A 125,359-nucleotide genomic window follows, 5' to 3' on the forward strand; every position below is an offset into this window, starting at 1 on the left:
CCAGCAGGAGAAATACAGAGAGGCTTGGAGAGACATCAACTGATGCTGAGTGAAATGAATAGAACCAGAAGATCACTATACACTTCAACAACAATACTGTATGAAGATGTATTCTGATGGAACATGAAGAAGATCCAACTCACTTCCAGTTGATCAATGATGGACAGAAACAACTACACCCAGAGAAGGAACACTGGGAATTGAATGTAAATTGTTAGCACTAATGTCTATCTACCCAGGTTACTTATACCTTCGGAATCTAATACTTAATGTGCAACAAGAAAATGGTATTTACACACATATATTATATCTAGGTTATATTGTAACATATGTAAAATGTATGGGATTGCCTGTCATAAAGGGGAGGGAGTAGAGGGAGGGAGGGGATAATTTGGAAAAATGAATAGAAGTGATAATATTATAAAAAAATAATTACTCATGCATATATACTGTGAAAAAAATTATAAAAATAAAATAAATAAATAATAAAATTGCTGCTTCAAGTTGGAAAGGGGTATAGTGCATCATGTAAATCAAGTTTATATTTTACAACTAAAATGCATTTTACGTAACTAAGAGAGCTATCTCTCTGGCCATGTAGGAAGAATTTGAAACTTAGGACTTAGAAACTTATCATTTTTCGTTCAGTCACTAAAATTGCATTAACACAAAATCATCACTATGATTTCTTAGAGATGAATTGGTAATGATAAATTTAGAAAATCAATATTAAAGCATCAGATATGGGAATTTTCTAGAGTTTTTTGCTATTTTAGCAAAACCCCTAATTAAAATTGGATAACTTTCCATCAAATGTCAATATAGAGCACATAAGAATGTCCAAGAAGGATAAAATACTTGGCTAATTTTAGGAATCTGCTGCTTCATCTACATGATTGATTATTCCCTGAAAATTTTTATGAAAGAGGATCACAATTTTCTTTTATTTTCTTTTCTTTTTATTAATGTTATAATTATAATATTTTTGACAGTACATATGCATAGGTAATTTTTTTTTTTTTTACAACATTATCCCTTGTACTCCCTTCTGTTCTGAATTTTTCCCTTCCTTCCCTCTACCCCCTCCCCTAGATGGCAGGCATTCCCATATATATGAAATATCTTATAGTATATCCTAGGTACAATATATATGTGCAGAACCAAATTTTGTTGTTGTTGTTGTTGCAAAGGAAGAATTGTATTCAGAAGGTAAAAATAATCTGGGAAGAAAAACAAAAAAAATGCTCACAGTTTATACTCATTTCCCAGTGTTCCTTTTCTAGGTGTAGCTGATTCTGTCCATCACTGATCAATTGGAATTGGATTAGCTCTTCTCTATGTTAAAGATATCCACTTCCATCAGAATACATCCTCATACAGTATCATTGTTGAAGTGTATAATGATCTCCTAGTTCTGCTTGTTTCACTCAGCATCAGTTCATGTAAGTCTCTCCAAGCCTCTCTGTATTCCTCCTGTTGGTCATTTCTTACAGAATAATAATATTCCATAACATTCGTATACCATAATTTACCCAACCATTCTCCAATTGATGGACATCCATTCATTTTCCATTTTCTAGCCACTACAAAGAGGGCTGCCACAAACATTTTGGCACATACAGGTCCCTTTCCCTTCTTTAGTATTTCTTTGGGATATAAGCCCAGTAGTAGCACTGCTGGGTCAAAGGGTATGCACAGTTTGGTAACTTTTGGGGCATAATTCCAAATTGCTCTCCAGAATGGTTGGATTCTTTCACAACTCCACCAACAATGTATCAGTGTCCCAGTTTTTCCACATCCCCTCCAACATTCATCATTATTTGTTCCTGTCAGATTTGTCTTAATTTGCATTTCTCTGATCAATAGTTGTTAGGTTCTTACTAAGTGCTAATGAGATAATGAGATATTAGGTTCTTACTAAGTGCTAAGTCGGTACTTAACAATTCTGTAGTTCTGGTCTTTACTAGGAGTTTAACCCCTTAGAACTCCTGGGGAGGAGCTTGCATGCTTATGAGGAGCAAGTTCATTGGTTGAAGTAATTTTTCCCAGAAGCCCTAAAGAGAGAGAAAGAGAGAGAGAGAGAGAGAGAGAAAGAGAGAGAGAGAGAGAGAGAGAGAGAGAGAGAGAGAGAGAGAGAGAGAGAGAGAGAGAGAGAAAGAGAGAGAGAGGAAAAGTCTCTTGTCTGGGCCAGACTTGAGGCGGCTCTCCCAAGGAAGAAGAAGTCACTACTCTGGACCAGAGTTGGCAGCAACTGTCTGGAGACAAGGGCTGTCTACAGGAAGAAGAATCTGTCTGAGAGATTTAAGTTGACACAGCAGATCTCCTCCCAGAGAGCAGTCTCTGGAGACAATAGCACATTACAAATAGTGATTTGGAACACTCTTTCATATGAGTGGAAATAGTTTTAATTTCATCATCTGAAAAATTGTCTGTTCATATCCTTTGACCATTTATCAATTGAAGAATGGCTTGATTTCTTATAAATTAAAGTCAAATCTCTGTATATTTTGGAGATGAGGTCTTTATCAGAACCTTTAACTGTAAAAATGTTTTCCCAATTTGTTACTTCCCTTCTAATCTTATTTGCATTAGTTTTGTTTGTGCAAAACCTTTTTAATTTGATGTAATCAAAATTTTCTATTTTGTGGAGGATCACAATTTTCAATGGAAAGGGGAGAAATACCAATTCAAAGATAAAATTACCTAATAAATTATCTGAATTTACATTAAAGATTCCAAAATTCACAGCTTAATTAGGGGGAGTTCTAAATGAATTTAAACAGAATGATTGAAAAGCAATTTAAAATACTTAATCTAAGAGACTTAGATCTTTTTTCAGAATTAATCTGAAAGGAAAAAATGTTTCTAATGTTTCTATGGCATAGATATGTATATTTATCATTGACAAAATATTCTAATAAATACAAAAGATTACTTGATCTTTCTTTATTCTATATAAACTACTTTGGTTGCAAAAGTTTATGCAAGAAGCACCAGTTTTTCAGCAATGGAACAAATTATTTGTTGGATATAATTTTGTCCCATTTTCCTCAATTAATTTAAGGATTCTCTTATTCTATGGCCTACTTATTTGGAGAGAAGAGGAAAAGATCTTAAGGTACATGGAGTTTCCAGATTTCCCCAAATCACCTGTAGGCAGCCTCTGTCCTCAGAGAAAGAAAGAAAGGGTGGGAAAATATCTTCTAAGGAGTAGTTGAAAGCTTCATTTCCTTCTACATATTTGGAGTATAGATAGGAGGATTTTAAGACTCAGGAAGCTGGGGATACAGGAGGTCCCCATCTAGAAAGAAACTGAGGCTGACTGACTCCAGGATATGGGGTGAGGGTTTTTGGAGAGCCTAGACACAACCACAAGCCTAAGAGATCCTAAGCAGAGTGTGTATCTAATCAGGACAGTCTTGGATCATTATCTATTGTCAAAGGAAAGCAGTTTAACTTAGGAAAATTTCAAGTTAGTTTGAATTGCAAAGACAAGGCAACTATCACAAACGGGCAGAAAACACAATCACAGAGACAAGAACAATAAAGAGAAAAGTGCCTTTTTAAAATCTTAGATGGACAGCTATTACACTAGTTCCCTCTGCAATATTGGGGACTGAAACACCTCTAAAACCCCCAAATACTATCCTTAAGCATAGGGAAGTGGTAATATGCATTTTGCCCCTCTATTTTCAGGTCCATTACTCAATATAAGTGAGCAAAGTTATACTATATGTATGAGGTATACCCTGGGGCTTTGCTGGGTTCCCAGCTGTGATACCTCTGCTTTAAATGAGGAGTAGGAAAAAAATATTGGTGTTTGCATATCTTACCTTTTATCAAGAAGGCCAAGGGTTTCAAACACCAAAATGATGTGTGTTGGTTTTGTACCAAAATGATTTGGAGTGACATAGACATCAGATAATTGTAGGCACCGAAAGTTAGGGTTTGATCATATGAAGAATTCACAATGGCCATTTTCTTTGGCAAAAGGTAGATTTATTTAGCAGAATAGATTACAAACAAAATGAAGGTATACATAGACACAAAAAATGGTAAGTATGAAAAAAAATGTGGGGAGAAGATATGAAAGACAAGTTCCTCAGTAGAACTCATAATTACCCAGTAGAAAGGGAGCAGCACCCCATGAGGTTGAGGAACGTGTCCTTAGCTGGCAGGTTAATTTCTTAAAGAAACTTAGCACCCTAAAAGGGTTACTTAGCTATAATGAGAAGTGGGATTGAGAAGCATAATGAAGTTATGAGAGATATTATATGACATGGAGGGGGATAAGGAGAAAGACACCACAAACCAGAGTGCCATGGCAGACTGACTCAAGGGAAGGCAGCAGCCATGGGATGGCCCATAAGCAGATTTTATAGGGAAAATGTAACCTCAGGGACATGACTGGAAATTTCTGTCAGAACATGGCAAGGTGAGACTTGCTGGAAACTTCTACAGAGGGTGGGTCTCAGGGGTTTGACATAACTTGAATTTCAGACTGGATGACCTCCCCAGAGAGTGGGACCATGAAGCTAAACTGATCTCTATCAGTGTCTTCTCCCTATTTGCCTCAGAGATTAATTCTTTAGTTTCTCTATGTCCAACACACCATTTAGGACCTCATCAAGAGTTAGAAAGGAGAAAGGAACCATTGGAAGAAAGGCACTATGAAGGTGAAAAAGAGAGTACTTCATACTGGGCTTAGTCCTGAAGAGTTAGCAAAGATTTTCATCATAAGTAGATCTTTCATAGGGGAAATTTACCCATAGAAGTTTCTCAGGGAGACCAGAGAAATAAAAGCCAGAACTCAGAGGGAGGGCTCAGGAGCCAGACTTGGCAGATGGGGTCTAACCCCTGCCTAAAAATATACTAATCAATATCTCAAAAGATTGAAGACACCCAAAGGTTGGGGAATAGACAATGGGGGTTGCTAAAGAGTTTCTTCCCAGATAGTCTGGGAATTATATTATAATAGAATTATTTGATAATTGCTTCTTCCTGACAGGAAGAGAATAAGTCATATCAAAAGCTAACTTCGATATGAAGACTTTACTGATTTCTACCTTAAATTGTCTTGTATTGATTTTATATATATTTATATACCTATAGATTGTCTTCCTCTAGTGGAATATAAACTTGAATTTCCTGTTTCACTTTTTCCTTTGTATTGCCAGCACTTAGCAAAGTCTAGCACATAGTAGATATTTAAATGCTTATTGATTGATAAATAACCTGTCAAAATCTTTTTGAATCCTGGTTCTGTCATCCAGTATGTCAGTTTTTCCTCCCAGCTTTATGCTGCAACTTTGATAAGCATGTCATTGATGCTTTTATTCAAGTCATTGATAAAGATATTAAGTTGTACAAAACCAACCACAGTTCCTGGGGCATACTCCTGGAGTCTTTCTGCCAAATTTACTTTGAACCATTAACAATTACCCTTTGAGTCCAAACATACAACCAGTTTTAAATCAATTTAACTGAATTATCATTTAATTTCTAATTTCTTGTCTTCCACAAAAATGGTATGAGATATTTTATTAAGAGTTTAACTAAGATCTAGGTAAGTAATATTTAAAACATTCCATTAATAACATTTAATATCCCCATCAAAAAGGAGATGTTGATAGTGGTTGCTTCTAGATATTCACTGCTAATCTCTTTCATAAGCCATTCTAAAATGTTTCCAGGAATTGCTGACAAGCTCACTGGCCTGCTTTTTGCAGATTCTCTTCCCTTTTTTGAAAATTAGAGTAACATAAGTCCTCTAATCTTGAGGCATCTCTCCATTTCCCACAATCTTTCAGATATTAACTACCAAGCAGCTGGTACATATGCCAGTCCTTTAGATGAGGAAACCCCAAAATTCTTAAAACCTCCTTAGACTCTTAGGGAAGGGACTCCACCCCAAGCACAAACAGTTTCATCTTTATCTACAAACTCATTGAATTCTATTCACATTCTAACCCGAGCTGAAACTCAAGCCAACCTGGGACTCCACCCACAAGCTCCTTCAGATTGTCCAAAGCCCCCTATTATAAAAAAAAGCCAAACTGGAGTCCACTTTTTGCAGAGGTCCCAAACATGGCATCCTTAGGCTGCCATGTCAAAGGATTTCTACCCATTGGAACGCTGATTCCAGTTCCCTTTATCTCTACCCTCAACTTTACTAACTAAACTTTACTTCCAAACCCCATAATAAACCTCTTTTATCAATCTAGGTTTTCGAGTCTGTAAATTCCTTTACAGAGGACTCTTATGCCACTACTAGACCTCATTTAACTCTGTATCCTTGCGCCAAATCCAAAGGGGTTGCAGGGGAGCTCTATTTGATTCCCTGTGCCTGGAATCTGCCACTAGATCTCAACTAAACTTAATTTCATTTAGGCATCCCTTATCTAGTTGTCATCACTTTCACTTCCCAAGACTGTAGTTTATCTGGGCCCAGCAATTTGAATTCATCAATGAGTTAGGTGATTCTTTCTTCTCATTTATCTTGAATAACAAATCTCTATTAACCACTTTTGTTCCAATATTTCCAATGCAAATGTCATTGACTTCAGAGTCCTTGGAATTCCCCAGTATTTGTTGTAAGAAAGAAATTTGGAAAATGGAGGATGTTGACTGATTTAAGAAAGGTAAATGAACAGATGGAAATTATGGGAAGTCTTCAACCTGGACTTCCATCTCCTACCCAATTTCCTAGAGAATGGCCTCTTTGGATTATAGACATTAAGGATTGTTTCTATTTATCCCTCTAGATAAGAAGGATATGAAAAGATTTGACTTTTCAGTGCCCAGCATTAACTTAGCTGAGCCTTAGAAAAGATATGAATGGATGGTTTTACCACAGGGAATGAAAAACAGCCCTATTATGTGTCAAATGTATGTTGCTGCTGCTCTCACGCCAGTAAGAAAAGCCTTTCCAAAAGTAATGTTATTACATTACATGGATGATATATTGGGATGTACACCCGAGGAGCAAATGTTAGAAGCATGTCTATAAAAGACCATGGAAACACTAAGGAACTACAAATTGAACATTGCTCCAGAAAAAATTCAAAGACATGCTCCTTTTCAATATTTAGGATATGAAGTATACCCTAAGATGCTTACAGTACAAAAACTTTCCTTAAGAACAGAGAAGCTAAACACTTTAAATGACTTCCAGAAATTGATAGGAGATATCCAATGGATGCGTCCAGTGTTAGGCTTTGCTACCTATCAATTGCAACCATTATAAGACATTTTAAGGGGAGACAGTGCTTTAACTCACCACACCAGCTTACAAAGAAGCCCAAGAAGCTTTGAGAGAAGTTGAATTGGCTTTATCCAATGTGGTTGAAAGAGTTACTCAAAAACCCTTGGAAATACCAGTTTTTGCTACACAAGAGGCACCCACAGCAGTCCTTCATCAAGGAGACAGTGTGATAGAGGGGTGAACCTCCCAGCACAACCAGAACAAACCTTACTCCTTACCCAGTGCTTGTGGCTAGAATTTCATTAAAGGCCATTAAACTAGCAGTACAATTATCTGGGATAAGACCTAACCTTTTGTACTAATGCACAAATTAATGTATGCTGTGAAACCATTCCAGAGTGGCAAATTTTATCAGCCACAGCTCAAAATTTTACACATGGGTTCTCCATTAAAGATAACCAGACTATTACATAATTGGAGATGGATTTCTGAAGAAAAGATTTCTAAAGTTCCTCTTAAAGGACCAACTATCTTTATAGATACATCCAAACATAATATTTGTTCTGTATACTTTCGTGACTTAACTATAAAGAGAGTAGTCAGAACTCCTTTTCAGTCCACTCAGCAGAATGAATTGTATGCAATCATTCTAGCTCTTACTTATTATCCAGGAGATATAAATATAATATCTGATTCAGCTTATTCAGTAGGTGTGGTACAAAGAATTGCCACAGTCCAAATAAAATTTGTAGCCTCCAATATCTATATAAGCTCTTTAAGGAACTTCAAGAGGAAGTGAGAAAGCATTCAGATAAAATTTATATTTTGCATGTTCATTCTCATAGTGGACTTCCAGGTCCCATTTGAATGGTAATTCAAAGGCAGATAGCCTTCTAACCATGTTGGCCAATACTCCTTTATTTCAGGAAGCCCAAGAATCTCATTTTAAATATCATCAGGCTGCTTGAGCTTTACATTTGCAATTTGGAATAACAAGAGAGGAAGCTAGGAGCATAGTAAAAGCCTGTACAGCTTGCATTCCTTTCCACGCTCCTACTCTCTCTCCAGGGAAGAACTCTTGTGGTTTGAGACCTAATGAAATTTGGTAAATGGATGTGACCCATTTTAAATCTTTTGGTTATCTTTATTTTATCCATGTTGTGGTAGACACTTTTTCAGAATTCACTTTTGCAATACCAGCAGCAAAAGAGACAGCCCAAGTGGTCACTGAATTCCTTATACAAGCAAGCATTTGCAATTATGGGTGTGCCACAAGCAATAAAAACAGACAATGGACCTGCATATACTTCTAAACATTTTGCAGTTTTGTGCACAGTCTAAGATTTTACACACCACTGGCATACCTTTTAATTCTCAAGGACAGGCAATAGTAGAGAGGAGAAACAGAGACATTAAGATGCTCCTCCAAAAACAAAAGAAAGGGGGAGCCACAGGTAACCCTAGAGAACTTCTAAATCTAGCTATTTATACTTTTAACTTCTTGATTTTTGACAAAGATGCACTGGCTCTGGCAGACTGGAAGGATAGTGTCCAGTGAGAGCAGCTCCACTATCTTTAGATAATCACCAGGTGATGTGGAGAGACCCAGAAAGTGGTGAATGGAAGGGACCAGATAGGTTAACTGCTTGGGGGAGAGGATTTGCTTGTATCTCTACAGATGGAGAAGGAATCAGATGGGTGCCAACGAGCCATATTCGCCTTGTCCTTTGGAGAGAGATGGAGCAGACCCTTGAAATGAAAGAGAAGACCCAAGAAACATTGGGTGGTCCCATTACTGACTGTGCCCATCACTAAAAGAGCATGGCAGTTATGGTGTTTGACTCATGCATATCAAAACCCTCAGGAATCATTGGATTCTCTGAGACATGATAAGATTGTTGTAGGACTTCAAAACCCTCAGGAATAATTGGATTCTCTGAGACATGATAAGAGTGTTGTAGGACTTGAAAACCTTCAGAAATCATTGAATTTTCTGAGAAATGATAAAACTGTTGCAGGACTTCAAAATCTGCAGGAATCATTGGATTCCCTGACACAAGGACAATAGATTGGTTTTGGACTATCTCTTGGCTGCTGAAGAAGGTGTATGTGTGACTATTGTTTACATACCTTCCTTCTATGGCTTCTGGAAATCTTTTACAACACCATATTGATTTATATTGTTTGTTATATCACTACTTGCATGTACAATTCATGTTTGTTATACCACATTGAGCCTGTACTGGCTGTGGGGAGAGTCATCACTAATAGCCTGTATGTTATTGGTATGTGCTTGTGTAATACCTCCCATGCTGATAAGCTTGTGCATACCTGTTTCTAGTAAGACCCTTCAGCCCAGAAACCCATTAGCAATCCCTACTTCCTTTTGATGCTTTTTATCTCCCTTCCTAAGAAGTCAGGGAGGGAGTGATCACTTCCTTTTTGGGGTTCTCACCTCCCTGAGAAGTCAGGGATGGCGTGACCACCTGTGTTCTAAAACAAAAATAGCGGGAGATGTAAAAAGTTGAAACTTTTAAGTTAATGCACTGAGATAGGACAACAGAGCATTTAATGCTAATTACTAATTAAGACAATATAAGCATATGCTTAGAAAATGGCCCTTCCTACTATTCTATGCTGGCTGGATAATTGGAGAGATTTATAGGAGGGATTAGGGGGTGGAGTAAGACTAGCCAGAGTCACTTGGGGCAGGAGGTGAAGAGGAGAGATTGCGGAGATCCTATGAGTCCATCCCCTAAAGACCAAGTTCTACCCCTAAAGACCAAGAATAAAGACAGGGACTTTTGCTTATCCTGACTGCTGATTCTAAGGTATCCAGGGTGCTAATTCAGTCTTCACAGGGACCAAAAAGAAAAAAAAAAAAGGCTCTGACATAATAAGGCAAGAAATAATCAAAGAAAAGTGACCTGGAGTGATAAAATTTATTAGAAATAAAAAAGTAGGGCTAGTAATCATTGATCTCAAAGTCAAACTTAAAAAGTGAATCAAGAGAGAAATCTATATTATATGTCAGGCATATTAATATTTTAAATGCATGTTTATATATATTTAAATGAAAACTGTATATACATACATGTGTGTATATGTAGGTATATGTATGTGTGCATATAGCTATATATGTAGGTGAGTATAAACATATATATGTATATGTATTCATATATAGTGTAGCCTATTTAGAGGATTGCGGAGGGCTGATGAAAAGGGGGAAAAAAGGAAGTAAAATGTGCACAGCAGAGAACAAAAGAATGACCTATAGGAAAGCAAAGGAAAGATTGGCAGTCATGAATATAATCTCTTCTATTTATATAATGCTTTTTTGAAAGGGAAATTTATTGATATATATTTTGAATCTTCCCTAATGTTCTGCTGGGCATAAATGACAATGTTTTGTTTTACTTTGTTAATTTCGCTTTTCTGTCTTTTTTTTTTCCATTTTTTTTTCTTAATTTGTATTTACTTTTGAATATTTTTTAAAATATTGAAAAAAGAGATAGAAGTGAGGAAAGAGTAGATGTCAGCTATAAGGAACAGTTTAGAATGAAGTAAACAGACTGAAGAAAGCAGAATCAAGAGAATATGCACAGTGATTACAACAATGTAAAAAGCAAATATTGAAAGGAAACAAAATTCAAGTTAAATATAATGCTTACCATACAATTAATATGAAAGAACAAATCTCTTTTTTTTTATCAACAGTTAATAAATATAAACATAATAATGATCAGGGGTAGAATTTATTAGGAAAAAAAAGTTAAAGGGTAGTAATTACTGATCCCTGATAAAGTTAAAGCTAAAATAAATTTAATTGAAAAAGAAACATTGCAAAACTACACTGATATGTCAGCCATACTAATCAATATTGTGTTAGACTATTTAAAATAACTAAATAGTTTAAGACTGGAATATTGCTGTGCTATAGGAAATGATAAATTGGTAGATTTAGGAAAATATGGAAAGACGAACTCATGAAGGATGAGCTAAAGACCTTTTAGTACAGTGACTGGCACATAGTAGGCACTATATAAATACTTGTTTCTTTTCCTTTATCTCTATGCAGATGATCCTGAAATGTATATACCTCTCTTCTGAACTCATTTTACATCACTGTTTCTACCTCTTGGACATTTTGAATGAGATGTCCCATAGGCATCTCAAATACTCAAAATAGATTTCATCTTTGCTCCTCAATTATGCTCTCTTCCACATTTCCCTGTTTCTTTGAGAACACCAGTATTCTTCTAATCACTCAGGCTTGCAAACTTATAGTATTCCACAACTCCTAAATGAGAGGAACAGAGGAGAGAGAGTTCTAGGATAACTGTTAGAGAAATGAGATCAAGAACACATATAAAGGGATGGTCCTTGGGCAATAACAGAAAAATTATATCATTCTCAGAGATTTGTTGTTGTTGCTATTCAGTCATGTCTAACTCTTCATGACCACTTTTGGGGATTTTCTTGGCAAAGATATTGGAGAGGTTTCCCATTTCCTTCTTCAACCCATTTTGCAGATGAGGAAACTAAGACAAACAGGATTAAGTAATTTGCCCACAGTCACACAGCCTGTCTGAAGTTTGGTTTGTACTTAAGTCTTCTGATTCCAAGCCTGGCATTCTAGCCACTCACTATACCACCTAGTTGCCCCACTATTAGAGATTGGGGGAATGGAAAATAGAATGGGGGATGATCTCAAAGACTTACAATATACAGAGAAAGAAGTCGATAAAAGAGGGAACTTGTGGCAAATAGCTTCAATTTTGTTAAAAAAAAAAAAAAAAAAAAAAAAAAAAAAAAAAAAAAGAGGTAACCAAATTGGAGGAAAGGGGAAATGTAGATTTCAAGAGAGGTTTGGAACAGTTTCTGTGGGGAACAGGAGAGGGAATCAATTAGGAATAAATAAAAGCATTGCTTGCTACTGTGAGGGCCTAGTTGAGAGGAGATAATATAAATTTGTATTATACCCAGTGACTTTTTCTTTTTTGTTTGATTTACCCGAGCTCTGCTTAGAAGAACATGAGTATGATAGGAGGAGACAGATTGTGAGAGTAACCACTGAGTTGAGTTTTGGAAGAAATAGCTATCGTCAAAGAAGTTAAAGGATTCAAGAGTAAAGAATACAACCACATTATAGAATGTTCTAAATCATTAATAATAAGAGAAATACAAATCAAAATAAAATGGAGGTTTTAAACTTACCTTTACAAATTGGCAAAGATGACAATAAATAGAATTTATTGAGGTTGCAGAAAGAACGACATTGATGGTGGTATGAATCAATATAACCATTTTAGAAAGCAATTTGGAATTAGATAAATAAAATTACTACCCTTTGACCCAGAGATTCCATTGATAAAAAAAAAAAAAGGCCCCAAATCAAAATACTTATAGAAGGGGCAGCTAGGTGGCTCAGTGTATAGAGCACCAGCCCTGAAGTCAGCAGGACCTGAGATCAAATTTGACTTCAGATACTTAACACTTCCTAGCTGTATGATCCTGGGCAAGTCACTAAATCTCAATTGCCTGAGCAAATATAAATATATGTATTTATAGCATCATTAAAAAAATTTGTCATAGAAAAGAATTTAACAAAATAAATTCTAATTTATTATTCTAATGGCTAAGCAAATTAGAAAATATTTTTAAAAGAATAAGAGATAATGTGTAGTTTACTTGGTTAACTCTTAGGAAACAAGAAAAGTCAAAGTTAGAGAAAGGGTAATAGCTTGAGAAGTGCTGAGGAGTAGAGAAATTAGAGGTTATAATGAGAAATAAGAATAGGTTTACAGGGAATGAAATATACAGGGAGAGATAAAGAATGATATGATTAAAAGCTCATTATATGTCACAGACTATGCTTAGGCATTAGGGGAAAAAAGGCAAAAATAAACAAACAAGACTCTCCCTGCTTTGAAGGAAGTTATATTTGAATTACATCATTGTTATCATTTGGTGGCCACTTAGCTTCCTCATTTTGTTACAATGTAATTTTGTTATGTTGGTAGGTATTGTCAGTAGATATGTGGTAATTGATAGTAGGACTTGAATGAAACACTTGCTTTATTCAATTACATTAATTCTACATTACATTAATGATCACTAACTGGATAAAATTAGCAAAAACAAAAACCATTTTTGGTTTCTTTTTTTTTCTTCCCCTATCTGGGTCTTCCAACATATTTAGAATATGGCTTTCAGGAAAGCACAAACCGAGGATTTCATAGAACTCTGTATAACAGGGATGATCAGGGCAATCTCCTGAACTGTTGGACTGGTGCATTTCCCAAATGTGCTTTGGCTTTGTGGAGAGGGATATATGTTCTTGCTCTTCTGGTTAAATGCCACATAACCAGTGTCTCCTCATATCCTATGTTCCCATGAGTGGGTACTATATTAAAAAGTATTGGTACCTGGGCCAGGAAAAGCTCTCAAACAATGGGTCATAAGGGGTAAGGAGAGGTAACTTGAAGATGGCCTCTTTATTGGAATACCACTAATAGTTCTCCTTTAGACTTCTTTGAAGGGGGAGGGGATTTCTCACCCTTCTTCCTTCCTCTTTCTTTCTTCCTCCAGCTGTAAAAACAACTGCAGCAAGAATATACCTTTGCCTAGACCACCCAACACATCAAATCCCTGGCAGTTTTTATTTTATGTTTCTTTCCCTGAACCCAGATCACCAAATAGTGATCCTCAGAACATTCCCTGCCTTGTCAGTATCCTCATGAGTTTGAGAGGTCAGGGTGCTGGTTACCCTGAAGATGATTTTTACAACTTCCCAGGGGAAAATATGGAGGATTTTGTTATTGTCCCCTACCTGCCCCATATAGAGGACACTACAGATGAAAGAGTTAAACCTCAAGACAGTCTCAGACTTGTCAAGATATCCTGATTTGTGAGTTGCTCAGATAGTATAAAGGTAAACATGAAAAATCTGTTGAGCAGTCCTATAAAATAATCTTTACATCCTGGGAGAGAATGAGAAGTGATGGGCTATTTCAGGTCTATTATATTCATGACATATATATATATATATATATATATATATATATATATATATATATATATATATATATTCTTATGAGTTTTCTGTACTTCAAATGATTCTTTTGTAATGGAAGAAATATACCTAAAACTGACATCTACTTTATCCTATATCTCTTATCTATTTTGTAAAAGTGTATTTAGTCCTTTTCTAGAAGAGATCCTGTAAATCTGTTTGGGAAGATTCTAGACCATATCTAAGTTCTGTTAGAGAAATTTTCCCTGGAACTTTTGGATAGGGGCACAATGAGTCAGACAGTATTAGGAAAAGCAAACTCCCCCAGTTATGAATTTTATTAGCTTGAACATTTTACTGAGGAGCCCCTAATTACAACCACATTATAAGACTCAGGAAAAAAGATGCTAGTACAAGGTAATAAAAATAAATATATAAACATCAAAATAGAATGGACCCCAGCAGGGAGTTTATTTTTTCCTTTGTGGTCAGTTAACCACAGAAAAGAGGAATATGGTTGCCGACCTAGCCAGGTGCTAGGAACTTGGGTCATGCTACATATTTTAAAGATTTGGGACCCTGGTGGTGGGGGTCTTTATTAGTTTCAAAGTTTTGATGAATCCCAAGCAATGGTTGAAGAATAATCTCCCCTGGGAATCTATAAATATTCATCACAGGCAACTTCTTTTAACCAATCAGTCCCCTGATGCTGCTTGCCTATGTCTGCTTTTATGATAGTAAAACCCTTTCCTTTGAGAAATGAGACTGGTAATTTTTACCAATTGAACCTGCTTTCCCACTGCAAGAAGTTTATATATATATATATATATATATATATATATATACACACACACCGAAATTATCATTGTCCCTTTTAAAGTTGTTACTTTGAAATATACACATTTTTTAAAATGTTTGATTTTATTTTAAAAATCATCAAGCATTCTTTTTATTCTCCCTCCAATCTCAACCCCTGACCCATTGGCAATAGAGAAAAGAAAAAACAAAACCATTGTAACAAATATGGATAGTCAAAACAAAATAAATGTTCATATTGGCCATATCCAAAGTCCATTGCTCTGGCTCTAAAAGAATTTAGAAAAGGTGTAGCATGAATCATTATCAGTCTTCTGAAATGATGGCTTGTTATTGCACTGTTATTGCAAGTTGTTTGCCTTTACAATATTATTGCATGAACTGTTCTGATTCTGCTTATTTCACTCTGCAATCAGTTTATATGAGTTTTTTCAATTTTTTCTGAAATTATTTCATCATTTATTACAGCAAATAGTATTCTATTAAATTTCCATACTATAATTTGTTCAGGGCAGCTAGATGGCGCAGTAGATAGAGCACCAGCCCTGAATTCAGGAGGACCTGAGTTCAAATATGGTCTGAGACACTTAACACTTCCTAGCTGTGTGACCCTGGGCAAGTCACTTAACCCCAGCCTCAAAAAAAAAAAAAAAGGAAAGGAAAAAAAAAAGAAATTCTTCATTTGGTAGATAGATGCCCTTTAGGTTTCATTTCTTTCCCTACACAAAAAGAGATATATCTAGCCTCTTATTTTAATTTTTGCTCAGTCCCAGCAAATTGTCTTCAGAATCATTGGCATAATCTTTTGGACAGTTTCAATCGTTGTCCTCTGAGGACAGATATAGTTTTTATCATCAAAAATCAACCAACAATAATTTTGATCAATATAGTAGGAGATGAAGCTATGATGAGTAAATATAAAGTCTTACATTGAAAGTTCCAGGCATTATACATTCAGAGAGATCTGAAGGTTTTAGTCAATGCTTAATAATCAGCGTTTTGAGGGGAAAAAGGCCCAGGACCCACTTTTAATCTGTATTATAAAGTCTGGATAATCAACAAAATAATATATCTCTGATTTATAGCCTTAGTTGCTTTCCGAGTTCTAATTGCACTCAATGAAAATTTTTGGAGTTAGCTCTAGCACACTTTTTTTTTTGTTTGTTTTGTTTTGGAGAATAAGCTCAATGTCCAATTATGGCTATGTTACTTGAAGAATAGTGTATAGAATTAGATGCTAATCCTACTATATTCTGCTCTAATCAGACTACAGTTGGAATAATGTTAAGTTCTGGATATGATAAACTAATACCCAGAGACTATTTTGAAAGTTCGAAGAGATTGCATTCACACACCATTGACCATCCAGTTCAACCTCATACAGAGGGATTTCTACTATTATACACCCAAATGGTTGTTTACCCTAGATTTCCAAGAAGTAGGAATTCACCACCTCTTGAAGTCATTCCACTTTGGGGTATTTTTGTTTATTATTTTTTTCTTAGAGCAGCTATATAGCTTTATCTATCTACTGATAGAGGTTCAGAGCTGTGGAGCCAGGAAGGATCTGAGATCAAATTTCAGCCACAGACCCTTACCAGTAGTATAAATCTAGACAAGTCAGCTGCCTCAAAACAACAAAAAAGGTTTTTTTTTTCTGAGATCAAGCCTAAATTTGCCCCTTTGCAATTTCTTATCCACTGCTAGTCTGACTTTTAGGGCAAAACAAAAATACACTGAGGTATCTTGTCTTCTTTTCTCTAGAATAAACATGAACAGTACCCTCAAATGATCCTAGTGTATTTTGAATTTAATATCTTCTTCTTAAATTATGGCACTTAGAATTGAATATGGTACTACATCAAGGGCAAAATAAAATAGGATCACATCTATCTCTTGGCTCCTATAGGTTGTGCCTTTTTTGCAGTCCAAGATTGCAAAAGCTTTTTTGACTGCCTATCACACTGCTGAATCCTATTGAGCTTGCAGTCCACTAAAGCTCCCAGATTTTCTAAAATAATTGCTATCATTTAGAACTATGCCCAAAGGGCTATCAAACTGTGCATATCCTTTGATTCTGCAGTGTCTCTGATGAGATCTAGATTTAGGGTGGTCAGGAAACCAAATGATGAGATTAAGATTCCTGGTGGTCAGGGAGTTACAAATGATGAGGTCTAGTGGCAGGTTTAGGGTTCAGGGAACCAAATGGACAGGTTTGGCTCCCCTACAACCCCTTGGGATTTGGCTCATGGGTAGGGAGTTTTGGGAACCCCCCTTCTGGCAGCGCAGGGAATTTGTAAAGGAATTTATGAACCCAAAAACCTAGATTGGTAAAAGAGGTTTATTATAGGCATTGGGAAGTCAGCTATGCATGAATAGAAAGTCTGAATTCCTTAGTGCAGGAGTATTGGTAGAGAAGTAAAGTTTCCAGTAGAGAGATTCTGACAGAGAGGCATAAAGTCTCATTAGGGAAATAGGTGAGGGAGATAAAGAGAGGGTAGCACTGGAAGAGTATTCCAGCGGACAGAGTTTGCTATGCCAAGGAGAAAGAATTTCCTTGGCATGTTAGCTCCTCTGCAAGGATTGGGTTTATTTTTATTTTTTTATTAATTTTATAACTTTTTTTTGACAGTATATATGCATACATAATTTTTTACATTATCCCTTGTACTTCCTTCTGTTCCGAATTTTTCCCCTCCTTAAGGATTGGATTTAAAATTACTGGTTTTATAATAGAAGCCTTTGTCTCCAAGCCTAGGCCTACTTCCCCCTCCTGAAGAGGCTGGTGTGTGGAGTTTGAGCTGGATTTGAATAGAAAATTTTCAATTGAATAGGGTGTTTCTCCAATTCAATAGAATTGGTATTTCCAGCTCTGGACTCAACTAGCCCCACCTAGATTACAGAATGAAGCTGTTTGTCCTCAGGCAGGGTTTTTAAAGTGGCAGGATTCAAGAAGAATTTGTCCTTCAAGGACTAGGATCAAAGTATAGCATTTTCACCATCTTGTTATATATATATATATATATATATATGTGTGTGTATGTGTGTGTGTGTGTGTGTGTGTGTGTGTGTGTCTAGCAGCAAAGTGACCAATAAAGCAATAAAGCTTTAAATTTTTTTTTAAATTACATTCATAGTTCTCTTATATTTATATATTTTAGTATCTAAATTTAAGACTTTATGATCATCTCTCTTGAATTTAATCTTATAAGATTCAGCCCAGTATTTTGTCAAGATACTTTTGGATCCTTTTATTTATAGTATCCCTCTTAGCTTTGTGCCATCTGTAGGTCTGATAATTCTATCTATGCCTTTATTCAAGTTATAAATTTGATAGCATAAGGTCAATGAAAGATCCCTAGGGATTTTCTACTAGAGATTATCTGCCTGTTGTTAGGTAAGGTATTTAAGAATTACTTAAGAATCCTTAAGGGATTACTCTTTGGGTCTCTGAATCCCAATTTTATTATCTAATCCATATCTTTTCATCTTGTCCATAAGAACAGTATGGTTTACTTTATCAAAAGTTTATCTAGATAAAAAGTCTAGATAAATTAAATCTATAGTATTTCTATGATTTACTAGAAAAAAGGTTGGTGTGTCATGACTAATTCTTTACCCCATCACCCAATGATCAGAAGTTTTTTAAAAGTATGCTTTGTTGTTCTTAATAATGCTGAAACCCCAGATAATTTCAAGAGACTTGGGATGGAAAGTGTCATCCAGATCCAGAGAGAGAACTTTGAAGACTGAATGTGGATGGAAGAATAGTATTTTCATTGTTTTGCTTTTTCTTTTTCATGTTTTTTTTTTTTCCCCTTTTAGTCTGCTTTTTTTGCACAACATAACAAATATGGAAATATGTTTAAAAGGATAGTATACGTTTAACCTATATCAGATTGCTTGCTGTCCTGGGGAAGGGGGGAAGGAAGGGAGGGAATGAGAAAAAATCAGAAACTCATAATATTACAAAAAGAGTTTTGGAAACTATTTCTACATGTATTTCAAAAAATAAAGTACTTTTGAGAAAAAAAAATAGTATGCCTCAATTTCACACCATCAGTTCTTTCTATAGAGATGGATAACACTTTTCATTGTTAAGTTCTTCAGAATTGTTGTGTCTGGTTATATTGCTGAGAATAGTTAAGTCAGTTACAGTTGAGCCTTGTCCCATATTGCTGTTATGTCCAAGGCTCACTTGGTTTTGCTCATTTCACTTTGCATCAATTCATGGAAATCGTCACAGGTTCTTCTGAAAGCATCCTGCTCATCATTTCTTATAGCACAATAGTATTTCATCACAATCATACATCACAACTTTTTTTTTAGCTATTCCCTAATTGATGGGCACTCCCTTAATTTCCTTGTAATCATAAGAATTGCTAGTAAGTATTTTTGTATATTTACGGGCATGACTTATTCTTGCTGAAGCTATGCTGATTCTTAGTATTCTGTTTTCCTTTCCAGATATCAACCAACTTTCTTTAATTCTTTAATTAATTTCTTAATTAAATTCTTTAATGAATTTTTCAAGAATTTTTTCAGGAATCTATATTAAATGCATTGGTCTGTAGTTTGTGGATTCTGTTCATAACAGATTGTCCTTTGTGAATTAGTTAAGGGAATAAGGTATGCAAATATATTTAATATGATTTTACATGTATAACATCATCAGCTTTATTTTTTGGGGAGAAAAAATTTTGGAATTCAAAAATCTTATAAAAGTGAATGTTGAAAACTATCTTTACATGTAATTAGAAAAAGTAAAATATTAAATGGAGGAAGGATAGGGAAGAAATTCTAAACACCGAAGATTTTCGTACATAAATTCCACAATGAAAATAAAATCAAATATTTAGGATTAAGAACACACATTTACTCATAAAGGGAATTAGGGATGTTTTTGGACTCAAGTGTGGAGAGGAGAAGACACATGACTTCTGTTTTCAAATATCTGAAGGGCTATTAGATGGAAGAAAATAGGCTATTTACAACTTCCAGCTACTGTTGGTTCTATCTTCTAAGGTCAAGCAGAATGGAAGATTTAGGCTTGAAGTGAAAGAAGAAAAAGCTTTCTAAGTGATGTCAAAGTGGAATGGATTGTTTTAGTAAGCGGGTTGCAGAGAAGACTTAAGTGAACACTTTCAGGAGACGTTATAGAAGGAATTCTTGGTCAGGTGTGAGTTAGACTAGTGTGTTTCCTTCAGTCTCTGAAATTCTGAAACCTCTTTAATTAGAAATACTTTGTGGTTATAAAGAAACTGGCTTTCTTGTTTTTGACTCATAAGTTGACCCTGAAAGGGTCCATTCTTCCAAAGAAGAAATTGCAAAAATGTTTTGAATTGGGACCCAGTCTCCCAGAGTGACATTTATTTGGATGTCTAAATTCTGGCGTGTTTAACAACAAAATCCTGATTTTATAGTCCTGCTTATTTCTGAGTAATGTTTTGTATTTGGGGGTGCCATCCTCACCATAAGGCCATCCAAAATGTCATCTTATTTCACTACTGCTTTTTAAAATTAGATCTAGAGCCCCTACAGCCTACCTAAAATGCAAAATTCAAGCTAGACTATCCTTTACTTCCTCCCTCCCCCATTCATCCTCTAAAAATTCCACCTATCCTCAAAAAATTCAGATCTCAAAGAGTTTTATCAAAGAAGGTGGCTGGGCACCTAATCTCAATAATCCTATTTAGCTGGATGCTTAAGTAGTCTTTATGTGACCCTCTCCCACCCCCCCAAAAAAGTGCAACTGGGTCTTGCTACTATATACCAGGTAACCTTCTAAGGTTGGGGATACAAAAAATAGCAAAAACATAGTTCCGTCCCACAAGGAGCTAGGATATATATTCTCAGAGAGAAGGTACTAGCAGTAGGGTGGTGTTAGGGCGTGGGTTCCTTCCAGGAAAAAGACTCCAGCGGACTGTGCCGAGTCTTCCAGAAAGCAGGACAGTCAGGAGGCAGAGTGAGGAAGGAACTGGACAGGCAGTGAAAAAGCAGTCACGAAGTCTAGAGATGATGTTCTGTTTGAAAAATGACAAGAATGCCGGTGAAACTAGATCGTGGAGTACTTGGGAGTAAAGTGTAAGAAGACTAGGAGGGGCCAGATTATGAAGGGCTTTAAGTACTCCAAAGAGAATTTTCGATTTGATTTTTCGAGGTAGTAGGTTTACGGGGGGTGGGGGGAAGGGTGTCACATGGTGTCAGAACTGCGCTTTAAGGAAAATCACTTTGGCAGCTGAATGGAGGATAGATTGGGGAGGGGAGAGAATAGAGGCAGGGAAACCAACCAGAAGACCGTCTCAATCGTCCATCCCTGAGGTCATGTGCCGGTCCTAGCCACCAAATTCCAGAGCACAAAATAGCCTGGGCACCCTGAGAGAGAAGTGTAGGCCTTCTCCAAAAGGAGGGTAAATATCCTCACTGTAACCTTCGATTTAGAAGTTAGGTCTTAGAAATCATATGCTCTTTAACTCCTTCAATACAGAAAAGAAAAAAGGAGGCCCTAAACCATACAATAAAAGGCGGGAGGACTGAGGAAGTAAAGGAAGCCTTATGAATATCAGATAAAAAAGTGTAGAAAGGAGAGAGAATCTCAGAAGCTCAGCCAGTGCGGGTGAACTTGATAGTCAAGAAAACAAATCTGTCATTCAGAAATTTCCGCACCAAGATCTTCTAGCCCTCCAGAAGCCCTCAGGCCCCTTTTGTCCCAATCGCATCCGGGTCCTCAAATTCCCAAACTTCAGCTCCTTTTTCTAACCCCACCCCCTGGAACGCCGACAAATGAAGTGGGCGGAGCTGTGACGTTACTCGCTGTGCCCCGCGAGCGCGCTCTCCACCCATCTTGTACCCCTCTTCGCGCTTGCGCAACTGAGGTTCAGCCCAGGTCGTTCTCATTGACCCTCCCCCTCGCTAACTAGTTTCCCTCCCTCCACCTTCTTCTACCCTAGCAACCGTCGTCCCCCGCAGCTTACGCCCACTTCTGCCCCCGCTGCGCATGTGCGCCTGTTTCGGCCGCCTGGGCCCCGCCCTCTCCGTCACCCGTAACAACCACCCGTCCCTTCTCTTCTCTTCTCCCTGCTCCTCCTCCCCCTCCCCAGCCCACTCCCCGGAACCAGCGGTCGGAGGAGCTGCTTCAGCAGTAGCGGTAGCATTAGAAGCAGAAGCCACACTAGTAGAGCAGCAGCAGCAGCAGCGACTCCAACACCGCCGGAGCCGCCGGGATGAGCGCCTCCCGCCGCCCTCTGCTCCGAACCCGGCCTTTCTGACAGGAGGTAGGCGCGCGTCCTGGAGGGCGGGCATTGTGCGCGTTCTCGGCCTTCCAAAGCCGGCGGGATGGCTGGACGGCCGGCAAGCTGGCGGGAGGGTGACTTTGGGCTCTCCCGGTCTTCCGCTCCCGAGGGCTCCTTCCGCATCCCAGCCCTCTTTTGGGGGCTGTTTCCTGTGCTCTGTCGGCTAGGTGCCAAACCGTCTCCTTCCCTAGGCCAGGGACCCGCGTCCCTTCATTAACCCCCTGCAGGCTTCTAGGTCCTGCCCGACCTTCAAGATCTGGTTCTGAATCCCTGGAACAGGGGTTCTCCTTTCAGGTCGTCCGCGCCCCCTGCCCTCTTAAGTTGACGGGTCCTGGACCTCTTGCTGCTGCATTTCGCCATCCTTTCCCCAGGCCCTGGTCTAGCTTCCTTCCCTTAGGCCATTTCGGCCTCTCGGAAGAGATTTGTAATCTCTTTACTTACGTCCTGCTCCCCCCCAAAAAACAAACAAACCCATCTTGTTAGGATTCTGCCCTCACTTATGAAATCTTTTCCTTCCCAAAGATCTTTTTCCTTCTCTCCCTTTGCTTTGGGTCCTGCTTATCTTTCTTTCCTAGTTCTCACGTTCCCCCCCCCCTTCACACCCCCTTTCTCTTTCCGCCTGTAGTCGTGCTCTCTTTAACTTTTTAAGTCTTGGTTTTCTCTTCGTCACCCTATTCCTCGTCACCCTTCAACTTCCCTAATTAACCCCTCTCTCGCCTAGCTCTCATCTCTCTTCCATCTCTCAGTACTCTATTCAGAGTTTAGCTCCTAGTTACTCCCCCATTTCTTCTGGATGGCTGAGTCTTCCAGGACCCTAGGTCTTCAGCCATTTCTGGTTACTTTCACAATCCAGAGATCTGCCTTTGACAGCGCTTCCTACATTTCTTTGGTATTCTCCCAAACCCTTTTGGTACCACTCTCACCCTCAAATATCTTTTCCCCTTTCCCCACTTCTTTTTAAGGAGCCTGATTTTTGGGGTTCTGGCACTCATTTTCTTGCTCACTTTCTGGGTTTTTCTCAAATGTTATTTAGTGGATGGAGTTTTCTCTAGTAGGAGTAATGTACCTTGCCCTCCTCTTTGGGCTTCTCTTTAAACTAAGCAACGTGGTCTCTTCACATATTTTTTGATCTATTTAAAAGTTATCTGTGATTTATTTTAAGAAAACGTATTACCGGAGAGGCAGCTCAACAAAGGATGCCACTTGGTCTTTGTAATAAGGCTCTCTTTGGGAACAAGTTTTTGGTCCCAAACATCCCATTTCTACCATTTTCTCGGGTAAAAAGTTGAGCAGATTTTCTAAGAAATCTGATGAGCAATAGTAGCTCATAGAGCAAATAATTCACTAAAATGAATGGCTATTAAAAGTTTCTTAAAAAACTAATCCACACTTCCAAAGATGTGTTCCCTTTTATATGTCAACTCCCTTAACAGTAGTTGGTGAACTAAAGATATTTATGATTTATTTTTTTCCAGATTAAATTCTGGATTGTAATATACCCCATAGAAGTATTAGAGTTAAAATCCTGGAGTTTGGGCCACAGTAGTGACAAAAAACAGTAAACTACCCCAAAATCAATCAATAAATATTAAGGTCCTATTATGTTGCAGGCACTATGCCCTGAGAATGCAAAAGGAGGTAAAAGACAGTCCTACTCTCTAAGAGCTTAGGTATAATGGAGGACACTACAAGCAAACAAATACATATAAAACAAGCTATATACAGAATAAATAACACCAGAGTTAAGAGGGCTTGAGAAAAGCTTCTCATAGAACATCAATTTAGTTTCTACTTAAAAGAAACAAGAAAAAAATGAAACTAAGTAAAAACATCCTTTTCATTGAAATGCTAACGGTATTAGAAGACTATAAATAATAAAATGCTTATTAAAACTATCTAGACATTTTTCAGGTTTTTTTCCCAATTTTGTTACCTGTCATCTGCTGTTTTTCATCTGTATATTTCCTATATTGAGCACATATTTGTCAGTTAATTTTGATGTTATTACTTTAATTAATAATTTAAATTAAAAAAGAAATACCAGTTTGGAAGAAGAAATATCTGGTTTCACAAAGCAACAGTTAACTGAGAAAGCACTGAAATGTAATCAGAAGAACCTGATTCTGGTCCTTTTTTCCTTTTATTCATAACTTTCTTCTTTCATCACCCCAACTTGCTGTTTAACCTTATTGGGGAGGTTATCTATATTCTGTCTCCCTAGATTTCAATTGCCTTATGTAAAATGAAGGTGGTTTACTAGATGTCATCAGAGATCTTTCTGTTCTCCAGCTCTATAGTTCTGTGTTTGAGGAACACAAGTGTGTTTTCAGAAAAATTAATATTGGCATTCATCCAACAAGCTAGAGAATGGTTATCTACATTATAAAAGGATTCTTTTCAGTACAAACTTTTCTGGTATTTATGTACATTACAGATCATTAATTAGTTGGTTAGGAATATGTTGAGAAACTTTCCTTTAGCTTTGTGAAGATCAATCTTAAAATGATAGAACAAATTGGAAATTAAAATTTATTTACCAAATTCAGATGTATTCAATATTTTACTTGAGGGCTTAATTTGAATTGTTTGTTTTTTTTTTTTTTTCTTTTCATTTTTATCTCTTTGTGTTATCCTCCTACTTAGTATTTGGTGAATAAACTAGTTTTTTCATGTATTAAAATAATAGAAATTTTCTTTCCTAGATACCACCCTGACTTTGTAATAGAATCCAGGATTGTAAACTGGCAAGGCTAGGTGTCCTTTTTCTCCACTATATCACAGTTGTTTTCATGTTAAAAAAAATTAGCCAATTACCTTTTCTTAAAATCTACTAAAAATTCAGCAGATTCTATATTTTCTTTCCTTTATTAGTTTGAGATCCTTGTTTTCCTATTATGGGGGGAGTAATGATAATGTAATGTATAAAGATAGTTACCTTTTTTCTCCCATCATAGTGTGTTTTTGTATATGTTTTGCAGGTTTGAAGATTGCTAAAACATTACAATCATGGTGCAAAAATACCAATCCCCAGTGCGGGTATATAAACACCCCTTTGAGTTAATAATGGCTGTAAGTACTTTAACTTGTTAATCAATTTTTTTTTTTAAATTAAAAAAAAGTGTTTTGGTTGTTTTTGCAAATGTGATAATTTATATATAATGCCCTTTAAAATAATTATCTTTGCCTCTTTTTCATGCTTGGTTGTTTTATTCATTTATATTCTGCTAGTCTACTTTTTTTTTAATCTTGCTTTTTAAAATATCTCAGAACTAATTTTTTTTTTTTTGTAAAAATGGACACAATTTTGAGAAATTGTATTTATGTTTAAAAAGATACTGCTGTTTTGTTGCTTAACCATTGCTTGATTTTTTCTTTAAAAAGGGAAAGCTTGCTAAATAATTTTTTATCCAGGATTACTACTATATCTTTTCTTTAAAAGAAAAAGAAAGGGGGGGAAAAAAGAGAACATGAAAAACATTTCCTTTTTTTGTTTTCTTGTTTGTATTAAAACACATTTTAGAAGCATTCCTTTTAGATAGACTTTGCATTTATCTTTTAGGATTGAGTTTTTGCTGTAATTATCCCAATAACTTTTTGAAAAGTATTTTTTTCTTAAATAATAATCATTTACAAATATGAACTAATGAAAATCAGTAAGTTTTTATTGAGATTTTAGAAGAGTTTCATTAATCGCATGGCAGCAAATAGACATTTCACTAAATAAAAATAATATTTGAATAGTTCTTGGTTATCGTATTTAAAGAAATCTTAAAACACATACTTGCAAAGAAAAGAGCTGAGACTTGTACAGTTTAGCTATTTTTTCTATAGCTTTTAAAAATAGGTAATCTTTATGTTTAGGGTTATGGTCAGTCAGCAAGGAATTATTAAATCATTAATGATAATTTTACCTGCAGTAATTTAAATATACCATATGTCAAATTATGTTTCCTTAACCAACTATATAAAAAAGCTTGATTCTACTCAGTTTGTTGAGTTATATTTGTCTTCTCCTCACCTTTGAGTTTGCCATATTGTTATACTGCTTATAAAATTTTTGAGTTGCCTGAAAATATTTTGGATTCTGCAAATGATAGTGGATTGGTTTAATTTTTATGTTAAAATTCCCATTTTCTGGAGTCATATTATAGAATTTTAGTTTTGTACTTTTAATTTGTAGAGCTATTTAGTTCTTGAATGATCATTATATCATTTGGTCTTAGAATTCTAGTATATCAATGCTCAATATTTACCTTGTGTCTTTGTTTTTCCTATAATTCAGGGGAAACAACAGAATTTATTTGTCTTTCAACCCCTGATTTGAAATGAGAAAGAAAGATTAAGGACAAGAAAAAACAAACTTTTTATGGGCATTTACATATATATCTATTAAAACTTTAAAATAAGTATTTGAACTCCCAAATAAGAAGTTAAATATGACATTACTTTTACCTGAAAAGACTTTTAGACATACCCCATTTATACAGTCAGATTTTTTATTAATATATGTATCATATCCTTATATACCTTTCATCAAGTCTTCCTGTGCCTGAAAAATTTATCCAGCCTACAACATGTACATTTGGACTTAATTACTCTTAGTAAATACTTATTGCTTACCTGCTGTGTACATAACATTGTTCTTTCCATTCCCATTTTCTGTGGGAGGAATTCTTCAACCTTTCCTTATCCTTTGATTGCTTCTCCACTGTCTACAAATATGTTCATCTCCCTTATCCTTTTAAAAAAGAAACTGTCTCTTGACCCTGTAATCTCCTTGAGATATCATCCTTATTATTTCTCAGAAAGCCATACTCCTAGAAAGGATGTCCACAATCAGGACAGATCATTGAACCTACTCAGGAAATCATTTAACTTATGACTTGGTTTCCTTATCTATAAAATGAAGTTAATATTAATACTTATCTTCCAGAGTTGTCACAACCAAATAAAATAAAATTTCCAAAGTACTTGTAAATCTTAAAATGCTAGATATTATTATTTCTTTATCACCCCTAATTCCGAGCAATTTGGTTTGTTCCCTTACTCCATAAATGAAACTGTTCTTTACAAGATAGACAAAGAACTCTTGGTTGCTAAATCCAGAGGCCTTTTTTAGTTTTCATTTTGCTTTTGGCCCTTTAATTTTCTCTCTCCCCCCCTTATTTTTCTTCCTTTGGGTTCATCACTTTTTTGATTATAACTACCTTTCAAATTTGATAAATCCTATTCTAGATTTTCAGCTATTTTTTTTCTGTCTTCATTAATAGTTATCATGTTCACTTCTTTGACTTTTCCTTTCATCTTTCTCAACTCCCACATGTAATCACTGACTACGTTTTACTGATTTTATTTCTTCTACACCTCCATTCATACAGGTTCTGCCTTAGTTCAGAACCCCTATCACATCAAGTCTAGATTATTTCTTTAGCTTATTAACTTATCTTTCCTTTCTTTAGTCTGCCTTTCACAATGCCACAAATACCAAATCTGTGTTCCTGAAGCACAGATATGATCATATCACTTACTTAAATATTGTTTCTAGGATAAAATGCATTTTCCTTAGACCAGCATTTGAAACCCTCAACAATCTTGAATCTCTTGTATTATAACAGTCTTAGATCATATTCTTCTTCATGTATTCCCAATTCTAGTCCCACTAGTCAGCAGCCATTTCTATATATAACATTTTATCTCCCTTTTCTGTGCCTATGTACTGTGACATGTGTTCTTTCCTTAAATTCCTATTTAAAATCATTAAGGTTTCTTCATTTCACTTCCTAGTAGAGTTCTTTTCTGATTCACCCACTTATTAATGATTTTACCTTTTTGAAATTATGTGTTTATTTATCTGTGTTCATATATCCCCTAAAGAGAATAAAGGTAGGAATTGTTTTGTTATTGCCCTTGCAAACTCAGCTACCATGTACATACAAACAAAAGAGTTAAGATTTCATTTGTGTAGTGAAACTCCCTTTGCCAATTTGTTTACGACTTAGTATGCATTTGAGAGTTATCAGAGACATATAGAAGTTAAGTTCAAGATCACATAATTAATAAATGTTAGGGGTGGAATTTGAATCCTGTTCTTCCTAATTCCAAGCCCAGCACTCTACTATGTTACCACAGTGCCATTTATCTTATGCACAGCAATTTCTTAAGAAAGGAACTGAAGGGGCAGCTAGATGGCACGTATTATGATAGAGCACCAGCCTTGAATTCTGGAGGACCTGAGTTCAAATTTGGTCTCAGACACTTAATACTTCCTGGGTATGTGACCCTGGGCAAGTCACTTAACCTTAATTGCCTCAGCCAAAAAAAGAGAGAGAGAGAGAGAGAGAGAGAGAGAGAGAGAGAGAGAGAGAGAGAAGAATGGAACTGAACAGGTTCGAGGAATTTAAGAAAAAAATAAATGAAATAAACATTTTGAGGGAAGAGAACTCAGTTAAAAGAAATCAATATAATTATTGGTATGTCTGATAAATTCTTTGATGAAAGAGGGTGCAACTTAAGGCTAAAAGAATGTGGTTTTTCAAGGATTTTAGTTATCCACATATATCTTTTTTGTTCTGTTGTCATTGCTTTTAGAATTGGAAATAAATATTGGGCAACCTTTTTTCAAAGTGGATTGAATCTAATTTAGTCTCTTTATTCATCTGCATTTATCCTAGTATTATATTTATCCTGAATAATAATTAGAATGTGAAAGTTCAGTTTGCTCCTTTGTTGCCAATATGGTAGGATAAGGTAAGATTAATATGAAATCATAGTTTTTTTTTTTTTTTTTAATTCTGCAGCTTACTCTTAAGTTTTGCCCTGTGATAAGTTGCTGAGGATACAAAGAAAGGCAAAAACAGTTATGCCCCCACAGAGTTCTTATTCAGATGGAGGAGTCAGTATACAAACACAATACTTACAAGATATATAACAGGGAAAATGCATTCAGTCAACTAATAAATACTTATTAAGCACCCGTTTGTCTGAGACTTGAAGGAAGTCAGAGTAACTAGGAGACTGAAATGAGGAAGGAAAGTATTATAGGAATGGGGTATAGCCAATGAAAATGCACAGTTAGAAGCATCTTATCTAAGAATCAGTAACAAGGCCAGTGTCATTGGATCAGTTGTACATACTTGAAGAGGAGAAAAGAATAAGATGTAAAAAGACTGGAAAGGAATAAAGGGATAAGCTTTGAGAGCTTTGAAAGGCAAGCAGAAGATTTTATATTTCGTCCTGTAATTACTAGTGAACCATTAAAATTTACTGAATTGTAATGGCGGTGGTGGTGACATGGTCAGTCTTGTGGAAGATCAGTCACTTTAGCAACTGAGTGTAGGATGGATTGGAGAGAGGCTTTGAGGCAGGGAGACCCAAATAGAAATCTCTTGCTATAGTCCAAAAATGAAGTAATGAGATCTTAGAATAGGGGTATAGCATTGTCAAAAATGATGTAAAAGTAGAATCAATAAGAGTTGGTAACAGATAAGATAATGGGGGTGGTGGGTGAAAGAATGAGGATTTGAGGATAATAGCTAGGTTATGGATCTTGATGATTAGGTGGATAATGGTACTTTTAAGAATAGGAATATTGGGAAGAGTTTGGGGGGAAAGATAATGAATTCATTTTTTGACATGTTGAATTTTAAATGAATAAGAGAAATATGGATCAAATTGTCTAATAGATGGTTGAATACCTAAGGCTGGACATCAGGACATTAGTAAGATGGTAGAAATATTTTTTTATGCCCTGTACTATCATTCTAGTCTGTATGTCATACTTGTCAATTAAATCTGTCAGCTGTGCTATATGTAAATAAAATGTTCAGATAACAATTTATTTGTAGAATATTCTTCCTTTCCACACAATTCATAGTAAAAAGATTTTGACTGTCATAATAATGTATACAGAGGCAGTTTAGAAAGTGCAATGGATTGTGCACTGATCTTAGAGTAGAGTTCAAATGAAGTCTTATTCTTCCTAGCAGTTTGATCCTGAGCAAGTCACTTAAACTCTGCCTTAGTTACAACATCAATTTTAAAACAGGAATAATAATAGCATCTACTTCCAAGTGTTGTTGTAACAGTGCCTGGAACAATAATAAGCTCTTAATAAATGTTCCTTTCCCACTCTATCCCTCATTGCAGTATATTTCTAGTTAGATAATTTTGTATGTTGGTAGTAATGGTTCAGAAAAAAGATACGTGTACATGTTACATCTTCAGTACTTTAGGTGAAATATATTCAGAGAGGTCCATTTTAAAATAAAATTACCTTTTAGCTGTAACATTACACAGTTGTTAAAGCTATATGGCAAAGAAGTAGTCATATGTATTCTTTTTATTGTTGAAAACTTATGTGAGAATAGTTTATATATAATTTTGGACCAGAAATTTATTACCTGAATTTGTCTGTTCTCATCTTTTTAAACCCAGTTATAATGTATAGCCCTTAAGTTTTGATTATGTGGTTTGGGATCATCTCATACATAAAAATAGTTAATTTCACATTTGCTTTTTATTCCTATTCATTTAACATCACTTGATTCCTCTTCCTTTCCAGACAGATCAACCTCTTATTTTCACCCTTTCCCTTCCTTTTTGCTCTCAATGCATATTGTTTATTTTTCAGGATTTTTGATGTTATTATTTTCATACCTTAATTCCCTGTCTGTGACATCCTGCCATGTATCATTATCTTCCTATATTCTACTTTTTGTAACAAAGTTTCTGACAAAATATAACATTGGAAAGCACCTTCTCCTAGAAGTATTATTATACAATGTTTGGAGGCATTTTGGATACAAAACACATTTTGCAAGTAAAATAGAATTTATGGGCAGCAAATTAAAGTTGATAAATTATAGTTTACTATAAAATTATATCTAACCTTATGCATCATTTGATCTGCATTATATTTTCCTTTGTATTTTGTTTCATTCATATATATATATATATATATATATATATATATATATATGCACACACATACCATTTCCTGTTGAAAGTGTAAGTAACAATCTCTGAAACAGTCATTTTCTTGATAGTAATAAAATAGAAATTAATTTTCTTGGTGAAATTAGGAAACACGTTTATAACTTAGAGATTGGTTATATCTTTGTGTGTTTTGGAAAAGAGGAAGAGAAAGTCATTCATAAAATGTTTATTAGCATTAGTAATTTTTTTTTCCCAAAAAGCAGAGCTGGAGTGGAATTATCTAGGAAATAACTGAAATGTTCTTGAGAGATAATAGCTAAATTGCAAAGTACCCTATTGATATTTTATAATTGGTTGTGTATTTAGAGAATAATTTCCTAACAAACAGTTTTAGCTGGTGAAAATTGGTTTAATTTTAGTACTTTGGATTTTCAATATATTAGCAAACTATGGCATTTCTTAATTGCATCACAATAATTTTTTTTTTTTTTTAAATTTTAAAGCTTTTTATTTTCTTATGGCTTTTTATTTACAAGATATATGCATGGGTAATTTTTCAGCATTGACCCTTCTTTGCAAAACCTTCTGTTCCAACTTTTCCTCTCCTTCCCTCCACCTCTTCCCCCAGATGGCAGGTAGACCAGTACATGCTAAATATGTTAAAGGTATATGATAAATACAATATATGTTTACATATCCATACAGTTATTTTGCTGCACAAGAAAAATTGGACTTAGAAATAATTTTATTTTTATTATTTTTTTTAATAATAAAGAGAAGGAAATAAAAAATGCAAGCTGACAAAAACAGGGATTGGAAATGCTATGTTGTGGTTCACCCTCATTCCCAGAATTCTTTAACTGGGTAGCTGGTTCTCTTCATTATTGAACAGATGGAACTGATTTGGTTCATCTTATTGTTGAAGAGAGCCACGTCCATCAGAATTGATCATCATATAGTATTGTTGTTGAAGTATATAATGATCTCCTGATCCTGCTCATTTCACTCAGCATTAGTTCATGTAAGTCTCTCCAGGCCTTTCTGAAGTCATCCTGCTGGTCATTTCTTATAGAACAATAATATTCCATAACATTCATATAGCACAATTTATTCAGCCATTCTCCAATTGATGGGCATCCATTCAATTTCCAATTTCTAGCCTAGACTACAAAAAGGGCTGCCACAAACAATTTGGCTCATGCAGGTCTCCCTTTCTCTTCTTTAAGATCTCTTTGGGATATAAGCCCAGTAGTAACACTGCTGGATCAAAAGGGGTATGCACAGTTTGATAATTTTTTGAGCATAGTTCCAAATTGCTCTCCAAATTGGCTGGATGTATTCACAATTCCACCAACAATGTATTAGTGTCCCAGTTTTCCCATATCCCCTCCAACATTCAGCACATAATAAAATTTTTTGAAGCATTCTAAGGAATGTTAGCTTCTGTTTGGTTATTTGGCTCCCAGTTCTTTAATTCATTTGTGTTTTCTTTTTAAAGTACTAATTTATGTAACATTTATCTTAAATGTTTCTTCAGCCTACTTCCTGGGATACAATTTAAAGAAACCATAATTTAAACTTTTTAACACAAATTATTTGCTTTCAAACTAGAATGTATCAAAACTATTTTAAAAATATCTTTGTAAACTCCATTTTAGCTTCTAATTTGTAAAGTGACATTTTTTAGTGACTCAAAATAATTTTAAAATACAGTACTTTGGTACTTTGAAAAAACTGTTATTTAATCAGTGTGAATAATTCTGTCACTGTGGATTTCAACTTTTCCATGTCTTTGTAAGACTTTACAAATAACTGTGGCAAAAAATAATCAAATTGGTTGGTGATCTGCTGATAAGCTCTTACTCATTCATAACCATCATAAATATGGAGCACTTCTATGCTTTGATGAAACATGGGAATATAGTTAATTTGTATTTGGTCAGCAGAAATTATATGATCTACATAAACTTTTTTCTTGTTTAGATTATATGTTTATAATACCACAAAGAAATAATTTTCAAGGGATTCAAGTATTACTAACAAATAATTCTAATTAAAATATAATCTTTAATTTACAAGTAAATATAGTAGTTGTTAGTGTCAGTCATAGAAGAAAAGCAGCATCTAAAAGCAGGATAGAATATAATCTTTGTTTTAGAATGATAATGGTATGAAGCTGCTATTGTGCCACAATCTGACTTCTTACTTCAAGAGAATAGAGGTGGTAATGAACGTCATAGAACTGTGTCCTTTACCAAATTAGCTCATAGCTTTCTAACCAAGGCCAATTTGTGCATGTGCATGCATGTGTGCACGTGTGTGTGTGTACAAATATGATTTAAATGGAAAATTCTCCAAGGGCACAGTGATTGCTATCTAGGCCATAATAGGAAAACAGGTGAGCTTAATCACTGAGAGAAAATATTGATTCATCAGCCTACTTAACAAAATTTGCATGCCAGTTCTTTGATTAGATGTTTTCAAGGCTCAGAGTTTTCTGTAGGCAGATTCTTTGGCACTTTTACAGCTGACAGCTGATTTTTCCTTGTTCATTAACTCATTATTTTGATTTCAGATTTATTTTTCATAGGTAAAAACAACAACTCTAGCCAATTCTGTATTGAATTATAGTTATAGTTATTAAGGTCAGAATTTTCTGCTATTGCTTTATTACAAATTTTCTATGTCACTAATGTAAGAATCATAGTCATTTATGAAATGGTACTTGAAAAGCATCTGACATTTCTTCTCCCCTCATCTTTCCTCTTTTTTCCCCTCCCTTCCCCATCTCATCCATCTGTTATACCAGATAAGTATTGGTTATACTCATGCTGCTGCTTTGTTCAGAACCATCTACAATGACTCCCGATTGCCCATAGAGTAAAATTTGAAATCCAAAATCTAGCATTTAAGATTTTAATACTATACAATCTTGATCTCATTACTATTTCTCAGCCAATCTTGATTTCTCAAGGTTTCTTCTACCTATCCTATATTTTCTTACCACTATGCTTTTTTTGTCCCATATGCCTAAGATTTTCCTCCCTACTTTAATTTTTATTTTTCCTTTAAAGCCCAACTCACATGGGTAATCTCCCCAAAGATGATCATTCCCCTCCCTCTTATGTCTCCTGTGACTTGATACTTTTTTAACATTTATTTCATGGGTTAAGTATTTTTTGTATTATAGGTTATATAATTCCTCTACAATCCTGTCAGATCTATATTTTATCTAAATTGTGAATCTTATCTAATGGCTTGCATGGCACTCACGTAGTAGGTGCTTAATAATTTTTTAATATTGAATTAAAAAATGATTTATTTTAGGTTACACATATAGGTTGATTTTTTTACATATTTCCATATGAATCAGGTTGGGAGAAAAAAATCATAACAAAAAGGAAAAACCACAAGAAAAAAAAAAGGGCAAAAATAGTGTGCAGTGATCCACATTCAGTTTTCATAAGTCTCTCTGGATGTGGATAGTATTTTCCATCCAAAGTTTATTGGGATAGCCTTGGATCACTGAATTGTTGAGGAGAATCAAGTCTATCATAGTTGATCACAGTTTTAGTGTTTTGTACAATGTTTTCCTGATTCTGTTTGCTTCACTCAGCATCAGTTCGTGTAAATCTTTCCAGGCTTTTCTAAAATCAACCCATTCATCATTAAAATTTAAAATTGAATTCAATTGAATCTTTGGAATTAGGCATCCTTTTGATGATACATAGTTTAAAAGAAAATTCAAGCAAATGAATCAGTTAAAAAGCACTTATTAATCACCTGCTTAATACATTATTTCAGTACATGGAAGTACATAGAGTAGTGAAACTTATCTCTATCACTAACATTCCAGATCTTTATATTTGTAAAGAAATTAAGTAATTGTTGGTTTAAGTTTTTATCTTTTACGAAGTCATAAAATGTCAATGTCCAGAATGTCTGGCTTCATTTAATATGAGGAAACTACAACCCAGATGAGAAAGTGACTTTTCCATGTGACAGTATGTGTTAATATCAGAGCTGAAACTATCGGTCTCTTGATTTTGTTAGTGGTATTTCCATTATATCATAGTGCCAAAGAGCAAGCTTTACCTTATAAAGATTAGTTTAGGTCCTCTAATTGCTACTATGTGTAGTTAAAATGAGTTGAAATTGGTCAAGCCTTTAAATCAGCATCTCTTTTAAAGTAAGTAGTCAGAGATCTTAGAATATATGTAAATATGTGTGTTGGTATAATTTGACACTAACTGCTACTGTGGATAGTGGCTAGAATAACCATACATGTCAAAAACCCAAATTGTGAACTGTGTTCATTACTAGGCAGACCTTCTCTAATTAGGAGGATTAAACTTCCTTTTTTTCACACTAGTTTATTATTCCAACACCTTGGTGACAATGTTACTTATTTGGTGCAAGGGCTACAGCCTCTTGAAAATAGAAATAAGAAAAACAGTATCAGTGTATCATACAAACTAGGTACAATACTGGTATAATTTAAGCTTATATGGAAAGCAATTATAATCATAAAAAGAATCACATTACACATAAACAGAATTATTTGCACAGTATTCAGTAACATATCTACTAATATAATTGGTAGGAAGTGTTGTTGGGGCATAACACAGTGTGCAGGACTATTAGACATTTTTACATTTCGCCTCTTCCTTTTTTTTTAATTTCAGCTGAAGCATAATAGATTCTGCTCCAAAGCAGAATCTTTTAAAGGAAGGCTATTTAGACAAAGAGTACAGTGGGGTACAGAAGGAAGCAGAGACAAGCAGGATAGTTTTATATTTATCATATTTATTTTAAAGCAAGTGAAATCTTTTCTTTGTGCAGAATCCTTATGTCTTTCAAAATTGTTCTTTTATTTTGTTACTGTTTAAATCATTGTTCTGGTTATGCTAACTTCACTCTACACTAGATCCTGATTCTTAGGAATTGGCTCTTTGATAATTTTTAATGACAATAATATTTTAGTACATTTATGTACCACAATTTTATTCATCTATTAGACATTCCTTTAGTATCTAATTCTGTTTTTTTCCCCAATTTTGTGATCAGAAAGTTTAGTTTACTTGTAACTATTCCCAATATTTTATTCCTATTTAATAATTTTCCTCCTAATCCCACCTGTTTCTTATTGAGTATATTTCTTTATGAAACTTCATGTATATGTTATATGTATGTATGTGTTCTGTTTTTTTTTTTTTTTTGCCTCAGATAAAAGTGAGGTTCATCTCATACCTTCTTGCTCTTCTCCATGCTTACACTGTTCTTGTGTACTCCAGTTATGAGAAATACTAAGTTCTACCCCTTTCTTCAGTATCCTTTTATCTAATGTATTTAGTGTATTCCTTCTCTAAACTCTCAAGTCAGAACCAGTTCATCCACAGGTATTGCACTTTTAAAAAATCTTAAAATTCTTAACAAATATTATTTTTCTCCCATTATTAGAAATATTAGTACTGTGTCATCATATAGCTCCTTCCAATTGCTCAAATAAGTTTACTTTTTCCATTTGTTTCTGGACTTTTGTGTTTGTAGTTCAGAGTGACTACTACACTCTGATCTTTTGATCAGAACTGCTGTAACATCTTTTAAAAACTCAGCTTTGCAGCTTATATTATTAGTTGGAATATTTTTTTTTGCCTTTTTTTTAATATATTCTATTCTAAGATTTAATTTTATTAGAAACTGCTGGGTTTTTTTTTTTTTTGTTTTTTTTTTTGATCTTGACTGTGCTTTCTTGATACTTCTGATGCTTCTGATTTCTGGAAGTTTGCCGTATTTTTTTCTATGATGTGGAAGCTCTGGATTTTGGTTATGATTGCAGAGAACTAAATGTTAAAGCAGTTAGGGATGTTTAAACCAGGAAACTTCCTCTACTACCCTTTGTCATGAAATTTCTTCATCATAACTTGGTTGTAGTGGGGGAGGGGGGATTTTTTTTTTTTTTTAAGATTTTGCTGGAGCAGTTATTGGAGACCTGAGCTGAAAATAATGGAATATGCATATGGTTAAACAATTATACCATATAAAAAAAAGACAAAAAATGTAGTAGTAACTCAGGACAGGAAGAAGCATTGTGGTTGGTAAATATGTAGGATTTCTTGTACAAACATAGACAATAGCTTGAAAGGCAATCACAATTCCAAAAGTGTCAAATAATTTTGAGACCATGATTGCCGCTATAAAAACAGATATTTAGTATCAGTCATTCGAAGTTAACAAGAGAATGCTTTTGTGTTTACGGCATTAGATAAATCTTCTAGCACTATGTGAATAATGTTTAGATTTATTCAGGCCACAATATGAGCTGAGTGATTGGTTTCCTGATGTGAGCATTTTTTTTCCTTTCAGTTGCTGTGTAATTCAGTCTGGAAAATGTGAATACTATGAGTAACACTGAGCCTGATTAATTTTCCAGAATATATTTTGTTAATTTTTTCTTAATGTTTGAAAGTAGTAAAAGTAATTTTGATTATTGTTGCTGTAATTTTATGGCTAATCATTTCAATGTCAAATGTATAAGCTAAGTAATTAAATGATATATGCTTAGATACTTAATGAATGAATAAAGAAGAATTTAATAATTATGTTGTAAGGCACCATGTTAAGTATAAGGTATGTGTTCAGTAATTTCAGTTGTGTCCATCTCTTTGTGATCCCATTTGGGATTTTCTCAATAAAGATTCTGGAATGGTTTGCCATTTCCTTCTCCAGCTTATTGTACAGATGAGCAAATCGAGGATAACAGGGATATTAAAATTGATTTCTAACTTTATCTTCTTCTAGTGTCTTCTCTTGAAATTCTCTGCAAGGGGAAACATAGGTTTAATTAATCTTGTTATGGGCCAAAACAATGAAATTAAATAAGGATTTTTACAAGATGTGGAATTGATGAGACAATGATTGATTTTTACAAGTCAGTGGAATTGATGAGACAATGGTTATCTAGTTTAGTATGGTGATTAATAGTTCTCCAAGTTCAGTATGATTGATTTAATCTTACAACAAATAATGGCTTCCTAGTGATATTAGTGTACACTCATTGTAGAGCATATAAGCTGGGCGGCAGAGACAGATTCATTTCATTGTCCACCTTTGTGGTGGCTGCAGATTGAAGCAAAAGCTCTCAGATTCAGAGCCAGGGAAAACAAGCTCACTGGAGGCTGGAGCTCAAGCTCTCTGAGCCAAGGAGAGAGATAGTCATTTCCATTTTCATCATCCTCCTGGTGGCCAGCCTCTCCTCCTGCATTTTCTCCACTGAAACCAAGTCCCCTCTGAAGGCCAGGAGAAAGCTAGCTGAGTACCAGGCGAAGGAGACAATAAAAACTTTTGGATTTTAACACCTGGCTATTCTTGTGATGATTAATCTGCTGAAAGGAAGGCTGCCCAAAGACCTCCAGAAAACCAAACTGATAAATTACATAATCTCATGGTTCTGTAATATGGTAATTAAATTGTGTTGCTCACTAAAACATCTCATGAGATCCATGCCTTATTTTATCCCTCTTGAGGGAAAGAATAATTTCTTACTTTAGTGAATAGACATTTCAGATGGGCATATTTTAAAAAAGTGCTAAATATAGGTTCCAAATGATTTTTTAAAAAATTGACTTATTTTAATATTTGTATTAAAAATGTCTCATCATTCACGAATAGGAAAACTGATACATGTTGTAGTATCTACTTAGACTGTGGAATAGTATTAGTTCACCATCTAATGATCACTGATTTTCTTTTAATACTTAGAGATGATTTCTCTCTGTTAACCTAAAGCTAGCTTTCTATTGAACAAGTGGAGTTTTAAGTTCTAGTCTTTTTCTGAGTTGGCAGCATGAAGTTCTTATTCCTTTTTATCATATTTTACATGAATAGTTTGAATTTTGTTCTTTAGAAAAGCCCATCCTCAACACCTTTTCTTCCATATTCCATTTCTTGTTATTGAATACTAGTCAGTTTGAGAATATCTTACATACTGTGTGCTGTATGATGGGGACCTGAGATTCTTCAACACAGTATGTAGGTCAGAATTAGCAATGGTCCCTGAAATAGTATGTATAAAAAATTAATTTCTACAAAAATCTCATTCCAATGATTCATTGACAAGAAACTTTTATGGAATGACTAATCATCTTGTATTGAATTATATGTGAAGTATTAGGTTCAGAAATGTGGATTCATTTATATAGGCAGTTACCAATAAGGAAATTCCCTTTACCAGTGCAGATTAATGACAATCTATAGCTTTATAGAATTACCTGGACCATTATATTAGGTATTCATACAAGTATATATCAAGGTGGGTCAACTAACTGTTTTGCAATTTTTAGCCTTGAGTTACCTGGCACATTGAGAGATTAAGTGGCTTACTGTAATGTTCTCTGGTAGTTTTCTTGGGGTCTCTGGGGCCTTGGGAGCAGCCTTTGTTTCAGTCAGAGTAATTACCACAAGTACAGCCAGATGTTAAAGTCCAAATCCTTTATTATCTCCTTCAAAGTCTTGTCTCTTTTCCTGGGGCCCATTTAGCTTTCTTAGAGGCTTTTTTTTTTTTTTTTCCCCCAGAAAAAAGCTCAGTCAGGAAAGAACAGAGATGTCAGACTCAATAGAAAAGTCAAGAAAATTGAAGACATGTTTATTTGAATTTATTCTCTTTATATAAATATTGGCTCTAGGAACATAGAGGACATAACTTTGGAGAGAGCATGAAAAAATAAGCAGACTTGCTTCATCACACAGCTAATAAATGCTGGAGGCAGAATTTGAACTCGCATCTCTTCAATTATTAAGTCTAACACTATTGCATCAATCCAATGCTCCATATATATATATATATATATATATACTTATGTTGAAATATTTTTCAGTGAGAAATGATGAATATAAAAAATTTAAGAGAAAAATGGAAAGATGTGTATGAATTTATACAGGATCAAAAGTGACTATAAAAATATAAACTAAAAAAGTAATGATGATTACAGGGAACAGATAATAAAAACCTCCTTCATGGTAGTTATATCGGGGATTCATAGGGCCCAGGGTTGTATATATTATTAAATGTGATCACTGTATAGGCTATTATTACTCTGTGTGAGTGTTTCAAGATGTAGGGTTCAAATCAGTAGGGGATTTCTCTTGATACCACAGTCATTTCTGAAAAAATAAAAATGAAAGTTAGAGTGTATAAATAAGGCAGTTCCAATTGCCTGTTTTAATTGAGTTGAGGATGAGATTAAAGAATTAACACTATTGTAATTTCCTAACGGAATTTAACTGATGCAAATCAGTTACTACAATAGAGATTAAACACTGGAAAACAGTTCTATGAGAAATTATTTGATGTCCTTGGAAAAACAGAACAACTAATAACAATACCAATTTAGAATATAATCTCCAGTGATAAATCTTGGGGGAAAGAATGGTAGAAGATAATTTCTAAAAAGAGAGGCAATAGAAAGAAAAACCAAATTTACAGAAAATCTTATGTCCAAATATTCCCAAGGGCCTTTAAAGGGTGAAAATGAAAGAATAATAAATACTAAAAATATAAAAGATTCTTTAAAGGTTTCTTCAGTTAACAATGGAATCATCACATCTAGATTCTTAGTATCAAAGTTATTATCAGAATTCTCCCAGTATAGTACATTCGGAAATAAAAATGATATTAAAGAAAACAATATGGAGACACAGAACATATGTATACACAGATATGCAAAAGGAAGTTCATGCTAAAGGCCACAAAATTTTTAGGTTATCTGGGGAATAATGGCTCCTCGTATTTAAAGGAGGGGAAGAAACAAATGCATGAAAATAGGTAAAAGACTGACAACTGCTTATCTGCATATCTATCTTTCTGTCTATGCATCTTTAAGAAATAATCTACATATAGGTAAAGTTTATCCTTATTGAAAGTATGAGATGGGACCAAAAGACGGGAGACTTTCACAAACTTATTATCTGTATGGCAGACTTCATCTTTACACCTACACAAATTAATCAAAAGTTATTAAGTATAAGTATAAGCTCATTGTTGTCTTACTTAAAAATACATTTGATTATATAAAACAAAACTGTTTTCCTCAAAGAGTTTTCTTACAACATATTACCAATACATATGTCAAAATCAGACCAAAGTACTCAGAGGATTTAACAACAGAACTTGGATACTAAACATCCACAAAGTAGTAAAATAGAGATATATTGTTTGTCACAGGTGTTTATACTGTCATTGTAGATTCCAAATTTTAAAATTCTGTTTATGAATGACATGGTGCTAATTGCATTAGCAGTAACATTGTAGAGCCTCCTAAATAAAATAAATCACTCAAAAAAAGTTTGTCTTAACTGTATCCACAATTGAAAATTTAATTAGGTGAAGCATGTTGATGGTCCAGATAGTTTTATGTTTTATGATCAGCCTTTTAGTACATACACTGAGTCTGTTATTACACATGTTGCACAGACGTTTCAGAAGAATAGTGAACTTAACCCAGACATGAATGGAAGAGAAGGACTTGACCACGGTTTTTAGGTAATGGTATATCTTTTTAGTGACTCTAAATTATTCTTCCTGAAAAACTGATCCTTTTTTTTTTTTTTTTTTTTTTTTTAAACACTGCTTGTTTTCTGGTGATACAATATGATAATGAATGGTGAAATGTCAGTCTTTGAAGAATTAAAGTTTTATTTCATTCCATGGACAGTGGAGAGGCACATGGTGGGAATAAATTCCAAAATATCATGAAGAATGACACCAGAAGAGTATCACAGAAAATATTATCAAGGAAATGTATGATTGAAAAAAGGAGGCAAACCATTTATGTATTGAGCAACGAATAACCAATGAGCAGCTGATTATTTTCAATATGTGATAAAAAGAGGTCTAAAGAGGAGAGCCTTTCATTAGGATTTGTAAATCTCACAGATTGAAAAGATATGAGTGGTTTATAGTCTTCACTATTGGAGCCAGTATCCACATTGATAATGGAAAATTTTTATTTTTTTCCAATCTCACAACAACTTTGTAAGATGAGTAATCTATTACCTATGAGGAAACTGAGGGCGAGAGAGTCCTCATTTATTACCTTCAATATAAGATCATTTAAAAAATCTACTATTTAATACTGTCTTTCAGTAGATGAGATTCTTGCCCCCCTTATACCAACTCCACGGATTGTATTGTCATTGTGGCCACTAAATTTTTTGTAAGTAAACACATTTCTAATTCTTTAGCACCTTCCAAAGATTTCTTAATAATTATGTTGAGCAAATATAAAAATTAGATTAGATTTTTAAACTAAATTGGTATTGTTTCTCATGGAAACCTAGGTATATTAGTAGATAGATTTTAAAAGTTTCAAATATTCCATGTATAAATGTGTTAGTTGACATGAAGAGTAAAAAGAAGATTGGTTTTGGAAGGCATGCTAGATTTGGGGTCCAACAACCTGAGTTTTAAATCCTGCCTTTGCCATCTACTTACTTGCATGATCCTTCTTCATGTCTTTGGGTCTTAATTTTCTAATCTATAAAATAAAGGCATTGAACTAGATGACCTTCCACGGTCACTTTCAGCTCCAAACATATGACTATCTCTGTTAACAAAGAGAATGCTTTCTAATAATAAATTTTCTCAACAGAAACATATTACTAGAAGTAGACAATGCATAGGAAAGATAGAATTCATTACAAGATATCAGAAAAAAAGGGATGTGATACAAAAATATCATTAAGTATTAACTAAATCACTTTATTTTTTTAATTTTAAAATTAATTTTATAATAACTTTTCTTTGACAGTACATATGCATGGATAATTTTTTACAACATTATTCCTTGCACTCATTTCTATTCCAAATTTTCCCTTCCTTCCCTCCACCTCCTCCCCTAGATTGCAGGCAGTCCCATACATGTTAAATATGTTATAGTATATCCTAGCTACAGTATATGTGTGCAGAACCGAATTTCTTGTTGCACAGGAAGAATTGGATTCAGAAGGTAAAAATAACCAGGGAAGAAAAACAAAATTCAAACAGTTTACACTCATTTCCCAGTGTTCCTTCTCTGGGTGTAGCTGATTCTGTCCATCATTGATCAATTGCATCTGAGTTAGATCTTTTCTTTGTTAAAGATATCCACTTCCATCAGAATATATCTTCATACAGTATTGTTGTTGAAGTGTATAATGATCTCCTGGTTTTGCTCATTTCACTCAGCATCAGTTCATTTAAGTCTCTCCAAGCCTCTCTGTATTCATCCTGCTGGTCATTTCTTACAGAACAATAATATTCCATAACATTCATATACCATAATTTACCCACCCATTCTCCAATTGATGGGCCTCCATTCGTTTTCCAGTTTCTAGCCACTACAAAAAGGGCTGCCACAAACACTAAGTCACTTTATGAGCATCAGCTAGGCATGGATAAATAAAATAACCCAGAGGTTTGTTTAGTTGTTGTTATTTAGTAGATTGGTATTTAATTGTCAGATCAAAACATAATTATATAATTTGTTTGGCAAAAAATTTGCTTTGTGAATCATCCAAAACATCACTCTTAAATGTCATTGTTCTCACATTACATGTCTTGTAGGAACTCCACAAAACTTGATGTTTTTATATTGGGATATAAAATTATGAATATCAGTCTGTATAGTGTTTTATACCCAGCAGGTGGGTAGATTTAATAAATGTAACCACTAGTTGAGCATAATTCAATAAAAAATTCCATACATTCTTGATACAATTTAATGTATATTTGTTACAATTCCATTTTGTAATCCCATTTATTCAGCAAGCATTTATTGAGTACAAAACATTGAATTTTTTGGGAGACACAGAAAGTAAAAACTTAGCTTTTACTTTTAAGGATAAATATAGTGACAATATAACATCACATACAATTTTATTGTTTTAATATTGTGCCTTAAAAGTGATAGCAAGAAAATAAAAATGCTATAGGTATTAAGAAGAGGGGGATAGATGCTTAATATGTTTTAACAAAAAGACTTGAGAGAAGATCTTCCAGAGAAGAAGGGTTCTGCTGCAGAGGCAATAAATAATGTCAAAGTTGAGAGAGAAAGAAGAGACAGAGAAAGATCTACTGAGGTGATGAAGAAGAAAGCAATGTAAACAAAAGTACAAAGGCAGCAGCAATACTCTGTGGAACACTTAAGAATTATAAAAGTTGATACATTTGACTTTGATTTCAGAGAGCCTTGGATGGTGTTTGAAATGCTGTTTAGGAGAGTTCCACTTTGGAGTACTGGTAAAATTAAGGAAGTGGATGGTACTGCCAAAGTAAATATTAATGCAGAGTTGTAAACAATGATAGTGTTGTCTGGTCGTTTTTCTCCCAGCATTCGAATTAAAGCATGGAAAGAGTAGAACATTTAGTTAAAATGAAAAGCTTACCAAATTGCATATTTCTAAGGCCTGAGTCTCTTCTGTTCTGCCTTACATTATATTAAAAAATATTAGCAGACCCTAGATTAAGAATGCTTGGGACTAAATCTACAAGTCATGAATGCTTTGCTATGTATGTGTTGTGCATTTTGAAATTATTTTGATTAGTAATTCTCTGTCATCATATTAATCTCTCATTTTATATATACATATGTATATTTATATATATATATGATTTTTAATTGATATATCAAAATGTTATTAGTTTTTGTGGGCTTATTTTATATATTCGCTTCCAAAACTATTTTTATAATTTGTTTCTTTGCTTATTCTCCTAGATTTTATAAGTAAACTATCATATAAACAGAGAGATTTGTGTGCTCTTTGACATTTTTTTTTTGCCTTTAGTTCTTAAAGTATGAATGAGTGTTGTCAAAGGCCTTTTATACAAATCAGTTCACACAATTGTCTGTTTTTTGCTGTTTTTGTTTTTTAACATAGTTGTCTGGTCTTTTCAGTTGGGTATGACTCTTTGTGATCCCATTTTGGGATTTTCTTGGCAGAGATATTGGAATAATTTGCCATTTCCTTCTCCAGATCATTTGACAGAGGAGAAACTGAGGCAACACCAAGTTTGAATTTGGGAAGATAAATCTTCCAAATTCCATCCCCAGTGTCCTATTTACTACACCAAATAATCACCCTTTTAATATATACAATTGTTAATTGTTTTGCTAATGTTGAACTACCCTTGCATCTCTGCTATAAATTCAACCTGATCTAGGAATTTTTTGGATAAATAGTGTAATCTTTTCCCCAGGATGAAGAGATACATTAGACATCACAAATGATAAATATGAAATGGGAGAGCACATAGCAAGGAAAGGGGTTTAACAAAGTAGGCAAATTCCCTACTGAAACTTAATAATTAGCCAGAAGAATATACTCCCAAGAGGTTGGAGCATGTCCTTAACTGGCAGGCTAAATCCTAAAAGGGATTTAGTATCCTAAGAGAGTTAGTTAGCTATAAGAAGCAGAAAGACACCATGGGGCTTGGTGGGGGTTGAGAGGAGAGAATAGTGGGGGATAACATGGAGGCAGGTAAGAGGAAAAACAATAAGAGGAAGAGTGCTATGGTAGATTGACCCAAAGAAGTGCAGCTAAAATGGCATGGGCTATAATCAGATTTATATCGAAAATTTAACCTCAGGGACATCTGGATTACCTCCACAGTGGTTGGGACCATTAAGCTAAACTGATCTTCCACAGCCTTTTCTTTGACTGCCCCAAGTGATAATTCCATCCTCTAGTCTCTCTCTGCCAAGTGTACCCAGTTACTGAGAGACTTCATCACATGTAAAAATTGTGTTTAATACTATACTGCAGTTTATTAAGTATACAATAATATTAAGCTTTAAAATGTACATACTTTAAAAAATATTTTATTGCTTGAAAAAATCTTAACCATCATCCTGATGAGGTTTGTATCTCCTCAATTCCTGGTGGTGATAAGGTTAGTGGCGTGAGAGAGTTGTTAAAATCTCAGTTTTGGTCAACCGCAGGTTTAAAGTGAAAGAATTCACTTATCCCAAATTATTCATTGCAAAATGAAAATTTATTGTTGGATAGAAACCAGTTTGCTTCTATTAGGGAAATGGAATCTGTGATGAGAATGCCTTCTTAGCAGGCAGGTCCTAGCCGATTGCTTGGGCCTCTGCAAAGAGTGAACCCAGATACTGCCCTTTTTAAGGAGTCTTGAGGCTTCAGGAGCCAAGGTTCCCAAGCTTAGATGCTTATCAGTATCCAACCCAGATATCCTATTGGAATTAACAACACTTCAAAGGGGTGCTTTTTGACTAGGATTTCTAATTGAATCAAAGACTCTGGCATTCCGGAAAGATAACTTATCTGGGGGGGATATGCCTTCCCCAGGAGGTGCTGAGACTCAAAAGGGATCACAAATCAAAAGGAAAGACAGTTTCTTAAAGGGAACAGTTTCCATCCCCTTTCATTCCCACCACAAGCAGTTTTCATGCTTTTTCCCTTTTGGGGAAAAAGGATGACGATCTCAACTTCATATAGCTACTTTGAGCTGACAAGAGTGGTAGAGATACTTGGGGGTTCAAGGCAGGAGGGGAGGTGTGAAATCTGAAGGCAGCAGCAGGGCATGCTGTGCCAGTCTGTCCCATTCTGCATGCTGGAGGGCAGTTGAAAATTCGCAGCTTGAAGCCTAGAAGAAACAGATCTCAGGAGCAGATTAAAAATGGGGTGTCATCCAGGGTTGAGATGATGAAGATTGGGAATGGGGACTTTTGCAAAAAAAAAAAAAAAAAAAATTGCATCAGGTCCTGTCTGTAGACTCCCTTTAAGAATGCTGATAGCCCACCCAACAATACTGCTCATAGAGTTCCCTGGCTGAAAATAGTTAAGGAGTTAATTATGCTAAGGAAGTTAATTGCTGGCAGGGGATAGAATGCCAATCAAGAAAAAGTAGGAGAGAATATGCTAGAAGCAAAAAGTTCTCATCTTTGGTGTGAGGAAAAAGTTAGGCAGGAGAAAGTATGGCACAGGTCCATTCCACCCTTTTTCCTCTAGAGTACTCCGGAGAAGTATTTTGAAAAGCTAGGCTGTTTGTCTCTCAGCCAGGAGTTTAGGCAAGTGCCCTGAGGCTCCCAGAAGTATTAGCAAAAGACCAAAAGCAGTTTGGATCTGCTTTCTTTAACAGCTCCCTGAGCATGCAGAAGCATATTTGGAGTCATTATAAGTATCCACTCTCATTCCCTTCCCCAGTTCCAAAGCTCTGGTTAGGGCAGAGGTCCCAGGAGGCAATAGTTTAGTCTCTAGGTTGCCAATGAGAGTCCCCATAGAATAACCTGCCTTTGTATCCCCATTTTCAGAAAAGCTAATTTCTTCCGGTTGAGTGGAGTCAGGGAAACAGGGTGGCGGATTAAGAGTGTGATGCACTCAGAGAATCAGGTCAGATAGGAGATTCTGATATTTATTAGGTCTCCCACGAAGCCACTGATGTCCTTTGGCTTCTAAAATGCTCTGGACCCAGTGAGGAGTTAAAACCTCTAATGGCTGTCCCAAAGTTAGTTTTGAGGCTTCTTCAATTAAAAAGGGCTGTGACAATCACTGCTCTAAGGCAGGATGACCAAATCAGTGAAACCAAGTTCGGTTTTAAAATGTATGGGATAAACATGCTTTCTGAAAGGACTGGCAGCTTCAGCTCCTTTAAGAGAGAGACAAGGCGTCTGGGATGGGCGTGGCCCTGGTTGTCCGGAATGCAGGTAAACTTCTCAAAGTCTCTTAACTGTGGAGTTAAAGTTGGGTGAAAATTTTTTTTCTGAAGGTCTGAAAAGATAATATTGAATTCCCAATCTCACCACTAAATAGTATCTCAATAAGGGAACAGGACAGGAGCATTTAAATGACAGGTTACCAAGCCAGAGGAGAGGTCTTAGACAGGTCTTGAGTTCCTTTGTAATCCTTACTCTATGGTGGGAAGGGGAGGAGAGATCCAAGTTGCAGAGTGAAAGTGAAGGAGAAAGAAATGCAATTTTATATCCACTTCCAGGAATAGCGAGAGTTCTGCTATTGATGCTGTATTGGAACGAGGTGGGGGGAGACCAAGCCCCAAATTCCTGCAGGAGGGCAGGACATTGGAGAGACGGCTCAACCTCTGTAGGCAATCTATGCAGTTCCCAGAAGTAGCAGCCAAGAGTAGAGACATTCCTCCAAATCTCGCTTTAATTTTGTGACATCTCAGCTAAACCTGAGTCCTGTCATTAAAGCCTCCAATAACTGTATGTAACAGCAGAGTAGGAGAAATCTGAGGGCTCAAAATTGGCTTCTCTAGGTTACTCCTTTTATCTCCCCAGGATAGATCAAGGAAGATGCTGGCCTTGGATACCTCAAAAAATTGAGTAGGGTCCCCAGAGTAATGGCAAGGAGAGGTTCGGCTTTCTGAGTGTCTCCACCATTTCTGCCCGAGGTCAGAGCTTAAAATCAGAATTCTTGGAAAATCTAGAAGTTCCAGGATTTAGTTCAGGTGAGAGTAAAAGGGATTTAGGAGTGCATTGAGATAAAAAAGAAAGGTTCCTTTGTCTATAGAAGGGCTGGATGAAGGGAGTCCGATTCCTTTCCAGCAAATCTATTCAGCATCACGATATCCATCCAGTTTGGGAATTTTTCTCATGCCAAATGTCTCTGCTCAAGGAAGGATTTTTAGAAGCAAAGGTGATATGTCTCATTTTTGACAGGGGAAAAAGCCTTAGTTTTCTCTAAATTCTATAGCACTTCGTCCTTCTTTAGACAGTGTCTAGAAATGGAGAGTAACAAAATGCTACTTTTGTCAGAACATAGGTATTTCAATGCGGCGTGCCCTGAGAATTCTGCTCAAGCCTGCTCCAACGACCCAAAAGTGTTTGAGTGTCCACTATAGAATAGGGAAAAACAAAAAAAGGTTTTTTACCTTGTCCAGATTTCAGGGTTTCCTGATCCGTCAGGGAACCAGATGATGAGGTTTGTATCCCCTGGTGGTGATAAGGTTAGTGGCAATGAGAGAATTGTTAAAATCCCTCTTGGTCAGCCACAAGTTTAAAGTGAAAGAATTCACTTATCCCGAAATATTAATTGCAAAATGAAAGTTTATTGTTGAATAGAACCCAGTTTGCTAAGAAACTGACTTCTATTAGGGAAATGGAATCTTACGCTGAGAAGAGTTATCAGCAGGCAGAGAGTCCTAGCAAATTGCTTGGGCCTTTGCAAAGTGAGCCCAGATACTGACCTTTTTAAGGAGTCTTGAAGTTTAGAAAGCCAAGGTTCCCAGGCTTAGATGTTTATCAGTTTCCATCCCAGATCTCTTATTGGAATTAATAACACTTCAAAGCGATGCCTTTTGACTAGGATTTTTAATTGAATCAAAGACTCTGGCATCCCTGAAAGATAACTTATCTGGGGGGATGTGCTTTCCCCAAGGGGGGCTGAGACTCCAAAAGTGATCACAGATCAAAAGAAAAGACAATTTCTTTTTTTTCTTTTTTTTTTTTTTTTTTTTTAAGTGGAAAACGTGTTTATTAACTTTCAAACTTCCCTCATACAAGGCCATAAAAAAATTCTCTATTTTCATTATACATGAGTCTTAACATCTTTCCACATAGTTACAATGGCATATATATTTATAATTTAGCTTTTCATAATACATTGTTAAAGTACATCATGAGTTTTGTTAAATATTTATAAGCACTCATTTTCAAATCAAATACTTCAAAAAAAATTTTCTGTACATAGTTTAGGAGATTAGCATACGATACTCACTCTATTAAGGTGTGTGTGTGTGTGTGTGTACACACATGTGTGCGCATGAATATGTGATCAGAAGATCAATAGAACATGTGCTAAATTTTTAGTTAGAATTCCTATGTGGTATTGCCTATCTTTTTGCTTTGGTCACACAAACACACAATCCTTCAGTTCTGAAAATTAATGTGGGGTCATATTAGTTTAGCAGCTGGATCAAACTAATATTCAACACTATTAAATATAAGAACTGTCTTAATATCAATTTTTTCTGCACTCTATTACAAACTGCTGGCTTCTGGCTTACAATACTATCTGTGAATAGGAAAGAGAATTCTGCTACTAAGTATTTCTATTTCATTTTGTAGTATTCATAAGAAAAATACTGAATGGCCATAATGAAAACAGTTTTGGGGGTTCCCACAAGTTGATACCAAAAATTCTGGGAAGCTGGGCTAGGCCATGCATGGTATGGCAGCAGAAATCATCATGGGAATAAATATATTTGTACACTGTAATCAAGTCTTCACTGCAAGCCATACTTGCAGTGGTTTTTCTTTTTCAAACTTTTTGGCTACACTCCTTTCCAAAAAAGAGAATGATGCTTGAGATCCAGCACCTTGATAACATTATGCTTTAGTAATAAGCAGTGTGCTTTTTGTGGATGAAAACCTGATTAAGAAAAAAAAAATTATGCAATCGAATTAAACCATAGAACACACTAAGATTCCTCTCTACAAAGTAACTGAAGGGAGGTGGACAATGAAAGTATATACTTAAATACACATATAGGGATAAGCTGATAAACAATTTTTTTTCATACAAGGTATGAAGATGAATAGACTTGGAAGTTCAAACCGTATTTGCTATATTATAATCCCTTTCACCATTGGGTTGCAGTTGAACAACTACACTCTCTTGATTCACTTCATTTTCAGCATCACTACTATCAATATCTTCATTGTCATCCTCCTCCTCGTAGTCTGAAGATTCTTTCATATTCTGATGGGAATGTGATTCTGATAAAGCTCCAAACGACTGGGCACTAACAGAAGCTAAAGGTCTAAGTAAAGGAGTATGTTCTGAGACTTCATTCTCTTCTTGACTACTGTCCGTATCAGAGTCTGAATCTCCTTGTGAAGGAACAACTTTTTGTTTACATACTGGACAGGTTTTTTTGGTCTTAGTTAGCCAAGGATGCACACACTTGCAGTGGTATGCATGGGAACAAGGAAGGATTCTGAGTTTATTCTTCATATTCATCCAAGCAAATGGCACATACGTCATACTCATCTCCTTTCTTGAATTTATGTATAGGGAGCTTCTTAAGTTGATCTTTACGAAGTCGATTCCTTCTAGCTCTATGTCTGTCTTGCACAAATTTTGTGATCATGAAGATGACAATCAAGATGAGACATATTCCCACTATGATGAGAAATGGTATTAGATAGTATTCTAGAGGAAGGGTAAACTCCGGAACCAAAACAATATGGCCTCCTTTTTCATATGTGAATTCATCTTTAAGTGAATTGGCTGATGCCTCACCAATAAAGACAGAAGGAATATCAATCTTCTTTAAAATACCAATGTCGTTGGATCCCATGCTAATTAGGTCATCAGAATCAACATTGTGTACTATGGCTGCTTTATATCCAGCTTTCTGTGCATGTAACACCTTAATATCAAAATTACAGTCAAGTCTTCTACTTAACACAATGAAGGCACTGGATGAATTGTCTTTCAGTGGTGGAGGTGCAATGGGTTCGCAGGCATCCTCTGGTTTTGAGTTTATCAGAAATCCCTTTAAACCTTCAGTTGGAAGTCTATAACCAAATCTTGCTGGAAGGTCATCAAATGTCTGTGATACATTTTCAAAGTTGTACGCTAAAATATCTGCCTCCACAGGTAATAAGTTAAAGAATGCAAACAGCTGGACAGTCAAAATAGTATATATCTGCGTGGCTGACAACATTAACATCCCTATGGATAACAGCATCTTAATCACATGAACTGATGCTGAGTGAAATGAGCAGAACTAGGAGATCATTATACACTTCAACAATGATACTGTATGAGTATGTATTCTGATGGAAGTGGATATCTTCAACATAGAGAAGATGTAATCCAGTTCCAATTGATCAATGATGGACAGAATCAGCTACACCCAGCGAAGGAATACTGAGGGAGGAGGGGTCGGGGCTGGGCGGCTGGACCGTCCTGGCCAAGAGCGAATTCATCCCTAATCCCTACTCAGTCGCGTTGGGAGAGCCTAAGCGGCATCCATGACCCCAGGAGCTCGCTCTGCCAAAAGACAATTTCTTAAAGGGAACACAACGTCAGTAAAGGGGAACAGTTTTCCTCCCACTTCAATCTGAGCTTTCAGCCAGTCATAATTTTTTAGCTTGTGGATAGTGTGGCAATTTCTTAAAATAAAGCAATGAGGTTTGCTGCCTTGACTAATTTTTCCTTACATTTGAACACTTAGAGGCAATTGTAGGGTTATTAATTGGCCTGTTTTCAATATTGTTCTGTCTCAGGGAATAGAGAGACTTCAGAAAAGGGAGAGAAGATCAGAGGTAGAGCAATCAGAATACATCTAACATTTAAGTTTCCCATATGATCAAAGCTCACTAACCACAGATTTTACCATAACAGATAAAAATAATGAAAAGGTTTTAATACTGCATGAATTAACAAAATGTGACAGACACACACAATATGAGCATATGCTGCTGGAAAAATGGTGCTGATAAACTTATTTGGCACGGAGTTGCCACAAATCTTCAATTTGTAAAAAACAAAACAAAATTAAAAAACCTTACAATTTATCTTGGTGTCCTTTGAGATTTGAGCTAAGTGGAATTATATAGGCTTGTGAGCTGGCTGCTAGGGCAACATTTATTGAAGTGGCTGTGACAGACAATTGGAAGCAGCAGTGTGGAACCATATCTATTCTTCTCTGGTACTGGAGTTAGAAGAGAGAGGTGGTTTGGAACTAGATGCTGCTGTGGCTGTGGGGACTGTAAGTTGGTTTTAACCTTCTGTTTTATGACAAGGAAAGCTGACTTTGGGAGGTTAGTGTCTCTGAAAACTATGTAGAAGTTTTTCAAAGGTTTATCTCTCTTTCCTTTCTACTAGCATGATGTTTCAGAGGTATCTTTTATGATTTGTTCTTTTGTTATCTTAAGTATTTTATTTTTCTGTTTCTTTATTCTTTACATAAAAACATTTGGGATACATGATTATTTCCTTATGTATATTTTGGTTATTGTTAAAGGTTCAAACTGAAATTCGCGGTTTTATTTATGCCAAAGGAAATTAGGAAGTTTAGGAATGAAACCTTGATCTTTGGGCCAGTAGTGAGAGGAGAAAATTTTCTTCAGAGCAAAATGAATGATTTAGCAAACCACTTTACAGGTTCTCCAACCAATTCATCAAAATTCTAATAGATTTCAGATGTTCTTTGTTATTCTCTGTTCTTGCTACATCCCTTACATCTACACCAACCCCCTTCCCTCAATTCTGTTGCTCATGATTTGCTAGGATTCCTAAGACCTAAAGAAATACAACTATCAATCATTCCCTCCCAACCTAAGTAACTTCTGAGAAATTTAAAGTAACTCTGTAAAAGGGAATGAGACTCTTCATGATTTTTAAAGTTCCTTTAAGCATGAAAATCCTGTTTCCTGTTTATGGAAGTATATAGAGTACACAAATGTCTTAGTACAATTCAAAATATTAAAGCTTAAAAGTCTACTAAGATTTGTAGAGGGCATTCCTTTGAATTACATTCCTAAGTTCCTCAATCACATATAAATTTGTTACTGTTATTTACCAACATATTTTCCTTCGTATATCTATGGGGAATTTCTTAAGAGAAATGCATTATATAGAATCTGAGTTTTCAAACTACATTTTAATTTAGTTGAACAAATTAGTACAAGATAAGCATTCTGAATTTAAGTAACTATTAATACTATTACTTAAGTATTATATTAAGTATTAATACTAATACCAGAATACTACTTAAGGGGAAACAGTAAAACATATATTCAAGAGTTTCAAACTAATTTCTAGATGTAGAATTTGAAGGGATTCTCAGTGCCCAATAGAATGATGAAAGAGCTGATCTTGACAGATGCTTATGATTGATTCTAAAAGATAAGTTAAGGATTTAATACCTTCCATGTACAAAGTAATATATTAGATAATAGGGATATAAAGATACCTATGTTCCTTTCATCAAGTAGCTTTCAGTGTACTAGATAATAGAGGATATTTATATAAATGAGAAAAGTGCATTCTAAAATACTAAATACCTAAATACAAAGCACTGTGAGTACATGAAAGAGAAATCATTTCAGTTGTGAGCCATATGAAAGGTGATATTTGTACTTGGACTCGAAGGATTGGTTGGATTTTAACTGGTAGAGAGAGTAGAAAGAATATTCTTAATCATTGAGAACTACATAAAGATGAAAAGATGGAAGAAATTAAAGGAATTCTGGATAAGTGTTAACAGTTTGACTGGAAAAGTATTGAGAGATAATTGAAAAGTTAGTTTTGAGCCATATTAAGGAAGACCTTAAATACCAGGGTAATAAGTTTAGACTATTGGAAAGGCAATCAATAACCAGTGAAAACAAATATAGAAAGATCAGTATAAAAATAATTTGGGGGGCTGAATTGAATGAGGAAAGCTAGGGGAGGAGGAGAGGAAAAGAAAGATGGAAAAATCTGGTAGGAGGTAATTGTGGTTCTAGTGCATTCAGTACTTGTTGCCTGAGGATTTTAAAATGGTAGATTGTGTTTGGACCGGCATAGCAAAAGTAATAGGTTGTGGGAGTTAGCTATCTGTGGCAATAGTAATAGGTGGCATGTGAATTAATAATGTTCTCAAAGTTACTCATTCAAATAAACAATTAAGTGCTTGGCACTTAACTTGGCACTGTGGGGGGGGAAAAAAGGAGCAAAAGACAGTTCTTTTCTTTAAAGATCCTTAAGTATCACAGAATCTCTGGAGACCACAAGCAAATACATACAATTTATATATAACTTAAATAAATAGAGAATAATTGAGAGGAAAGACATCAGAATTAAGAGAAGTTGGGAAAGACTTCCTGAAGAAGATAGGATTTTAGTTGGAACTTAAAGCCAGGAAAGCCAGTGAGAAAAAAAGAGGAAGGAGAACAATCCTGGGAAAAGGGACAGCTAGAGGAAATGCCAGGAATAGAGAGATGGACTATCTTTTGTTAGTGGAACAGCCAATGAGTCCTTGTCAGGAACTGGGAAGAGATACAAGGTCCTAAGAACCCCCATCTGTTTTCCCATGCTTTGTTTGTTATTAAAAATGTGAGTATATTAGTATAAGTGAAGATTGGATTACTGTCTGTAATCTTGGAAGGAGCCATTTATTTTGATCCTTTGGTAGTATTCAAGTATTTGAAATGCTATCATTTGGTCTTTAGTGTTTTTTCTACTTTTACTTCCATGGGTTTAGGTTCCAAAATTATATTTGATATAAAGAAAGAATTTGAGAGGATTTCTTTATATTTTAGCAAATAGTTTATATCTTATATAAAATGTATATGTAATATAATTGTGAGTGTTTGATAGAATTCACTTGCAAATTCATCTGGTCTTCAAATTTTGTTCTTTGAAAGTTTTTATGGCTTATTTGCTCATTTTTAAAAATGGATTATTTAAATTTTTATTTTTTTCTGTAGGTCTAGATAGTTTATATTTCTATAAATATTTAACCACATAATTGAGGTTTGGCATAGAATTGAAGAATAGAGTTTTATTTTTTTCTCAATAGTATTTTATTTTTCCAATACCATCTAAAAATAATTTTCAACATTCATTTTTGTAAGATTTTCAGTTACAAATTTTTCCCTCCCTTATTTACTTCCACCCTTCCTGAGACAACTAACAGATACAGGTTATACATGTGTAATCATATTAAACATTTCCATATTTGTTACATTGTAAGAGAAAAATCAGAACAAAAGGGAAGTAAACACAAGAAACAAATCCCTAAAAGGTAAAAATATGCTTCAATCTGTATTCATTGTCTCCCTCTGGTTGTAAGTGGCATTTGAGAAATATGGTTTAATTAATTATTTTCATCTTCAGTTGTTATGCATTCTTTTTTTCAATACTGGCAATTTGGTTTTCCTCTTTTATTATCATATTAGTTAATATAATTTATTAATTTAGCTTAATTAGAATAGCTCGTAGGTATTTTTTATCAATTCCAATTCAAATCAATTTGTCAATTTTACTTTCAATTTTGTTAATTCCTGCATGTGTTTTAACATATTGGATTACTTGCCACCTGGGGGGGAAGGGTAAGGAAGAAAAAAAATTTGGAACACAAGGTTTTACAAGGGTGAATGTTGAAAATTATTCATGTATGTGTTTTGAAAATAAAAATCTTTAATAAAACAAATTTGTTAATTCCTTGACTTTCTGAATTTCTATTTTAGTGTTTCAATGGAGTGGCTTGCTTTATTTTTCTAGGGTCATCTAGATCCTGGAGTGGAAGAGTGGAATTCAGATTGCCTTAGAGACTAGCAAGTCAATTAGCAATTCTATTTGTTTTAGTTTTCTCACCTGTAAAGTGGGGCATAATAATACTCACCTCTTAGGATTGTTGTGAGGATCAAATGAAATAATATTTGTAAAACCCTTAACTTAGTACATTGCTCCGGACTAAGTGCAGACTAATTTAGTGTTATTTGCAAGTGATCAGGTCTTTCTCCTAAAATTGCTTGCAATTTTTCTGAATTGTTCTTTCTGAATTGAATTATTAAATTTAACCACTATGTGTCTTGGGAGTTTGTAGCCTTGAGGTTTGTTTGTTTTTGTTTTGTTAATGAAGATGTTACTGAAGATCTGTAACTTCTTTTGAAATTTAATTTTCTTTGTTCAGAAGTTCTGGACACTTATATTATTTCTTCATTATGGTGTTAAAGTTTTTTGTCTTGTTGCGTTTTATGATATTTAGGTTGTCCCTGTGCATCCTGTCTTTAAGATCAGTGTTTTGCTTGCATGTCCTCATATTGTCTATTATTGTTATTATTTTTTTTTTGGCTTCTTGGTTGCTTTCACTTCTTTGTATTTACATTCAATATTTATTATTCTGTCTTTTGTTTCTTTAATGAGACTTGCCTTTGCAGATACCATTGTTTTTATTCTGCTTCTTATTTTTGTTCTGTAAGTCTTAAATTCTGTGCTCATAATCCTAATTTCTCTTTAGAATTGCTCAAGAACAGCAGGTTGTGGTCCCTTTAAGAAATTGTATTTCCTTTTGATGTGTCATCCCTTTCAGATTCTCAGCTCCTCCTGGGGAAGGCATATCCCTCTAGATATCCTTCATCTTTCCAGGATGCCAGAGCCTTTGATTCAATTAGAAATCCTGGTCAAAAAGCACCCCTTTGGAGTGTTGTTAATTCCAGTGGGAGATCCAGGCTGTCCCAGCTCCCCTGACCTGATCTGACCTGCTTGGGCTGTTCCAGCTCTCCACTAAAGATACCCAGTATAATAGCTTTCTTCCACTAAAATCTTTGCAGATGGACCTAGGTAGCTCACTTAGCTGCCAGGACCTTCTGTTCACTGAGAAAGCATTCTCTAAGTGCAAAACTCCATTTCCCAATAGATCTGCCACTATAGAAGTCAGTAAACTGATTTCTAATCAACAATAAACTTTCATTTTGCAACTAATAATTTGGGAATAAGTGAATTCTTTCACTCTAAACCTGCAGCCGATTTAAAGGGCATCCTTAACAACAGCTCTTATTGCCACTAACCTCTAGACCACCAGGAATTGAGACCACTCAAGCTGCATCATATTTATGGTTCCCTGACTGATTGGGAAATCCCAAGAGATCTGGACACTCAGAACCACTTTGAGTTTTGAGCTGTTGGAGTAATATTCTCCCAGGGAAAATACCTGCCTTCTTGGACAAAAGGCCTTCTTTTGTCTCACTCTAACTCTAAAGATAATGGACACCCAGACCAGGTATGGGCTGTCACTCCAGCAGTATTCTCCGAGAGAATATCTGCATTTCTGACAAAAGGCCTCCTTTTGTCACACTCTATTAGTGGGACCAGAAAATCCCCAAAATTTGGACAAGATAACGTAACTGCCAGGAGGGCTTGTTACTTTGTAACAAGCCCTCCTGGCAGTTACAAGGTAAAAAACTTTTTTTCTTCCCTTATTCTGTGGCGGACACCTAAGCCACCTGGGTCAGGCTTGGGTCTTCTTGTTAGAGCTCTACACTCAAGCACAATTCTTGGGGGGGGGGGGGGGAGACACACGACACTAGGTGGGAATTGTTGTGGCCTTAAGCTCTCTGTTTCTAGACACAAGAGATGCTACAAGAATTTGGGGAAAAATTAAAAGCTCTTACCTGTCCACAATGAGATGAAACACCTCTGCCTCTAAAAATCTTTCCTTCAGCAGTTATTTGGCTTGAAAAAAATTCCCTAATTGGAAAGCTTAAGATGCTTAGACTTTGTTGGAAGAGAATCCAACTCCCTCTGTCTAGCCCCTCCAGAGACAAAGGAACTTCTTTTGCATCTCAAGGCACTCCTAAAAATTTCTTTTTCTCTCACCAGATCTCAATCCTGGACCTTTCAGCTTTTCCAGGATTCTGATTTTAAAGCCCTGCCCTCAGGCAGAAACTCCAAGACATGAGAGATAGTGTATCTTTAAGAAAGCTAAACACACCCCAGACCAAGGAGACACATGGCCATTATAGGGACCCCTCTTGGGGATCCAAGGCCAGCACTCTCTTTGATCTGTCCTGGGGAGAAACTTAGAGAAATCACGATTGAGCTCTCAAGGTTCTCCCACTCTGCTGTTATATACAGTTCCTGGGGTCTTTGACGATTAGGCTTTAGCCAAGAGGAGAAAGGTCAAGGAATTAAAGCGAGCTTTGGAGACATGTCTCTACCCTTGGCTGCTACTCCCAGGACAGGAGTCGAGCCATCTTCCCTAATGTCCTGCTCTCCAACAAGATTTTGGGGTTTGGTCAGCTTCCCCTCCCTCAAGTTCCATCGTGGAATCAATAGAGGAACCCTGCTATTTGGGAAACAGCTGGGTAAGAAAATTGCATTTCTTTCTCCTTCACTCTCCCTCTGCCCCTCTGTCTTTCTCCCCCCTCCCCCATAGAGTGGGGATCACAGAGGAACTCAAGACCTGTTTCAGACTTCTCCTGTATGGCTGGGTAACCTGTCATTTAAATGTTCCTATCCTGTTCCCTTATTGGAGTACTATACAATGGGGAGATCTCAATCTTATCTTCTCAAATCTCCAAAAAAATTTTTCACAACTTTTAAATTAATAGAAAGTTTACAGGCAGCAGGACAAGTGGGCCACGCTCCTCTCAGAACCTTTGCCTGTCTCTTAAAGGAGCCACAGCTTCCAGTCCTCTCAGGAACCATGCTTGTCCCATACATTTTAAAACCGGACTTGGTTTCCCTGATTTGGTCATCCTGCCTTAGATTAGTGCCTCCTGTCATAGCCTTTTAAATGAAGAAGCCTCAAAACTATGCTTTTGCATGTCATGGAGCTGTCTAGAAGGACAAACCGCTCTAGTTTTTTTCCCTAGCCTCAGGGAAAAAGCTCTTTGTGGAGAGATGAATAGCCTAGCTTTTCAAAACTTCTAGAAAACAGGCTATGTCCATTCTCTCACTCTCCTAACTTTCTCACTCCAAATAACTTTTTGCTCCTAAGATATTCTCTTCTATTTTTCTGGATTAGCATACACCTGCCAGCAGTTAAAGGTTTCTTTCCTGTAAGCTCCAACTCTGGCCAAAGTTGCAGCTTTAGGAAAGCCCATTGGAATAACGGTTGGGGAATAAAATTCCAAAGCAATTCAACTAAATTGTTAAGAGAGTGAAGATAACTTCTTTCTTTTCTCTTCTCATTCCCTGACTGTAGCAGGGCAACATGGAATTAGAGAGAGAGACTTGAAACTATTTGAAAACCCAACTACTTTCAATTTGAAAACTCCTTAACTACTTTTCTGTTAGGGAGTTGTGGGGGTATTCAGTGTTGTTATATGGACTATCAGCATTATAAGACAGCCCACAGATAGGACTTGATGCATTTTTTTTTTTCAAAAAGGCCCCATTCCTAAACATTATTTCAACCCTGGAGGACACCCCACTTTTAATCTGCTCCTGAGATCTGTTTTCTCTAGGCTTCAAGCTGTGAATTTTCAACTGCCCTGAAGCCTGCACATGAGGACTGATTGGGACACGACATACAATCAGATGCTCTGCTGCTGTCTTCAGTTCTCACACCCCTTCCTGGCTTGGACCCCTGAAAATCTCTACTACCCTTGTCAGCTTGAAGTAGTTATATGAAGTTGAGATCTTCGGCCTTTTTCCCTTAAATGAATTTAAGTTTTAACTGCTTGTTGGGGGGAGGGGGAGAGGGAGCTATGAAGCAGGTTGTGGTCCCTTTAAGAAACTGTATTTCCTTTTGATGTGTGATCCCTTTCAGATTCTCAGCTCCTCCTGGGGAAGGCATAACCCCCTACATATCCCCCATCTTTCCAGGATGCCAGAGCCTTTGATTCAATTAGAAATCCTGGTCAAAAAGCACCCCTTTGGAGTGTTGTTAATTCCAGTGGGAGATCCAGGCTGTCCCAGCTCCCCTGACCTGATCTGACCTGCTTGGGCTGTTCTAGCTCCCCACTAAAGATACCCAATATAATAGCTTCCCTCCACCAAAGTCTTTGCAGGTGGACCTAGGTAGCTCATTTAGTTGCCAGGACCTTCTGTTCACTGAGAAAGCATTTTCTCAGTGCAAACTCCATTTCCCAATAGATCTGCCACTATAGAAGTCAGTAAACTGATTTCTAATCAACAATAAACTTTCATTTTGCAACTAATAATTTGGGAATAAGTGAATTCTTTCACTCTAAACCTGCAGCCGATTTAAAGGGCATCCTTAACAACTCTCTTGTTGCCACTAACCTTTAGACCACTCAAACCACATCAGTTCCATGTTCTCTAATTTTTCATAGAGGACTACATAGTCTTGTCTTCAACTCATCATGTAATGGATTATTTTCCTTTGTTTTTCAGGTTTTATTCATGGATGCCTAAACTTTTTTTTTTTTTTTTTCTAGATATGAAGACTATATTTCCTACTGTTGTTACTATTTTCCCTGTTGATTCGTCTGTTTATGTTGAAGATCTTTGAATTTTGTTCCTAAAATCTTTGGCCTGGATGTTTTTGCTACTGGGTTGTGACTTCTGGCTGGCTATTGCTTGAGAGGCTATGGCTGTGAGGCTATTTATTGTAGACTAGGCAGATGTTACTCTTGTACAGTCTAATTCTGTGGTTTCCATGGCACTGGACAGGGGAGGAGTTATCTGGCTAGAGGAAAGGATTACCTGAGGTGAGGCTTTGTTGTAAGACTGGATTGTGAGCTTCAAATTTGCTAGTACATCTTATAGTATGGGAAGTTAGGGGAGGGTTACTGAACGATTACAGAATTAATGGTTTTGTTTTTTTTTTTTTGTTTGTTTGTTTGTTTTAGTTTAAGTTTCTGGATAGCCTAGACATGGAGACAGCCAAAATTGCTTTTGTAATTTGTTTTGGAGAGGTTTGAGAGATCATGGGAATCAGAAATAATGTCTAGTACTCCGTCTTATTGCTCATGTGACCCAGAAATCCCTGTTGAGTTGGTACTTAATAAATGCTTAATAAATTCCTTGCTTTTGGTTGAATAACAAAATTTACTAATCTATTCTCTCTTCTATTGGTGAAAATTTTTAGAGATGGAGAATTGGGAGAAACCCTAATGGACTATTTTGGTTCTGTCCTAGAAGTTTTGACATGTTTTCTCACATTCTTGATATTTTTTTTTTTGATTATATTGCTTATGGTTTCTGTTATCTATTTTTGACCTATCAAGTTCTTTATCCTACAGTTCTTTATTGGATATAATTTTTAATTGTGTTTGGTTTTCTGCATTTGTTTATAAGATTTTTATGTTTCAATATATAGTTTTTACAATGATATTCTATGCATGGTCAAGAAATATGTATTTTATTCCCATTCAGTAATTCCTGGGGATACATCACATCTAGCTTTTTGAAAACTCTGTTTAGGGTGTTAATTTCCATCTTGTTTATCTTTTTTGTTAGATCTTATTAGAAGCTTTTTTGTTGTTGTTTTTGAGTCTGTATAATTTTACTATTTATTTCTTGCTGAAAATCAATGAACTTTTGTTTGGTTATTCAGGTCCTGTGCCATTCAGTACATATACTCATTCATTGTTTATATTTACTTTAAGCATAATATAGTTTCTCTCTTGATTATGTTTGCTAATCCTGCTTTTTAAAATTCACCTGAGGTATAATAGATTTACCAGACCCTTGTCTTTATTCTATGAATCTCTATGGTTCAGGTGCTTTAAAAAAAAAACAACACCTCAATATTGGATTCTATTCTTTCTTAGTTTCCTTTGATGTATCTTCCAGATAATGCCTATTAATGTTAGTAAATCACCTGCTTCTAGAGCTCTATATAGATGATTCCCAGGTCTTTATATTCAGCTCCAAAAGTTCTCCTGTGCTCATTTCTCTCTGCATCGATTTACCAATTGCCTTTTAGACATCTTGATTTAGATGTCTCAGACATTACAAACTCAGTGTTGCACACAAATACCCTTCTTCTGAACTTCCCCATTTATGTTGAGGGTGCTACCATCTTCTCAATCGTTTAAACTCACTATTTCAATTATTATTTAAACTACACTCAAATTCACCCACATACCAAGTCTTCTCATTTCTGCCTTTAGAACATCTCTTTTATTTTCACACATCCCCATCCACCAATTTAGTAACTTTCATTGTCTCCCTTCTTAACTGTTGGGTCAAATACAAATCCTCTGACTTAAAATCCTTCATCACCTGGCTCGTTCTTTAACCATCTTATACTTTACACCTCTCATATAGCAAGTAAGGCAATATTTATAAAGTGTAACATAGTATATAGTATAACAGATTTTAATAAATTTTTGTTTTCTTCCTTCTTTCCTCCATGTCCTATTATAATCCAATGACATTAGCCTACTTGCTATTCCTCACACATGACATTGTCCTCTTTGTCTGAAATGCTTGCACTCATTATCACCTCTACTTCCTGGTTTTCTTCAAGATCCAGCTCAAAGACTACTGTAGGAGCCTTTTCTTTTTCCCTCAGTCCTCAGGTTTGTGTCCTCAATGTTAACTTTTGATTTCTCTTTCCTCTGTCTAGTCATTTGCTAATTCTTGTCTGTCTTGTTTCTATAATCTCTTATCCTTTTCCTTCTCATCACACATAATTCTAAGAATTGGCCATTATTTGCCATTCACCTGAACTTTTAAGTAATTGTTTCCTTACTGGTCTTGCTGCTTCTTAGTCACTTCCTTCTTCTCCAGTCTACCCATTCTATTGCAGTAGCATAGTTACTAGAATAATAATACAAAACTGATTTTTTTTCTCACATTTCTCTTCTTCATATTGCTTCCTTCCATCTTCACCCCCAAACACATTGAACACTCATTCAACTATCTTTTACTGCTTGCCTACCAATACATTCTTCTTCAAATACAAACTTTACTATTTTTGCCCTTGATCAAAAACCTTTCATGATTTCCTGTTGCTTTTAGGATCAAATGTTACCATCACAACCTCCAAACCCCACATTTTTAGTTCTTCAGTGAGCTTTCATGGCATAATTCTTCTTTTTGCACTCTATATTTCAGCTAAACTAGATTACTAGTTAGCTATTCTGAATTGATCATTCATTCTTCCTCTTTACAAAAAATATCTCATTTTCAAGTTAGTTAAATATTTATTAAGGACTTACTATTATAAAGTGTCAGGGACTGTGCTAAGTGTTAAATGCAAAAAAAAAAAAAAAAAAAAAAAATGGGTCTTACCCTTAAGAAGCTCACAGTAAAACAGTGAAAACAACAAGCAAACACTTATGTACAGAAGGGCTATATACAGAATAAATGGGAAATAATTATATGAAGGAATGCATTACAATTAAGAATTGGGAAAGGCTTCCAATAGAAGATGGGGTATAATTGGAACTTAGACCAACAAAACTAGTATTGGAGAGAAGGAAAGCATTCCAGACTTGGAATTGCCAGAGACAATGTCCAAAGTCAAGGTAAATCTTTTTTACACCTCCCAGTTGATAATGCTGTAATTCTTGAGGGCAAAAATTCTTTCACTTTTGTCTTTGTTTCTCCAGCATCTAGCACAAACACAGTATTTTCTCTTGAGTAGGGTTTTAAATGAATTTTTGTTTGCATTTAATTGAATCCTATTCCCTCTGCCTGAAATTCTCTACCATCATTCCAAATACACACCTCTAAATTTCAACTTCATATTGTGTGGGACAGTAGTAACCACAAAAACAATCCGAGCTTCCTAGAGTATGAAAAAGCAAAAAAGATTTTATTACGATCTCCTGAGGAAGGGCAACTCCTAACAGACAAGTTGTTCTTAGTAAAGGAGTGCAAACAGCAAAACAAGATTATATTAACCAGAAGCCATTCCCTCCTTGACCTTTTCTTCCATTGTCTGGGGGAGTCCAGGCTTACATTCTAAATGGGAAATCTATCCTAGAAACAAAAGAATAAATTGCTTTTAAAAGAAGTACTTAAATACCAATTAAAAGGTAGTGGGAAATAGGAGGGGAATGTTCATCCAAGACTATGGAACACCTGTAGTTTTTTAGCTGTAGCTCAATTTGTTATTGCAGTCTCAAGTTACGATTAGGGCATAGGCCAAAGCCATATCCTTTTAAGAGCACTTCACTTTGTTTACCTCATTTAATCCCTCTTTTTTAAATTAACCTTTGAAGACTTCTCACCATTCTTGATACATTTCCTCAATCATCTTGTTCTCAGTCTCCACTCACTCTGTGTCTGATTTGTCCTTTTTCTCTACTGGGGTCCATCCTCACCAGGAACCAAAGAACCTGTTTTCAGTTTGATTACTTGGTTCTACCCTCTAAAGGTCCAAGGCTAACTGTACTTCCCCTCCAGGTTGCTTAATTTTTCTTCTGTGGAAATACCAGGTATATCCCCAAGCTTAAATTTCCCCTATAAAACCTACTTCTGGGCCATCCCATAGCTGCTATCCTCCTTTGGGTCAGCCCACCAACAGCATTCTGCCATATGGTGTCTTTTCTCTTCTCCATGCCACATAGTATCTCTCCACTATGCTTTCTGACCCCACTTGTCCTTTTTAAGCTAACTAACTTTATTAGGGTGCTAAGTCTCCTTCAAGATATGCCCTAACCTCATGGGTACTCTCTTTCTACTAGGAAATTTCTTCCACCAAGAAACTAATCTTTTCCATTGTTAACTGTGCTTGCTAAACTATATGCTTTCTCAAATTTACTTAATAATTACACTCAGTGTCTATTTTTATAATTTTTTCATTTTGTCTGTAACCTCTTCTCATAAATAAATCTACCTTTTGCCACAGAGAATGGCCATTGTGAATTCACATGACCAAACCTCAACTTTTGATGCATTTAGTGACAAACTCCACACCATAGATCACATAAGTGAGGGCCAGGTATGGAATAGGGCATGGGCTAATTTCTGATGTACTTGGCAATTTCCATCACTATCTGTCCATTATCATCAGCAAAAATTTAATTTCCCAAAAAGTATCTTCTTCAGCCAACAAATAGTCTAATACTAATCTATGCTAGAGTACTACTATTTTTAGTTGTAATGGCCTGGTCTGCTAACAAATTCACTGCTTTTGTCATCTAGTTAATGGTTATTTTGACTATGGCATGGAGTCTAATGAGCCTATTCAATATACAAATTGGGGTTCTGTACCCCCAACTCCCATCTGGGCCATCTGTTACCCCAGCCATTTTTGTCCCTAGCAATTAGAATAGATAACCTTTCACAGATTAAAAAAAAAAAAATGACTGTCAGGAAAGTTAGCAACAACAAAAATGGTAAAAAGCAGACAAGTACATATGCATCTAGCAACAGACAAATGACTAGGTCAAATTCTTATTTAGGATATAATGATTACATTTTCAGATAGGAAACTGTAAAGTCTTATATTCTATGGAACATTTGCCATGATTATAAAATCTTTTATAAGAGGAAAAAGCAGGGGCATGATTATAATAAAAAACTGGTCCTTCAGGCCTCACTCTGAGCACATACATGACAGGATAAAGCATGGGAAATTGAATCAGAAAGATCACATCTTAGTGGAGGCCAAGGTTGTACTCCCAACTCTTGTTCAGATACTAGCCTTCACTTGTAACAATTGAGTATCACATTCCTCTGAGTAGCTTGTGGAATATTCCTTTCAGATGGTGGATTACTGGCTTGTTGAGCCATCAGACAATCATAACCTGAATTCAAAACTCCAAATAATATCAACTACAGTCTTAAAAGATTTTATCTTAAATAGCAAGTCTTGTTAATCAAAGCTTCAGGTGAATTTAGCTCTCAAGGATCACATATTCTAAATAGGTATTGACCCTATCTGTTTATATTGATTCATCTTAGAAAGTTCACAGCTTATCTTCATATCTAAGTAAATGGGTTTTACATTATACAAATCAGGGCAGCTAGGTGGCGCAGTGGATAGAGCACCAGTCCTGAAGTCAGGAGGACTTGAATTCAAATTTGGTTTGAGACACTTAACACTTCTTAGCTGTATGACTCTGGGCAAGTTATGTAACCCCAATTGCCTAAGCAGAAAAACATCACATCACATCACATCACATCAATCATTTTACTTTAAGATGCTCAATAACCAATCTATATCAAAACATGTTCAGGCATTAATTAACTATGTTCAAAGGGTCAAAGACAGACCTCTGTTCTCAGAATTTCTGTAAAAAATGGGAACAGCTTTAAAATGAGTCAATACAACCCAATTAAAACTCAAATAGAATGTAAAATATACTGTCCTAATTTCACATTAAAATGTAGAATATACTGTCCTAATTTCACATTAAAGAACTATATAAAATTAATTATTAATAATTTCTTCATCCTAAAAAAATGTTAATTCAACTTTCTTCAATCGAGGAGTCTCTATAAACTTTTCTGGAAATATAAATACAGATACAGCATCAATATTGTTGAAATTCCTTTAAGCACAATTAATCTCTCCTTCCACCAAAACATTCCTAATTACAAAGTCAATTTTAGAGGTCATAAATTGTCCTTAACAGTTTATTCTGGAGGTTCCTCCACAGGTCCTTTAAGCCTGGTCTCAACCTCCAGACTATTGTCTCAGTCATCTATAATGTCTGGTAAGGTCCTTTCCACTCTGCTTCTTCCTGAACTTAGAACTCTTCTAGAATTGCAAAATCCAAAGATGATGTCTGGGTTATCAATCCTTGCTTCCTAAGGCCTAAAAAAAGGGATGAGCACACTGTCAGTAATTTATCTTTTGTTTCAAAAGAGAGTTTTCCCCTTTTTCCTCTCAAATAAAATAAACCAATCTCATATGGGAAAAATCCCAGATCATTTTTGGGAACAGGTCTAATTTTTTAACAAAGCAATATCTAAATATTTGATCTAAAGCAATTTAGTCTCTAACATCAATTTAATCATCCTTTTTTAAGAAACTGGTTCATTTTTTCCACTTTGCCTGATGAAAGTAGATGCCCAGGTGTATGGAATTGTCACGCAATTTGCAATCCCTCCCCATTATTTCTTATAAAACCTTAGAAGTAAAATATGTTTATCAGAATTGGGAGTTTCTTATCAATCTATACTTAGTTTCAGTGTGTTGCAATATTATTCCAATAACCCCTCTTAAAGCAGCCAAGCCCAGGGGAAAGCTTCCACTCATCCCCACTGGTATCATTTCATTAAAATCTAAAGTGAATATTTGGAATCAGACTCTCTCCCTCTAGAGAGGCATCTCCTCAATTCTTTTTTTTTCCCCCTTTTTTTGAGGCTGGGGTTAAGTGACTTGCCCAGGGTCACACAGCTAGGAAGTAGTAAGTGTCTGAGACCAGATTTGAACTTGGGTCCTCCTGAATTCAAGGCTGGTGCTCTATCCACTGCGCCACCTTATCTTTAGACATATTACACACCTTTCAGATACAGTTTGTTTTACAATTACACATATCCCTATATCTCAAATTTTCTTTCTTTAACTTCTTTGTTAAAAGGAGAAAACAAGACTATATCTAAATAACTTTGGACCAAATATCACAAAATTTATACTACATACCCAGCTGCGCTGACAAAATGTCAAAGTACAGCTCATACAATTTTTACAAATTACCTAATATAAAATTTAGAAAGTAACATAGTAGCTTAAGTATGTTTCATCTATTTTAGAGAGACAAAAGTGACTTCTTTAAGTAAGTTACCAAAGGACCAAAAATTTTTTAACTTCAAATCAAAACAGATTTAAATTTCTAGTAATGATATTTCAATATTAATGCACATATATTTCTGAAATCTTATACCAGAATAAACAAGTTCACAATTTTAGCGTATACTACTTAATAGTAATAGAATTTAAGAATCAGAATTCTAATTTATACACTCAGCCCCCAAATTGAAGATGGCAGAAAACTGCCCTTTTCAAGTTTATTTATAGGGCTTTAAGAAATTGGGGGCCTTTTAGGACCTTGGGGAAAAAGGATCAAAGAAATTTGAATCCAGTTCAGCTGCAGGTCCATGGCCCTGTGACTAGCCCACCTTCCATGCTAGAAATGCCAAGGGCTATGTCTAAGATATTGGAGCACCAGCCTAAATCCCAGAAGAATTTGGACCAGCCAGGGACACCAGCCTAGTCAGGGTAGATTCCACAAACTTGAGAAGCTTGAAAAATCCCAGAGTGGGGTAGTGTTTTTTGTTTTTTTCTTTGTGTTTTTGTTTTGTTTTTATAATTTCAGTTTTTCTGTAAGCCTCAAGTTCTGGCCTACTTAAATTTGGCCTACTTAAAAATACAATAGGCTAACTCAATTTAGCTGATAGACAGTACCAAGCAACTTAAAACTTAGTCTCAAAAATCCCAAAATCTGCCAAAATGTTTTAGCAGTTCTTTAACTTTATGCAGATCCAAATTGGCCAGTACTAGGTCCATTGAAAGGTCTTTTTTTTGTTAGTTTTTTTGTTTTTCTTCTTGGTGTGACAGTTAAAATTTTTACCTGTCTCAGAGCTAGGCCTTCCTCTCTTTAGCTAAGTTATTTGCATAAATCTAATTATGTACAAAACAAGTGCTTTTAAATCCCAAATAGCCAGATCTTTTAATTCTGCTGACTGAAGACAGTTGCAAACTGTCTTTAGAAGACAAAACACAAACTCACATACAGTTTTTCTAAATGAAGTTCCTATTGTCTTACCAGAGGGAAGTTTTGGAGCCAACAGTTGGGTATTCTTTGAATTTACACCCCCTCCCCTCCACCCTTGGGAGTTGAACAACAGATGCCAAAACAAAACTGACTATACATTTTGATATTTCATCACACCAAGAACAAAACAAAAGTCTATAAAAGGCTTCTCATGATACTGAGAAAATTCTGGATTCTCCTATTTTCCTTTGGTAAGAAGATTAGGTAAATCCTCCATTAAAGAGGACAAGAAACCTTGGAAAGAAACAATCTAGCTGGCTCTAGTGTCAGTCCTTGGAAGATAGTTTCTTGTTTACTAGTTCTTGGCAAAGACAAAGTTTTCATACAAAGCTAACCACTTAAGAATTTCTGTCCTCATCAGTTTCTCACCCACCTGGGTTGTGCACAACTTACCTGACTGATTTCAAACTTTTCTCAGTTGATTTATCTCATGGGCCAAATTTGCTAGCCTACTTCTGTTATTGCTGTCTCTTGAGTATTTGTCTTTAGGAGTTCCCAAGCTTAATTCAAGGACTGGTGAGGTCTAGATTGGGGTACCTAAACGAAATTAGGGTTTAATTGAGGTCTAGTGGAAGGTTCAGGGCACAGGGAGTCAAATAGAGCTCCCCTGCAACCCCTTTGGATTCGGAGCAAGAATACAGAATTAAATGAGGTCTAGTAGCCGCACAAGAGTCCATAAAGCAATGTACAGACCCGAAAACCTAGATTGATAAAAGAGGTTTATCATAGGATTTGGAAGTAAGGTTAAAGTCTAATTAGTAAAAAGTGTTAAATAAAGAGAAGAGGGCACCGCAACCAGTGTTCCAGTGGGCAGAGATCCTTTGGCATGCCAGGCATAAGGCTGCCATGGTAGGAACCTCTGCAAAGAGAGGGCTCCAGCTTGCCTCTTTTATAATGAGAGATTTAGCTAAAGGGGCCTGTGTGTGGAGTTCCTAGTAGGCTTGTGAGAACCTGGGTCTCCTATTGGAATTCAGAAGGGTGCTTTTGACAAGATTTGTAAATCAGAGGTCCTAGCTTCTTGAATTGATATTGCATCTGCTAGGAAGGACTGGGAATCAGAAAGGAATAAATCAATCTGAAAGGATTAGTTCTTAAAAGGAGCACAACCCACATCAGGACCACTGGAGAACTCTCCCAGAAATATCCCAAAATGAGCCCCCAAACTGTGAAGAAGAGCAGCACTCACAAAAACAATCAGAGACCCCTTTTGGGGTTATTATGATCTTCCAAGAAAGGGCAACTCCTGACAAGATGTCTTCAGTAAAAGAGTGCAAACTGCAAAAAACAAGATTATATTGACCAGAAGCCCTCTTCCCCCACTCTTTGACCTTTTCTCCCCTTATATGAGGGAGACCATACTTATATTTTAAAATACGAAATCTGTCCCAGAAACAAAAGAATAAATTGCCTTTAAAAGAAGTATTGCTAATTAAGAGGTGGTAGGGAAACCAAAAGGGAATGTAGATCCAAGATAATGGAACTTCTGCAGCTTTTTAGCTGTATCTCAATTTGTTTTTGCAAAGTCACAATTAGGTCACAGGTTGAAGCTATATCCTTATGAGGATCTTCATTCAGTTTATCCCATATAGTATGATATATATATATATATATATATATATATATATATATATATATATATATATATATATACATTCCTCCCTTTGTTTTCTAGATAAGAAAACTAAGTCAAAGTTTGTCACACAGGTAGTATTTGGCAGAACAAGATCCTCATACACTCTATTTTTGTACTGTATTATTTTCAAATTATTCATATTCGAGCTTGTGAAAGAACTTACCTTCTGTTATCTTGTACTATTTAATTTTTTTATTATTAAAAAACCTTCAAAATTTTTTTGTTTTGTCTTCCCAAGTAGACTATAAATAAGCTTTATGAGACTCTCCTTTGTTATTTTCCATTCCCTCCCTCCAATTCTTCCTGGCACAGTGCTTACCACTAGGTGCACAACATAACTTTTGATTTGATAACAAATCATTAAACAAGTTGTTATAGAAATAGATAATAGACTGAAAGCAGTTCTTCTGCAATGTTCTACAGATGTTTTGAACATTATTTTCATTTTAAAACTGCATTTTTGCTTTTTATAAGCATTAGAAACTCAATTACATTAAAGTCTGGGACAATGTTGTAGTTCACTGCTGTTTCCTAGCAAATGACAGATAATCCTGTCAATAAAGAGCCTGGTCAATATAATTGACTTAACTTTGTATCTGAGCACACAATGTTCAGTTTTAAGTTACACTCCCTTAAGTGTTGCTAACTTTAAAAAAGATGTCCGTAACAGAATGAAGCATTATAACCATTAAATTTTAAGCTGACAACTTTATTAAAATATGTTTTTTTTTCCACAGTAAAGTATTGGCTTTTAGTATGTCAAGAATACATATGCTTTGAAATCTGATTAAGAACTATTATCAAGTTCCCCAATTTTAGGCTAAAAAAGCCCTTTTGAAAGCCCCTTTAAAAATCTCTTTTTGAAAGAAGAGTGGGTGTAGGACTGTAGGTAGAAATACATGCAATTATATGCATAATTACCCCAAACAGGTTTACTTTTAGTGACAAATCTTAGTTGTTTTAAGATCCAAAAATTTTAGTTCTGCTATTGAGACATCTGAGTGAGACATGGAGTAATATAAAATAAAGTTGATTTTATGTTTAAATGGGATCTTACATGATGCATTATCTATATTGGATACATTTTAAATTCTGGATGTGGAGATCTGTAGTGGGTGGTGGGAGGTGACAAGATTGAAGTTGATAGGAATAAGGGATTTAGTAGCAGCAGCAAGCATAGGAGATTCAATATTATTGAGGAAGGCAGGGGATTTTAGGTAGTTCAGTTTCATTCCTCAATGCCCAATTTCATTGTAATTGTTTTTATTATATCCTTCAAGGCTTATCTTTCATCAGGGGAGAACATATCAGCCTAGGAAGTCTGGGAGCCAGGTCAGAAAGAAAATAAGAGAAGGGGAAAATTCTTTTTTTAAAATTTTTATAAAATTTTATTGATATCTTCTAGTTTTTTGCATCATAGTTATCTCCAGTATCCTTCCCTATCCCTTCTTAGAGAGTTATTCCCTATAACAATTAATATATTTTAAAGACAAAAAAGGAGGGGGCCCCATATCGTAATTGAGCAATACATTGAAAAAGTCTGAAAACATAAACGTGTAATGTGTAACACCTGTGGACCTGATTGGGTCTCAAATGGTGTGTTGGACAGCTCCTAAAGGAGCAGCTAGATGGCAAAGTGGATAGAGCACTGGTCCTGAATTCAGGAGAATACTTACTAGCTGTGTGACCTTGGGCAAGTCATTTAACTCCAAGAGCCTCAAAAAACAAAACACAAAATAGAGAAAACCTAAAGAATTGATCCCTGAGGTAAGTAGGGAGAAGGCACTAATAAACATCAACTTAGCTTCATGATCCTAAACTCTGGAGATACAAGTTATGTCAAACCCTTGAGACCAACCTCTGTAGGGGTCTCAACAAGTCTCACTTTGCTATGCCCTGTCAGAAATCCCAGTCATGTCCCTGAGATTAAATTTTCCCAATAAAATCTACTTATGGGCCACCCCATCATTGCTGCCATGTGCCACATGATATCTTCCCCCTTTCCTGGTACCACATGATATACTTCCCAACCTCATTTTCCTCCTTACAACTTACTAACTCTGGGGATTTAGCCTGCCAGCTAAGGGCAAGCCCCAACCTTATGGGTTGTTCCCTTTCTACTGGGTAGTTGTGATTTGCATTGAGGAACTTGTCTTTCATATGCTCTTCCAACTCTGTTTCACAGTTATCTTTCCTGAAGTCTATTGTATTTCTTCATTTTGTCTGTAACCTATTCTCTAAATAAATCTACTTTTGCCGAAGAGAATGGCCATCGTGAATTCTTCAAATGACGAAACCCTACTTTTGGTGCTTGTCATCATATGGTGTCCACATCACTCACATCAGACCTCCCGCTTCTTGGTTTGGGGAGGGTTTGAATTATTGTCTCATATTTGATCTTTGTCACCAAGAACTATTCCTCCCAAATTCACAAACTATTAAATGATTGCACAAAAACATTTCAAGTTATTGTTGTTTGTCTTTCCTTCTCAAAAAGGATTCTGTCATTAGGGAGGTGAGACCATGACAAGCAAATGAATTAGAGTTAAATGAGAAAGGGCTATGCAAGGTCACCTTCCTCAGTTTCCCCTTCAGAGCCATCTAGGTCCAAGGGCAAGATACAGATCAGGATGGCTGGAGATGGCCCTGGATGAAAGATTTTGGCCTTTTTAAGCTAAGGTCTTCAACAGGTCTCAGTTTGAGGCTGCAACTCTTCAGTGATTAAGGCTAAGCCACAACTGAGGCAAAAATTTTTTAAAAATAACTAAATCTGGGAAGGGAAGACATTCTAGAGCAGTGGTCCTCAAACTTTTTAAATAGGGGGCCAGTCACTGTCCCTCAGACTATAGTAAAAACAAAAACTATAAACAAATTCCTATGCACGCTGCATAATTCGTATTTTGAAGTGAAGAAACAAAACGGGAACAAATACAATATTTAAAATGAAGTAAAGTTAAATCAACAAACTTGCCAGTATTTCAGTGGGAACTATGGGCCTGCTTTTGGCTAATGAGATGGTCAATGTCTGGTTCCATATTTGTCACTGCTAGTTGTAACAAGTGATGCAAGTGTGCATCCGTTAGTCTTGATTTGGTTGGAAATTTCAAATGTTTCATTCTAGAAAAAGTCTGTTCACAGACATAAGTGCTGCCAAAGATGGTTGCCATTTTGAGTGCATGGTTCCTGAGATTAGGATATGTCTCAGAAGGGAGAGATGCATAGAAATTATGAAGGTTGCTTGACTTGAATGTTTCTTTCAGAGAGTCACAATTCTGCAGTTCAGCCAGTTCCATTTGGTAAATTGTATCCACATTTTCAATGTCAATAGAAAATGTGTTATGGAAAAGCTGTATGTCCTGTTCATGGAGATGAAGCTCTTTAAATCTAAATTGGAGCTCCTTGCAATTTTCCCAATGAATCCACACATGTTTTGTTTGGGAATACAATCAGTGGTTTTTCTGCTAACAGATTTTGAGTTGTGGGGAGATGGCAGAAATTTTCCTCCTTCACTTGTTTGATGAGAAGGCCTAATTTTACTTCAAATGCTTTGACATGTGATTGCATATCACAGATGAGCTTCCCCTTTCCTTGAAGTTGCATATTGGAATTGTTGAGTATCTCTGTGACATCTGTCAGAAAAGCAAGGTGCCATTTCTATTCTGCATCATTGAGCTCTGGTACTTCTTTGTTTTTTGAAAGCAGAAAAGTTGTAATCTGTGGAAATAAGTCATAGAAACATTTCAAAACTCTCCGTCGACTCAGCCAACGGACTTCTGTGTGATATAGAACATCTTCATACTCAACATTTAGCTCAGAAATTCCTGAAATTGTCTGTGATTTATTGCGTTAGCTCTAATGAAGTTAACACAAGATGCCACAATTTTCGTAACAGAGTCCCACTTCAGTGATTTACTACACAGCGCTTGTAGGTGGATGAGGCAGTGTATGGCTATTGGATGAGAATGGTTATGTTTGTCCATCTCTTGGGTAATGTGAGCAATTATTCCTTTCTTAGACTCCACCATCCTAGGGGCACCATCAGTTGCCACGCTGTCTAGTTTAGCCCAGTCCAGTTCCAAACCATTCACAGTTTGGCAAACCTTTTCATAGATATCCTCTCCTATAGTTGTTCCTTTGATGCTTTGCAGTGCAGCAAGCTCTTCTATGACTTCAAAATAATCATTCGTCCCATGAATAAAAATTAGAAATTGTGCAGAATCATGAACATCATTACTTTTGTCGAGTGCCAAGGAAAAATAATGAATTTTTTTTTGTGTGTGTAGTTTTGCAAATGCTGATGCAGATTGTCTCCCATTTCTTCAATCCTCCGTGTAATTGTAGGTCCTGAAAGACTCACTGTACTAAATAAATCGGCCTTCTCTGGACACATCTCTTTGGCAACAGAAAGAAGGCATTCTTTAACAAATTTTCCCTCCATGAATGGTCTGCCAGTGCGTGCTATTAGCTTGGCAACTTGAAAACTTGCTCACAGTGATGAAATATTTAGCTGCTTCTGCTTCACAAAAATATTTTGCTGAGTTGTCAATGTATTTTTCAGTTTTAATATTTTATCTTTTCTCACTTCTCCAACCAACCAATCATATTTATCTTTATGTTGAGTTTCATATTGTCAATGCAAATGATATTCTTTGAACATAGACATTATATTCTGGCATATCAGACATAGAGCTCTTTCCTTGTATTGCATGAAAAAGTAATCATAAGTCCACTGTTCTTTGAATATCCTACACTTCAGATCAATTTTTCTTTTGCTTGACATCATTATTTTTAAGGGATTCCAAATTGCTATTAGTAAAATACCAATATATATATATATATATATATATATATATATATATATATATATGTATATATATAGCGCTACAGAAACAATATACCAGCAATAACTTTGCCCACACAGAGACATACTGACATCAATGCCCAACTTCCTCCAAGCTGCCTCCGCACTGTGATGCCTCCGTTTCCCGCACTCTCTCTCCCGCTTCAGACCTTCACTGCACACAAGTGACCACTCAGGCAGCCCTCCCAAATGCCCTGGCTTCCTCTGAATCCTGGGATCAATTCTCATGATCCAGCGCTGCATGATCGTATGTGCTGCACTCGTAATTTATCATAATCACAGGCAAGACTGTGCACATATGTATATAACTGTGCGATATATTGTATGGGCAGAATGAGCTTCAGTGACAAATCGTACATATGGGAGCGGTCATTGTGTGACTTGAAACTGCACAAGTATATGGGGAGTTTAAGAATCTGGAGGGGGATGAAGTAGTACAGCAGCTCTGCACACCCTCATACTCAGGATAAGTGGGGGGGGCACTAAGGTCAGACCTCCAGTGATTATAAGGTGATGACATATGTTAGCAATATTCCATCTCTTTATGAAACTACAGAACATACACACAGTGATAAAACTGATGACCACAACAGCCAGACATGAGGTCACTATGGATACAGGGCCACGGCCTGGTACCAAGAGCCTCACTCTGAGCGACATAGCAGTCAGTACTGCAACATGCGCTAAAGAGGAGGCCGTTGCATTATTATGTCATTACAGCATAATGACAATGATAAGAGTCAAGCTGGGACTTGTAGTACTAACTGTTACTATACCCTGAAGCGGCTGTGACATGCGCAACATGTACTGTACATCCCTCGCACCTATCTGTTGTGGTGGCTTCCGTTACTTTACAAGGCTGTGGGCCGTCAGTTCTCCGTCTTCTGCATCTCCCTTCCCCACACCATACACCCCAACCTGGGAACTCATCTCACCTTCGTATCACCTTACATTCTGTCTCTGCTGCCTCAGCCCAGTGCCGAAACTGTGTTGCTAATGAGAGTTTAGGTCGAATATCACTTCTGGTCTGATTTTGTCATAACCCGGCGGGCCACATAAACGTCCTCAGTGGGCCACATTTGGCCCATGGGCTGTAGTTTGAGGACCCCTGTTCTAGAGTATCATGCCAAAGCAAAAACTGATAGCTGCTTACATTCAATCTGAGTCAGTCGGGACCTAGTTACATTTTGCAATAGACCTTAACATCGTTATATAAAATTCAAAAGATGTTGATTGAAAAACTAGAGCTTGCAAGGACAGTGGAGTCAATCTATTCCTAAACCTTCATGTTATAGATGCTCTAAAGCTCTAGAGTTAAGTGATTTGCCCTGAGTCACAGGCTTAGTGGTCAAAATTAGCACCCAGGTCTCCCAACTTCTAAACAGGTGCTTTATCCATAAATCTCTTCCTTATTAGTAAAGAGGATTTTTTTTTTTTTAAGTAGCAGTGATTTTATATGTGTATTCTTAATCTGATAATGAACTAATTTTTTTCACATAACCAAGCCAATGCACTATGTGAATTAAGCATGCACATTTTTGGTAGTAAATAGCAAGTAGTTCAAACCTTCATTCCTTTTTAAAGGAGAATCCTAAAATCACAATGGCAGGATGGAATACCACAGATAGAATGATCCTGAGAATTAAATTGGAAGGTGACCTAAGAACATCAGCTCTAGAACAAAAACCTCAGCACTAACATGCCAATCTGCAGAATTTCAGTGTGAGAAACAACCTATACAACAGGTTGAACCTAGTTCAACAAGATTTTAAGAAGTAATAGTAAGAGAAGGGTAAAGGGAATAAATAGTCAGTGCTAGTAGAGCTATGAGAAGACTAGCACAGCAATACATTGATGGTGAAATGGTGAGGTGGTCCAACCATTCTGGATGTTTGTAAGCCAATTCAGTCACTGGATAAAGCACTAGGCCTGGACCTGAGTTCAAATGTGACTATTACCCTGGACAGGTTGATTAACCACTGTTTGCCTTGGAGGCATCTTAGTGGAATTCCACAGCTTGAGTTAGGAAGACTTGAGTGTAAGTCTAACTTCAGACACTTAATAGCTGTGGGACCCAGGGCAAATCATTTAATTCTGTTTGTGTGTCAGTTTTTTCATCTGGAAAAGGAGATCATAAACTCCTTCAGTATCTTTGTGAAGAAAACTCTATTGACAGTGTTGGCACACCGTGGACTTTGGGGTCACAAATTGCTGAACATTACTGAATAACTGAACAACATTCATGCAGGAAAAGTGATTAAACTTCCTACTTTCTGACTCTGCAGTCTTGTGAGTACTGGGATTATATTCTCCAGGAAGTCAAAATCAGAAAAAATGGCACTGTATACATAAAAATATTAAAAGTTAACACTCTTTATGGTAGGAAAGAAATAACTGAGGAATGACTTTTAAAAATAAAGGCGTATGAATAATGCAGTAAAAAATGATGAATATTCAGAATTAAAAGAAACATTAAGATCTATATAAACTAACACAGAGTAAAGCAACAGAACCAAGAAAATAGCATACACTACTCCAGCAACATAAATAGAGCTGTAAAAAGAAGTTTTATTTTGTGTAATGGGAAAAGTAGCAAAATTCCTGGAGAAGAGATAATAAAACCTGGTGTAAGACACTACAACTGTGCCTGATATTTTTGCTGAAGTGTTTTGTTTTTTTCTCAAAAGATATATTCATTTTAGAGAGGGATAGGTGTAAGGATAAAAGATATGCATGACACATTACAGAGTTTTCTGTTGTTTGTTTTTTTAGAGAGAGTTAAAAATTTTAACTTGTGGTTCCTGTATTTGTTTTTAGAACTCTTGATAAGTATTTCAATGTAATTGGTTTCCTTTGTGATCCTGTTTTATACATTCAAAAGGATTATTCTGAGAAGGGGATCATTGGCTTCACTAGAATGCCAAAGAAATACATGAGTAAATAAAATCTTTTCTTTAATAAAATAAATAATTATGAAGGCTAAAATGAACATATATGTGTGTGTGTGTGTGTATGTGTGTGTGTGTGTGTGTGATACCATTGACAGATTCTAACATTTAATGAGTTTCTATTATATCCTTACAAACAACATTTTTTATTAGGTCATTTTATCCTTTCTTCCTTTGTAGGCCTATGAAAGGAGATTTCCTACGTGTCCTCTGATTCCAATGTTTGTACACAGCGATACTGTGAATGAATATAAGAGTGATGATGGGGCTATTCATGTTATTGAACGACGCTGTAAACTGGATATAGATGCACCCAGGCTATTGAAAAAGGTATTACTAAAGAATATACATATTTATTAGCACTACGTGGAACTTTTACAAAAATTTTTACAAAAATTTCTCAGCACTGAGAAATTGGAAATAAATGTAAAAAGGCAGAAATACCTATTCTTTACAGATCCAAACAAAATACATTGGTAATAAATTCAGGGAGCACAGATAAAAGACAGACCTAAATTGAGACTTTATAAATTCTAAATGGAGCAAATCAAAGAAGGAATACTATAAACAATAATTATGTGAAAAACAACGACAATAAGACAGTATGCCAGAGTTTCTGAGATACAGCTAAATCAGTCTCAAAAGAAAAAAATCATCTCTAAAAACATGTATTAACAGATCATTAAAAAACTAAATTAAGTATGCATTTTAAAAATTGGAATCTCAGCAGGTAAGCCTAGAATAAGTACAACCTAGAAATCTTGAAATTTAAGGGGAAATATAAATTGAAAACCATAAAGACTATGTAACTCAAGAACAAAATTTAAAATCAGTTCTTTGAAAAAACTGACAAAATTTAGCCAATCTTATTGTTTTTGTTTTTATTTTTTCTGAGGCTGGGGTTAAGTGACTTGCCCAGGGTCACACAGCTAGGAAGGGTTAAGTGTCTGAGATCAGATTTGGACTCGGGTCCTCCTGAATTCAGGGCTGGTGCTCTATCCACTGCACCACCTAGCTGCCCCCAGCTAGCCAATCTTACTAAAAGGAGAACCAAAATTCATATCAACAAAATAAAAAATATACAAGATGATATCACAGAAAAACCTAGAAGAAATAGAAACTAGAACTTATGAATGGTTGTATTTTTAAAAAAAAATACAAAGGAAACAGGGTTATATACCTAAACTAACAAAAGACTAAATCGAGATCTTAAATAATTCCATTTCTAAAAAGTAAATAGAACTGCTAGTTGGAGGAGGGGAAGAAATTCCTTATTCCTGATGGATTTACAATGCCTGAATATTGTATGAAAATCATTCTCCAAAATTGAACAAGAAAGCACTCTACTGAATCCATTGTATAAGACACATATAGATATAATACCTAAACTAAGGGCTGATAAAGTCAAAAAGGAGCACATTAGACCAATATTATTAATGAATATTGATTTAAAATTTTTTAAAATAAAATCCTGCCAGAATAATAATTTTTCAAGAAATCATTCATTATGATTGGGTTAGAGTTCTACTAGGATGCAAAGATGGTTCAGTAATCAACATAATCATATTAGGAAAAAAAAATCCCAAACCATAATTATCAGAATTCAGATATAGAAAAAGCCTTTGAAGAATAACAATACTCATTTATGCTAAAAAGTTTAGAAAATATGGCTCTAGAGGACTCTTTTAAAAAAATAAATAGAAGCAGTATCTACCAAACAGCAAAGATTATAAACAATGGGGATGTACCAGAAACCTGCACTTATAGAGAATAAAAGCAAAGATATTTCTTACTCACTGCCATTTTAAGTAGATCTAATGATGCTAGAAATAATAATACAATGAAGAGTTTAAGGTTTAAATAGGCAATAAATATCCCTATTTGCTGATGACATGATGGCTTACTTATTTTCAGCAAAATTGTAGTCTGTAAAATAAGTTCATACAAATCAGTTAACATTTCTATATAATAAGAAATCCTAGCGGCAAAATGAATTCTGTAAGATATATGAGGATAAAAGATTCTTAATAATTTCATAGTTTCAGTTACAACTTTTAAAATAAAGAACAACTTAAATAGTCAGTGCTTATGACTGAACTGTGCTTATATGATAAAAACTATAATATTGCCAAAATAATTTTATGTTAAGGGATAGGTCAATTCTCTGAGAGCCTCCACATGCGGATCATAACATCAGAAGGGGTTGCAAGGCAGCCTTGCTGACACAGGTGTTGCGGACTGGGAACAGAAAAATTGGAGGCAGAGGGAAGAGGAGGGAGATCAGACAACATAACAGCCTCTCAGTCTGAGAGGTCAGAGAACAATAACTGCCTCTCAGTTTCCTTGTATCATCCTCTCACAAGAAGAGATCTATTCTGGGTTGGATCTCCATCAGCCACTGTTAGGTGGCTGTCATATATTTCAGCAGCTCTCCGGTGTATTCCAACACTCTACTCTTGTGGTGATTACTCTGACTGAAACGAAGGCTGCTCCCAAAGACCCCCCAGAAAACCGAATCAGAGAACATTAAAAATAATGATCTCTAGTTCTTCTTTGGTCACAAATTCCTTCCTGCTCCACAGGTCTGAGAGGTCAACTATCCTATGTTCTAATTTATTTATAATATGTTGATATAAATCTTAAATACAAAGTATACATTTCCTATGTAAAAAAACAAAAATGGGGAATTGTTAAGGGACAGGGCAATTCTCCGAGAGCCTCCACAACTGTGGATCATAACAATTTTATAGTTTTAATACTATATAAATCACATGATCAAAGGGAGGGATACTTTACAGAGCCAGGTAAAATAGTAATGGAATTCAATTAGAACAACAAAAGTTCTTCAATATCAAGGGAAATTTTTTAAAATTCCACAATAAATTAAAAAGTTATGTGATCTGAGAATTTATTGAACATACCATTAAACAATTAGAAGCAGATTGTATACCTTTCAGAGGTATACTTTTTTTTTTTAATTTATGAAAGTTTTTATTTACAAAACACATGCATAGGTAGTTTTTCAGCACTGACCCTTGCAAAGCCTTCTGTTCGAAATTATCCTCTCCTTCCCACCCCCTTCCCTAGGTGCCAGGTAGTCCAATATATGTTAAATATGTTAAAATATATGTTAAGTCATATATATTTATCTTGCTGTACAAGAAAAATCAGAAGGAAAAAAAAACTGGGAAAGAAAACAAAGTGCAAGCAAACAACAGAAAGAGTGCTATGTTGTGTTCCAACTCAGCTCCCATGGTTCTCTCTTTAATTATGACCTTTAATCAAATTTTTGACAAGAGTTTGGTGTCTAAGATACTAAAACAACTATCAGAAAAATATTAAGACCGAAGTAAAGAAAAAGAAAAATATTAAGACCTAGTAAAGAATTAGACAAAAGATATAAACAAATAGCTTCTAAATGAAGAATTACAAACCACTAGCAACTACTTGAATGCTCTAAATTACAACCAATAAATGAAATTTAAATTAAAATAAACAAAAATAAAAACTTTCCACTTTATACCCAGCAAAATTGACAAATATGACATAAGATTAGAATTGTCAATTTTGGGTTATAGAAGATAGGTACACTACTATATTGTAGGTGAAGTTGTACAACCATTTTTGAAAGCAATTTGGACATAAAGTAGCTAAGATGTCTATTGCCTTTGATTCAAAGATTCCATTCCTAGGTATATACCCTAGAGAAGTCATTAAGAAAATAGAAAGCTTTATATGCACTAAAATATCTACAGAAGCACTTTTATTTATTTATTTTTTTAGTTGCAATGAACTGGGAAGAAAATAGATATTTGTTGATGAGAAGATGGTTACATGAATTTTGGTATATAAATGTAGTGGAATTTACTCTGCTAAAAAAAAAAAGACAAAAAATAAATATAGAGAAGCATAGAAAGACATGAATTGATGCAGAGTGAAACAACTAGAAAACTTGATATGCATCATGATTAGATAACATAGAATGAAACAATGTAACCATTAAAAAAATAGATTTTGAAAAACAATCAAAAATAAGTCTGTGCTCAAAGAAAAGATATGAGATAGTTGACCCTCCTTTATAAAGGGGTATTTTTATGTGCACAGTGCAAAGTATATAATGTGGGTTTTTTTGGATGTATTGTTAGATTTTGCTAAGGTTTCTTTGCCTTTTTTTTTTTTTTTTTTTTTTTTTTTATAAATCCTTATTTATATAATGTGTGTTTCTTTCAGATGAGGGAGTGAGAGGAATATAAAGTAAAATTTTAAGTGACAAAAAACAAATGTGATCAGTAAAAATTTATTTTAAAAAAATACTTTAAAAAAAAAAAAAAAAAAAAAAAAAAAAAAAACAAGGAATAAACCCCTTACTTCATTCCCACACAGATAGCTGCTACATTTTAACTACTACTAATGCAAATTTTTATGTTTTTTTTTTTTTTTTTTAGATTGCAGGAGTTGATTATGTTTACTTTGTTCAGAAAAATTCATTAAACCGCCGGGAACGGACCTTGCATATAGAGGCTCATAATGAAACATTTTCCAACCGGGTCATCATTAACGAGTACTGCTGTTACACAGTGAGTAATCTGGAATGACAGAAAAAGGTCCTGTTAAGCATTTAGTGTTTTGTGACCCCAGAAACACTTTGTTGACAAATTGGCCTCTCCCAATAAGTTCTGTTCATTACCAGAAACAAATGAGAACATTCTACTGAATCACTAAGGATGTGATAACTCATTTTTGTTTTTAAACAATCTTATATTTCTCATTCTCTTGAGCATCTCTCTTATAGAAAACTTTATTGTCATTGATGAATTCCATTTAGTAGGGGGTTGAACCTAGTCTACAGTAGTAATATAACTCTTGTTTGTTTATTTGTTTTTGAGGCAATTGGGGTTAAGTGACTTGCCCAGGGTCACACAGCTAGGAAGTATTAAGTCTCTGAGGTCAGAGTTGAACTCAGGTCCTCCTGACTTCAGGACTGATACTCTATCCACTGTACCATCTAGCTGCTTGCAGTAATTTAGAAATTAAAAATCTGGACTTTTTATGATTTTCAACCAGATTTTATAATTTTCTGGTATAATTTTAATAGGAATTGTATTTAAATCTGCTTTGTGCTTTCATTAGGGGTTTTACTTTGAATAGCCAATATTCTGTCATTCTCCAAAACAGGTCATTTGAATGTTTTCTCTCTTGCTTGCAGGTTCACCCTGACAATGAAGATTGGACTTGCTTTGAACAGTCTGCAAGTCTGGATATTAAATCTTTCTTTGGTTTTGAAAGCACTGTGGAAAAGATTGCAATGAAACAGTATACCAGCAATATTAAAAAAGTAAGTCTTGGCATAGAATTTTGCCATTTCTCTGAGGTGGTTTCACTTGGCATTCTCTCCTGAGAATGGGTGAATAGAGTAGTTTAGGAACCTCAGAATTTCCCAAAGAGCTATTTAATGAAACTCAGAAGACTTAGTATCATGAGGAGGTGAGTGGCAGATATGAGTGCTAAAAGTCTAAGTGGTTAATAAAATTAGGTAGCCCATTTTATTTTCGATCACATTAAAATCCTCTAGTAGTACCAGGAAAGGCATATGGCATTCTTACCTGCTTGGAGACTAAGCAGATTGATGTGTAAGATATCAACTAGTGCATTAGGGAACTATCAGATGGTTTTACAAGACCTACCACATGTCACTGAAGTGTAATATCTTCTGTAGAAGGCTCTGTTAAAATTTCACATATAACAAACAGCATAAAAGTTAAAGAATTTTGTTTTAAAGTATATCTGTAATTGGAAAATTTTTGAATGGTTAATGGATTTGTTTATAACTTGTTTAGTTCAGTATGGATGGATTTGACATAGCAAATCAAAGTAGGAAGCAATGTTTGTAGTTGACCATGTAGGAAAATCTTGCCCATTTGGACTAGACTTAGTCCTTAGAGGTAATATAATATAGATAAAGCTATACCAACAGAATTGGTTTACAATCTTTTAACTCCTCTGATTTTACAGATGAAGAAACTGAGGCCCAAAAAAGGCTAAGTGACTTGACCAAGATTACATATATATTAAAACAACTGAACTCAGAATCAAACCTGGGTTTGATTTCAGGCTTCTTTCCATTATACTATGAATCCCAATGTTAAACTTGGGTTCAGGCAAGTCTTGGGTTTGAATTATGCTTCTTAATATTTCCTTGCTGAACAACCATGGGCAAATGACTTAACCTTTTTGTGTCTCATTTTCCTAATACATAAAGTGTGAGCTTTGGACTAGATAATGTTCAAGGTTCCTTCTACTTCTCAACCTACATTTCTGTCATGTTCTTACTATATCTCTATATAGTATATCTATATCTATATACTCTAGATAGTATATCTCTATAGCATTTTTCTGCCTAGTAGTAGCACACCTACTTCACAGGCCTGCCTAAATATTAAATGAAATTATAATATATGTAAAGCATACAATCAACTTAAAATGTTATTTAAACATGTTATTGTTAACCTATAATACACAGGCCTTTTCTAGAAGGAAGGAATTAAAAATAAAGATAAATAGGTGATTTGATATACTGTTCCTCCATTTTAATTTGTGGTATTCATTTTTGCTAACATATTTTTTAAAAACCCTTGGAGAGATGATAATTTATATATCATGCATTCTCTTGTCATGAAATGAGACTTTGTTTTAAAGGGAAAAGAAATCATTGAATATTACCTGCATCAGTTAGAGGAAGAGGGTATCACATTTGTGCCCCGCTGGAGTCCTCCAGTCTCATGCTCCTCAAAGAAAACTTCATCTTGTAACAAACAACCAGTATCAGCTGCTATTAGCATACCAGATCCACCAACAAAGGAAGGATTGAATAATGAAATTCTTAACTCTAACAGTTCATCTGAGCTTGTAGTTGGAACACCTGATGGTAAGATGTTTTATTCCTATTAAGATTCTTATTTTATTCCAAGAATTGAAGTTAGAAGTCACCCAAAGACAATGGAGAGAAGTATTATGGGAATGAATAGGAGTGTAACTCATTACCAACAAAGAATTATAAAGAAGTAGCATTGCAAAGAATGTCACCAGAGAGCTATGTGGCCTGAAAAGGAGATAGCGTAGTCATCCATGAGTGATAAAATACAGATGATGTGCTCTATTGATATTCATGCACTATTAAGAGGAAAACTGACCCCCATAGAGGACCTAAGGGAAGATATGGTTAATTATTTCATACAATGAGTTTCACAATTGGAAGAAATATGTACATCCAAGTGTGATTCTATGCTACTTATTCATTGGGTGGGGGGGAAACCTAGTAGAAAACTGGCATATTAATCCAAAATAATTTCACTAGGAGTGATCAAGAGTTTGATCACTTTTATCTGTTGCAATTGGGAAATTTGTTACGTGATTGCACGATAGATTGCATGATGCAAAATCCTAAGTGACTAATTAATTTTATTACTTTCTTCCCAGAGTAGAGCATACAGATAGTGTGCAGTGGGGACAGTGCTTGATTTGGAATCAGAGGAGATATCTTAAAATATCATAGTTCTACATCACTTTCTTATCCTAATATATTCCTTTTTAACAAAGAGAAGGAAAAACTGTTGAGAAAAATAAAACACCATATCAATTAAAACAATATGCAATGTTTCATAGTCATCCTCTTTTTCCCCCCATCTCTGTAAAAAGGAAGTGCCATTCCCATATTTCTTCTTTAAGGCCAAGCTTGGTCTTTAAGATTATTTAAATTTACTTTTTTTTTTGTTCTTTGTTTTTATTTGCTGTAGCAATTATGGATGTTCTCATGATTTCTGTTTATTTCATATTGTATTAGTTTGTATAAGTATTACCATAGTTCTCTATATTCTTATTGTTTCTAACGGCACAGTAATATATTACATTCATATGCCATAGTCTGTTTAGCCATTCCTCAGTTGACAAGTTTCTTTGTTTCAAGTTTTTTGTTGCTATGGGCATTATGGTATAGATAGCACCTTTTATTTAGTCTTTGATTTCTTTGTGGTATATGTCGCATAGTGGGTATCGCAGGGTCAAAGGTTATAGACATCAACACTTTGTTAGGATAGTTCCAGTTTGTCTTGTGACTGGACTATTTCACAGTGGCACTAACGGTCTATTATAGTGTTTTCCCCTCCACAACCCTTCTATCATTGACTTTTCCATTTTATTTATCTTTGCCATTTTGTTAGATAAAATGATATAGCTCTTAAAAATTTGAAAGTGCTTTATATACATTTATCTCATTTGAACCTTGAAACAATTTTATGATGCAGTTACTGTAGATATTACAAATAGAGAAATTGGGGCTAAAAAGAAATCAACTAACTTGCCCATGATATTATAGCTAGTACATATCAGAGGTGGAATTTGAATCCAGGTCTTTCTGAATTCAGATTGACCACCCAACTTACTGTGCCACATATCCTCTTTTCTAACAAGAATACCATTTAACTGAAAATTTTCTTTCCCTCAAATTTTTCTAGAATTTTTTTGTCTCTTTGGCCTCCATCATATGCAACCTTGTCATATGCATATTTTATTTATACATACACATATACATATACATGTACATGTACATATACATATATATAAAATCTTCTTCCCTTTTCTTTCAGTTCCAAATAGAACATATGTTTCTGGAAGGCAAAGACTGTTAATTTTTTAATCTTAGTATTCCCTAATGACTGCCACCTAATAGGTAACATTAATAAACAAAGCATTAACAGATGATTGTGAAGTTGTATTAGCAGTATTGGATTAAAAAAAAAAGAGAGATAAAAGTTTTGAATCTGCTACACAGTAGAAATACCAAAATTAAATTTATTCTTCTTCAAAAGTATTTGGGTCTTTCATCTAAATTAATAAAGTTGTCTAAATTATTTGTTCTAGACAAATTGGATGCAGACTACATCAAGAGGTATCTGGGTGATTTGACTCCATTACAAGAAAGCTGCCTGATCAGGCTTCGACAGTGGCTCCAGGAAACCCATAAGGGCAAAGTAAGGAATGAGTAATAGAGTTGAAATTCCTGCTTTCTTAAAGCAAACCCAAGAAGAAAAATATAATTTAATTCAGGGAACTAACAGTCCTACTCTTAGTTTTTTATCCATATAAAGAACATATCTATTGGTGTTTTTCCTCTTAAATCTAAAAGTGATTAGATCAGCATTTATTTCACATAGTTCAGAAATGCTTTGGGATAAAACATGCAATAATATTTTCCTATATATAGTTTGTCATGTTTATCACATAAAACATATTACAGAAAATTTCTGTAACCTAAAAAAAGATCCAGCTACTAACTTGTGGTTTTAAAAATCAATAGATTCTTTTGAACCCTAGTTTAGGATTATTTGAGAACTTTCATCAAGGGGATTTTCAGTATTAAAAATTAATGTAAAACATTAGTTTTAGAAATCATGCAGTTAAATTTAGTAGTATCATTGACTCTACTACTACTACTTCCACCACTACTAAATCTTCTACTTAGCACTTGAGGTCAATTTGGAAAGGCTATGAATTACCCTTCAAGTTTTCTACTCTTCCATTCCTCTTCTTTTAAAGATTTAGAAATCTGTAGTGATTCTCATATTTGTGAAGAATGAGAGGAGCTTAGTTTTGTTTATATGGATATAGCTACCAAAAGAAGATAGGCATTCCATGAAATTCGTCTACTATCGTCACTATCAGACAAATATTTGGACTCTGTTGTCATTTGTGTTATATAAACTTGATGCTACTTAACCTATCATTGACATGTTAAATATTTTTGGAGGATTTTAATAGTGATATGGAATTAACATGTTAATCAAATGAACAGTGATACACATTTCAGTAAGATGATTCACTAGGAGTAGAAGGAAGTACAATTAAGAGGCCAGAAGAGGAGAGCAAACTATTTTATGTGAAAATCAGCCCACAGATGTTAACACATTTTCCAGCTTTAAAAACTAGCAACATATGTTACAAAGAAATGCCAGTGAAGGTTTCTGTGGGATCAATATTTATTTGGCCATGAAACACTTTTTAGCCATTTTAGAAGCTATCCATAGGTATGTTTTATCCTGTGCTAAAACCAAATGAAGCAGTAAAAGAATCCTTCAATGGTAATAATTCTTATTTTGTTAAGTGATGTAAAGAAGCTTAATTTTTCTAATAATTATTCTATACTAGTCCAATCCTTGGAAATTAGGTTGAGTAAGAGGGAGGTTCTCTTCTCTTTGCATATATGTTTTTCACATTGATTAGAATCTTCTTATTCTCTATAGATTCCCAAAGATGAGCATATATTACGTTTCCTCCGTGCTCGTGACTTTAATATTGACAAAGCTAGAGAAATCATGTGTCAGTCATTAACCTGGCGAAAGCAGCACCAAGTGGACTACATTCTTGATACATGGAACCCTCCCCAAGTACTTCAAGATTACTATGCAGGAGGCTGGCATCACCATGACAAAGGTATGGGCTATATGATATTCTTACTGCAGTTTAAATGTATTTTGGTAGTTCTAACTTAGAATAGTCAACAATTTGATTTAGTTGGCAAAATATGTCTCATTTATTTTCTCAGTAAATACAAACCTGTTATTCTTTTTCCAATAATATAATTTAAAGTAATGAAATTAATATTTAGGACACAAAGTATATCTGCATTGATCTAATTCTACTGATTTAGTTTGTTTTCAGCCAAAGGATTTTATTTCTATTATTTCCTTCTCAGTTAAATAGGTGTTGTTGTGTAGAATTTAACAAAAAGCTACATACATCCTTACAGTTCTCAACCCATCTATTAGTTTTTCATCCAGTGCTATTCTTGTCCATTTCTTTCTATAACGTTTCTTTGGAAGATCCATCCAGTATTCTGGAGACTTTCAAGCTCTAGTTATTTAAGTCTTTCTTTCCTAAATTCAATGTCATCTCCAGTGAAATCAATAGAACAACAATTTAAATAAAGTGGAAAAAAGATAGGAAAAGGCGCAGCTTTTTGCCCAAGCTTCATTTTTCACAGTTCTTACTTCTACCCTAGCATAGAAGAACAATTACAAGTCAAAGGGTTAATGCTAAAATATAATATTTCATGTAGGAAGGTTATGTACTCCAATATAAAAATGTGTAATTTACAAAGATAAATTCTCAAAGAGGGGTGGTTATGGGAAAGTTAACACTATTGCTTCTGTAAAGGCTAAGTGTAAGAGTTTTATTCCTGCCATGAAAATACTAAAAATGACCTTCATTAGAGATAGTTTAGTCTTTTTCTCATTTTAACATGTTAGGAAATAGAAGCCTAGAGAGGTCCAGGATCATTGAGTGAAGTAGTGAAGTAAAGTTAAGAGCCTGGAATTAGAATACAAGTCATCTCTTTCCTAAGCCAGAGTTCTTACCACTTATGTAAGTAGTGCTGAAATGCTTTTGGACAAAATATAATATTTTCCTGTATATAATTTGCCATGATTCTCATGTAAAATATATTATGGAAAATTTCCATAGCATAAAAAAGATTCAACCAATAAATTACAATTATAGCCCTTTCAGCCATTTATAGCTTATTTAATAATTAATAGGTTTTTATCAGGAATCTTTTTTAGTATTAAAAATAAAGTGACTTTAATATTTTAGATATAATACAGTTAAATTTTATTCTTATCTTTGACTTGACCATTAATCTTAAACTTAATACTTCATGGAATTATGTGGTCAGTTTGAAAATATCTTGTTATATATAGAAAATTCTCAGTAGAAAATGATTGCTATTTTTAATATAGGGAAATAATGTACAACTTAACTAGATTATGGGAGAGAAGGTCTATGACTCATTTTTCAGTCTCTCTCTTTTTCTTAGATGGGCGTCCACTCTACGTGCTTAGGCTGGGACAGATGGATACGAAAGGTTTAGTTAGAGCACTTGGAGAAGAGGCTTTGCTGAGATACGTAAGTGTGTGTGTGTGTGTGTGTGTGTGTGTGTGTGTGTGTGTGTGTGTGTGTTCGTGTTAATATTTATGTTTAAAAATTCTTGTTAGTATTTTATTACAACGTTAATATCACTAGAATGTTACATTAGTCTATGCTATGTGTTAGTTACTAGAAATGCAGACAAAAGTGAAATAATCCCTGCCTTCAGAGAGTTTACATTCTGTCAGGGGTGACTGTGTGTGTGTGTGTGTGTGTGTGTGTGTGTGTGTGTGTGTAAACAAAAAATACATACAAAATAGATACAAGGAAATTTGGGGGAGAGTAGAGGAGGACTAGCAACCGGAAGAGTAAGAAAGACTTTTTAGAAAGTAGTGCTTGAGTACCTTAAGTGTTTAAGGTACTTGAGTTTTAACAGGTAGAAGTGAGGAGAGGGAGGACATTTCCTGGGATTGAAAACAGTCAATGCAAAGGTGAAGAAATGGGAGATGGATTGCCGTTTATGAAAAACAGTAAGACTACCAGTTTGATCATGGGGAACATGAAGAGGAGTAAGATATAATAAGGCTGCAAATTTAAATGTCAAGCAGACTATGTATTTAATCCAAGAAGTAATAAGAGAATGATATTTTTAGACTGACAAGCTCTGTGGAAAAAAAAATTAGAATAAGGAGGCGCTTTAGTTAGGATGTACATTAAATAGACTTGCATTAATACAAGGGATGGGCACTGACAACCTAGATCAGAGTGATGGCTGTGTAGGTAGAGAGATGGGAGAGATTTTTTGAATGTAGAAATGACAAAATTTGGCAATTAGATATTAAGCATAAGTAGTTGAGAAATCTACCAAAGTTGCAAACCTCGCTGACTGGAACCAAGAGAAAGTTTATAGGGAGAAATTAATAAGTTCTGGTTTGGACAAACTGACTTGAGATGCCTGCAGAACATATGTGTAATAGGCAGTTGGTGATGTGATGCTGGAGCTAAAGAGAAATATTAAGGCTACATATATTGATTTGGTAGTCATCTGAATAGGAATTAATAGCTGATGAGACCTCCCTGACAGAAGAGAGGCAGGCAGACAGAACCTTGGTATACCCATGATTAAAAGTTGTAAAAGGAATGACTTCTAGTACAAGAGAGGGAAAGATCAATTCTTTCACCAAGAGAAGACAGTGTTACTATTCCATATTTAAGTTATGAGGGATGATAGAAATATCCAAATTGTATGCTCGAGAAACTTAATGTACTTATATTTTTGACATTTATTGTATGTCTAGGCTAAGACAATATATGGTGCCAAAATGCTCTCACATTTAGGAGTATTCTAACTCCATTCTGAAGATATATGAGGAGTTTCAAACTTTTTTCTTTAAATATTTGTTGACTAATGTAAATATGTCATTTTGGATGGCTAATAATTAATAAAATATAGTATGTCTATATTTCCATGTAAACAAAATATCCTGGTTTTTGTATCCAGAAATACTGCTTTTAACATTCTTGTGTCCTGTGTATATGAATGACAAAAAGTACTATATTTAGAGGCAGAGAACCTCAGTTTTAATCATGCCTGTGCTACTTTTTTCTGCCTTTATGACCTTGGGTGAATTTCTTAGGACTTAGTTTCTTTATCTCTGAGATGAGAAATTGTATTAGAAGACCAACAGAAAACCCCTTTAACTCTAAATGTATTCTCTAATGACCCATAAAATATCTAAATCTATGACTTTAAGTGCAGATGTCCTTGCATAGTATTATTTGTATAGCAAAGAGCATCATTCTTAGAGAACATTAATTTTTATTGTCTTTTCATCATAATTCTGTAGTTATGCCTAACAAAGGTAAATATTTTTGTGGGTGTTCTATAAATACACAGGTTCTCTCAATAAATGAAGAAGGATTAAGAAGATGTGAAGAAAATACAAAAGTGTTTGGTCGACCTATCAGGTAAGCATAGGATTTTATAATTGTATTTAGCCCAATAAGACTCTCTATTAAATAGTTTGAGAGTTGTTTAAGGCAGTGTCTAAAGTCTTGAAAAATAGTAGTTTTTGAGTTCTAGAAGTTAAAAAAGAGATGAAAATAAAAAATTTTCAACTTGTGGGCATTATCATAGCGTGGGAGTAGAGGAATGTAAATTTATATTTTAAGGAAGTACAAAGCAGAGGTGGAAATTACTGCACATATTTTAGTATAATTCATGCATAATATATCTATTTTAGTTAAAATAAAGTTCCCATAGTGAAGCTAGGATGACAAACTCCTTCCAACTCAAAATTAACTCAATACTGTGATATGTGCAAAGTCAAATGTAAGTGTGTGTTCAATTTAACTTTAGCATGATCTACCACAGTAGTGTTTTCAAGTAATATAAGTTCATAATCTATGAATTATATATTATTGTGCTACTAGATATACACTTTGAATGTGAAATATGTGAAAAAATTGTTTACTTATAAACAATTTTCAAGCCATTCAGAAGAAATTAGTGGGGCTGTGAAATTTTTATGTATAAGTAAAGAATATCATAATGTCTTTATATTTTTCATCATCATTAGTTTTGGTTAGTCCAATATAGCAAATTGGATAAATACATAATTAGAATAAATTAGTAACAGAAACATAGAACTATAAAGGAAAAAAGTCCAAATGATGATTTATTAGTACAGTTATAATTAAGATTCACAAAGAGGAAAGTCCTCTGTTTGCTTTTTTTTTCTTTATATATATATATATATATATATATATATATATATATATTATATATATATATATTCATTTTTTTTTACATATTTCCATATGAATCTCATTGGGATAGAAACCCATGATGAGAAAGAAAGAAAAAAAAAAGCGAAAATAATATGCTTCAATCCGCATTCGGTCTCCATAGTTCTCTAGATGCAGATGGCATTTTCCATCCAAAGTTTATTGGAATTGCCTTGGATTACTGAATTGCTGAGAAGAGCTAAGTCTAACACAGCTGATCATCATCTATTTGCTTTCTACAAAAGACTTAGCTAAATATAGCATGAAACCCAATAAATTTATATAGTATCTTGAAATTGTACCTACAGGATTAATGAGCTTACGCAAAAACAAATTTTTGGCATCAAAACTATGTGGTGCAAAAGAATTATTTGTATTATATAAGGCTGTTTATGGAATCTCCTAGATATAAAAGCTTTGATTGTACTGTGTGTAACTGTTGATTTGTTTTAAATGACGCATGTTGAATCATATACAAATATTGTTGTAGATATGGTGGAAAGAAATGAATAAATGGAAAAGCATTTATTAAGGATTTACTGTGTTAAACGCTGGGGATACACAGAGACAAGCCAGACATTCCTTCTCTTATAGAACTCACAGTGTGAAATGGGGAAACAATGTAACACGTAGGAGGTTTCAGGTACAAATCAGAGGGAAAGATCTAGTGGTTCTTAGGGTACACTAGCAACGTAGGTAGTGTAGTATAGCTTTTTTATTATCTTTTCCCTTGTTTACATGTGTGATCCATTTTTGATGTTCAGGTTTTTGACAGTGCCAACTGTCCTCATACAACTTGAACTCAATTCTTTTCACCCTCCTCATTGCTCTCTTTGACTCCTCTTGATACTCTGCAGTTTTTCAGACCAGAATACTTTCAAATGTGGTTTGATCAGGTCATCATCATCATCACTATCATAATCATAACATTTATACATGTTATTCCAGGTCTTAAGTAGCTCTGGCTGCTTAGAAGATTGGGGCTGTGTCATCTGTAAGACATTTATTAGGTCACATCTCCACAGGTATTGCTTTCCTGGACAGAAACTTTGGAGGCTAGGCTGGAAAAGTGGGTAGATATGTTTTTCCCCCTGTAGCTTCTTGGACCCAGAATCTGAGAGAAAGTAGTGGTAGAGATCATGATAATGTTTTGATTAACCCGGCACTTGCCACTTCCTATCTATCCTTTATAAAAGAAAATTGCCTATGTGTCTGAAGAACTTTGCAATCAATCATTGGAAAAACTAAAATCTTATTTTGCTTTTGAAAGAGATGAAATATAAAATGAGGATCCTGAGCATTCATTTATTATCATATGTACAATATGATGTTCAGATAGATTAGGGAAGATTTGCTGGTTTTGGCTGCCATAATTAACTTTACAGAGCAGTCACGAAGATAAAATGTGTCATTATATGTGAAAGTATTGTAAAACACTTTGTTGTCTCTTTTATCCTTAGTGACCAATTGATATTTTTCATATTAGAAATTAAAAGTTATAAAATCTTTAAAATACTTATTAATTTAAAATAATAAACATTTTATAAAAGGAAATAATAAACATGTTGTAAAAGGAAAATATTTTCAAAAACAAAAAAATTACTGGCATTATTTTTACTTATTTTTCTTAATCTCCTTAATGTCTGACTTTATAGAAGGTAGCTGGATTCTTATATCTGCTTTTTTATTCAATCTGTTGTGATATGATTTTGGTTAAAGAAAATCTGATCTCATACAGATACAGTTGAAAAATAGAGGTATGTTTTAATAATTTTGACCTCATGGTCCCCCTAAAAAGGGGTCTTTGAGAACTACCAAATAAACAGGCAAAGTTTTTGAATTTATACACTGTTCTAGGAATGAACATTGATGTGATGTGATGTGATGTGATATGAAAAATTTAGATATACAGATAAATCACCAAATTAGATTTTTGTGTGTTTCTCAGTTTTAAATTTAAAAAATTCTACTCTTCAATGAAATGGAAAGTAAAGCTCTACTTCCTAATAACTTGTCTACAAAATCAGTTCTTGTTTTATTTTTAAACTCTAGACATTTCTAAGTATCAATGAATATATAAGCCATGGGCTAATTATATATTTCACACAAAATATTAAGTTGGAAAGGACTTCTGCAGTCATCATCCAATTCATGCTTGAAAGGAGAAGCCCTATTATGACATTTCTCTTATTTATGAAGTGATAATCGCTTGTAATTATCATATAGCCTAAGGCTACACAGCTCCTTCTACACTTGGACAGCTCTAATGATTAGGAAGTTTTTTCTAATATGAAGTCTGACACCAACTTTTACCTCCTACACCATCGTTTTTCTATATATAAAGTAGCAGCCCCAGATCTTCTCTTTTGCTAACTGATCATACATATTCTCTTCAACTGTCTTCATACAACTTGAACTGGAAGATTTCATCCTATTTGCTCTTCTCTTGATGCTCTGCAGTTTTCCAAACTGGTGTTTTCAGACCAGAACACTTTCAAATGTGGTTTGATCAGGTCATCATCATCACCACCACCATCATCATAACATTTATACACTACTTTAAAGTTTGCTACACCCTTTAAAAAAAAAAAAAGTTCTCACAACCATGTGAGGCAGAAGCTATTATTTTCCTAAAAGAAATTGCAGTTCAGAGATTAATTGACTTGCTAGAATTGCACAACTATTGCTGAAGCAACATTTGAGAGATGATCTTTCTGAGTCTAACATTGTCTACTGTGAGTACAATATCACCTCTTTTCCTTCTAACTTTTCTTCCTAATTTTCCTGTTGAGGGTATTACCATTCCTTCCAGTCACCCATGCTTGCAACCTAGGTTTCATCCACAAGTTCTTGTTCTTGTTTATTCCCTGTGTTCAACCAGTTGCCAAGTCTCGACATTTCTACCTTCACAACAGTTTTCACTGACACTACATCTATCCTGTTTCAGACCCTTCTTACCTCATGCCTGATCTATTATAATAACCTGCTAGTTGATCTTGTCTGAAATGTCAGCCCATTTTGCATTGAGCTGTCAAACTCATCTTTGTAAGGCACAAGTCTGACTCTGTGATTTTCAGGATCAAATATAAAATTCTTTGGTGTTTAAAGCCCTTTATTACCTGTCCTTTTTCTATTGTTACAATATTAATATTAATAATTAATTATTATTAACTTTATTATTATATTAATATAATTAATTATATATTTTATATATATTTATATATATTTTTAATATATATATTAAATTTTATAAATATATATATATAATATATAAATATTTATATAATATATTATATAAATATTTATATAATATATTATATAAATATTTATATAATATATAAATATAAAAATATATAAATTAAATTATATTTTTAATATATATGTTAAATATTAATTATTAATAATAAATATGTGTTACAATACCACAGATTTTGTAAATCCTGACATTGGCCTCACATATGATACTTCATGCCATAACTCCTAGTATTTTCACTGCCTTTTCTCCATTATTTTCTTCTCATCTCTGTCTCCTGGCTTCCCTGACTGTCTTCAAGTCTCAGCTAAAATTCTTCAAGCAGGTTTTTCTAGTCCTTAATCTGAGTGTCTTCCCTTCAGAATTACCTACAGTTCATCCTGTATATATTTTATTTGTATGTAGTTTTTTACATTTTATCTACCCTATTAGGCTGAGTTCTTTGAGAACAGGGAATGTTTTTACCTTTTTTTTTTTTTTTTTTTTAAATATTATCTGCAACACATAGCAGAGTACCTGAGACAGTAATAAATAGGCTCTTTGTTAATTCCTTATTATCATTTGACTAAATATAGATCCTTTGATCATTCCAATGGAAACTGCCTATCAAAGTGATATTTAACTATAAATAATCCACTTTAATTATTAATTAATTATTAGTCCAAATACTTAGCCATTTTATCCATAAAATAGGGTATCACAAATGTTTTGCTAAATTTTAGGTAAACTTCATTTACAGGCTTTCTGATTTGCCAGTTTACTAACCTTTTCAAGAAAGGAATTGAGCTGTCCTTCATGTGATGTTAAGTGACTTCTTTGAAATCACTTTTCTAGATGTTCCTAGCCATCTCTTTATAATTCATTCTAGTATTTTTCCAGGAGTCAAAGTTCATTGATTTATGCTGTTGTTATTTTATCTGAATAAGAAAAATGAATAAACTTGTGATATAGGATATTGAAAGAAGCATTTGACCCATAAAGTCATTGTGGCATAAGGTGAATAATAATCTGATTTATCAAATAAGTAATATAAATTTTACTAGCATCATAATATTGTAATACTCAAATGGTTTTGTGTTCTCTTCATCTGGATTGGAAGGAATTTCATCAATGAAGGTTACAAACCCCATTCATACCTATCAGTTCTTTTCTAACCACCTATTATGCTGCAGTGCCCAATATGCTATTGGTCTTTTTGGTTTTCTTCTTATGGATAAAGTAAAACAATGTACCAATCTGGCTGTCCATTTCTCAATATTTAATGACTTGATTGGGAATGAAAGAAGTCACAGCTGTAAACTTCATGGAATTTTTTATATGATTAATATTTTCTTTGAAACAATGAACAGTGAATCACATCACATATACACAAAAAAACCCACATCAAATTGCTATCTTAACAGATGGAGAAAAGATTTATTATTGATGCATGAATCATTCATCAGTCATCTCTCTTGTGTGTATACAGGCCACCATTTTGTTAGACTAAAGTTCAAAATCAGTTAAAAACAAAAAAACAGAAAAAAATATGATCTGTCAATCAGAAGAGCTATCCTGAACTCATAAAGCAAATAATAAAGAAAATAGGTAAAGTACATTAATACCAATTATAATAAAATTTTATACATAATCTTAATTCAAATGAATCAGTTGTCATTATAAGGAGACAAAAAGAACTGCTTATTATTTTATCAGTTAAAGATATCAGATTTGGAGGGAATTTTCCAATAAAGTCCATAGATTTTTTAAAAATTGTATAAAACAAGAACTCAAAAAATTGGCAAGACAATTATAAAACAAAAAGAAGGGGATTTCACATCAGCTGAGGAAAAATTGGAAACTACTGTGTGATGGAGTTCTATAAATATGTATATGTATATTCACATGTGTATTTGTCTATAAGGGATTACTGATCATGTCATTCTGGTTGAGTTCATTTAGCTAACTCATGATATGAAGGGGACCATAATTTTAGATCTGAATGTTGATCAATTAATTCTCTGACCTTAAAAATTATGACCATATTTTATTATTATTAATGTACTTGTCTGCTTTCATTAATTAAAAGCATATGCTGTGTTATTCATAAGGAATCATGTAAAGATTATAGATAGTTCTGGACAACTAATTCTTGGTAATGACTCAACAAAACAGATACCCTATAAACAGATACATTCTTGGGTGGTGGGGTTTTTTTTTTTTTTTTTTTTTGAGTTCCCAAATACCTCATTTAATAATGTCCTCTCCCCCCAAAAACTAATGAATTGGTTCTATTAAAATTTATTTTCTTGAACCTGCCTACTATTCTAACAAAGAAGAGATAAGGGGAAGAAAAAGAGTGAGAGTGTGTGTGTGTGTGTGTATGTATGTATGTATGTTGAATGCACACACATTTTAAAATTTTGCTTTTGGGAGCTTCCCAGTGAAGAAACTTCCTTTGCTTAAACTAGCAGCTTCTAGACAACTTCCATATTTAGTGTTTAAGGTACTGTTTTTGAGTGACTTATACTTAGTTACATAGCTGTTATGTAACAGAAGTAACTGTGATAAGATTGAATATATTGCCAAATAAAAATTTGCCTGGTAAAATTGCAGAACATGTATATAGATATTAAGAGCTTTGCCAAAAAAAGGGTGGGGGGGAAAGTGCCTCCTAAATTGTGAAATGGATATTAGCAATTGGGATTATATGACTTGCCCAGGGTAACATAGCTAATAAGTATCTGAGATTGAATTTGAACTCAGGTTCTCCTGATTCTAGTGCTAATTTATCCACTATGCTACCTAGATGCCCTGATAATAGATTTTTAACTGAAAGAGTCCTTAGACATCAACTGTTACTACATTTGTAAATGAAAAAAAATATTTTTAATATTGGTAGTTCATGGACCTGTCTAGTAGATTTGGAAGGATTGAATATGAGGCATTTATGGAGACCTGGGGTGAAAGCACTACTCAGGATCATTGAAGTTGTTGAAGCCAATTACCCTGAAACATTGGGTCGCCTTCTTATACTCCGAGCTCCAAGGGTATTTCCTGTCTTATGGACACTGGTGAGTTTGAATACTAAGCTAGTTGCTTTATCATATGAAAAACTCTATATAGAATTATACTTATGTAGTAGTAAAATTTTACAAAAGAAGCATGGAAAGTATTTTTTGAAGGTTTTAATTTATATATGACTTTTATTTTATTTTTCTGAGGCTGGGGTTAAGTGACTTGCCCAAGGTCGCACAGCTAGGAAGTGTTAAGTGTCTGAGACCAGATTTGAACTCGGGTCCTCCTGAATTCAAGGCTGGTGCTCTATCCACTGTGCCACCTAGCTGCCCCCTATATATGACTTTTATTAAGAAAAATAATAAAATGTTTGATGAAGACAAGAGTTTTGGTGGTATATTTGGAGAGAATATGGGGAGGGGAGGATGGGAACTAATTTCTTTGATTACTTAGGTGTACTTGGTTCTGTTTCCTGGAATTGAGCAAATGATGGTTGTTCTACTCAGAGGTTATCTCTCCTTTTGGAAGAGGACAAATGATTTGCAGAGATAGAAGCTCTGTACAACAAAATCAAATTAGTTCTGTCATACCAGTAAATAGATTTCATTCTGACAGTAAAACAAGAGGGTAGAGTACTTTGCCCTGTTGAATAGCTTTTCTTTGTTTACATGGGACAGTGAAAGCTGCATAATCTGCTTATTAATTCTCAAATATAATTCTGTTCTCCTTAGTATTGCCCCAATAGAGCTGGAATTTGATTCAGTAATTTTATGCAGTCCTTGATAGCAATTGTTTTTTTTTTTCCTTGTCCTGTTTCATGCTTGTAACAACACTTAAAAATGGAACAGATATATGTTTTTGATAAGCAAGTCTTAAAAATCAGTCCATATGAGCTTTCTGCTTCAAAGTTTTCATTTCTTCCTTTAATCTAATGGTTTCCTTTCTTCTTTTCTTTTTCTCTTCTCTGATTTATCTTTTTCTGATTTGAGGAGACCTAGAATCTTGTGATCTCTCCCTCTTACTGATTTCTATGGGGAAAGAAGAGAGTCCTGTCAGACTAGGCCTTTCCTTTGAACAGAGCCAGCACTCTCAAACATCTTTTCACCTTTCACAACTCTCACTCTTTACCTTCTGTGATTAAAAAAAGCATTAGAATAAAATTAATTTAAAAAAAATAATAAAAACTATCAAAAAGAATAAAATTAGTTGATTTTTCTGCACAGCGTGGTATGCTAAAGTACTTTATGGAAAAATTGTGTAAAACTATTAAAGATTAATAATAGTTTTACATTTACATATAAAGGTTAAGAAATGTAATTTTAAAAGTCTAGAAACTTGCTAGAATGTTCTCTTTTTTCTTGTCCACAGGTTAGCCCATTCATTGATGACAACACAAGAAAGAAGTTCCTTATTTATGCAGGCAATGACTACCAGGGTCCAGGGGGTTTACTGGATTATATTGATAAGGAAATTATCCCGGATTTCCTGAGTGGAGAGTGTATGGTAAATATTTAAGCCTTGTAGAATATTAGACTCCTTTTTCCCACTTCTCTACCACCACCCCCACCAAAAACAATAAGGCAGATATTTATTTATTTTGCATAAGCACTTATTTTAATTTAGTGGATTTTGAAGTATCTCCTATTTAGTTTTATTTCTGGTAAAATATAGCAAGTTTGCCAAATGCTAATTTCTATATTAGCAAATATGAAAGTTCTTCTGTACTGATAATATTTAATATTTAAACATATAGAGCTTAAATTATCATTCAAATTATAATTCAAATAATATTTAAGTCTATCAAAAGAATTTCATATTTAAAAGTATCCTAATGAAAATCCCTTTGCAGTGTAAGAATCTTTGAAAATCAAATAATGAAACAGTTTGCAAATAAATCTTATATATAACTCTACTTTTTAAATTTAAGCTCCTTGAGAGTGAAGATCATTTCATTATTTTATCTTTGTATACCCAGCACGTAGTACTGTAACTGGAACATGATAGATTAGATCCTTAATAAATGCTTGTTTATTGGCCAATTGATTCACATGTTGGATTTTATTGTCCTATCATTGAAAATTATTGTTGAGTTATTTTCAGTCATGTTCAACTGTTTGTGATCCTGTTTGAAGTTTTTTGTTTTGTTTTGTTTTGTTTTTTTTGCAAAGATACTATTGTGGTTTGCTGTTTTCTTCTACAGCTCATTTTACAGATGAGGAAATGGAGGTAAACAGGATTAAGTAACTTGCCCAGTGTAATGTTCTGGTTAGCTTTTTGGAGGTCCTCCAAACGGGACTTGGTTTCAGTAGAATTATCACCACGTGAATAGTCAGGAATAAAATCCTTCACAGTCTGTCTCCTTCGCCTGGGCATGGGCTAGCTTTCTGGGGGACCTCCGAATGGGTCTTGGTTTCAGGGGAGGAATGCAGGAGGCAGGAGAAACTACCAGGAGGCTGATCAAAGATAGAATCTGGCTGACTTTGTCTTCAGTTTAAATACTCTATTACAATTACATCAACTATTACATCACCATGCTAAGTACTAAGTATATATAAACTAGATAACCTATAAATTAGATAACCATTGTCTTATCAATTCTACTGAGTTAACACCTTATTGTATGATTAAATCAATCAAGCTGAACTAGAGAACTCATATGCTAAACTAGACCATTGTCTTATCAGTTCCACTGATTTAACACCTTATTGTAAGAATCCTTGTTTCAAGTACATTTCTCCAGAGTTCTGGCCCATTACAGCCCAGGATCACACAGGTAGTTCTGAGGTCAGAACTAGGAAAAATGATTCTTCCTGACTTAAGGTTCTGCACTCTATTCACTGAACCACTTAGCTTCCCCATTTCAAAATTGAGCAAGCAAAAAAAAAAGGTGGTAGGTTATAAGTATGGAATGATGAATGTGTTGTATGTAACTGTATTGGTTTGGATTTTGGGGGAGTTTATTTTTAAAAAATTCTTTGAAAGATATACTATTGAGAAAGGACTTGTTTTTAGGCAGTAGTAATAATCTTTCACATCTTACAAAATTAAGCTGAATAAAATAGCACTTGATTTTTTTTAAATTAGCATTTACTATTTTACTTTAAGTTTTTTTGTTTTGTTTTGCTTTGTAATGAAAATTCTTGCTTTACAATTCATTTTCCCTTTTATCTGTCAGTTTTCAATTTTATATTATTTCTTCTCCTTAGTCACTGAATTTTATATTCTTTTGAGTTTTTTTTTCTTAAACCTTAAGCCATGATGCAGTCCTTAATTTTTGTGTGTGTTTTGGAAGTAGAAGATTCACGTAGGCCATATTTTGGGTACTCCTGAATAATTCCAGCAAAACTAATTTTTTATATAAATACATATCCTATAGGATGTTAGGAAACCTTTGTTATACAAAACCCATCATTTTATGATTATTAAAACTTGAGGCAAGCAAAAGGTAAGTGATTTTACCCCATTTCAAACAGTTAGAGGGTAATAAGGTCACACAGTAGCAACTAAAGCTAACCTAAAATGAAGATTTTCTGTGATTTGGTATATACTTATCACTATAGGAAGAAGTTCTTGGCCCTGAATGTCAAGCATCTATTAACTGAACACTCACCCTTTTAAAATGTAAATACTTTGAATTTACCTCATTTGTTTAAATTGGGATCACAGAAAATGATTTGCCCAAATGGATAAGCCACATTTAAAAAAAAAAAAAAAAAAAGACACTCAAATCAACTTACTAATTTATCATTCCTAGTTAGAGGAAAATCCAGCTATCTAAAGGGCAGAGACAAAAAGCAATTAATTAGAAATCCATAATTCATCAAATAATTATTATGTCAACATATCTGTAGAAATAGGTAACATCTTTTATGTATGTAAGAAATGGCTCCTATTTTGTTGCTTATTTATTGAAAAAGAATACTAGCCGCAAACAGATTTTGACCACATTTATTTCCTCTATAGCACTTCCTTTGGTACTCATAAAATCATTTTATAGCTAATAGGGATAGTCATGTTTAAGTGTATAATACCTCTTTGTTCCTGAGCTATATTATTCTAGTATTTCAGAACAGATAACTTATTTTAACTCATTAATCAATGTACTGTATAGATAGCTAGGTGATACAATGGATAGAGTACTAGATCTGCAGTCAGGAAGATCTGAGTTCAAATCCAGTCTTGGACATTTACTAGCTGTATGATCCTGAATAAGTCATTTAATTACTTTCTGTTTCAGTTCATCTGTAAAAGAGAAAAATCTACCTGCTGAGTAGATGTGAGGATAAATTGCAGTGATATTTATAATGTGTTCTGCAAAGCTTAAAGAGCTATTTAAATGTTAAGTTATTGTTATCAGTTGTTATGGTTTAAACAGGTTAAGTTGTCTTTCCACACCTGTGCTCTTATAACTCATATAAATTATGTAATTTTGTCAGTCATTTAAAGATGGATCATGGCCCCCGTGTGACTAACCACATATTTAAGCTGCAATATCTATAATTGCTCAAAATATGGGTGGCCATGATTTTTGTTAATGCAAGGAGTCTGAATTTTATGAACTTTGGAATCAAGCCAGTCCCTGGGAATATTTATAAAATGTGAAGTTTCTGATTTCAGCTTCCTTTACTTAAACTAAATCTGGGCAGATAGGTGGCACAATGGATAAGAGTACTATCCCCGAAATTCGGAGGACTTGAATTCTAATATGGCCTCAGATACTTAACACTTCCTAGCTGTGTGACCCTAAGCAAATCACTTAACCCCAATTGTCTTAGCAAAAACAAACCAAAAAAACACCAAAATCAAAGAATTTTGATAAATTTGACTTGTATTTAGGCCTACAGCTTTCATTTTAAATTGTTTGCAGGATATTTTGATTCAAAACTAGTATTTTCCTTTTTCTTATATTTGAAAGGACTAAAATATATCAGGGTGTGATATTTGCCAGTATGTTCTGTTAACAGATTAGTTTGTATTTGTACAGCTTTATTTGGTTTGTTTATATTTCTAGTGTGAAGTGCCAGAGGGTGGGCTAGTTCCCAAATCTCTGTACAGGACTGCAGAGGAACTAGAAAATGAAGACTTAAAACTCTGGACTGAAACCATCTACCAGTCTGCAAGTGTTTTCAAAGGAGCACCACATGAGGTAGTAACATCCCTCTTTCCCTCCCTTCACCCTATCTTTGCACATGTCACTTAAAAATAAGTCTTAACTAACTTCTGTTTCAGGAAAAAAAATTCATTAGCATATTGGCCTAATAAGAGCAATTAGTTTGGAAGATTTAAGTGAGTAGTTTCTTCATAGCAATTGAAAAGTTAATTCTATTCATTCTCACTCACTCTGTTGTTACTTGTTTGCATTTTGTTTTCTCAGTTTTTTTCTTCCTTCTTGATCTGATTTTTCTTGCGCAACAATTTAACTGTTTAAATATGTATACATATATTGGATCTAACATATATTTCAACATATTTAACATGTATTGGATTACCTGCCAGCTAAGGGAGGGGGTGGGGGAAAGGAGGGGAAAATTTGGAACAAAAAGTTATGTAAGGATCAATGTTGGAAAAATGACCCATGCATATGCTTTGTAAATAAGCTTTAATTTAAAAAAAAAAAAAAGAAAAGGAAAGGAAAAAAACAAGAAAAATTAATGTTATTATGAAGGTGCAGTTATTCCTTGAAGTACAGGATAGATATGTTCTGCAGTATTCACTGTAAAGCCATTTTAGAAAATATTAGACTCTTATTTCCATACTGAAATATTGTTAAACCAGTAGAAGAATATATTGGAAAAACACATTTCTTTGTTGTTAGAATAGTAAAATTGTGCTTCCCCTAATGTAGCTCATAAAATTCATGAAGCTAGAAGCTAGAAATGCCTGTTCCTTGACATTTTCTCAAGCTTGGGGCTTAGCTATCTTCACTGGATTTGGCAATGATACTTTGTACATTGTATGTACAAATATATGTTATATAGTAGGGCTTCTTAAACTTTTTTTTCACTTCTTTTCTTTTTTTGCCCAAGAAAAGTTTTATGTGACATGGATATATGAAATAGTATACAAATCAAATAACAATTTCATGACCCTGACATTCAGTTTTGAGATCCAATATGGGGTTACAACCCACAGTTTAAGAAACTGGGCTATAAAAGACAATATTTTGTCCCATTTTGCTATCATCTCTCTTAATACAGTCTATAAATTATATTTTTCCAGCATGTTAGTAACATAATTCTGTTGTGGAATTGAACAGCAGATAGAAAAATAGGCATGTGTGGTGGGAGCAATACCCTGTGCAAGTTAGTCTTTTTTTTTTAAAGATAGTGAAACCATCTGTAAGATTTAATTGACACATGGGAATAAAAGTTCAAGCTATTAGCATCACTTTCTTGTCTCCTGAATATAAATCAGCTACGAGGAACTATCTGATACTTAGCTATTAGAACACCATGGACAACTTATAAACAAGGGAGCTTTGCTTACCTTATAGTTAATTAAATCTCCTTTTTATTAACTATTGAAAGATGTTAAACAGAAAGAATGTATTTGATCTTCTTAGTGTCTTGTTTTGTTTCAAATCATACTTCAACTATCTGAGGATTGCTTTGAATCAGGCCCAGCCCAAAACAGCCTTCTTCAAGGCAACATCAAAATTCTGTTCAGTTAAGTTTTGAATAATCTGTGTCTAGTCCATTCTCCACTTTATTTCACTGAAATTGAATTTTGTGTATAACCTAACATACCTTTCAGCATACTTATATTCTTTTTTGTATTTGAGGGGTAAGTTGGGAGATAGAGGGTAGCATGTCTCTTTTATAAGGTAATTGCCATGCCATGAGATCTAGGTGACTTCTATGTTTTATGAGTCAAGAGTTTTTGGATGACTGAACAAATTACACAGGCTTATTATATCCTATGATCTTTAAAAAGTTGATAATCATTCTTAACGATATGATAACATTACATAGCTCAATTAGATAAAAGGGAGAGGTTCTTGTCTGAATAGTAGAGCTTAAAAGGATCTCAGTGTAGACTAGAGTTTGCTATGGGAAGCACATTTTCTTGAAATTTTCTTTCTTGGAATGAATCTTTCTTGAAGAAAGATTATTTTATTATTCAGTTAACACATCACCAGAAGGATGTATCTCTTGTGATTCTTCGAACCTAAGGAAATTCCAAACAAAGAATAAATTTCAATGATACAAGGCTAAATTTTTATCTGACCAAAATCTGATTATTTGGCTAATTATACAGTTATTTAGTAGAGTAAAACAAAAAATGAATTGTATAGATTACCCTCAAAACTCCCAATACAATTTTGAGGTTGCTTTTTAAAAGTTTTGAGTAAAGCATAACAAATCATAAACTTCTCTTCACCTCCCCACTCCTAAAACAAACAAAAAGCTTAGCATTTATATCTGAAGGTATTGAAGGACTTGAATATGTGCAAAGGTTAAGTTGCTATGAAAGTCCAATCTAAAAGGTGTTATGGCTGGTTAGTACTCTTAAACCTTCACATATTCTTGAGAAGTAGAATTGCTGATGAGAAATGACATTGAAAGCAAATATTCTCTGCATGAGCTGTTGTAGATGTAGCTTGAACTTCAAACACTCTTAGTTTAGGTTCAATTTTGAAGTGAAATGAAGCACTTGAGAGTCACTGAAAACTTAACAGTGGAGGTTTCATTTACCCTGTCCCAGTAAAAATATTCAGCAAGTATATAGTAACACTAAACTTCTTTGGATAGACCCCCTCATTTCCACCTGGAAATATGGAGGATCAGTACCAAGAACCATCGACTCTGACAGGTCCAAACCACATGCAGAGAATTTTTAATGCCTCATTCAGAAGCTGGAATAATAAAGGGAATTGGGGCTGAAAGATGTTGCATTAGGAAAACTGGTCCTGTCACAAGAGCAAAAATATCATGCTTCAAATCACCTTGTTGCTGAAGAGTTGTCTTATAACCCTATCATGGATACTAGTTCTTGTGTTAGTGTGAATAGGGATTGGTAGAGGACTAGGAACTCCACAGGCCTCCAGAAGCAGCTGAGAACTTTGGTAGCATTCTTGTTGAGGTGTGAGAAATGAGAGTTGAGAGATCCCTGGCCAGTATTACAGGGTTTTTGTAAAAGAATTGCAATTCTGAAAGCAGACAAAGCTTGTGGCAAATAAGGGTTTATTGCACTGAGAAATAACTTTCCAGAGGCCTAGTTCCAAAAGGGATTAGCAAAGGTAGGTTAGCAAAGATGGATTTACATTGAGAAACTATTCAGGGGGCTCTTCCAAAAGGAATTAGCAGAGGTTTGGGGGGTCATTCTTTGATTATATTGGGTTTTTGTGGCCCAGAGCTAGGGAGCGATCTCCAGATGAATTTGAAGGTCTAATTTTCAACTCAATAAAGGGTGGTGATTATGATCCCCAATTGAATTGTAAGTGGAGGTTGCTATGGGAGTTTCCCTTATGAACATGAGAGTGGGACCCCTTCCAGACGCCAGGAGGGGTTGAGATTTTAGGGTTTTACTAACCCAGGTCCACCCCCACTCCCCCAAAGATCAAGGGGAACACCATTTACATCATTCTCATTCCCAGCATCTGTCCAAAGCCTGCCAATTTACATCTTTTGCTGAAGATCATTGAAGTTTTTCTCTCCTCTTTCTTTGTGACCTGTTTCTAACATTTATCATATAATTATTTAGAGAGCATTCCCTGTTAAATGTTGAGGAATGGGTAGGAAAGCCTATCACCTCTTCAGTTTATAGAATTCATCCCACAAGCTTAGGACAGTCAATTAATCTGCTGAGACTGAAGACCATTAAACATTTTTCATTATGTCATTAATCAAAGAATTAATTTAGTACTCTGCATTTTTATGGCTTAGTTTTGGCTTTTTTTTTTTTTTAAACAAACCATGGATACAGAAATAGATCTCACAGCCAATTTTATCAAACAAGTGAAATATAATGTAATTTAGTCAAGTTGAGAAGACAATAAATTGAGTGGGGAGGTAAAAGGCAGCAAGACAATGGTAGTTGGGGGAGTGCAGGGAACAATACAATTTTGGGAGAGGGAAGAACGTAGTTGATAAAGTTATGTTTAGTGAGACAGCAGTAACCAAATTATGATAGCTAATGTTCTAGAAACAAGTACTACCAGTCGAGTGTGTGCTCAAAGTCTTGCCTAAGGGAAGCATTCTTTCTCATGATAATATTTCTCCCTGGTTTCTTCATGTTAACAATGTTTTATCTAACTACAGGCCTTTGTGATGTCAAGCTTTCTATAAGCACTATCAAATAAAATGGACCGAGGGTCTTAATTCCACATTTTGTATTTCTAGCACTTGGCAGAGTACTTTAATAAATGCTTGTTGATTTGGATCTAATTGGGGAGCTTTCTTCCCTCATTGATATTCACACAGTGCCTGTAGTGGGAGGCCTTCCTACATAATGAATAGCACCACTTGAATTCATGTCCTGGAGGACATGAATTAGATCACAAAGGATGAGAAGACTTGGATAAGATGTGGTCTTCTTTGTTGGAAGGAGTACCTATTTTGTTGAGCCATCAGAGTTATTAAACCATCTTAGAAGTCAGTCTTACTGATCTATTCACTGTTCTTAGAATTCACTTTTATTTATGCTATGCCAAGGTTGAAATGTCTTTCTTATTTCTGCTTGTCTGGACTCCTATTATAAGACCATTCTTAGAGATACTGCTTGTTCCATGAGCTTTTCACTAATTATCCCATACTTAAGTGATCTTCCCTTCTCTCAAGTCTTAGAACAAGTTATTATCTTTAATACTCATATGGTACTTAATCTTTTAAGTATAATCTTTTATATTAGCATATTTTTACTTGTAGAGCATATTTTTTATCTGTACAGGAAATTTCTGTACATTTCTATAAATTTTTGTACAGATTTCTGTATATTTCCTTGAGGAAATGCAGCCTTATTGTGTGGGACAGTAGCAACTACTAAAACAATCAAAAGTATAAGTAGAAAAAAGTTTATTTCTTTCTCTTGAGAAAAGCTGTGAAGTCTCTGACACACAAAGCATGATTTAGGCCAAGGGCATTCCCTTTTTTATTCCCCTACAGTGAATTCTCCTCCCCAGTCCCTTGTCTCCTTTCCCATTGGTTGGAGTTTCTAAAGCACAGTTTCTTTGGGGGGGAAAAAATGAGGTAAGAAAGCCTGAGGCTATCAGATGCTTAACATATTAGGGTGTTTCCCATTTCAACCAGTCCCTGACCCCCTAGCTTCCATTCTAGAAGGAGAAGATAACTGTAGAAAGTTGGGGGTGCAAAGAACAAAAGTTTTTTTCAAATTTCAGGCCACCAATCCTGATTACAAAACCCAATCCCTGCTTCCAGGGAGCTTATATTCTTACAGTATGGGGGGGGTCAGATAATGTCCAGCCCTTTCCACCACCACCCTCCAAATCCCTGTAGATTTCAATTTTCTAATTTGTTTCCTATCTCCAATTTAATTTTTATACTGTGGAAACCAAATAAATCTATTTGTCACATTATGGTCCCAGGAGAAAAAGGGAAATTCTTTCCAACCACAGTTTATAAATTTTTAAAAGGAAGAGAGAGGTTTGTGGGTGTATGTATATATATTTTTAACCTTTTTCTCCTAGATCTCCTCCCTTGCTCCCATCTACATTAAAGTTGTAATTGAATGGGAAGATATCATATAGATATAAAAAAAAAACTAAATCTGGGGAAATTGAGATATACAATCTTCCAAACTAGTAATAATATCTTAGACTTAAACTGTCAGCAACCCTATGCAGAATCACAGAGTTTCTAAAGTTTGTTTTGGCGAGCCTGTTTTTTTCCTCAGACCTTTTCTTTTAGAAATCCATTCTCTTAGTTTTCAAAACTCCCTTCTTCCCTTCTCCAATAAAAACTTTTGTTCTCTGAATGGAGAATTCTATACTAGATCATCTGATTTAAATATTCATTTAGTACCTAAGATAATTTTTCTTAATTGGTAAAAATGCCTGGAATGATAGATAAGCTGCTATGGATTTATATTTTGCATTTAATTTTGAGTGGTTTTTAAGGACCTTTAGAGAGAAAAAGGTTTAATGAAAAAAGGTCTCAGGGAGACTTTGGAGGTCTGAGAAAATTGGGTCCCCAATTTCACCATTAAATCACACCCTAATAAGAGCAGAATAGGAGGGAATAATAAGAAATGAGTGTTTAAATAACAGGTCACCAGCTGGCAAGGCAGAGGAAAAGTCTTCAAACAATTCTTAAATTCCCCTGCCATCCTCATTCTATGGGGAGAGGGGCATGTGAGACCAGAGTGCCAGATGGAGAATGAAGAAATCCCCATAGCAAAAAGAAATTTTGTTGTCTTACAGCCACATCTGGGTGTTGGGCTTTTGTGGTGGAGCTAGGGGAAACTTGACCAAGCCCCAAATTCCTGCTGGAGGGCAGGGCATTGGGGGGGCAACTTGTCCCCTGTAGGCAGTCTCTCTTCCAGTTCAATTCATTCCTGGTTGAATTCAGGGCAAGAACAGGAGTTTCCTCAGAAAGTTTCCATGACACCTAAAGCACAAACCTCTATGGTTCCCGGAAATGTCAGCAGCCCAGAGTAGGGATTGTTTTCCATATCTCTCTTTAACTCTGTGGTCTTTTTCCTCTGCTACACTTTGATCCTTATTATTAAAAACTCCAACAGCTGTTTCCAGCAGCTGAGGGAGAGAAATTATTGAGGGTCCAAAACTGGCTTCTGCAGCTTCCTCCGTGTATCTGGGGCAGATTGTTTCATATTTACATTTTCCCAGGAAAGATAAAGAAGGGCATTGGCCTTGGACCTCTCAAAAAGTCTGGGAGAGATTTGACATTAAAAGAGGCACCTCTGCTCTGAGTATCTCTCCCTGAGAGTGCTACTTCTCTCAGGGGGCAAAGATTAAAATCAATATCCTGAGAAGGAGAAAAAGGTGTCCCACTCCTTGTATCAGAGGGATGGAGGAGTGGGGGCTGGGAAGTCTCAGGATCTGGTTCAGGTGAGGGGGATAGAGTTAAAGAAATATTATCGGACATAAGTTCCTGTTCTGGAAGGGATTCAGAAGCCTCCTGTTAAGGACTGCATGGGAGTGCAAAGGAGGGATCCTCTGTGTCCCTAGAGGAGCAGGAAGGAGGGAGTTTGATTTCCTCCAGCAAATTTAAACAGCATCCTGCAGTGCAGCTTTTTAGTTTTGAGATCTTTTAAGTTGAATTTGTCACTTTTTTTGAGAGACCGCCTAAGAAAGAATCCTTAGGAGTAAAGGGGAATTGCCCCATTTTGCCACAAGCCTTAGATTTCCCAGGTTCTATAGCGTCTTGTCCTTCTCTTAGGTGTCCCCGGAAAGGGAAAGATAACAAAAAACGATCCCATTTCAGGCATCCCTGAGAGAATTGTGCTCAATCATGGAGCTCCAACGACCCTTATTTTCCCAGGAATTTTTGGGTGTCCTAGCTATAGAATAAACAAGAAGAAAAGGCTTTACCTGGCCAGACTTTTAGGGAGCCCCATACTGGGCCACCAAATTATGAGGTGTGAAAATTGAGGGTAAGAGATCCCCTCTGGATAAGCAGATTCCTTATGAAAGAATTTGCAAACCCAAAGTCTGTAGCAAAAGTGGGGGTTATTTGCACTAAGTGGATAGAGCTTGCTAGGAAGACAGCTTTCTTAGTGGGCAAGGTCCTTTTAGAACTTCTGCAAAGGTGGGTAACAGTATGCTAAGAAGACAGTTTTCTTAGATTCGGGGTTCAGAGTCCCCTTTTGTTAGTCTTCTGAGCTCAGGTTTGAGGCTTTTTTGATCTTTGGATGAATCTGAGAGACTGATTTTCAATTCAATTCAATTCAAAATTGAATGAGATTACTTGAATGAGATTGAATGAGAAGTTTGAGCCTCTGGATAGAGGATGTTGACTATGTCCCAGGCCAAACTTTCCAATTGAATAAGATTACTTATCTTGGGAAGTGTGTTGTCTGGGAAAGGTATGCCCCTCCCAGGGGAGAGCTTGAGACTCTGAATCACCCTTCCCTCACAGATAAAAAGGGGACACAGTTCACATCACTTTTTCTCCAAAAAGATCTCAGTTTGTATCACAACCCCGTTTCCCCTAAAAAATTTTTATGTGACCCCAGCCATATGGGTATATATAATACATATATAAATCAAAGACTTACTAATAAAAAAATCATAATTTCATGACCCCTATACTCAGTTATGAGTCCCCATATGGAGTCACAGCCACAGAAGCTGGGATCTATATTTTAAGCGTCTTCAAGGCAGGAACAGTTCTTTGTAATTCTCAGATTCCCAGCAATTGTACTTAGTATACACTGAATGGTTAATATTTATTGATTAAATTTTTGTTCTTCACAGATTCTTATTCAAATTGTGGATGCCTCTTCTGTGATCACTTGGGATTTTGATGTGTGCAAAGGTGACATTGTTTTTAACATCTATCACTCCAAGAGATCACCACAACCTCCTAAAAAGGATTCTGTGGGAGCTCACAGCATTACTTCTCCAGTAGGAAATAATGTGCAATTAATAGACAAAATGTGGCAGCTGGGACGAGACTATAGTATGGTGGAATCCCCACTCACTTGCAAAGAAGGAGAAAGTGTTCAGGTAAAGCTGTTTGTGTTCCTATTTCTAGTGTAGGCATGTGGTACTGAAAACAAGTTTCTAGTAGTTGGTATAGCTTTGTGTTTGGTATAGCTGCCTTTCCCTATGCTAGTGGAAGATAGGGGTTTCCTGTATTAATCTTTAAAGAAAGAAATTATTAAAGGAGAGTCAACTTTTAAAGAATTAAACTAGAATCCATAGTCAAAATGACAGGGCCAGTGATGTTCATATTTAGTAGAAATGGACTTTTAAAAAAAATCTGTCATAGGCATTCAGATTCCTGAGAATTTTTTTTTTGTTGTTGTTGCATTTGGAAAACAGATCAGGTAGTGGATATAGAGCACCAGTCCTGGAGTCAGAAGGATCTGTGTTCAAGTTTGACTTCAGCTATTTGACACTTAGCAGTTGTGTGACCCTGGGCAAGTCATTTAACCCCATTTGCTACCTGCCACTACTTCCCCCCCAAAACAAACAAACAAACAAAAAAACCCACCATAGCAATGATATTTGCCCATTTCCAAGGAAATACTTTCACAGTATGTATCAATCATCACCTTTAGTTTCATGTGGCTCCCTTTCACAAGAAAATAGCTCAAAGTCTTTATTAGAAAACAACCATGCACACATTTTTAACTGGAAATCAAAAGACTTCTAAAATATTTTTGGCCAAAACTCTCCTTTAGGAAATAATTCCAAAGCAAAATGAATAAGTATTATTAAACATAACAATACATTTAAAATGTATTATTGATTCCATTTTTTTGTCAATTTTTATTGACTGAATCATAGTTCTTCCAGTACTTCCTTTCATGGTAAATCCATAATTTTGCTGCCTTCAGATTTTTTCCCCAAGGATGAATATTATCTTCTTTTTTCTAGACACAAAAGCTAAACTTTTTTTTTTTTTTTTTAAAGCTAACTTTATTAGTAGGTAGTTAGTGGAATTCTTTTTGCATTATGCCATGGTCCACTTACCTCCAATTTCAGTTTTATAGGAAAAGGATTTCACCAGTTTGTTCTATAAATTGTTAGTGCAAGCAATAGTTAAATTATCTCATGTTCCTTAATCCTGTAATGCTCTAGTGACATAATTGGACAAGAATGTTAAGAGGGAAAACTGCCTTAAATGTCTAAGTGAAACCAAAATGATATACCTTGAGCATAGGGTCAATAAAGTGAGACTCAAACATAAAACAACTTTGTTTCTGTCAGATCCAGAAAGAAAATAGTCATAGAAAATAATATCCTCTACAAAAATTGTTTTCATGTCCCTTGGTTTCTAGGGCTCACATGTGACCAGATGGCCAGGTTTCTATATTTTACAATGGAAATTTCACAGCATGCCAGCTTGTGCCACAACCAGCTTACCACGAGTTGATGATGTGCTGGCATCACTACAGGTTTCTTCTCACAAATGTAAAGTGATGTACTACACAGAAGTGATTGGTTCTGAAGATTTCAGGTACAGATCCTTCTTGTGTCCACACATATAGGAATTCTTCAAATTTTAGTTCAGTCTGCATGACCTTAAAATGTTCTTAAGGACCCTATAAGTACTAGCCATGTATGTATATGTGTAAGGATTTTTAGTATTTATACAGAATGGCACTGTGTGTATTATATGCTTTTGTGTGTCCATGCAAGCATACATGAATACCTGTGTTCTCATGGTCAGTGACAAAAGGGCAGAGGGGAAACCAGAGGGTAGAATTTCAATAAAAACTAGAAACCGTGACCTCATAGAATATAAATTTAGTAGATGAGAAGATAATAAACAATACAAAATTAACTTCAGAAAAAGTGTTTCGGTGTTATGTGCGATTGTTCAAGGAAGGCTTTGCAGACATGTTTTAAAATTATATCTTTGAAAGAGATGATAGTGGAAAAAGGGATATTTAGGTTTGTTATACAGTTCTTTATTACCGAACCACCAAAAAAAAGCTCTTAAAATCTCTTTCTTTGCATATGTTCTATTTCAGAGGTTCTATGACCAGCCTGGAATCAAGTCACAGTGGTTTCTCCCAGCTAAGTGCTGCCACAACCTCTTCCAACCAGTCTCATTCCAGTTCCCTGATTTCCAGGTAGTGCAGCAGCACAAGTGAAAAATGCACAGATGAAATGAGATGGCAGGACTTCCTCGGTGACAGCCAGCTGCACTACAGCATACTCAGCAATGACATTTGTGCAAATCCCTCTCAGATCCTCTTAGATAGAAAAATAGTGGTTCAGATTTTAAATGTAGTGATTTTGAGCCTGAAGCTAATTTGAATAGTTAGTTTTAATTCTAAACCTAACTTTAAACTCAGTAGCCATAAATTTTGTATACAATGTGCACAAAATCAAACTAAAGCACAAGGGCTCTTCTTGAAAAGAATAGTATGTATACATTGATTAAGAAGTAGACCATTTAAAGTGTTGATGCAAAAAATTTTTTTCCAACAAACTCTACCATGGTGCATTAGTGAATGAATTCCTAAGAGAACCTTCATAAATTAGACAATTCCTTCTTCCTATATAGAACAGAAACCTTCCAGCTTGTCTCACATAAATCCCATCTTTGTCCTTTCATGTTCTTCCTGCTATTCTTTTGAAATGTTCTACATGTAAAATAATAATTTACTGATCACCTTTCCCTCCACAAAGCCCCTTATTAAATATAGAATAATTCACATCTTCATTGGGAACTTCTAGCCCTGTTGTGGCTGATTTGAAGTATTGTTCAATGAAAAGGGGCTGTCCTTACTCAAAGGAAGCTCTTACATTTGTAAACTTCATTTCTTTGCCCTTCTCTACAATTTCCCTGCTCTCCAAATTGGTTATCAGGTTTTTCTGCTTGAAAATGTACAATTGTTTTCAGTTTGAGCTTTTCCCCCTTCACTTGGGAATTGTTCTTCATGTCTGAGATTCATCTAAATCTGGGCATTATGTGCCCAAACTGTCTCCTGAACTTATAGCTTCTTTCTTATATCCCTGATACCACAATGCATTCTTGAAGCTAATGGTCTTCAGAAGCTAAATCTTTATTAACTAAGGAGATTTCATTTGGAAAATAGCATGTCACCAGCAGCCATTACTTCTTGTAGTATTTCCTAACATTTCTCATTCACCAGCCTAAGTTTTGTGTTATCACCATCAGCATTTGTTGTTAATTCAGCAGAGCAGCTTTTGTAGTTCTGCTTTGTATACAAGAATTGAATCTTCCTTTTCTTTATAACAGAAGCTTAGTTCAAATTACAACAGAATCCTCCAAAAAAGGAAATCAAAACATGCAATTAGTTTGCCTTTTATGTTTTTCTCTTAAATTCTCAAGGACAAAAACCAAAATCCTGCCTTTTCTTTAATATAATCCTTTTGTGGGAAAAGCAGGTTAACTTAAAAATGGGTCCTAAAGTGGAACTGGAGAAGCCTCATTAATGAAGATGTTGAAAGCATGCTTTTATGTTGCTTTTAGAAATTGTGCCAAAACCTAAAAAAGTTCATTGTATGTGTATCAGTTCTGGACTGAATTAAAAAACAACAACAACAAATTTATTAAGGCATCATTTGGGCTGTCTGTTTGGCCAGAGAGCATTGGTATTGTGTGTAGGTATATGTGTGGGTGTTGTGTTGGGCCAAAAAGCTAAGGGAGGGAGGAATAAATAGCACATGGCTGAGAAATCCAGCCCCCCCTCCCCCCCCAGTTAATTAAGTTCTTCCAAAACTAATGTATGCCCTGAAAGAGTTCTTTGGCTTTTATGTTAATTACCTACCTTTCTAGACTTTAATTGTGTTGCCTTTCATAGGATGAGCTTAATATTGGCACCAGAATGATGTTTTCAGAAAGCATGATAAGGGTTATTTAATTCAGTGGCATTTGTGTTGCTTCCAGATAGTGCTTCCTGTTTTCCAAGTTATAAGGACCTGAAGATGGTCCTCTCTTCTCTTCTTTCTCTCCTTATGTTTGTCTCAGATGGCGATTTTGCTGACAGCTGCAAAGAAAGTGCTTCATTCAACAATCTACATCTGCCCAGAGATGTTTGTAGAGCTATTTGAATTGTAGCCATTTTAAGTTGGCTCAAAAGTGACATGTCTTTTTTCCATGAAAATTTGTATGTCTTTAAGAGCCCAAAGTCCATTGCTACACAAATGCTTACAAGGTTTATTCATGAGGAAAGTAAGATCTAATTCTCCCTTTATGAGAATTGATGTGACAAACATAACCTGATTATGCAGTTTGCAATATGCCTATATAATTTTGCTTTTTTGCCTCTTCCCCCATTCCCAAAGTGTGATACTATTACTGCTTTCATTTTGCTTTTTTCTGGCACTGATGATTCTTTTGGCTTCTCCCCTGTATTACTAGTCTTAGCCTATCCTTCTTCCTGAATTCATTATTTACATATCGAATTCTGTAAATGATTATAAACATATTACCTCACTCTTGGTAATAAGATACTGCTAGTCTTTAAAAGATTTTTTTATTGTTATCAATAATAAATGTGAACTGTTTAAAGAAAAAAAGTATTTCTTTCTTGACTGGATTCAGCCTGCCTAAATTAAAGTTTGGAAATCCTAGTTAGTGGAAATGAGTGAAGAAGCCGAGTGTTTTAAAAATTGTTTCTCACTTCTAGATGCTACCCCCCCCCAAATAAGATCTTTGGGTTCCACTTCATTTTAATAGTTTCAGAGTTCTCTCTGCCTTAAGAGTATGCCTTAGATTAATGATCGTAGGTTCACTGGTATTTAACAAAACTGGCCATGATTTTTTTTTTTTCTACTTATCAGAATGAAGTCCTGACCAATTGTGATCAGGATCCTATTTCTTCAGTTGTTAAAGAACCACTGTCTTGAAAAATGACTTTGCTACTCTTAGGGCAAATAGCAGCTTCTAAGACTAAGATGTAAATGGAGCATCAAAAAGGTTCATTTTTAATTTAGTTGAGGATCTGGTACAGCTGTGTGATGGAGTTTAGGAGTAGGATGTTATGATGATTTTGTCACTGTGCTTCATGTTATGCATAATTTGTCAAACTGAACACACACTCTCCCCGTAGAAAATATCAGACTTGCCTTAACATCAGTATGAACTGAAAGAACTTGTAAAAATACGCTTTCAGTTCCTTCCTTATACATTTCTGAAAATTAAATGTCTAAGCTGCATTAAAATATTTGTGAGAGAGGGTTAGTAGAGTGAGAAAAAAGGAAAGGTAGAGGGTGATTTTTTTTTTCTTACAACATGGCTATGTTGTAGTTGGAAAGTTAGTTGCCACTGAATAAACTAGAAGCTATTACATTCTAATATTAGGAAGCCAGTGCTACATATCCATCTTGAGTGGTGGGTTCATTTGTTTTTCCAAAAAAAGGACCACACAGCAAAATTTTTGATCTAGGAAAGGGTGGAAGAACTTTAATGAAGAAAATCCAGATAAGATAATAGGGTGGAGAGGAGACAGTACATTCAAGTTGGTCTCATGTGACCATGTTTAAGGGTTTTTCCATAATATTGAGTATTCTCTATTCTGAACATAATCTGGCTCAATTAAATTGCTTAATTGACCTCTTCAGCTAACAAGGAAGGAAAAAATTTCTTTGCATTAATTTTTTAAAGGTATATATTTAATTTAAAAATTGCTTTGCTAAGCTTTTCCTTTAGTGAAAGGAGGCACATTTGTTTTTTGTTTGTTTGGTAAGGCTATTGGGGTCAAGTGACTTGCCCAAAATCACACAGCTATGAAGTGTATTAAGTATCTGAGGTAGGATTTGAACTTGGGTCCTCTCCTTCTGACATCAGGACTAGCTGCCTCTATATTCTGTTTTTCTAACAGTATAAGACAAAAATTAAAAGACTTCTATATAGAATTTCCTTAATAGCCTGCATTTTGCATTAAATCTTTATTTGAATGTCATATTTAAAAAGGACCTTCGGGATCATCTAATCTAACTACCCACCTCTTCCCACCTCCTTTCATTTTATAAAGGAGATAGGAGATAAATGGATTTCTAATAAGTTTTTTCACATTATGTTTGGAATGCCTAGCCTTATTCAATTACTTTATTCTCTGGTAATGTATTTTCTTTTGTATCTTCTCTCCCTCAAGATGTTTTGTAAGCACACAAATGGAATAACAACGAAAATGTTTTTTTTCCCTGTGGAATCACTGGAGAATCTTTAGTGTGGATTTGTTTAAATTCAGCTTGTTTCTCTTAATGTCAAATTCCTAAAACCTTTCACAAAGCCCAAACTACACAAAAGTTCCCAAACCTTTCAAATTACTTATAAACAGATCTCACTGTATCTGCAAGAAATATCGGCACAAAACAAAGTTTCCCAATTAAGGATTTGGAAATACAAAAGCAGTGCTTGCTGGTTCAAAGGAAAATTAAGAAATTGATGCTTTTAAAAGAAATATTTCATCCTTTTGGACAAACCATCTCCAATGGGAATTTTGCTGCTTGTAATTGTCAGTTTTCGTTTTGAAAGTATATAACTTGACATTTAGCCACTGTGATGACATGAAAAGAGGCAGCATGACTGCATAAAAAGCATGTTTTGGAATCAAGAAAACTTGGATTCCAATCCTCTCAGCTGTTTTAGTATCACTTAACCTTTCAGCAACTCAAACTATTTTCTATAAGATACTGGTCATGGACACATAGTAGTTATTAGTTGCAGAACTGCATTGGAGGAGTTTCTACTTCTGCACCTGTGAATGAAATCAAGTGTCCAGATCCTTACCCCACTTAAAAAAAAAAAAAAATTAACCGAGGGTGAGCAAAGAGGATTCACTAGTTTGCTGCATGAAACAAATAATCATATTTTTGAAACCATTACAGAATAGAAGGTTTATCTGATTCCCATTTTAATATAGTCAGATACACAAGTAAATAGAGATGTTATTGCATTGTTAATTAAACATGTATCTGAGGGGAAAACTCCTGTATAACAGATATAACTCAGGTCTCAAACTTGAGGATTTTTGTCAACTGCTCTTAGGCATGAAGACTAATTTAGTGGAGAGGATTACAGGGAGAACTTTATAGAGAAGACATTCTTCATTCCTGCTTTATCCAGGGATAGACCAATGGGGGGAGAAAAAAACTTTGGAAGGCAGACATATAAAGAAAAACTAGTCCAGCATATCCCAGATTTTAACTTGCTTCCCTAGAGAATTCAGGGGAGTTCACTCTAGCATAAGATCAGAGCCTCTTGGCTTTGCTGTCTCTCATCGAGTTCATTCGCTATTTTCTTATATATTCTTATCTATATGAATTCTCCAATTTTTCTTCATTATTTGTTCCATAAATGGGTTTTCATTCTGTTACTATTTGCAATTGATTTTTATGTAACTTGCTTTTGGTGAACAGGCAGACATGTAGGTCTGTGGTATATCAACCAATGACAGCAACTTTGCTGCTTCTGAACTAAAACAAAAAAAAAACTTGTGCCCCCACATCAACAATATTTAGTTTGGGAAGGGATAAGAGAGGAAGGGAAAGGGGGGGAAGGGTTAAATACATATGATTCTAGCTTGTTATCTCCTCTCATAGGAAAAGAGTGGCTGGCCTCATGAACCTTTCTGTTCTACAATCAGGGATCAGACTCCCTTTAGAAGGGAGGGCAAGGCTTCTCTTCACCTACTTACCCCACCTATTTAGAAAATCCTTGTGGATATATATACAACTTCTATTTTATTATTTTATTTATTATTTATTTTAAAATTTATGATTTCTTACAGAATATATTTGCATACTGAAATGTTAGATTTTAATATAGTCTGCCTGATGAGACCACATAATATGTTCAGCTGAAGGGTTTTAAGAAGAAAGAGCAAAAAAAAGATTATAGGACATTGAGTTAATGCCATAAGAAGATTGATTGAAGGAAATGTTTATTCTGGAAAACAATCAAATAAATGGTGTTAGACAATTTTAACTTCATAGAATTAAAAAAAACTGTTTTGCATGTACAAAATAAATACTAGGCTAAGAGGTTCATTGCTGATTGTTAAATTGAGGGGGAAAATCTTCATTAAATGTTAACAGAAAGAGATGCTCTCACAAGCCTTTTCCTAAGAGATAAATGGTCAAAAAATGAGAGTTTGGCTCATGTAGCCTCTGGAAAGCAGCACTTCTGAACTGACTCTAGTAGGATCTCATCACATACAAAACAACCTTACCAGAATAGGCACAATGTTCAAATAACAGACTAGGGGGTGGAGTAGTTGCAGTAGCAATACTCAAAGGAAATAGCACCAAATAAGATATAGAAATTTTATGTCCAAAACTTGGTGAATGGTCTACAAATGGCCCAATTATTATTAGGCCTGAACAAGCATATTACTGCAATATTTTTAAGCCACGTACTTGGAGGATGGTTCGCTACTGCTCTTGGGTGAACAATTATATGGGAGGGGAACAAAATCAGAAGGTTTTCTTGTTCTTTCCTGGCCACATAGCTTTGCCTTCAATACTTCATTTTTTTACCTAATTTGTCTCCTGTGTCTTAGGATACTGGACAGAATACAATAATTTTTCTTCACCTATGTTGAGCTTCTTGTGCTTTGTGAGTCTTGTTCACTTTCACTGAGGATATGCTTGGCATCCAGATTTATTCAGTTGCAATGACTAAATGTAGATTGAAGATTGAAAAGTAGAAGTCAACTTTAGAATGAAGTCTCCAATGGGAAGTGAGGGAATTTCAATCTTATGGACACTTTCTTAAAGATTCAAATTAGGTGATTCCTTTTGAAGTTTGTGAGGTTTATCTTCCCAAAATGGAATTCACATGTGTTCTAATATTTGAAGTTTGAAAGCTTGTCAACTTAAAATCTGTGCCCAATGGCAACTGAACCAACACAAGTCAGTTGTCTGAGGCAAGCAAAAGTTTATATATTTATAGTCACAGAGATGACAAATTTTCCAGAATGTTAACTGGATGTTGTAATAACATTTCAGCAGGACCACTAATGAAAGACATGTGTCCATGCTAAAGAAGCTGTCATCATTCTTCTATGAGATTGATTTAAAAAAAAAAAATTCCATTTGATCAAATGTTATTTCAAGTGAGAGAAAAGATACTAAAGTTGTGATTTGTGTTGACCATATGTTCCTTACACAAGAATATTCTCTGGAAGAAAAGGGAGGAAAGGAGTGAAATATACTTTTTCTTACATAGTTGGTATGTACATAAGACTACAAAAATGAGTGAGTGGGTGGAACTGGTATCACACATTAGAAAACAAACAGTTTGTCACCAGCACTATGTTCAATTTCAATTTTAGGACAAAAGGAGGAATTTAAGTCACTTAACAGTTAACAAAAGGAGATTTATTTAGTCCTAACTATCAAGGATATGAAACAAAGATGTAGTGGCTCTTAGTTACTATAGATTCAGCCATTCAGCTTATTTTTAAAATTAATTTATTTACAAAGCATATGACTGGGTAATTTTTCTAACATTGACCCTTGCAAAGCCTTTTGTTGCAAAATTTCCCCTCCTTCCCCCTACCCCTTCCTCTACCTGGCAGGTACTCCAATATATGTTAAATGTATTGAAATGCATGTTAAATCCAATATATGTATACATATTTATATAGTTATTTTGCTGCACAAGAAAAAGATCAAGAAGGAAGGAAAAGAAAAACTAAGAAAATAAAATACAAGCAAATAACAGAGTGAGAATGCTATGCTGTATTCCACATTCTGTTCTCACGGTTCTCTCTCTGGGTGTAGATGGCTCTCTTCATCACTGAACAAGTGGAACTGGTTTGAATCCTCTCATTGTTGAAGAGAGTCACATCCATCAGAATTGATGATCGTATAGTCTTGTTGCCATATATAACTATCTTCTGTTTCTGCTCATTTCACTTAGCATCAATTCATGTAGGCCTCTCCAAGTCTCTCTGAAATCATTGTGCTAGTCGTTTCTTACAGAACAATAGTATTCCATCACATTTATATGCCATAATTTATTAAGCCATTCTCCAATTGATGGGCATCCACTCAGTTTCCAAGCCACTCTTGTCTTCATACAAAAATATGTCTAGTCAGCAATATGGTGACTGTGGTCTTTAGGAGACTTACATCAAGTTGGAAGGGACTTGGTTCTATGTGGGTGAGTCCTGTTATGCCCTTCAGTGCCCAAGAAGTTGCCTTAAGTGGGACATTGATCAATTAGCTTTGTGACCTTTTAGGAAATTATGGCCATTTTGGGATCTACCATTTATAGTGCTATCCTTCACAGCCATCATTCAAAGAAGCAACTACTGTGGAGAAGGGACTAATCATCCTCACCAATTGCTACTTATGGGGTAGGCTGGCCAACCCAGCTGAAGTAGCAAGACAGCTTAGGTGAAGAAGGCAGTATGTATCATGGCCATCACTACTACCTTGACTATTATATATCCCTTTAGATCCCAATGGAAATAGCATCCAAGAACTTTGGTAATGGCAATCCTAGGCATTCTTCAGCCCTTATCCTGGGAAGCAATCCTTTCTTGGAGATGCAGTCTGGTTAACTATTCCAGCAGGCACTAGAGTCACATCTTTTGAAAAGAAAATTCTTGCCACTAGGGTCCTTTGTGTTGTCACCAAATTAAAAAAAAAAAAAAAAAAAAAAAAAAAAAAAAAAAAAAACAACCAGAAAACCTATCAGAAAGTAATAATGATCAGAAGACATTAAAGAAAAAGCAAAACCATCTACTTTGCCACTATACCCCCAAGGACCATGAATATTTTTCATTTGGCTTGCCAATGAATCTTCTATGTTTTGTTTCCCCAATTAGAATGTGAGCTTGAAAATGGAATGTTTTGCTTTGTTATTAGTATCTCTAGTGTTTAGCACTGAGCTTTGCACATAATGTTCATAAAAGTTTTGTTTTATTCATTTGACTGAGGCAGACCTGAGCTATATTCAGGATTTTCTCAGCCCCTCTGAGATGAGAAAACCTTGAGACTCAGTCAACTCTCATCTGAGAATGAGGAAGAACCAGGGAAAGTGAAGGTGGAATTGTGTTCAAAACAGTCCATTCTTAATAGGTAAAGTATTCCTGGGGCCTGGATCCTCAAAACCACTAATCATTCCTCTTTCAAGGGTCATAAATTCCTCTTTCAATTTGTCATAAATTAGCAAGATGGGAGGGTGTTAATCTGGGGACCATTTGAGGGACATTTGGCTTGGGAGATTATCTGACTGGCACAGAAAGGTCATCTGAACAAGAAAAACTCTCATGTCCCAGTGTCCTTGTTTGTTGGTAATGGGCCTACTTTTCAATCGTATAACAGCTCCAATGTGGTTATTTAGCATAGGAAATGTCTGATATTAACATGTTCCACAAACTATACAGTAAAAGACATCAGTAAAATTCCTCCATTAATCCTGACCCTAAGGGGAAGCTATGAGAATAGAGAGAAAAGCCCTCACCTTGGGCCTGTGCTATCTGGTCTGTGACATTGTTGAGGCAGGAGCAGCTTTAATGTATGATGACTTTGTCCATTTCCTTGTAATCCATCAAAAGCTGATGGGTGCTACGTGTTCCTCAGGGTTGCTCAATTCAGAGTTATTGTAAAAGGAAATGAAATGACAAAGTATACCATCTTCATCTCCATCACTAATTTATTTTTATTTTCACATTTTAAAAATTAATTTTATAATTGTAATTTTTTTTTACAACATTATCCCTTGCATTCACATCTATTCCGAATTTTCCCTCCTTCCCTCCACTCCCTCCCCTAGATGGCAGGCAGTCCCATACATGTTAAATGTGCTGTAGTATATCCTAGTACAATATATGTGTGCAGAACCAAATTTCTTGTTGCACAGGAAGAATTGGATTCAGAAGGTAAAAATAACCAGGGAAGAAAAACAAAAATGCAAATAGTTTACACTCATCTCCCATTGTTCCTTCTCTGGGTGTAGCTGATTCTGTCCATCAATTGGAACTGAATTAGATCTTCTCTTTGTTGAAGATATCCA

General features: G+C 35.0%; 1 protein-coding gene and 1 pseudogene across 1 annotated transcript; one reads left to right on the plus strand and one right to left on the minus strand.

Annotated features, from left to right (window-relative positions):
* Positions 1-22,062: 22,062 nt before the first annotated feature.
* SEC14L1 (SEC14 like lipid binding 1) lies at positions 22,063-117,906 on the plus strand. Its single transcript, XM_074260227.1, has 17 exons — positions 22,063-22,309; positions 25,306-25,396; positions 78,992-79,141; positions 83,257-83,388; positions 84,018-84,146; positions 85,508-85,736; positions 87,728-87,837; positions 89,107-89,296; positions 90,678-90,766; positions 92,625-92,695; positions 99,649-99,820; positions 101,133-101,267; positions 104,776-104,910; positions 113,158-113,409; positions 114,690-114,868; positions 115,386-115,487; positions 117,356-117,906. Exons 2-17 carry the CDS (start codon positions 25,334-25,336, stop codon positions 117,369-117,371), a joined length of 2,154 nt encoding a protein of 717 aa, XP_074116328.1. The 5' UTR covers positions 22,063-22,309; positions 25,306-25,333; the 3' UTR covers positions 117,372-117,906.
* Positions 50,688-51,981, minus strand: LOC141538623 (E3 ubiquitin-protein ligase RNF13 pseudogene; annotated as a pseudogene).
* Positions 117,907-125,359: the final 7,453 nt, after the last annotated feature.

The sequence above is a fragment of the Sminthopsis crassicaudata genome, chromosome 4 (genome assembly GCF_048593235.1).
Source record: "Sminthopsis crassicaudata isolate SCR6 chromosome 4, ASM4859323v1, whole genome shotgun sequence".
Classification (NCBI taxonomy): domain Eukaryota; kingdom Metazoa; phylum Chordata; class Mammalia; order Dasyuromorphia; family Dasyuridae; genus Sminthopsis; species Sminthopsis crassicaudata.

Bases quoted from the DNA above. Each gene is read 5' to 3' on its own strand.
- SEC14L1 (XM_074260227.1), top strand. From the start codon at position 25,334: ATGGTGCAAAAATACCAATCCCCAGTGCGGGTATATAAACACCCCTTT. The intron at 85,737-87,727 runs GTAAGATGTTTT...TATTTGTTCTAG, and splicing joins TGTAGTTGGAACACCTGATG to ACAAATTGGATGCAGACTAC. The intron at 113,410-114,689 runs GTAAAGCTGTTT...CTTGGTTTCTAG, and splicing joins AAGAAGGAGAAAGTGTTCAG to GGCTCACATGTGACCAGATG.